We start from the raw sequence: 135,847 nt of genomic DNA on the forward strand, positions 1-135,847 counted from the left end.
TAGCCATGTAAAAAGACTTGATGAGGACCTGAACTATTTTGCTGAAGATCTAAAGCAAGGTAGATAACTTCTCTATTATCTTCTATCATGCCTTGTATAATTTTGTAATAGCTCATTAAAAAAAAAACCAACTTAAATAACAGTGCATTCAAAGAAAAAGAGAGACTCATTGACTGGTGGGTGGGGAGGTAACCCTCAACCCAGAGGGAGGTATTCTCCAAATCTCAAACCCAAGTCTTAAAGACTAAATTTTCAGTCAATTATCAAAAGCGTCCTTTCACAAGGCTGTAACATGGCTCTTAATACAAGAAAGAGTTAGTTATGATTACATCATCATAAATAACTAACTAATTCCTAAGCACATGTATATGAATTTGTCACATGCTAAAATAATCTCAAGCTAAGCAAATACAACATTTATCCCACTTCTTAATCAATTAAAGCACGTGTTTAAGTAACTTCTAAATCAATTGTACATACTTCAAATAATTGAGCACATGTTCTAAAAGATAGCTTTGCTTGGAGGTAGGACTTGTCCACATGACTTACCCTTGTGGAATGGCCTTGTATCAGCCACCTCATCAAGGCATACTTGGCCACATTGTCAAGCTTTTTTAAAATGAAAATTATTGCTTAAAATACTTGGCCACCTCATCAAGGCATTAGGACTCCCCCTTTGAAAGAAACATGTCCTCACGTTTAGCATTCAACTCATGAATAGGGTTCACATGATCCTCCATGACCATAGCTCTATTCTTCATCAATGATCAATCTTTCTAATCTTGACCGTGTGTTTAGGACTCGCTTTCTGCTTCTTGGGCAATGGCATCAGTAGAGAGTCTTGGTTATCATTTTTGTCAAGGTCCTTCCATTCTCAAAGTCTCCGCCACCTTTCCTTCCAAAACGTTTTACAATTTTGGGCTCCCATCATTCTTCGACATCCCATCGAACGAGAGCTTGGTTTACCACAATTATAGGACTTTGCGCACCCTTCTTGAGCTGTCTCTCACAGAACCCATACGGCTGGCTTTAGGTTTGGTTGGTGGAGGCACAAGAACCTTGTCATTGCTTACCCTCACTCCATCAAGATTGCCTCCTTGTCCATGCTTGTTGAAGAACCACCTTTGGAGTCACTATGGCATTGCTGTATGGGCTTTGAGAGACTTGGATTTTTTGGTCTTTCCACCTTGTGTTCACACCTTTTGTTATGATCTTAGTATCCCACATGGATCAAGTGTAAGCTTAATTATGTGTTTATAAACTCTTGGGCGCCCTCCCTTGCAAACCGGTTTTCAAAGGTGAGTTCTACCTATGAGTTGTTAAGGACCTGTTTGGATTAAGGGGGAAGTAGAGGGGAATAGAGTTGAGTTGATTGGAAATTAGTATTTGGTATCATAGCCAACCACCACATCAAGTAATCGGACGTAGCCCAATGAGTATGGAATCAAATGAGTTGCGTCTTTGCGGTTGAATCCCAAAGGGGGCGACTTAGAGGCTAGATTAAATTAACTAATAGGTGAGTGGAGCCACCAAAAAGAGAAAGGGCTACCATCGGGTCAGTGTCGATAGAGTGAGCTGTTGTAGACGTCGGTTGTAGAGCGTGGTAGTATGCTATGATCCTAGTGTCCCACATGGATTAAGTGTAAGCATAACCATGTTTTTATAAGCTCTTGGGCACCTTTCCATGCAAGCCAGTTTCCAAGGGTGAGTTCTACCCATGGGTTCTTTAACACCTTTCGATAGGAGATCCAAAGGGAGTCTTAAAACAGTGAGAGCATTAATGGGTTCATTGCTTTTTGCACAATGATAATCCAAGTGTTGCTCTACACTTTTTGCCAAGCATTGCACCAGCTTTCTCTAGGTAGCAACTTGCCTTCTCAATTGCATAACCTCATTTTTTTTGAAGCCAAGATTGATGAGCATCTTCTGGTTCCATGCAAGGAGAGAATTTTTGCGTATTGGAATTGGCTTCATTCCTTTTCCCTTATTCCAACAAGCCATTGCTTGAATCACATCAACAAGTATTCAAGTTCTTTGAGAATCCACTCATTGATTGGCAGGTGGGGAGGAAATCTTCAACCCCAAGGGAGGTATTTTTCAACCTCAAATCCAAGTCACAAAGAGTAAAGTCTGATTCAATGAACATGGCCAGTTAATCAACGAAGAAATAGTTATGATGACATCATCATAACTAAGTAATTCCTTAGCATATGTTAAAATAATCACAACCTAAGCTAATACAACATTTATCCCACATGTCTAAATGAATTAAGCATATCACTAACTTCCAAATCAATTAAGCACATGCCTAAAATAATTGAGCACATGTTCTAAAAGATAGCCTTGCTTGGAAGCATGACTTGTTCACATGGCTTCTATCTTATGTTTGTTTTATTTTCCTTTTTCCATTTTTTTTCAGAGGGAAAAATAGGCCCAGATGAACCAGCAATTCTTCCCCCATTACCTATAGTCCCTAAAAGTGATAAGCGGAAGCCTTTCTATGGAACACCTCAACCAAAGAGGCTGGATTACAGGGATAGGGAATGGGATCGGGAGCGTGATAGGGATTTTGAGCTTATGCCTCCTCCAGGAAGCCATAAAAAGGAATTTGCTGCCCCCATGGATGTTGAGCAACCTATTGATCCCAATGAACCCACCTACTGCGTCTGTCATCAGGTCCTGACTTCTCGTTTTTAATTTTCAAATTGAAAGTTTTTAGCATATTGTTTCAGTAAATTTTATTTTGGATGAACATATTTTATATTTTTCAGTTATGCTTCAACTGCTTTAACTCATTTGCTAAAGTGCAATAATTTTTTTGATTTTGTAGGTGTCATTTGGAGATATGATTGCCTGTGACAATGAAAACGTGAGTGTTGTTTTCTCTGCATTATTTATATTTCTCTCTGATTATCTAGTTAATAATATTTTCTTATGACTGGTAACCAGAGCCAATAAAAAGCCTCAGTAGTAGCTTTCTTGAAAACTTTGCCAAATATGCCTGTGGATTCACTTGGTAATTGGATCTAGTTCTTATGGGATATCCTACAAAATATGCTATAATTACATGTTTTAAAAACTGGACAACATTTGATTAGAACATCGGGTTAACTACTACAAAACCATTTTCCTCTTTAGATTTATCTTGTAATATTATTATTAGCACCAATATGATATGAAAGAAAATTGGAATATCTGAACGTGAACACCAACACCTTGTGGTTTTTTTTCTCTGCGCAAGGTACTTTCTGGAACTTTTTACATATCCATATAAACAAATTATTGCAAGTAACCATCAGTTTTATGTATTTTAAATTTCCTCTCTTGAAAGTATGAACACATATTTCTATCATGAGATCATAAATGAGTTGGGATGGTTTCATTAGATTCTTTTGTAATGATATATCAAGCAGACTTAACAGTTGTAATTTCTGTATCACTTAATTGTTGTTTCTAGATTCCTGTATGGATTAGCTAACCTATTATAAAATGACAGTGCCAAGGAGGTGAGTGGTTCCATTACTCATGCGTTGGGCTGACACCGGAGACAAGGTTCAAAGGAAAGTGGTATTGTCCAACCTGCAGAATGTTACCACAATGTCAATGAAATTGCACAATTGGAGCTGCTTGATGTAATTAAGTATTGTTATTTCATTATCACTTTCAGAGGAAAGAAGTGGGTAAAAGTTTGGTGACTGGTATGTGATTAATTGGTTTTGTTACTTAAAAGAGTTGTGCTCTACAAAATTCCCACAAAATTTCGTTCCATCCCCCACTCCCCCACTACTGAAAAATTATCTTATAAGATGGTCTCGTTAGTCCTCTCTCTCAGAATGTATGGGTTCCACGTGCTGTGAGAGAGTGGTCCCATGAGATACCCTCTCCTTCCCACCTTGCAAGAAGAAAAATGAAAATCAATAGACAAGTGATGAAGTCCTCATAAATCTGAATGCTGGGGTCTAGAACTGTAACTCAAAAGTCGATTGATTTTTGTGGTAAATTTGACTACTTTGAGGGAACTTGGAAAGAAGGGTGGGGGGTGGATGAAAAATAAAACCCTCAACTAGCCTCAATCATTTGGTGTTGTGTTTGTTGCCCTCCATGTGAACGCAAAATAGGAATGTAAATTACAATGGCACGAATTGCTCACTAATAATATGTCACGTCTTACAAGTATGACCTCTGGGATCTGAGAGCCTACGGACAAAGTAGTGAAAATAACAGGTTACGTTTAGTACATTGAATGGAGATTACGACATGAATTATGATCTTTATTACTAAGAATAAAATATGTTGTAATGTAATAATTAAACCTATTCATAAGTTTGGTTATGAGTTATAACATTAAAATAAAAACTTGAGATTTATTTTAGAAAATATTTTACTCATTCAATTATATCTCCTTAAAATTTGTTACTTTTTAAATTTAAGAGAGATATATGTTATTTTTTATGATTTTTTATTTTTTATAATTGTTAGATGTATATGGAAAGTTTGTTTATTTGGAAATATATTAAGTTTTGAAATTATTGTATTTACTAAGGAATAGCTAATACAATCCCTTTAAAGAGGAATAGTTATTCCTCATTTTGAAGAATAGCTATTCATAAGGAAGGACTACTCCTTGTAATAAAAATATAACCAAACTAAAGAATAGCTAAACTATAGGAATAACTATTACATTATAGTGCAGTCTACCAAACATGTTTTAGGTATTTTACTATTTTCGTAGCATGTAGGAAACTAAATATGATTTTTTTTTTTTTTTTTTTTTTTTTTTTTTTGCTAATAAGGAAACTAAATATGACAGTTGTACTAAGATAGGGTATGTTAATAGGTAATTATATTAAGAGGAAAGAATGAAATTATATCATATCATATATTATTGATTAAAAAAAAATCATATATTATATAATAAAAATGAACTACAATAGGCTTACTAACCCAAAAAAAATAACAAAGTATATAAAGTAAATAGAATTGGTGTAATTAAAATTGCCATGAGTTATGAAGTTCAATTGACACCTTTAATTGTTTCTAATGGAGATTTTCATAGTTCAAATCTTTCTATCTGTAAAAAAAAATGCAACTACAACTAAAAAACTTGGTGTATGAGATTTTCTTTGATATATATATATATTTACTTCGACTTTCAAGTTTACATGTAAAAACTAATTAGACACTTCAATTCAATCACAACCTGAAAAGAGCTTGATTGTCAAATCAAATTGAATATAAGGAATAATTAAATAGCTTTGCTTGGTGTTATTGTTGGATCAATAATAATGATTGGTGTTAACTTTTTACAAGTGACTTGAATAATATAAGTAATAATTAAATAGCTTTGCTTGGTGTTTTCGATTGACATTTTTTTTTTTTTTTTATACTATCAAATATAGGAAAACATAGAAAAATATCTTCATAGTAGTTTTTTTTTTTTTTTCAAAACATACAAAATTACAGTTTCTAAAATGCATTATATTATTTTTTCAATTAAATTTAAACACATAACTACATTGAATTTAATTTTTTTGAGTTTCATTGGCCAATTGAACTAGGTGTTAAATTTAATTGGAAAACCTAATGTATTGTATCAAAATTGTCCATTTTTCAAAATAAGTTATTATCACCAAGAGTTGTGTAACTCGTATCATATTTTTATTCTCATTTGTTCAAAATAAAAAAACTAGAATTTGAATTTTTCCTCCCTGTTATATAATTTTAAATAATATAATACAAAATTATATAAATCTATTAATTAAATTACATTTTACTTTCTAATTTTTTCTCAAAAAAATAAATACATTTTAATTTTTCTTTATATGGTAATGGTCTAATCTTATGTAGTCAACATGGAAAGATTGAAAGGTGGTCTAATAAAAATGAGAATTCGTTTACAGAGGCTTCCCTGGATGTCTAGAAAGAAGAGTAGAACTAGAACCCTTAATTTATAGGGCCAAGGCCCAACGAGAAGGGGAATTGATGGTCAATTTGCTCTTTGACTTTTTGAGTTTTGAGTTTCATTCATAATCGTTCAAATTGTGTCCGTCAAATTTGCGGAGAATTTAAAAACTAAGAGCGGGAAACGAAATTTTTAGCGCGAGACATTACGAGATAAATTTGTAGCCAAATGACCCAACTACCCTCAACCGTCCTTTAACGTCAAGGCCCGAGATGAGATAAATGTTCTCTTTTATTGTTTCCTCGTTTTATTGGTCCACGATTTTTTTTTTTTTTTTTGAATTACTATTAAGAATGGTACCAAATTAGCAATAGTAAACAGCCCAATTTACCTTTGTATATTCGTTTTTAAATAATAATGACAACTCAATTAATAAAGTCTCTAATAGTTGTATAAAAGATTTAGGTTCAATCTTGTAAAGTTGTAATTTAGAACTATATTTTATGTTGGCTTTATTCCATGACAAAAAGTGTTGTAATTACATAAATTTGTTTCTTTGTATTTTTGTGGGATTTATTTGTAATGGGTTTAGTATTGAGTGGTAGAGATTTGATCAAGACAGCTAAATGTCACATGAGGAGCACATGCCAAAAGTTGAAGAGTCATGTTAAGCTGTCGATTTCACAAGTGTCTCGCAAATAAGATTATTTTTTTATAGTTAATTAATATTGGACTCGACTCTTAGTAGTTAATATTTTGTATTCGTTAATTCACTTAGCATAAAGATTTGAATAATTAAGTGAACACATGACACAAAATTAACCCACAATTAAAATATAATTTGGAATTTAATTGAATTTTTTTCTCACGTTTTAATATACTAGTGTATAACTCGTGCATATATAATTAAAAACAATCACAATTACACACACACACACACATATATATATGAGTTCAAATTATACTTAATGTAAGAGTTATATTTTTTTTAAAGTCATAGATATATACATGAGTTTTACTCTTTTGTATATATTATATATACACATGAGTTTACTCTTTCTTCTTCTTCTTCTTTTTATTGGGTTTTTGATAGTTTATTTATATTAAATTATTCATCTTTTGCACAATATAAACTCACCTAGAACAAAAAAATTTAAAAGAAATTGATAAGACACGTGACATAAGATTAGACAACAATTAGAATCTAATTTTGAATTTAATTGGATTATCTCTCAGCTTAAAATTGAGAAAAAATCCAATTAAATTTTACAATTGGAGTCTACTTTTGAGCCATTTATTTCATCTTTTTTTTTTCCTTATGCCAAGTTGAGTTATTTAGTGCGAAAGACAAGGAGATGAACCATCAAAAACCCAATCATTCATGTAATTAGCATGTAACTCTGTGCATATGCACAGATACATTTAAAACCAATCACAATTCCATATATATATATATATATATATATAAATTTGGAATCTAATTGGATCTAAACTCTTCAGCTTTTGTGCCCAATAATTCACTTGCCATAAAAATTAAAAAATTAGATGGGACACATGGCACAAAATTAAACTTCATTTAAAATTCAATTTAGAATCTAATTGAATTTAGACTCTTTAATTTTTGCACCTAATAATTCACTTGACACAAAAATTAAAAAATTAAATGAGACACATGGCGCAAAATTAGACATGATTTCGAATCTAATTAGATCTAAACTCTTCGTTTTTTGCATCCAATAATTCACTTGCCACAAAAATTAAAAAATTAGATGGGACATATGGCACAAAATTGAACTTCAATTAAAATTTAATTTAGAATCTAATTGAATTTAGACTCTTTGATTTTTGTACCTAATAATTCATTTGACACATAAATTTAAAATTAGATAAGACACATGGTACAAAATTAGACTTCAATTTAGAATTTAATTGTATTTTCTATCAACTTCACCTATTATTATTATTATTATTATTATTATTATTATTATTATTATTATTATACTTTTATACCATTCTTTAAGTTCCCATAAGTACTCCAACCATCTGTATAAATGCAGCTACCCCAAAACCTATTAAAATCCTTAGTTTTTTTATCTATTTAAATCCAAAAGTCAATTTTGGAGTTTGGATTACTCCAACTTGACGCCATGCAAGGAAATATTGCTTTAAAACATTCAAAGAACCATAATAAGCAAGTTTGATCTTTTTATCATCTAAATAAGTAAATATTATGTTTTGGGAACTTTTTCAATGGCATAGATTTGTCTTTCTCAGGACAAACATAATATTAATAATTTTTTTATCACATTAGTTTCTTTGATTAACTTACAATTATTTTATTTACAATTTTGCAGTTTTCTCCTCATTTAGATATTTTCTATTTTGCATGTACTAGTGGATGCAATACAATTGTTAGTTTGCCTGTTTGTAAGTATCCAAAGGTTTGCTTCAAAATTCATCTGTTTTTTTTTTTTTAAAGAAAATTTACTTATCATGTTTCCAAAATTCATGTTATCTTCCTATTGGTAGGTGGAGCCCAATGCTCCAAAATTATATTTGGAGTCAAATCCTTTTCATTGTATTTTGGATGGGGTTATCCTGAGAACTTCAAAATTTTACATAGATATTGATGTATTAGCAGTTTAATAGGGTTTGTCCTGTTTTGAATGAGAGTGAGTGCAAATAATTTCAGGTTGAGCACTCATAATTATTGTCTTTTGGAATCCTATGTGCAAGGACAGATCTATTTCTTGATCAAGAGGAAACAAGGGGCCCCCACTTTTTAAAAAAATAATCGTATATATATATATATATATTTGAAAGTAATATGCATTAAAAAAAAATTATAATCCCCCCAAATTGAAAACTAATCATTCCAAATTGAAAGCTAACTCAATGAATCTAAAATATATAACAGTTGTTTGATCTATATGTTTTTTGTATTAAAACTTTATTTTTGGGTTCAATAAATGAAAACTAACCCTTTCAAATTGAAAATTGACTTAGAGAATCTAAAAAATAAAATGGAACCTATATATGTTTAATATTACAGTTCACCTAATTGATATTTGAGACTTAAAGTTAAAAATTTGGGAATTTAAACTTTTTTTGTCTATTTGGTTTTTTTAAGGCAAAAATGCAAAACTAATCCTCTAACTTTTAGCGTTTTTCATTTCAGTCTTCTAACTTTCAATTTTGTCATTTAAGTCATCTAACTTTCATTTTTTGTCAATGCAGGATTCCGTTGGAACTTAGTTAGGGGCTGCCGTTAAACTCACTGAAACGATGCCTTTTTACTTTTTTTTTTTTAATTTTGGAATTAAAAGAAAAAAAAGAAAAATCTATAAAAAAAAAAATATATAAAAAAACATTTAACGCCGCAGACTCCATCAACACCCCACGACCCTCCAACCTCTCCAACACCAAAATCTTCTCTGTCAACACCTTCGGTGGTAGCAGCAGCGGCTACCGCTCCAGCACCTGCCCTCAATAATGCATGTCAGGCTATGCCTCTTCCAACGCTTATTTCATCCAGCCCACACCTCCCCAATCAAACTTCAACAACAATGAGTTGGATCAACTAGAGATGATGAATGCCAACAATACCAACAACACCAACACACCTGATTCGGTCTAGTCAAGATTGCCAGTTGGGAGGTTTTTTCGCCACCCATCTCCGGTTTTCTCTGGTGTTAAAATGCTTTGGGACTCATCACCATCATCGGTGAAGTTCAGTAATACTCATGAAGAAAAAGAAGAACAACAAAGACAAACACGATTCAGTCGGCATCGGTTTTCATTGATTGATTTGATTTAAGATAGCCGAGTGCGTGGGTTTTGATTTCAGGTAAAGGGAACGATGACGTCGTCGTTTCCCTTTATTTTTTTCTTTTCTTTTTTTTATATCAGTTTTTTTTTTTTTTTTATAAATTCCTTTAAATTCTGATTTTTTTTTTTTTTTAAGAAGGGGTCAAAACGATATCGTTTTGGCTCAATTAACGGTAGGACATAACTGAAATCTAACGGAGTACCAAATTAACAACAAATGAAAGTTAGAAGACTGAAATGACAAAACTGAAAGTTAGAGGACTGAAATGAAAAAAAATTGAAAGTTAGAAGGTCAGTTTTGCATTTTTGCCTTTTTTTTTATATATATATTGGACATACAAAGATCTCAATATGTGTGTGTGTGTGTGTGTGTGTGTATTTCAATATTTGTGGTTGATATTTTTTTTTTTTTGAGAAACAAAAAGTGTGATTAATAGTTGATAGTTGATACAATTTCCTTTGTAGAATCGTTTTATTGCAATAATGAAAAAAATATTCCAATCATAAATAATGTCAAGAGTAAAAACTAGGTTTTGTAGCAAAAAAAAAAAAAGATTTTATAATGGATTTTTTTTATGTTGTTCATTAAAAGGAAAATTATTGCAATATTTAGTACAAAATCAATTATTAGATTGAAAGACTATTGAGTTATATTTTGATAGATCACAAATAATTGAGTATAAATGTAAAAAAGATATATGTGGGGAGTAAAAGGACCCAAGTGGGCATATGGGCCTTTGGACTGTAGCATGGAGGGCCGACCTGCTCCAGAATTAAACTCTACGAATTGGCCCATACGTCGAGGATCAGAGGATACAGCCGAGGGTGAGCTTTTCCTCAGACAGGTCCAAGAGAACTCAAAGCTTCATTATGAAGGTCAAGGCACAACTCTGGAAAGACTAATGGTTAAAGGGGGAAACCCTGAATCTTCAAGGTACACCGGTGTTAGAAAAATACCAAAAGAAAAGGCTGCCACCACCACATTAAAGACTCTGCACCTACCTCCCTGGCCGCATTAATGGAGAAGTGACCCGTGAACAGTAGAACTGAAACTTCTAGTCACTATTCAAAGGTACTAAGAAAAAGAAATATCTAGGGGGAAGGGGGTTAGAGCAACACGTGGATAGAGTATCAGAAAAAGAAGTATTTAAAGGGGATGAACGCCAGAGAAAAAGGGGGGATTGGTAACTAAGAAAGAAATTAAGAATTGTAATCTTTAAGGAAGAAAGAGAAATAGTAAAGAAATAGTCCTTGGCTCAAGTCCGAGGAGACCCATTTGCAATTATCATTCATTATTTACAAGTGTTTGCTTATAAAAGCCCGTTATCAAGTTCTCAGTACCTTTAATCTAGATTTCGAACCCACACTCTACAAATTTCATTGTTTAAGGCTCATTGGGCCTGAGCCCATAACCTTCTTTGGGTCCAGGTGCAATTGTGCACTTACAATATATATTTTTTTTCTTTTCTTTTATTTATAATTTGTTAATATTAAATAAATGCTAGTTTTATTTTTCACATATTAAATTATATTTTTAATTTTTGAACGTGCTTCCCTCCCTCTCCCTAAAGAAACAATCCTAGTTTCGTCGTCTATGTGTGTGCTCCAACATGTTATTTGTGAATTAATGTTCCTAAAAAAAACATTTAAGGAATCCAACACATCAACAAGAGATGTCAAGCACTAATTAAGGGAATCTTAATATAAAAAAATTAAATGATTAATGCATTGATAAGGAAATATTTTATTTTAAGAAAAAGTATGTAAATATTTTTAAATAAAACTCATTATGAAAAGCCAACTAAGTAAATTGAGTCAACTATGGAAAGTAAATTGCATACAGTTAAAATATGGCGAGGTCAATCAATTAATTAAATCAAATCAAATATAATATAATAAAGGATGGAAAGCTACCCCATCAAAGCAAATAGAATTATAGAATCCCTTTAATGATGACATAACAAAACTCACAATATTTTCAAACTAATATGACATCTCACATATGGGCCATTAAAAAATTAAATTGTAGACTGAGGTGGCCCACGTGTGAGGCAGTAGACTAATTTGAAAATGTTGTGAAACTTTGTTGTTCGCATAGCTTTATTGAAGCAAATAATAGCAAACATAGAAATAATCAAGTAATCTTAATTAACCTAATCCTACATATTCATGAGTCAAATAAAATCACAATTCATACAAGAATCATCAAATTTAGCAAACTTGTTCTTTCATTAAAATAAAATTTGGCTCAATTTTTTTATGGACAAACAAGGGTATTCAAACCTCTTCGAATATCTGACTATTCTCTCAGGTGTATGCAATCTTTCCATCCCACACACAGAGGTTATTATAGGGAGAAATCCCTTGGAGGTGGCTCCAAAATGTTTCGCACCCAAGACCTCGTGGATATTATGAGGCCTTGAGAACCACTAAACAAACACCTTGGGCTAAATTTGGCTCATTTTGAGATTGGAATGCATATGTAAGTTGTTATTATACATTTGCATGTTTGGGCATGTATATATATCAATTTCCAGAATTTATTTCCCAAATTCTCTTTATTTGACTCAATACCAAATCATTTATTTGATATTTCATAGATAAATGTGTGGGAGTTACAAACCTGGAAAAGTTTTTTCTTTTCTTTCCTTTTCTTTTAGTGATTTGAGATTTAAAACCTCATACCACTAGCTTTAGGGTAACAAATCTCAAGGTGGGGGATTCAAAGGAGAATGCAGACCCCCCCCCCCCCCTTGTTAAGGGAGTTACACAAATGGAGTTATCACTTAATTAATTACAAAGAAAATTAAGAAGACCTCAAGATGAACATCTTTTTTATTGATAAAAAGAATGCACAGTACTTGCATAATTACAAGACTTTGATTCTAAGTACAATATATGAAAAGAAATATTACAAGACTTACTATCCTAGTTACAATCTAATGAAAATAAATAGATAATTACTTGTTACAACCTAAGGCAAGTAAATAGAAAGTTTCAAAGTAAAAAACCTAATTAGCATTCCATAGACTAAGCTCAAGGCTAAATTACCAACTGGAAAGGTGTTAGACACCCACCTCACCCAACCTAAATTTGTCTCCAAGGATATACCAGCCAACATAAAAAAATCCATTATTCCAATGCAAAAAAAAAAAAAACACACACACACACACAAACAACATTTTATACTAGTATGTAGGTAACGTAGTTACTCCAACCTAAAACAGGCATATATCACTCTTATGAATCTAAATTTATGTTCATTTGAAGCCATGGAAGTCTACTTTTCAATGAGACAACACTCACTAAACTATTAATCAAAATTCAAAAGATACGAGGAAATGAAAAATCAAATGTCATTTTCCAATAAAATCTTTTGAATATTTTGAAACACTTTTGAAGTTATAATTACTTCTAAACAACCAAAAATGCCACAATTGCTAGTGGGAGACATTTTTGAAACTCATCATTGGGGTAGTTAATCTAAGTCATTAGTTGATATAAAATGACATGTCTACATCCTAACTCCAACATTTCTACATACTAAACATTCACCATGGTCATCACATTATCATGGTCTAATTCCTAATCATGCAAAGCATACAATAAAAAAATTATGCATATTACCTACTAGCAAGATAGGTTAATAACCATGAGGGAGGGTACTTAACTTGCTTGAAGGGTTCTTGAACTTTAAATTTTGTTTCTGTTCTTTAGAGATATTGGAATGGAAGTATGGATTCATTATATCAAGACCCTAATCAAACATAAACTCAAAGATTATTAAATAACTCTAAAGAACAAAGCTAAAAATGGCTAGTTTTGGATTGAGAAAAATGGTTTACGGTTTTTTTTGTCACGAAGTGTGTATGCATGTACCAACCATGCACACACACCAAAAAATTGGGTACACAAGCTCTCATCATATGCACACATGATCTTTGTAGATACATCATTTATAATCTCTGGAATCCTAATTATTTAGAGTGTACAAGTAAATTATCATTTCAAAAAGGGTTGTTTAGTTATGGGGATTGAGGACCTAGGTTGTAGGTTAGTATAAAATGAGGTGTCTATACTATTATTAGATATTTTTAGTAAACTGTGCTGATCATATGAGGTTGAAGTTTGTGCTTAGCCTGTCGTATTTGGGTGTGTGTGGTTATTTCACTCGTCTGTGGTGGCAGCATGGTTGTACAATGGGGGGTTTGGATCGAATAGCTTGGTATTTGTTTGGTTGAGGCTTTTGTGTGGTTATGAATTTATGGTGGTTGGGGTTTTGGTTGAAGTCAAGAAGTAATGATTGAAGCTTCTTTTGATTGTGGTTGGGCTATGGTGGCATTTGAAGAGAAAGAGGAGAAAATTTTAAATGGTTTTTTAATATCTAAAGGATTTTTTTAATACTTGCAGTTTCATGTGCATTGTAGGTCAGGTGATATATTATCTCCACTCAACGAACCAATGTAATGGTAACAAAGGGTTAATTTGAGCATTTTCCATAGCTCAAGGGATTTTAATTTCAAATTAGAAGCATAAGGGTTAGTTTAATTTTGATTCAAAGTCCAAGATTTATTTATTTATTTGCTTTTTTCCTTCAAAAATGTGAATATTAACAAATTTCAATATATCACAACAAGAAAATTTATGCTAATTGCTAAGTGCATCAACAAATTACCTTCTAACATTATTTTTCTTATTTAAAAACGTCACTAAAGCGTTTGCCCTTTGCCCTCCTGCTTTTCAGCAGCGTTTTAGGAACATCGCTAAATGTATTTTTCCAACATAAAATCCGAAAATGTCATTATTTAGTAGCGTTTTTGATAACGTCACTAAAGGTTTTTGAGTGCCGTTAAAGAGTAATATATGGCAATGTTTTTAAAAACATAGCAATAGACCTATTGTGATGGTGATATAGCGACGTTTTTTACTGTTGCTATAAAAAAAACATCGTGATAGACCATTTGTGCCTACATCGAATTTTTTGGTTTTTTGCGACGTTTTAAAAATGCTGCCTAAACCCAGCTTTTTTTGTAGTGATTCTATCTAATGATATCTTTACAAGGTCTTTCAAGACAATTTTTTTAAAGAATGAATATTAATAATATTAAACTTAGGTGCAAACATTTAAGATGTATCTTATTATTATCATATGCTCTCATGTGTTTGTAGGAGTTACTATTAAGATTTATCTTAACCTATAAAAAAGATTAAAGATTTAAGGGCGTATTGTGCCTTCAGAAAACATTTTATTAGATACAAACCCATGTCTTGTACACATGTTGCCAAGTATTTCATAATTTGATCGTGAAGATAATCAAATTACAAATGCATAATCTTTAATAAAGATTATCAAACCAACAATATGATGCAATAATCTATTTTTTTTTTTTTTATTCTCCCTTGTAACTAGATCAGTACATGAATAGATTAAGTCAAATAAAAAATTAGAGCATCAACATTGGATGTTCTAAAAAAAATGCTACTTTAACACACCAATAAATTATTTTATCTATTTTAGCATAATATTTGAAAATACACCCTACATTTATCTTCCATTTTTCCACACAACACATTAAAATAATACTTATAACACATTATAATAATATTATCTCAATACAAAACTCAACCCAAAACAAAGAAGAAATTATTTTTAAAAAAAGAAAAAGAAAGAGCCATTAAGAGGAGAGAGAAGGGGAAGAGAAATTATATATATATATATATATATATATATATATATATATATATAAAAGAATAACACGAGCTAGCAAAGTGCATTGTAACTCCATGCCAATTTTTTTTTTTAGTTTAGCACATCCAAAAGAGCATGCTTTTTGGTATGCTAAAATGCTAAATTTTAGTAACAAGCATCCTGAGAGCACTAGCATCAGTTGTGACATTCTAAATGTCATTTTAACACACCAAAACTTACTTTATCTATTTCACCACACCATTTTACAATACATCTTGCATTAGATATTCTATTTTAACATTACAACACATTAAAATAATATAAACATCTAATAAAAAATTATTTGATTTCTCCAAACCCAAAACTTCTTTCCCCATTCTCTATTCTGAAGTCTAAACCAAAAACTCATTCACCACCATCACAACAGTAAACACACCACCACAGATCATCCCAAAAAAAAAACCATAACCACAAAAGAAAAAAAAACACACACACACACACAACAGCCGAAAAAATCATTCCCACAAAAGTCCTCCGGCCAAAAAATCATCACCATAAAAAACAAAACCACAACAATCCAAAAATTCATCACCACAACATCTCTCTGTCTCTCAAAAAGTCCTCCATTTCCAAACTATGTAAACCCATTTCAGCATAGAAATTTCTTCTTTTGGGCAATATTAGCGGTGTTGGACAAGAGGTGGCTAGACAAGATGGCCTCTACCCAATGTCATCAGCTAGGCAAGAGGAGTCTAGGCAATATCGGCGGCGGCTAGAGAGTTAGTGGCGGCGTCTGAGAGTAAGAAGGATGTCACAAGCTAACCCATCTATTGGAACTTAGGCTAACCCACCAAATCCCACCTATCGCTGATCCATTCATTGGAACCCATAGCAAAACCCACCCATCAAATCACAAAAAAAAAAAAAAAAAAAAAAAAAAAAAAAAAAAAAAAACCCACCACAAGAGAGAGATCAGCAGCACAATGAGGTGTCAGTTTGGTGAGGCTGAAAGAGAGAGGAAAAGTAGTGAAACTTCACTAAGCATTGGAGCAGCCAACCAAGAATGTTAAGATTGGGTCAAATACAACTTGATCTAATGAAGTTTCCCAAGTACCGGCCAAGAACCAGCCTATTTTGTCAAAGGGTAAAACCTTGGTGATTGAAGAGACAGAAGATTAAGACTTTCTGGTTTGAGAGTTAGAAGATCAAAACTTGCTAGTAGAAGCGTTCAAAGATCCAGATTTGCAAGTTGAAGACTTAGAAGATCATGACGCGGGGCAGTCTATTTTTGATAATTACATTGAAAAACAAATTGGTGAAGAAGGGAAAGAAATTAGTGATGGCATGAAATATGTGGATGAACCTGTTTATGATTAGTCTATGGGAGAAGAAGATGTGATTGTTGAGGAAGAAAAGGATTTATCATAAGGAACAAAGGCCTTGCAAGTTCCAAAGCAAGAAATGGAGAAAGACAAACAACATAAAGGTAAAATTTTTCCAATTAATTTCTACATTGAAGGAAGAATTTGTGACTTGTTGATTGAGAAAGGTAGTTATGAGAAGTTGAACAAGCAAGAATTGAAGCATCAACATAAACTGTCTTGCTTACATAAATGAGATGAAATTAGAGTTTCAAGAGGTTGTTATTCCATTCTTTATGATGAAGTAGACATAAAATCATGTAACTATAGGCAAGCCATTTTGAGAGGAAGGTGCAGCACACATGGTTTGCACAAGATAGTGCTTCACTACTCATTGCGATCAAAGAAGGGGAAAGCAAGTCCCACACCAATAGCCAAGATTAAGAAGACTTTAAAATTGGAGGGTCAACCAAACTTGAGGACAAGTTTGCTTTCAAGAAAGGGAGTCCTCCTAATGGAAATGCATCTACATTGGAGTTTCAGTTGTGTGGGACTTCACTGTGCAGAGGCAACAACATTTGGTGTGCTACCAACAACAACAAACTCATTATACAAGGGATTGCATCATCCTAGAAGGCTAGAAATTCATACAAATTTTGTGGCAACTAAGAGCACTTGAGGTCAAGTGCTTCTTAAGAGGAAGAATCCTAATGCATGGCAATTTCAAGTAGCTATATCCTAGCCCTCTTATAACTAATTAGTTAGTTAGTTAGATGATTTCTTAAGTATTAGCTAATAGGATTTAGACACTTGTCAATCATTTAGAGGTTGCCAATGCCAAACATCTAGTATAAGTAGTAGAATATAAGTTCTTTGTAAATCAGGTTTTGGTAATTGAATAAATTGTTAGCCTTTGTGTGCTATTTGGAACTGTGTGTTCTTGCAGAGGTACTTATCCACCTTCTAAGCAACTCAGTCTTTCATTGTTTCTAAACTATACACAAATAGCCCATCACACTCCTTACATCAAAGTGAGAGAAGAAAAAAGGGAAGAGATCGTTTTTTGAGAAGGAGAGAGGAAGATATTTGACAAAGGGATGAGAGAGGAGAGAGAAAAGGGAATAAAAAAATTACAATTCTTGTCCGTACGCTTCCAAATTTGAGATTGTACTATACATCTATGCAAAATATTTTGGCATATAGAACATCTCATGTTAGATGTTTTTTAGTTTTTGGCATTTGGCACATTTGATGCTAGTGCTCTAAAAAGAAGCAAACCAAGCAAAATGATACAATAATAATTGGACTTGAGAAAAGCCAAAACCACCTCCCTTCAAAAACAAAAAAAACAAACAAACAAAAAGCGTGTTTCATATTGTGCTCCATATTTCGTGCTATTAAAATCAGTAACTTTTTTTTAATTACAAATTTCAAGTTATTGAACTTTGTTATAAACACCAAAAAGTGACAATTGAGTTACATGACTCTCTACAATTATATTATTGATTTAATTGGTAATGATTACCGCACAACTGCTATTGCACACTACGCATATTGCCACATTATTTGAAATAGTGTTTTAGTTAAAGGGTCATGCTAACATGTGTTCTTAGGGTAATAGTTAATAATTCATTTTAAAAAAAAATTAACACAATTTTTATGGGATATAGAAAAAACTGTCAAAACATTAATTGTTTTTTTTTCTTTTTTCATAAAAAAATTTCTTTAAATAAATCCTTAGGGCATTCGTTAGCATTTCTCTTAGTTAAAATTGTGTTTCACCATTTTACAATTTTAATTGAAATCTTCATGATTTCAAAGAACATATGTGTTGAGTGTGCAATAATGAATGTGTAACAAAATTTTCTCTAATAATTATATGACTTGTTTTAATAATTTAATGAGTGAGATTTGCTTACTTTAATGGATTGGATAGATTCCTTATTTCCTTACATGCAGAGATATATATAAAGATGGAAATTAATCGAATAATTGCTATACGATTATTATGGAATTAATTGAATTGTAATCCAAATAGGAACAAGAACAACTCCCCGTCTTTCTGCAAAAATTGAGATATTAATATTATTGGTAATGGTATTGGTATAGGTAGGTAAGAAGTAAAAAAAGAAGAGAAAATTTCGTGTCTCAAAAAAAAAAAAAAAAAAGAAAGTAAACGTGAACGAGGGTATTATCGTCCAACAAAATAGTTCATGAGAAAGGAGGGATAGCGGTGGGAATTGTAAGAAAGATTTTGAAATTGGAGGGTATTTACGAACTACAAAAACATTTACATTACATTTTGAATACAATCTCTACTGTCTGTCTCTGTGTCTGTGTCTACTCTTTAAAAAAAGGAAACCTAAATAAGACAGCCCAAAACAGAGAGCACTGTATCACAAATCCCACAAATACAATTCACCAAACCAAATTGGTTGGTTTTTGATTCATAAAAGTAAAACCATTTCTTCTCATTCTGTTTCTACATATAATCAAGAAGATAAAGATGAACGACAAGAAAGATCCTTATAGGTACTCTCTTTTATTCTTCTTAGTCTCTTACTACTACATTTTTTTGTGCTCTTTCTGATTCATAAATGTCATGCTATTCCAAATAGAATTGTGATTTGTGAGATACCCATTTGCTATTTTGACTTCTTACTTCTTCTGCTTTAGTTGATTTATGTTTCTTGTTTGGAAAAGAGGAAAATTTTGAATTACTGCATTTTTAGTGATAGAGAATATGCCCTTTTCGTTTTCTGCATTTTTCTTTTTAATAATTTGTGGATTTGGATACGCATAATTGTAGTTTCATAATAGTAACTTTTTGTTTTTTTATGGTTTCAAGATCTGTTTCTGAGGTACTCAATTGCTCTTTTCTTTCTTTTCTCAGAGAATTATATGGATAAAAAAGTTATAGAATCCCTACTCAAAATATAGTGAGCCCAAATCTTATAGAAACCATTCAAAGATTTCATCTTTCAGACATTTTCACAACTTTCTTGAATTTCTTTTTAGGTCTACAATGGGTAGGAATCTTAGCCCAAAACTACAGCGTGAGTTGGAAAATCTTCAAAAAGATGCTGATAGTCGTAAATCAGCAATGAAGGCACTGAAGTGTTATGTGAAAGACCTGGATTCCAAGTCAATTCCACTTTTTCTTGCACAAGTTTCCGAGACTAAGGGCACTGGTTCTTTGTCTGGGGAGTGTACAATTTCACTCTATGAAGTTCTTGCTCGCGTTCATGGTGTCAAAATTGTTCCTTTGATAGACAGCATCATGACATGCATAATCTCGACCTTGGCTTCGAGTGCAGGGTCTTTTCCTCTTCAACAGGCTTGTTCAAAGGTGGTTCCCGCAATTGCGCGATATGGGATTGACCCAACTACCCCAGAAGACAAAAAGAGGCATATAATTCATTCTCTTTGTAAGCCTCTTTCGGATTCTCTACTGGGTTCTCAAGAGTGCCTCACTTCTGGGGCTGCACTTTGCTTAAAGGCTCTTGTGGACTCGGATAATTGGAGGTTTGCTTCAGATGAGATGGTTAATAAGGTGTGTCAAAATGTTGCTGCTGCTTTGGAAGAGAAGTCTACTCAGTCCAATTCTCATATGGGTTTGGTGATGGCTTTAGCAAAGCGTAATGGTTTAATTGTTGAAGCATATGCAAGATTGTTAATACGGTCTGGATTGCAGATATTGAATTCTGGGGTTTCAGAGGGAAATTCTCAGAAACGGTTGTTGGCCATTCAAATGGTGAATTTCTTGATGAAGAATTTGGATTCCAGGAGCATATTCTCTGAGCTTGAGTTGATAATTGAGGAGATGGAGAATTGCAAGGATGATAAGATGGCTTATGTTAGAGGTGCTGCTTATGAAGCTTTGCAAACTGCAAGGAAAATAACTCCCACAAAAGGGTCAAATCTTGAGAGTACTCCTGGCTCAATCACTGGGTCAAATTTTAGTAGGAGAGAGCATAGTAGGAGAAATTTATGGAATGCTGGTGATAGATCTCCATCACCGTCGCCTGAATCACAGACTATTGATTCCTTTCTTGGATATGAGTCATGGGTTGAGTCGCCCATTTCAATGAGGCAGGTTTCTCAAAATTCAGATTATGATCGTAGGAGTGTGAACCGGAAGCTTTGGAGCTATGAGAATGGAGGGGTTGATGTGTCTCTCAAGGATGGTTTGTTTTCAGAGGTTCAGGGAAGTTTCATGTCTAATACACACTCTGGGAATGATGAATATGATTGTAATCAAGGAGATTACACAGAGGAATTTGCAGGGTTCTGCAACCGAAATCCTAGAAATGGAATGTCGAGAAGCGCTACAACTAGTCCCCTGGTATGTTGCTCATGCATATTATCATGTTTTATTGTTTGATTTTGTTTCAATTTTGAATAAGAAATTGTAGTTTACGGTTTATTTGGCAAAGTGAAATTGAAGTTATAGGAGCTGTCATGCTTGGTTTTTTAAGAATAATTCAAAAGTTAAACTGAAAGAAGTGATGGGAGAAAGGAGATAAATAGTTTCTTGCCAAATTTTAAATAATAACTCACAAATTGTGGTGACTAAGACATAGTATGGATGGAAAACTTTTCACATTTCTGGTTCTATCATGTGCAACTTATTCAAGACATCCTATCTGCTTTCCTAAGGAGAAGAATGAAAGAAAAAAAATTAACTACACCACAAATTATTTTTATTTTGAAACTTTGTTTTTTATACGAACTTGAGTTCCAACTGATCGAGCCTGCCAATGTTTGTAAATTTTTGTGATTCTGTCCTCTATTCTGCTCCTAGTTGTAACTCTCATTTCACCAAAGCTGTGATTCTAGTATTTTAATTCTATTTTCTGTGTAGTACTGATATTGACGAGTAGTAGCCACTTCCTCTTTTTTTGTCCTTCAGAGGTCACGCACTCAGATTAATGTTGACAACATCAGGATCTGTAAGACTCCAAGGAAGCTCATTTGCTCTCTCCAGGATCCAAATAATGGGAACTCAGACTTTTCTGAGAAAAAAGCCAGAAGGTTCAAAAGTCTATCCTCAAACAACATTGAGTGGACCCCAACAAGCAAATATGACCAGAATGGTTTTTCGCATGTTGTGAACTATAATGACAAAGAAAATAGAGGTTTATATGCCACTGGTGAGCAGTTCCAAGGCAGCCGTGAATCAGTTTCATCAACTGATGATGTTCTTACTGATACTGATTTGCAAGCGTCCCATGAGGCGGTTCCTGACTTTAAAACTGGAACTCACAAGTTTGGCATTCGGAAAGCTCGTCAAAAGACTGCTATGAAATTCATTTGTGGCCTCTTTTTTGTTTTACTTGCAGTATTTACTACACTACTTTGGAACAAGGATCAGGATGAAGGCTACTATCTTGTACCAACTTAATGTGCTCATAATGATGTATATTGTTGATTTGATAATGTAGTAAATCAGGGTTATGACTAATGGTGAAAATCTTTCTCAAAATTGGGTTTTCACTGGAGGGTTTCTATGCAAAATCTGTAACAGTATTAAGACTCATCCCAATCTTCGTATTGGATGTTCAATGTGCTTTATAGAAGTAAGAGTTTTGAGTTCTTGAGAAAGATTGTTTGTTCCTTTGCTTGATTGCTTTAACTTTTGCTTTAACATCTTTTAAAATGTTTGGTGGAATTTAATTGCTTGCCTGATATGTTTGCTGCAATCTAATCAGTAAGTTCTTGTGATCAAAACTAATATTGATTTGTCTAGTGTTTTTTCAGAACGTGTTCTCTGCCAAAAAGGGCATTTGAAATTATTTATAAAGAAAGTAGAAGACAACTAAACCATTCTTTTGCTTGGTTGATGGCTACCAGAATCTTTTTATTTCCACTCCCAAATAGTAACCTACAAAATATTTGTAATTTTCTTTTTCAAGATCTTGCATTTTTTTTCCAGTCAACCAAATAGTACGCACAATTTGAGCATCTTACATCAAATTGATTTGCAGCGACTTACATTTTTGTACAAAAAAGGCCCAAGTCTTGTACAGATGCACTCTTGATATTGCCTACAAATAAGATAAAAGCAATGGCATGCTTTTATATAATTAGAGATTTGGGTTATGTAAATGCTGCAGACCTCTCCATTCTTCTTCAGGACCTAGGATGATAGGTTTGAGCAAGGCTGACTGGCCAACACATACATAAGAATATGTGCTGTAGTATTCATGTCTTGAGCCAGGACTGAACATGTATAGTTCATCAAATCCTTCCCTCCCTACTCCCACTGAGTTTCTATTACCCTGTTCCATAATAGAGATCAGACCATCAGAAAGGAAACAAAAGAAAATGGTCAATATCTTTAGGATTGAATCCTCTCATGAGTTCAGGTAAGTGGCACTTGAGAAGCATTTTTATTTATGTTTGATTAATGTACTTAATTTTACAAAATGGATAAATGGAGCCTTATTTTAATTCAGTCCCATTAATTAGTAAATACATAACACAAACGGGTAGTACATATGCTTTAAAAATAATGGACACAAAAAATCACCTAGTTGGGTAACTAAATGTGGAAAAACAATGCTGGCGTTAGGGTTCTCAGGATGACTTGAATTTAGGCCTGTGGCATGAGTACATAGTTCACCAACTATGTACTTATCAATAGTGTACAAAATGTAAATCATGTGCAAGCACAGAGCAGGGAAATTGAGATACTCCTAATAAGATTTGTTAGCATTTGATCCCCCTTCTTGAAAAGACTTGGTTACAGAAACATATCTCTCCAGAGAACAAAGTTGTGAGACTTGGTTCTAGAGGTGTAAGACACATGAATTGCTCTGTTAAATACAATTGTTCGCAGTGTAAGTACCATTTTTGCAGCAAATTAAATGGAGATAATTTGGTTATTAGAAGAAAATTACCCTGTCAATTATTGTGAAATACCGAGGCGCACTGGTGTATATCCGACTCATTTGTTCTTTTAAATGCTTGTAGTTGTCATCTTCTTCACCCTCCATTTCTTCTTCACTTTCTCTTGGGCTGCTTTCTGCATCATCAGCTGTGTTTTGATTTCTTGCTCCCCAAACAGACGAAAGGCCTTTCAGTGTCATTTGACCCAAAATTTGGCCCAAGCCAAATTCTTTTTTCTGGCCGAAATCCGGAGGAACTAAAGCAAAGTTTGTTAATAATGGTGACCTGTTGAAGAAGTCCGATCCTTCTAATCCGAGTGCATACGTTGCATCTGGCGTGCTCACTACCAAATGGCTTACAATGGACCCCGTCAGTTGGAGCAATGAAGAAGATTTGGAATTTGAGACTACAAGCTCTGAGCTTAACATATCTTTTTTGAGAGTCACAATGTATTTTACTTCAATATTTTTCTCCGAGTCCCTATCTATCAGTTCTACCTGCATTTTACAAGTTCATACTTCATACGTTTCACCAAGTACTTAATAAGTTATATCTACAAGACTAAATCATGAACCAAACAAAGATATACATAATGACAATTTGACCATCTATAACTATTAACTAATCCTAAAAAATCTGAAATACATTGTTGATCTTTGAAGTTTTAATCCATGAACGATTTTAGTCTCTCATGTTTTAAGTGGTTGCTTTTAGTCCTTAATTTGATGACATGGCCAAATTAAAAACTGACATGTCATTATTCCATTAGACTAACATGCCTTTATCTTGATTATAAAATAGTTTCAAAATAGGTCGATATAAAGTTTGGTTTCCTAGAGTTCAACGTTTAGTGTTTGATTACAAGAAAGTTTCATAGCCTAAAAAATTATACACGGACCTGAATGGATTCTTGAGCATCGCCTCTTATACTACGAAGAGCCCAATTACATGGAGACCAAGAAACTTCGCCATCACCATCACTGGAACAATTTAAGGCTAAAGACACCCCTCCTTGAATGACAGCACCACCATTCTCATCCTCAGAGACTGATGTGTGCAGCAACTCCACCTTGCCACCATGCCACATGGGAGCTTTGTATGATGAAATTAAGCCACTTGGTAGCATCAAGTTGACTGTGCTTCCGTTTTCGAGTCCCATCTTGGCAACACAGCTATCACCAATACCTTCAAAGGTGACACCATGTCCACTGAATTCTTCCTCCAAGTAGTCCACATTGATGGGTTGGTATGGGATTGAAGCCACTGATGGTAGTGGGAATTCTCTACTGCTATTGCAGTACTGACTAAAATTGCATGGAAGATAAGTGTGGGAAGAAAACAAATGTTTAGAAGGAGGTTTAGTGGATATGGGAATGAAATAATTGGGAGAGAATAGTGAAAGTGAATTGCAAGCCATGCTCATGCTTCTTTTCAACTTCAAGTCTTTTCCTTGACAGTCTTATTAGGCGTTTCCATTGTTGATAATGTATAGCATTTTCTTCTTTAGATATTATGGACGGAATGTATCAAAAAAAGATATTATAGAGAGAAAGAAAGTGGGGTCGACTTATCCCTATTGGCTTGAGTTTAAGAACAATGCCTTAAGTTTGCAAATGGATAACGGGACAAATGTTATTGGTTACGTTTATTTTATTTTATTTTTTTTCGCTTTTTTCCCCTCCTTTTTAGTTTTTAGTCAAATGCTAGAATAACCACTTAATTCCACATATCTTACTTAAAAAAGAGATTTTATAGATATTACAAAATTTACTGCATAGTTTTTATTATAATAATAATAATAAAATTAATAATTCAACATCAATTTTTTTTTTTTTTTGTTGAAGTGGTATTAATCACATTCATTATCACACCAATTTGTAATTTTTTTTTTGTAATAAAATTTGTAAAAACTCCGTTGCTTCATTTTTTATTTTTTATTTTTTTATAATCAAAAGATCCAGTATTTTCCTATTTATAACTAGACTCATAACACACACTTTGCGCATACAATAATTTTCTTATTTATTTATTTATTTATTTGGTTTAGTGTTATAAACTCATAATGTTTAAAAGTGATATATAAATAACTCTTTGTTTTTTAAAGAAAGAGATAAGGTAACGTGGAATAATTTTTAAAAATGAAATAAAGATAGTGTCCTAAGTTTTAGGTTGAATAGAGAAAATAAAGGAAAAAACCTAAAACTTAAGAAAAATAAATTACTCTTTTAACCGTCTGTATTTTTTAATTTATTTAACTAAATGGTAGAGGTATTTTAAAGAGTTTAAGAATTTGTATGAGGATATCTTAGTACATAAAAAGTTGAAAACCAAACCAAAAATCCTGTTATTAATAATATAGATAGATAATAGATAGGAACCGCAAAGTTCTACTCCAACAACTTTACCACCTTTTTTTTTTTTTTTTTCTTTTTTTGAGAATAACTTTACCACCTTTTAATCACAGTCAACAGCACATTCTAATATAACCTTCATCTAGACACAACCAAGGGCACATAACACCAAGCCTATATATAACCTGGTATCAAAACCACTTTTTTTGTGACCTTCACTAAATTTCAAGCAACCTACCGTCAACCATCACCCAGCCTAGCCGTTGACCACACCCAAGCACTATTGTCCAGTCACTTATGGCCCTTGTTTTTCTCCGAACATGGCATTTCTCACTCCAGTGTAGAATTCCGATTTTTGGGTCCATTTTCCTATTTGAGGCTCCCAAGTTACATAATTTGACCATCACTCGTTCTTTTTGGGTGCAGTTTAGAGTGTAAGCATCCTCTCTAGCCATGGTGTTCACCCTTTGGTCATTGGTGCAACCATTCTTAGGCCTTTGTAGCCATTTTTCGGCATTCAGTGATCGTCATTCTTTGCACATTCTACCTCTAATTCGGGCACCCATGGTCATCTTTAATGCATCTTACGAGTTTACATTCCAAAGTCCAACCTCAATGCATCATCAGGCTTCTACCTTAAATTTGAGGGAGAATGTTAGTGTATCATGGATATCACAATTTAGTACATGTTGATAGCATTGATTAGAATCAAGGAACATTAATCCTTGACTTTAGTCCAATCAAGAGATTCTCCTAAGTCAATTTATATGGTAAAGACGTAGTTGCAAAGGGAATTATGTTGTAGATGTAAGTCATCAAGCCCAACCTCTCTCTCTCTCTCTCTCTCTCTCTCTCTCTCTTCATTTTATTTTAGGGAAAGTTACATTTTACTACCCTAAACTATATCGCATTTTACACTTTGCACCCTAAACTTTTCAAATGCATGTTTTGTACCCTACACTATGACTTTTGTTACACTTTGCACCCCGACATTAAGTTTTCCATTAACTTGGATAAAAAAATATGACATCACATGAAAAACAAATTGTCTATCTTCTCAATCCTTTAAAAACAAAGAAGACATTACATTTTACCATCTTAAACTATATTCTCTAGTCTCGATTACACTTTGCACCCTGAACTTTAAATTTTCATCTAAGTTAATAGCAAACTTGATGTCAGGATGCAAAGTGTAACAAGGCTCAAAATTTAGGATGCAAAATATGCATTTAAAAAGTTTAGGGTGCAAAGTTTAATATAGGGTATAGTTTAGGGTGGTAAAGTGTAAATTCCTCTTTATTTAACAAATAATATAACAACATTTTGAACAAGGATGGTTTTCATCATTCAAATCCTTTAAGTATCCTTAGCTGGGGGTGGCATAAAATTTAGGCATGGAATGGTAGGACGGGGTTCGAGCTAGCCTTCGGGTATCGAAGGGAAAAAAAATCTAGTGGGGTTAGGGTGGAAAGGGACAAATTGAAGAGACAATGTTGAATCTCAGCAGATCATAGCAACAAGCCCACGCTGCCATTTATAATACATCCTTTTACGTATTTAAATAGTCTATAAAGGATTCTAGTTGCCATTCTCTGTGAACCGTACTTAAAATGGCTTCACTAATGTGTGCTCTAAGAGTCGGAAGGCCTGTACTATCTGTTGAAAATCAAGCAATAGGCAATCGTGATAAAGCTTGTATATTGGCTAATTTAGCAAATGAGCCAAGGCCAAGCCTAACTTTAAGCTCGACTATTAAACATGATGATCTCAAACGTAATGATGTTCTCATGAAAAATCTTGTCAGTATGAGGCTCGATTTAAGTATAATATTATATATAGACTTGATATATAGAATTATATAAGTTTGTAGATAAGTTCATAATTTATCAAATTATTATTTATAATTTATTGATAATATAAATAGTCTATTTTGTAGTAAAAATTATTTAAGTTTTTAACAATACAAAGTTTGTGAATCTATTTTTTCATAAGTTCATAAACAAAAATCATTCTATCTAATTATCTAAGTAGCCAATGAACAAGCTTGAGCTTATTTAATAAGAAAATGAACCAAACTTCAATATATAATCTAATTTGGTAATGAGTTTGAATTTGACTCATGTTCAAAATAAAATCAAATGAACAACCCTAAACTTTTAATACTCACCTCATTTGCAGCCTTAGGCCCTTAGGCATATACATCACTTCTAGCAGAATTCTGACTTAGAAACGTTTTGTCGTAATCCTGTGCATGTTAGATTCATGACACTAATTTTTCAATTAAGGAAGATGATGGGAATTAACAGTTAATGAGGTATAGATTGAATTACTATTTAGAAACTACAGGCTAAACCAACCGATAACTCATAAGTTCCCCTCACTTATTTCTACCTTTAAAATGAAGATTATGAAGTTAACCAATAAGAAGTAGTGGACTATAGTAATCTTGTTCTTTGATTTTTTTGGGTAAGTTGAATTTGAATATAAAAGTATCTGCTGAAAGACAAGCTCAACTTCTTTAAGCCTATGTAAGACTTGTAAGTTGTAATTTACATATAAAACATTATATGAAGTAAATTTACGGCCTAAGTTTTATGTCTCCTCCACTCTTAATCTGTAATGTATATGACAGTTTCACAGAAGTAATTATCCAAATTTACCCCAAACCACCACCCCCACCTTAAAATTAAAATTTTTTTTTTTTTTTTTTTAAATTGAGGAAGAAGAAGAAAGGAGAAAGAAATTTTCTAGATTAAACAACCAATATATGCCAGAAGATAAGGAAATGGCATCCAAAAGGCATTAAAGACCCTTTTAGCTAGTATTTACAAGCACATACCAGTAACTTAGTTGGTCACTGATACCACAAACAAGACAACTTTCAATTACAAATGAATAATTTGAAAAGGATAACTATTCAAAAAAAATTTGAGACGTTATTATAAATTATCATGCTCAATAACCTGTGCCCCCCTCCAATCTTCACCAGGTTTCACAATGACAGGCTCCAGCATAGAAGCAAGGCCAGTGCAGATAAAGTAGTATTTCCCATACTTCTCTGACAAGGAACCTGGGCTGGATAAATAAATGTCTTCAAAACCCATCCGTACCACCCTGAAGACAAGCTCACGTCCCTAGTGTGCAAGAATCAAGTTGAAAAAAAAATTGAGTATATCATGAATAGGTTCATATCTACTGAAAACACCCATTGAGTTTCATATCATGTACTTTTCGTCGACAAAAGTGTAAAAATTGTAGAACCATAGTTGATTGACAGTGTAACCAAAAATAAACTTATGCATGAAATAAAAGAGAATTTTTTTCGAGGTTAAGATTTTATTTTCTGTATCTAATAGTATACATAATGCCATATGATGCGGTATTGGATACATATTTAGATATGTAATTTAATCTGAACCATGAAATGAATCTATTTCAAATGAAGATGATCATATTTTCTGTTTTTTTGTTCAAGGCAGTTGATCATAGACTATAAGTAAATTTCCTCAAATTTGAAAACTTCCATTTGCACGAAATTTTTTATAAGCCCAAACTGTGAATTGTCCAAGGCATTGGATAATTCGGAAAATCATATACCACATCTTGGATTAGAAGTGGAAACATCATGGTTACCTGATCAATTATTTCAAATTTGGAAGGTAGGGTGTTATAAAATCCCTTCAATCTCTCTTCTGGAGGGACAGTATAAATTCGGCTGAGCTTGTTATTCAAAGTGGTGAAGGGCACATCTTGTAGTGTCCACGAGTCACGTTTATCTTCAGGCTCAGAACCAAAAGAGAACCATCCGGGAGACTCAGTTTTCATTGCTTCAGCTGGTGATAGAATTTCAAAGGGGGAAGAGAGAGGAGGGTGTGAGCAGTAAGAACTGCACTGAAGACCTTGTATGGCTGTCCCACTTCGTTTTTTAGATATAAAATGGCTCAGTATAGCATTGTTTAAAGTCACTGCCTTGCGGCCATTGTTCTTTATTATAACAGCTGTTGCCATGCTTAGTGGATAGAGTGACACAACATAGGTAATATCAAGTGTTCCACTAGTACAGCTCAATTCAACCTGCAGTGCAAGTGGGAACATTTTCACATCAAAATTTTTTAGTCTCAGGATAATATTCAAAAATTCACATTTATATATTTTAAAGCGTAGGATCATATATGAGCTTTAAATCATGTTTGAGAAACCACATAAGTGAATTCCCAAGCCTCTGGAGAAATCATAATTAAGAAGTTTGTCAATCAGTCCCCAAAACAGAAACATGGATGTTAATGAGGAGATGATATCCAAATAACCAATTGGATAATTTTTTAATCAATAATAATATTGGTATTTATGAATCTTCATCACATAATTACAAATTCATCTGACACAAAATTCAGGGAAGAGAAAAAGAGTGTCAAGGAAGTGACTTTAAAGATTGTGATGAAGCATTTGTTATCCCAATATATCTGCCTTCTTTCAAACTACTTCTTAACTAATGCTTCACAACCCCCCATTTTCCTTCACTTCTGTCCCCTCCATATTCTAGAGTTCTTTGTTGTTTCCATCATTTTATTTTGCATAACTGAAACTAAATGGAAATGCTTAATTGAAAGGCACTTCAAAGTTGAAATATGTTGTTGTTCACCATAGTGGCACTTGAATAAAGATTAATGGAGAAAATAATACCTGAAGAGCATCAATGGCATCGTAATCAACATCTCTTACAGACCATTTAGAAGTACTGGTGAGAAGAGATGACCCTTTAGAACCAGGTTCGGAAAACTCATTGATGACCAAGCCTATCCCACCCTTGGATTTGCTAGAATCTGCTCCAACAGCTGGAATTGTATAAAGAACCTCCGTGAAACCATCATCCTTCCACTGGACTTTTGGCTTGTATGAAGTGACATGGGCATCGGGTATTCGAAGCTTTACAGAGCTGCCATTTCTCACTGTCAGCTCTGCCATTGGAACATTGTCAGACTCCAAGAACTTGATCCCTTTCCTGCCAAATTTTGCATCAAGAGTCTCTGTGGAAATGGTAGTTGCAGGAGATGAGGTAGAAGCCTTTATTATGTTTGGTTTTGGGAGAGAGAAGGATAGAAGAGAAGCCATGAGAGAGAAAAAAAAAAAAAAAGAACCTGTTTTTAACTACTTCCACACACACCAGTGACTAGTCTGCTAGGCTCATCCTAAACACTACTAACCGTTTTGTCTGGTTTTGTGTTTTTTGGCTTTTATACTATGCACTTTTCTCCTGCACCCAGAATGTCTCACCAAGTAAAAATCTCTACCAAAGCTCATTTTCTAATGTGATCATAAAGATATTTTGTTTGAGTCATCAGAGTTTTCCACAGTTAAATGCACACTACAGTACAGTTACTCTTATCTCTAGACCACATTAGTGCCACACAAAAAAAAATGGAAAGGTATTGGGCCAGATCAATGTCACATATCTGCCAAACCCCATTATCCTCATTATCTTTTTATACTTTTGAGTGATTTTTGTGACACTGCTTTACAAATGGAGTTATTTAATTTGTATTTATAAAACCACAAAGAGTTATAGAATGTATATAAAATTTCTCCTTTGACGAAAATAATGAAACGTCTTCAAAACTTTAATTATTAAATTGATACATTTAATAATATATAGATCAAATTAAATTCGGGCATATAGTTTGTGAATTAAAATAGTGCTTTTGTCATCCCATATTGTTGTTTATGTTTAAAAAAATTAAAATTTTAAGGGAACATCATTTTAATGCATTGTCATTCAAATAAAAAGATATAAATTTTCAAACCTAACCTCATTAATTTAAAATCCAATAAAAAAGATGTACTCCGTAATACTTTTGAATAAAATAAAACGGAAAATTAGGAAATTTATCAATCTATTCTATTAATATATATATATATATATATATATATATATATATATATATATATATATATCTATATGTTTTTTTTTTTACAATAGAAAATTATTAGTAACATTTATTGTTACTAGGCTCCTATTAAAGAGAAATTATTATTTACAATAGGAAGACTGCTGATGTGGTCCTTCCTAACCATGAAATGATATTATCTATACAAATGTATATGTGAGCTTCCTAATCAACATAAGGAATAAAAATTAAAAATTACCAAATGATGTCACATTTTGTATATGTAGGGTCAATGGGCCTAGGAATATGTGTTGGGTTGGCCCAAGAATGTTCGTTGGGCTATAAGCCCAATTTGAGGATACTAAATGGTCCGAGGATGTGGGAATATCAACCCACGAGGCAATATTAATAGGTAAAGAGGAGGTATCTGATTAAGTTTATTCAAGAAGGTGATCCGAGAAAGAGTATGTCCTACAAAGCCGAGGTAAGAGAAGGGATGTCTAACGTCCAAAGGCAATGCTCTAGAAGATCCTATAGGTAAAGGTAGACATGGTAGATGTACAAGATAAGAAGAAGGGCTATGAAATATCTAAGATAAAACTATTACCACCGCATCGAATGCTCTGCAACTACTTCTTTGACTGCATTAATGGGGAAGTGATGCTTGAGTATCAGGGTTTAGCCTTATAGCTGCCTCAAAAGACTTCAGGGATAGGGGATGGGACAAGTATCTAAATCAGGAATTTGATCTATACGTGGAGGATGGGGAGAAGAATATGGATGATATAAAAAGCAAAGGAAGACGTTCAGGAGGGTGGATCGGAGAAAAAAGAGTGAAAACACTGTACACATCAGCATCCATAATTGTAATCTATCTTTGAAAGAAGGAAAGATAATACAAATCATCATCGGCTAGTGTCCGAAGATAATTTCTATTACATAAACAGTCCATTATGCATGATGATGCAATCTAGCCAACCATTTTTGTTATTCAACATCACTAGAATCTAGATTTCAAGCCCACTTTCTACAAATTTCATTGTATTGGGCTTTTTGGGCCTATCCCATTCTTACTTGGGGTCGGGTGCAAATTGTGACATTACAACATATATAACAGCATTTTATTGGTTGAGAGCTCAAGAAAGACCACATCAACAGTCCTCCTAGTGGACCTTATTAAGGACATATTTTATGTAGTTGGCTAATCTTTTGACAAAATGCACTTTACTTGTATTTAGGTAGATCTAGAATGTGTTTAATACTTCAAAGAACACGTTGTTCAAGTCTAGTATTAACGCCATGAAGATTGGACCAAGAAACAAATGAAGCAAAGGTGCTTACTAAAGCTGGACAGATAGCTAGACACCTGCTCGACACCTGCTCGACAGGTAGCTATCTATCGAGGTTTAATGAGGCTCGACACCTGCTATTTATCGAGGTCTCTATCGAGGTTACGGAAATCAGAATTTTTAAATCTGATTTTTGGGCCAGGCTTTTGTATTTGTGTAGGGTTTCTTTTCTCACAACCCTAGACATATATAAGGCTTATTTTAGAGGCCGTCACATAAGAGAATACAAAGAGAACATATGCAAAAGGTGACCGAAGCCTTATTCTCTCTAAAAGAAGCTACTGCGTCTTTGCACTTTAGGGTTTTATAACCAAGTACTTCTTGATCTTCATTGTTGATGAAGTGAAGAACTTTGCAGCCAACATTCTTCTTTCTCAAGTTGGTGAGTGAGTCACGTATTGGGATTCGTGCAAAGGAGTGAGTCACGTACTGGGATCCGCCCATCAAAGGGTGGCGTTCATATATTGAAGAGTTCAGAGGTTCTGAAGCGGTAGAAGGTTTCTGCTGTGAGTTCATCTACGGGGATTGTAGAGTCTGGGGACAAAGGTTTTGTACTAGATCTGAAACTTCTCTTTACTATAGTGAATTGCTTTTCGGGAAGGTTTCCCTCCAGGTTTTTTACTGTGAAATTGGTTGGTTTCATTGGTTTTCCTGGATCATCATATCTTGTCTTATTTATTTTTCCGCTGCACTTAGTTTTGACATGATATTGATGTTTGTTTGTTTTAACAAGTTTTATGCATAATAAATCTAATTAACAACTTGGGTTTAAAACTTGTTAATTCTATCAACCGGGATCTGAATTTCCCAACAGACCTAATAATTTCTTTTTGTTAAGCTACATTAGCAGCCACATCATCCACTTATTTTTTACCTCTTATTTTCTTTTTCTAAACCGTTATTCTCCCTATTCTAAAAATAAATAAATAAAACTCTTCTTCTCCCTAATAGTCCACATTTACAATTACATTTCCTTCAACTTTTCCCCTTCATCTTTACCTTTTTATCTCCCAACTATTCTCTACTTTACTATTACACTTCCTTCATCATTTTCTCTTTCTTATATTTTGACTTTTCTTTTCGCCATTTTATTTTGTATAAATTCGATATCATTTCTCTCATTCAATCCATATTTCCACAAAAAACCATGAGTACTCTCTCTCTCTCTCTCTTGTGGATTTTTGTTTTTTCTTATAATTCTGATTTTGGTTGATGGTTTTTTTTAATATGTGTTTTGGTATAATTTTTTTTTTTTTTAATTTCTCATTACAAAGTCTTCTCTCTCCCTTTTATAACTTTCGTTGAATTTTGATTTAGGTTAATATGTAGTTTTTTTGGAAATAGGAATTTGAGTTTATGTTCATTCCTTACAAGTTTAGTCATATATTAAATATAACACACTATAATAGAAGTTAGAAAAATATAGTTCACCTTAAAAAAAATATTAATCAAACATACAAAATATAATAGTATGGTATATTTGTACTTCGTAGAGATAAAAAGATTTTAAAAAAATACTTATAGAATTTTTCTTAAAATAAATAATACTTGAAATAATTGTTACTTTTTATATATTACACCCCTATTACATAATATTTATATATTCTCACGCATCGCATGGGTCTGCAACTAGTATATATATAATATCTTCTTTTTTTGAGATAGAAATTCTACTCTAATTTAATCTAAGTCTTTATGTATGTGAAATTCCCACATAGAGACTTGAATCAAGACTCTTACCCCACATCACCCACCCTACAAGAAGAGGGAGAGTTTGTCTGGTGGCCTCTAAGTTCAAGAAGAGAGTTCATCGTTGCCTCCTTAGAGTTCAGGACTTACCACTTATATATGTGGAAAAAAATTGGCAGCAAACACTAAGAGAGGTGGAAGCAAGAGGTGTGGTTTGGGAAGAAGTATACTTTGTTACAGGTATATGTTTCCTCCCCTTGAGTTCCACATGAATTTTTTCTTCCACATCAAATTACCACCATTTGCAACTTGAGTCTTAGAGTCTCAAGATGTTAATTTGCTAAATAGTTTTGCAAACTTGACAATTAAATAAAATGTTCCAAAAATAACACTAAAAATCAACAAAAAAAAATCATGCTCATAGAGGATAAAGATTTTTATTAATTTATGGATTTCATGGATCTTTTATTGTTTGGAACCATGCACTAAAAATTATTAAAAATCCATAAAATTTGGGAAAAATACAAATTGTGTTTTTAATGCTTATATACACAAAGAAGGCATAATTATGATATTTCCAAATTTTTTATGATAAATTTAATTTTCTATGCATTGTATGATTCACAAACAAGAATAATCAGAACCATGGTCTCATTGGAAAATCCTTCATATTCTGGTTATCAAAATAATGAAAACTTTGTAGAAGAATTTCAGTGGCTTAAATGTAGTAGTGGAGAGTCATAGCCTCAGCCCTTCGCTATATATCCTAGTTTTTCTTTTCTTTTCTTTTCTTTTCTTTTGCTACTTTAATTTGAATTGGAAAAATAGATTAAACCCATTAAAGGAAAACTTCCAAGCCCACCATAAGAAAGGCTCCCCAAAACCACACACTATGCCACTTCTTTCTCCTTGCCCCCTTGGTAATTCATAGTATCATTATCACATATACAAATGGTTAATCTATAATTCTAGAAAGTATGGTCCTACTACACTAAGCTCATCTGAGAGGAAGAAAATGAATGAAAATGATAATTTTAAAATATTCATTCTCTTTCCTTATTTGGGAGTTTTAATTGAGAGAATTGAATGGAATTGAAATAAATATAATAAAGGAATGGCAATGAATGAAAAATAAAATAATGGAATAGAACTAAGTACACTTGTCTAGATGTTTTTAAAATAAAGGAATGGAAATGAATGAAATGTAAGTAACATTGTCTAGGAGTAACATAGAAGGAAAAAAATTGAAGCATTTTATGACAATATTTCTATTAGACCCCTAATTCATTAAATCTAATTTTATTCCCTCCAATTCCTCCCAATTTTAAAATGAATGTAAATTTAAGATTTTAAGAGAATAAAAAGCATAAGTGTTCCTTCCTACCTATTCTATTCTCTCCCATTTAAATTCTCAAATAAGGAAATGAACTTTTCATTCATTCCATTAAAATTCTCAAACAATGAAAAGAAAGAATATTATAAAATTAGTTGTTTCATTTCTTTCTATTCCATTTCATTCCCTTATCCCAAAAGAGGGTTAAATGAAAGGAAAATGAATAGGTATGAAAAGACACGTAAGTTTTGTTTGTTTTGACAATAATGTTTTCTAGAAAATGAGTCATTTTTCAAAAAGTATTTTCTATAAATCTATCTCATTTTCCTATATTTGATAACAACCTAAAATGAGTTTTTAAAAAAATAATCAATCTCCTAATTTCTCTTATTTAGTTTATTGTGAGATAGAATTGTTTTCTAAAAAAATTAGTAAAAAACAATATCTAAAAATAAACCTTAATTTTTCCAGTTGACCAAAAATAATTTTCCTTTGACTCATTTTTACGAAATACTGAAAAATTGCATAAGATTTTCCATCAAAACAAACAAAATATTATTCCTCTCTAATTCCTCAAGACCTCAATTTTCATTCTTTCTAAAATTATAAGAAATTGAAGAGAATAAAATTGATTTAATGAATCATTTACTAAAACTCCCAAAATTCTCATATACATTTAGTTATTTTATTTAAAATAACAATCCAATAGTATTATTATCATAAAATAATTCAATTTATTTTTTTCGATGTCAAACACTTCTAAACAAGGTTGCTTACCTCATATTCTTTTATTTTAAAATATCCAAACAAAATTACTTAATTTCATTCAATTTCTTTCTTTTACATTCCTTTCCCTTAAATACATTTTATTCAACTTCATTCCTTTATAAACTCCCAAAAAAGCAGATAACCGCGTAACCCATCTCCATAAACAAGTTCCATCTTAAAATCATAACTACTTGCTCTGCCACCAGCACAATTACCCCATTACTCCCAACCCAAAGCCAAAAAGGGAACATTACAAACTAAACTTGTGCTACTCAGCTCTTTTGCGGTAAGGCCAACATAGAACTTTTCCATATGGAGTGATGAAATTCATTTATAGTTTTAACTAAATGGTGAACAAGCACAATCACGTTTTGATTTGAAAGCTACAGGCCCAATACATGAATTTGTAAAACCACCGTACCTCCCAACCATAGCACAATATACAAAGTAAAAATAGGATACACTTTTCCTACAATAAACAAAATTTTCTTACAAACGAAGTTTTTGGCATCTGAGAGAAAACAACAGATGCCTAACGAAGTCCAAAAACCTGGTTACGAGAACTAACTAAAAGCATGACCAAAATATCAACAGACATTTCAACTAGTCCTCATCCATCCCTGGCCCTGCAGGCTGATCTCTCTTTGGACCACCTGCTGGTTTTGCCATTATAATCTGTGACATAAAAAGGGATGGTATAATTAATAAAACTCATGTGAAAAGAAAAATTACCAAAGTAACTGAGATTCAGTTTCATATATGTTATAATTAATCAGGTGATCTAAAACCTATTGTATCAACAATATAAGCAGGCAAAAAGTGTACTCTTCTAATTAGAAGTTTCATATATGTGCACTCTTCTAATTAGCCCAGTTATTTTATGCCAAATTCCATGCTTGCTAATAAGTTTACATAGGTATTTTTCTGTGGGGTGGTGCACAGGACAACGTGAAATACCACATGGTGGTTTGTTCCCAAATTCAATATTGAGGTTTGGGTATTAGGAAGCTTGGTACTTTAAACCCAGCTCTCTTGGGAAAATGGCTTTTGCATTATGCTATATGAAGGGATCTTTTGAAGAGGATTGTGGGAGCAAAATATTGAGAGATGGAGTCGCTGGTGTTATGCCGAGGTTAGGGATGCTCATGGAGTGAGTCTGGAAGCACATTAAGAGTGGTCAGAGATCTCTCAAAGCATATGAAATTTTTTATTCCAGATGGGAGACTATTTTGTTTTGGCATAAAATTATGAAAAAGGCATTTAAGCTATACGAGAAAATAAAAAAGGCATTATGGTTTATAAACTTTGGAGAGTTTTTACAGTCACAGAAATCCAAACCAAGTGATATTTGACAGTTCAAGCAAAAAACTTATTTCCTTGATAAATAGAAAAAAGATTTGCCTAATATACTAGTTAATTACCTGGTCCACCCGCAGTACAGTGCAAGCAGCATCTGCAGCATATTTGAGAGCAAAGAACCTGTACAAAAGCCAATAAATAAATAAAAAGATGCAACTATGCTTGTAAATACACAATGAATGCCTGTAAAAAAAGAAACACAATGATTCCAACTTTAAATCATCGCAAAACAACGTTACACCAATTTCTTAAGGTTCCATATTTTGGAGGGGAAATTTTATAAGACTACATGGTTATCTTAGAAAATTAAAGTCTTTACTAATAACTGTAATATGACAGTAATCATGCCCAAGTCCATTCTCCAATTATGAGTTCAATTTCCATATCTTCTTATAATTTTGATTATGTAGAAGTACTCAGCCTCAAGAATCCGAAGTTCCAAACTGTTACCTAAAAAAAAATTTATAAAAAAGAGTAGGATTTTTATAAAAAGAAACTACTGAAATGCACCCACAGAAGCTCTTCTTGCGTGAGGATGACAATATGACATGTAACATCAAGTTGAGAAGAATCTTACAATTTTTTTTTTTTTAATAGAAAAAATAATTTTATTAATAAGAGACTACTTCATGAGCAAAGGACATGAAGAAGCCAGAAGAATCTTATATGGTTCCAAAGGTCAAGTGCTCAGGAGTCTACAATAGAACAATTTTCAATTTGGCCTTGCTTAGTAGTCTACAGTTAAACAGCTTTAAATTTGGTCATTTATATCATGCGTAGAGGTTAGTTTTAAAATAACACGTGATTTTTTGCAACTCCGACAAACTAAGGGTATTTTGATGATTGAGCCAAGCCTACAACTTTCTCTGAGTTTCTTAAGTGTCTTGGAAAAAATTTATGTCCAAGTTATTTTTTTAATGTGTTTTGTCAGCTGTTTAGTTTACAAGTCAATTCAAGAGTTATACTGCTAGAACTCATTTAAAAATAAAAAATAAAAAATAAAATAAAAAATAAAAAAAGAAAAAGAAAAAAGAGGAAGTTATAATGCTGGTAGGACAAGGAAAACTCTCCTCTCTTTCCCTCTCTCACACAAACACACCATCAGGCATCAGAAGTCAGAACTACAATAACCAACACAAGTTTTTGACAAAAGCATGATTGGTGACAAGACAATGAGACCAGCTTACTTAGTGATGTAAAGGTCCCAGACACACAAGGTTGAGACATCCTTGCAAACACCTTCCTCCAAGTCAATACCCACTTTGCTATTACCAGATGCATGTTCAGCATATAGAGAAGATATGATCTCCATTGCATTAAGCCCAGCATTCTCAGCCAGCGTTTTAGGAACCATCTCAAAACTTTCAGCAAATTTTGCTATTGCATACTGATCCAATCTGCAGATTCAATACAAGGTCTAATCTTTAGTAGTTTTTCCAGTCATGCCTCACTGACTAAATCAGTGAAAAAACAAATACAAAAACAAAAGGTCAATTGCTTCTAGTTAGAATAAGCCCCAATTTTGGTTTGAGGAATGACATTAGAGCACGCATAAAAGCCATTTGTTCCATCTCAATGTAGAAAAATTTGTAGGGCCATGAGGGAGAATTCAGAACATTACACTACCTTATTCCAACCTTTATCCAACTCTAGCAAATGATAGAAGAAAGAAATTTTATAAAAGAATAGTAACACTGACATCACAATACATGGTACCCATATAAGACACAAATGACATGGGCATTTGTATGGTACATAATTTCATTTTCACCAGTTCTTTTTTCCTCATTTTTCCCAAAATCATTCATGTCAGTGCAGTTACATATTTTGAAACTAGTCAGTAAAGAGACATTTGTAAATTACCCCGTTTCTTTGTATGAGAATTCCTTCACTCTTTTAGCTAACTCAATCTCAGTAGCAGCAGCTCCAGGTACGATACGGCTGTCCCGGCACATAGCCTAACAAAAAAGAATTAAGAAAGCACTAATATGAAAAATGACACAAACACCTAACACACAAGTTTCTTCAGAACTACAATTTAACCATAATCATAAAGGCAAATCATTACCAGCCCATTAGAAAGTACAGATTTTGAGTATTCTATATAAATTACCTTGTAGGTGTTGACTCCATCATCAACTGCTCTTTCAAGGTCATCTAGTATACTGTCAGTACTTCCTCGTAAAACCACAGTGGAAACAGAGTTCCCACCTTCTTCATTCATGACAATAATGACCTAAATATATTTATTTGGAAAGGATGAAAACATCATGCAAACAGCAGAGGGAAGAAAACGAGAAAAAAAAATTCCTGAAACTAACACTATACTGAAGCAACATGTTAAACATACCCTAACACCACCAACTTCCTCAACTGAAATAGAATCAACATATCCCAAATCATCTGGGTTAGGCTGGCTAAGCTTCAGCTGATGCAAGAACACAGAAAACATTAGAGGCCAATTTGAAAAAGTGCCAATAAATTATCGAGTACTAGGCACAGCTACCATTGCAACAGCACCAGTTGTTCGGCAAAATCGACGCAACTCAAATTTTGAAGAGATCTTCAGAACCATGAGCCTGCACTCAAGAACTATTAAATTAGAAACACTATTATAACTCTTCAAAAATCTATAGAATAAAATATTAAAACTTAACATAAATGGGCAGACTATCAACATTCATCAGGTCTAAAAATTGTACAATATTAACATGCATGCATACTTGCATTACAACAACAGAACAAATAACTGAAAATTAGGAGAAAATAAAAACTTGACATACTTATAACGCTCACAGAAGTGTAATGCCATCTCTCCCACCGCTGCTCCACTGACAATTACTTTGGCACCTGAATCTGCAACTGATTTGATAAGCTCCTCAATCTTTGCTTCTTCAGTTTTTGAATAGTTTTCTAGCTACAAGATGCCAAGAAACAGAAAAAGGTTGCCAGTCAAGTTATGTAACAACTGATTAAAGAAAGGAAGATAATTGTGAAAAAATTCCAGTGTGCTAGATGGCATTAGATTCAATGCTTGCTAAGACAAAAAAGATAACTGAAAACAATTACAAAAATGTGAACCAAAAGAAAATTATTGAAATTAGATAGAAAAGCATACCAATCATTTACTACTAATTATGATTAAACCCTAGTGGTAAATGATTGGTATGATTTTCTACCAATCATTTACCACAAGGGTGATTATTGAAATGAAATCTTTATTGGGCAAAAGTGACCTAATATTTTATAGTTCTGATCATGGTTTTTTTTACCATGCGATAACGTGCCTCCAGAAACTCAATTTTCACTTCAAATCATGGTAGTCAGAGGCAAGCCAGGTGCTTGCTTTTATGCCCAGGCGAGGCAAGGCTCTCAGCTTTAGAGCCTAGGCAAGCACCTTAAACCATGAAAAAAATGCGCTAAGGCAAGAACCTCAGTAAATTTAATTTTTACATTTTTTATAGAATTTTTTTGTTAAACCTATTGTTAAATTAATTATTTATAGAAGGTTTTGTAGAACCTATTGTTAGATTATTAACTTAAAAAAGTTTGTTGTAGTCCTATTTTTAGGCCAATTAATTTACAAAAGCTTGTTCTAAATTTTTATTTTTATTTTTGGATAAGTAAAAAGCTTGTTCTAAATTTTATTGTTAAATTAATTTATAAAAGCTTGTTGTGAAATCTATTGTTGGAACAATTAATGATGCCTAAAGCACTAAACCGTGTAAAGCTTATTTTGAAATTACCTAATTGACCTAATTTCAACATGCAACACATAAAAAAAACACTTGATATAATATTTCAAAACATGATATACATATCATTTAAGTTATCTATGTATAATAACTATATTTAATTATTTGGTGCCTTGCTTTAATCAGGCTAGTGCCTTTTTGTCGCCTCACGCATCTGCGTTACAAGGCCTTAGCACCTTAAGGCTGCCTTTCACCTTTGACTACCTAGCTTCAAATCAGGCTAGAATTAAAAAGTCAAGACTTACAATATCAGGGATCAAAGTATGAGCTCTTGCCCACTTGTCTAGAAATTCTAAACAACAGTGCAGCAGCTTAGTCTCTCACAATTTTGGATTTAAGCTCATTGAAATTACTCGAAAAATAATAATAACAAAAACCACCATAAGTCACATGAGAGATACTTGTAATTTACGCAATAAGCTACATGACAGAAACCGACATATAAATTATAATACTACATTTATCAAAACCAACAAAATTTTTTTTTTTTTTTTTCATAAGCAATGAGGCTTCTATAAAAATTCTAGAAAGTCTTAATAACAGAGTTTCAACCAGATTAGTTTTTTTTTTTAATAGCAACTTTTAGCATACATTTGGCATTGGCTTATTTAACTTTTTACTGATTACTTTTTGCTGGAAGTAGGCTAAAGTATACTTGTATTTTGAAAATGTAAGGTTTTAAAAAGCTATACACAAGCCATAAAGGCTAAAAACTAAACGAAAAGGCTGGATACAAATGGACAATTAATAATAGAGTTTAATTAAGAAAAAATTAGCTTAATAATTTTAATTAACAAATTAAGAAAAGCAAGAAAGAAAAACTATTGTAAGCCATGTAATGATATTAAAAGGATGTGTAGCAATTTACCCAAAGTTAAATGAAGGAAACACATGAAAACCGATTCTGTAGTATTCTAAATGTGATCTAAGACACATGTCATTAACACACAAGTAAAACGTCTTTTTAAATGTCTTTTGACCAAAATAAAAGTTGGATACTACGACATATAACAAGCAAAACAGAGACATTTTAACATGTTACAAGGGGGGAAAAATAAAAAGACGTTTTAATTAATGCTATGACAGATGGCAAATCCTCAAGCGTTACTGGCCCAAGGAGTTAGTTTTTGACCTATTAATAAATTATAACAATTCCAAAAATGAATTTGATTTACCATAAATTAGCAATCAAGATAAGAACTTCTAAAAAAAAAAATTCCAAGCTTGCATCCAGCTCCTCCCCAAACTCCATTGTTGCTTCCCTTTGCCCACTGTCATATTTTTTAATTATTTATGTTTTATTTTTTAAATATAAGTGACAGAAGACTTGATCCTTTATCGATTAGCTTGATATTGCCAGTTCATACTTATTTCACTTCAAATCAGGCTAGAATTAAACTTCAAGACTTACATATTATCAAGGATCAAAGTCTAAGCTATTGCCCACTTGCCTAGAAATTCTAAACAATGGTGCACTAGCTTTGTCTCTCTCAATTTTGGATTCAAGATCACTAAAATTACTCAAAATATAATAATAACAAAAAAACACCATAAGTCGCATGAAGAAAGATGCATGTAATTTCTGCAATAAGCTATATGACAGAAGACAACATATAATACTAAATTTATCAACAAAAAAAATTATTATTATTGATAAGTAATGGAACTTCAATACACATTCTTGAAAGTCTTAAAAACAGAGTTTAAACTAGATTAGTTTTTAAAAATTGCAACTTTCTATAGTCGAGTTTAATCAAGAACAAATTATCTTAATAACTTCAATTAAATTAATTTTAAAAAAAGCATGAAAGAGAAATCATTGGATAATACAACATATGAATGGAAAAATGAAGACCTTTTGATATTTTATAAGGGGGAAAAAAGAAAAAGAAGACTTGAGGGCATGATGACAGCATTTTTGAAACCAACAATACAGGGTGAAAATTGGCCATCACAAGGTGAGGGCAAAGTAAAACAAGCTGACTTTGTGAAATGACTAAGATGTCCAAAGTCCAAACCTAGAAGGTTAGAAGCTGAGACTAATGACATTCCCAAAAGTGCAAAAGTAGACCAATCATATACCCAAGATTCTCACATTCCAATGGGATATCAGGTGATGATGATCCTCACTACATGGGCTACCCAAAGAAAAATAAAAAAACCAGGTTCACTATTTCAATGATCTAGAGGCGATAACTATATTGGCTTTCTCCCATGTGGCTACATACATCAAAATAAATCATTAGTAATTTTTCTTGTTCTTTTTTAATTGAGATATGGACAAGGTATGGGAATTCTTTGGCAATTTAAAAGGAGGCAGGGCAGGGATGATGCCTTTACCTAAACTAGTCTTGTTAATGAAACATAACACTCAAAAAAATTTGCAATGTATTTGCAAGTAACAAATATAAAACAGGCATGTATATTTATATATTAAGCTTCTAAAAACATTCTTTGACCATGGAAAATTGAAACAACCACAGAAAGAGATACAAAGAAGAAATCACTTTGGATGGACAGAAAAATTTAGAGTAGATAACAAATCAATTACAAGATAATATTTTTGTCTATTGCCTAAAAAAAATGAAAAAAGAATGGCCACTCAAAAAATTATAAACAATAGCACCATGTATTATAGAAAGATGACAAATAGAACAGCAACTAAAAGAGGTGTTTCTTGTCAAGATGTACCTGCTCGGCAGAATGAATTAAGACAGTTCCTTTTGTTTCAGTTGCAGAAGAATCAACACCACCAGCAAACACAGCAACCTAAAGGAAAATCATTCAAAATAAGCTACAATTTCAACACCATTAATTAAAGGACTTCCCAAATTTGATGAATGCCAGTGAAAATGATCAATACTTGCAAAAGAAAGAACAATAGTATAGACTCAGCAAAGGTAGCACATCTCTTTTTTGATACTATCAGAAGAAAATAAGCTACAAGTCAATCTTAAAAATAAACATTTGTAAAGAACTGAAAAATGGTACTGCCAACTTACTGGAATAGTTTACTAATTTGCTTTAGCCTATAAAAATAACAAAACCATATATACAGACACCAAGACATTCAATAGCCATTCCTGATGAGAGATATACTTTTAACATGTGTCAGAGCATATCAGTATTAACCTTTGCCTTCTCGATATGCTTTATACTCCCCACAGCATCACTTTTCAAAACCATGCCCCGAACTACTGTAGAATTATGCAGACCTCCTCCCAAGAGCTTAGCAACACGGACGTTATCCACATTAAAGTTTGCTGGGTTCTTCGGGCACACTTGGATGCAAGCCTATTAAATGAAAAAGACACAATCAGAACTTTATGCTAATAGGAATTGGGCCAAAATACTATGTTGGTCCCAAAACTATAGGTTATTTTAGTAGGTGATCATTTTTAGTGCCTAAAAAACCCAAAGTATAATTAAACTTTAAGGACCAACAGTGTATTTTTAAGCCTAGGAATTATCAATAACAAACAATAGTGGGCAAGATATAATTACATCAGCAACAAGGGAGCACAAGGTATCTTCTTGACCAAACTGCTTGCTAGCAACGGCGGCTCTAATGCGAGAAAGAACTTGGTCCTTATTACGTACATCCATAGTCTCAGAACCATTCTCAACCAGCTCTTCCAAGGTTTCAACCGTCATATTGATGGCTTTAGTGTACCCACTGATGATCTCACTTGGGTGCAGGCCCATCCTTATAAGTTCCTCTGCATTTTGAAGGAGCTCCCCAGCAAAAGAAATTGTCAAATTAGCACCATCCCCAATTTCTTCTTGTTGGGCCTTGCCGGCCAAAACAAGAATCTTAGCAGCAGGATGCTGAACCTCAAGTTCATTCACAATAGTGGCGGCATCGTTGGTCACAAACAGCTTGTCTAAATGATTGATAACCATCTTGTTCATACCTAAACACAAGATAAATTAAGAACAAACTTCTTATAAATGCTCTATATTCAGTAACAAATAAAGACAGACAGAACTTAAATGCTAGGTTTTGCACTAACATATCCATTCCCAAAAAAAATCAAATAAATAATAAATTTGAGTTATTCAAATCACTGTGGCAGCATCATTGGTCACAAATAGGTTGTCTAAATGATTGATAACATTTGTGTCCATTCCTAAATACAAGATAAACTAAACTAAAACTACTTCGAAATGTTCTATAATTAGCAAGAAAAAAAAAATCCCAAAAATCAAATTAAATAATAAATTTGAGTTCTTCGAACCACAGAGACATTTACTAGGTTGTCTAAATGAGTCGATAACATTTGTGTCCATACCTAAATACAAGAAAAATGTAGGGAGAGAGAGAGAGAGAGAGATACCATTGGGACCTAAAGAGGTCCTAGTGATATTAGAGAGTTCCTTGCAGGCCTCGATGTTCTTGAGAACGGCTTCGTCGAGACCAGAAAGATGTTTGTGGCCATCTTTCAGCATTGATTGTATTCCATGTGACTGCATTTGTAACCCCATTCTCACTTCTCAGATCGATCGCCTTCTTCTTCCTTAAACCCTAACCCTACTATGGAGACTGCTCTGAGAAACACACACACAAAAGAAATATATATGTGCTTTTTTGAATTAAGCCCACCAGTGGAATCAGAAGTGAAAACCGGAATGCCCTAGAAGGCCTAGAATCCGAATCTGGATCCGGATCCGGTTCAAGTTTAGGTCCAAGATTCATTTGAAAAAAAAACAAAACAAAAAACCAAAGGCGTATGGGGTGTTTGGTACATATTTTCAATCAACAATTTTAAGTTTTTAATCAATATTATACGTATTTTTACACACTTTTTTATCCACACGTATTTCTAAAAAAACTTTTTAAATTTGAAAACTGTTGTTTAAACAAGTACGAAACAGACCCTAGAATGTGATTTTTTTTTTTTTCCTTTTGATAAGAATAATGTGGTTTTTTCTTTCCTGTTTTTTTCCCTAAATATCTCTCAAGTTTATATACTAAACGCGTGTTATTGGTCCCTATGTCACTAAAGTTTCAAAAAATGAATATTAATGATGTCTTCATTAATTTGCATTAGTTTTGTGCTTATGTGTTTAACGAAATAATAACATTATATTTTTTAAATGATGCGATAAATTTTTGTTGTTAAAAAATTACCTATCTCCATAAAAAGAAATCTTTTTTATTCATCTGGGTTCAAATCATACTAAGTCCACTAGAGATCAACAAAGAGAACAAATACAAATGGAAAGGAATTGATAAATTACACTTAACTTTATTTTATGAAGGTGTTTGTTTATCTATCTCTTGACTCGAAATGGGACCAAGTTTGATTTGGAAATGGATCTTAGAGTATCTAGGGTTAGGTTGATCTTCCCAAAGAACACACATTGGAAATCATGTTTCCCACCCTTTGATGAGAAGGTTTGATTAGAAGGTTTGGCACATCAATGTCATCTTTGTTTCCCACCCTTTCCTACCAGGATTGGAAATCATGTATTTTACATATCTAATCACATATCCTTATTTCTCATTTTATCCAATCCTTACATTATGTCTCTCGCTTGTCCCTGCGAAATAATTGGACGATAGTATAGATTGAAGTGTAATATAATAGGGGTGTTTATTTCTTTGTGTTCATATACTCGCTATGGTATATTTACGCTAACATCTAATTGAATAAAGGTTTATTAGGGCCAATTTTGCAAGCATCCGAAATACAATGGGATCTTCAGCCAGAAAATAAAAGAAAAGAAGAAAGGAAATTGTACCTCTCACTAGTTTGGAAACAATACATGTAGTGTAATAAACAGGAATGTAAATGAACAGAGCCTTGTTGAGTATTGATGTTCAAACTTGGCTTCAACTTGAACCAAGCATACAAGTGGAGGTGTGTAGCCAACTCATTGATCCACTAAAACCGACCTGATTCAACCCAACCCATTGAGTTGGGTCGGCTTTTAGGAGTTGGTGGTTTGGGATTAATTGTCAAAAAAAAAAAATTGTACAATGGGTCAAGCTAGGTGTAGGTTGCAGATTCACAAATCCACCTAACTCGACTCGGCCCATTTATATTTAATATATATTTTAAAAATATATTATATAATTTCATTATTTACTCTTTTGTTTATGAATTGAGTTAGGATAGAACTATGTAATATCCTACCACCTATAAAATAATAAAACCAATTTATGTTGATTTTGTTTCCCAACTAAGTTGAGATAGAACTGTTTTATATCTTACATTTTTACTAACTAAATGTGTTGTTATTTGGTTTGATAATTTGTGTATGGTAGTGCTATTACTTAGAATTTTTATACGGCAAGGGGAGTAAATAAAATTATTTGGTTTGATTGTTTGTATTGGTTCAAACTTTAAAGGCTTAAGCACTAATAAAATACCTTGTATTTAAATTTGCTCTTTTTTTGTGCTGGTGCTATTCTAATACTCAAATAAATAAATAAATGTCCAACCCAACATTGTGGGTCAGATTGAGCCAGCCCAACTCATACACAAATCTCAGCAGCTGAAGCTCACGTGAGCTGACCAGCCAAAATTTAGCACAACTTAACAGCTAGAGCCCATTGCCATCCAGTTCCAACTTATCCAATCAGATCAGAAAAGGACACGTATCCATCAGGGGTTGAACCCTTCCTTCACAAGCTGAAATTCTATCATTTCTCATGTGACATAAAGCTGAAAGTAACGTGACAGAAAGTTGGGAAGCTTCAGCTAGCTATCCCTTCTTTCTTCTCCAACCCATTTGGTAAAGAATCAAGAGCAGCCATGATCAGGCCATTAAGCTCCTGAAACAACTTGAAATCAGTTCATTTTCATACTAAAAATGTGTATTCTCTAGTTCATGGACCAAGCACATAAACCCAAAATAGGAAAACTTAGGGAAATGTGGTTTGGAGAGCACCAAGGGGATCCCAGTAAAGTTCCCAGCAAGTGCTCCAAGATTGACACCTGGCTTGGGGTGATTCAATCTGCCTTAGGGAGCTCTGATTCTAGCAACAGCATAACCAAGATCATTAGCCTATTACATGCTTTAATCCCATCAGCTAAGGCCAAATCAGCATTTAATGATAGGTTAGAATCCCAGCTATTACTACCCAAAACAGCAAGAACCTTCTAAAAGTTGACATTACCACTCTTAGCTAAAATTCTAGGAACGATTCTTTACGGATTTTCTGAAAAGTGAGGAAGATTTAGCAAAGATTATTTGCTAATTATCCCCTAAAACCCAACTATAAATGGAATTATCCATTAATGCTTCACCAACAGACTAAGAAATACACTTATAGAGAAGAACTCTTCCTTAACTTCTCTGTTTAGACTTCTCTAAACTCTAGCATAGTTCTGAGTCACTAAGCTCTCAACTTCAAGTACAGAAACTGAGTTCTCTAGCTCCGAGCTCAAAAACACCTCTCACATCTTTACTTATAAGCTTTACCCGTCCCCAGCAGAAGGTCCTAGCAGCTTCACTAAACACTATCTCATACTACTCATACTACCTAAAATATCTCTTATTACCCACTACCTATACTACATCCACGAGCATGCCTTGGCACCATAATGATCTTCCTGCCCTAGCTGGAATCTCTCTCTCCCTTCATCTCACACTAAGTTTCCTCATTATTTGCTATAATGGAGCCCATGATATTTACTTATTCATTTACTATTGAAGGTTATGATGTAACTGTTATTATAGAGTTTTTCCCTCATATTATTATATTAGAAGACTCTTCTCCAGAGCTAACGGATGATGAGTTTGAAAATGTGGATACTTTCCTTAGCCTATGAAATATCTAACAGCTAGAAGTTTATTTTGTTTCGTCTTACTTTATTGCTGAGACATTTTACCGCTGGGTTACTTTTCTGCAGAAACATTTTACTGCTGGGCTATTTTCTGCAAAAACATTTTACTATTGGGTCATTTCCTGCAATATGCTTTCTAATCACGCTGATGTGTCAACTGTAAGGATTGTTTATGGGTCATTCTTGTCAGTCTCAATCTAGGCCCAAAGCATAAAATACAGTGAATTCTTTGGATCTTCACTGATAACCTTTGGGTTGTGCATCGAGCCCATCGTTGAGTTTCGGTTTAGGCCCCCAACCTAACATAAATATTATTTGTTGGAAGAAAAACTTTTTCGCCCTCGACACTCGCTCAACCTATTGAGTTGAAACTACTAAGATTTTCAATTAAACGATAGATCTAGAGATTGGTAGGTTGACAACGGATTGGGATTTTTCCCAATCGTCCTTTGGCATTAGCAGGTTAGTTAAAAATATTGGTCTTCACCTACCTAATCCAACTTGTGCACACCCCTACTACAAATTATGTTTTAGCTTGAGCTTGTCAGATAGTCCAAAACCTTGAGCTCGACTTGGTTTGCCTTGATTCATCAGTCAACTCGAGCTCAATAATCTGTTTGTTTTGGCGATAATGTTTTCTTGAAAATGAGTCTTTTTCCAAGAAGTATTTTCTATAAAACTATCTAATTTTCCTATGTTTTGTAGCAACTTTAAATGAGTTGAAAAATTATCTCCTCACTTCATTTATTTAGTTTGCTATGAAATAGAGTTATTTTCCAAATAAAATTAGTGAAAAACAATCTCTAAAAATAAGTCATACGTTTTTAGTTAACCAAATATAGTTTTTATTTGACTTATTTTTTCTAATACTATCAAATACTAAAAAATACAAAAAAAGCATCTTTACACAATGTTTTCCATTAACACAAACAAAGCACAAGCTCAAACTCAAGTTTAGTATTTAACTTTTGAGCTTGAGAATTATCAAACTCATTTGATTTAGAAATGTGGTCCTAACTCTCAATTAATTAAAAGCTTAATAAGATATTAGTTTATTTTTCAAGCCTATATCAATCTTATTACCAAGCTCATAAACCAGCGTAAACTCAGTTTTATTTTATTTTATTTTATTGAGCCCTATAATTCACAAGTCTATTTATGAACAAACCTTTTTTGCTTGGACTTTGTTCGTTCATTGAACAAGCCTAAAATTAAGGTTCATGTCTAGCTTGTTTATAAACAAACACGCATAAACAAACTTTTTATCAAGTCAAGTATGAGCTATTTATAGATAACGTGGTTCATTTACAGTCCTATAACTGGTTGGGGGGTTTTGATGACTTTTTGACCTAACTTGATCATAATAATAAACGGCTTGAGGAATTTTTTTTTTAGTTGGAAATGGGGGGTTGAGGTGGTATAGGGTTCACATTTTTAAATTGGCCATGGGAATGTTTCAGTTTTTACATCAACTCAAACTCAATAAAATTATTAAAATATTTATACCTTTTAATTTTTGTTGCACAAAAAGGTAAAGTATCTATTAACAATATAGCATGCCTCTTTTTTTTTCTTTTTTTTTTTCTCTCTTCAAACGTTATTTAATTTTGTATAAAAAATGATTAATAATGCATAAAATTGATTAATTAGTATTTTAGATGTTCAATTTTTGGTTAAGTTGACTTTTTTTTTTTTTTTTTACTTTGAGAAAACGGTAAGTGTGATTAAGTCAACTTGATTTGATCCATTTGTTTAAATTCATGATAAGAAAATTTGGTTTTTTAAATGTAAATGGGACGTGTTTTTATAAAATTCCTAAAATTTGATAAGGTTATAGCTAGTGGATTTTTTTATTTTTTTTTTTGGAGAATTAATGGGCTTGATTAAAAAAAACTGTTTCATTCTAAATATGATCCGTTTTCATTTTGAAATAAAATTTTTTTTTTGTATATTTATAGGGGTCAAACACAATTTTTATTGTAAGTTTTGGTTACAACTAGTTTTATAGCTAAACTTCATATTTAAATAAAAATTCCTTACTATGTATAGTAAATTATGGCTCCCCTTGTTACATAATATTATCAACATTGACCCAAAAATCAACTTTATCCTAAGAGGAAAAAGAAACCATAAATTAATTATACGATTGGATGAGCAATTTTATTTTAAAAGAAATGTACAAATAGATCAGAAACTTGACTCAACTAAACAGGACAACAACAACACCACAACAAATTTCAAATCACACATAGAATCATGCTCTATTATCTTCCAATTTAAAGAAGAAGAGGAAAAGTGTCTCTCACTTTCTTTAAGTTGATATTTTGTTCTGATTCATCCCTTCCAACCCAATTAAAAAGAAACACATTCTACCACCAATAGATTATTTATGAAAGCTCATTCTCAAGCAACATGTTCAAAAGTATTCCATATGCACTCCTATCGCATCTAAATAGACACCACTTCTTCCATGGAAACCAACAACCTTTCCTGCAGCAACACTTGATGTGAAAGCATGACCAATCTCATCACCATAGGGCCCATATCTGCCATTGTTTGTGTAGAATGTAATGGACCGCAAGGCTTCGAAGTTATCAGTCCCTTTTACAGGTCCACAAAATCCCACAACGCCAACCAAGAATTCCGTTGATATATCAAACTTTATCTGCCAAATCAAAATACAGATTTTGGGTGAAATAAACCTTTGGTCCCTACGATGTAGTAGTATATGTTTAATTTTGGTTTTTGAAATTTTAAAGAAGGTAATAATTTGATCTCTCCATCTAAGCTAACCATATAATTATTAAGGGACTGCTCAAACCCATCTCATATTTTTAAGAAATCAAAAAGAGTTAACCCATGGATGAACTCTGGAAGGCCAAGATTATTCCAATTATAAAACTGGAAAAAAAATATAATTTAGCTTTACTTTATTTTTATCAAGAAGAAAGAAGAAACACTTTTTGTAAAAATAAAAATTTTGTAAGCTTGTAAAGTTTGTTGTATGTTCTACACCTCAACTGACAAATCAAAGTAACATGAAATTTGTTTATCAAAATAGTAACATGGAATATAACATCTTTGTATAAAAGTTTTACATAATTATAACTGCAATTTTTTATGAATTAAATAATAATAAAGAAATTCTTAGTTACATTGTATTAGCAATGGAAGATTATATTGTAGACTAAATAAATGTATACAATATAGTATACATTTGATTAGTCTATAATAATATAATGTAAAATTTACATTTATAGTACACACATATAGTTGATAGTATAATGTAAATCAATAAATACCCTTATAATAATAATAATAAGGCTAATGCAAATTGTACCTTTGAAGTTTCGCTTAAATTCATTTTAGTCATTTAAGTTTCAAAATTATTCAATTTAGGCATTCTATCCAATTTTTTTAATAACCATTAAAAAAAGTATTTTTCACATGAAAAAATTTTATAAAATTAATAAAAAAATTTATAGATTTTTTTATGTAAGATTTTTTTAAAAAATTTCATTAGTTAATTATATACTTAACCGCAATTATTTTAATGAAATTAGACAAAATGCTTGAATTAAATAAACTTGAAAGTTAAAGAAATTGAACAAAAGTAAAGTTAGAGAATTGAAATAAATTTTAGTAAAATTTAGAATGTACAATTTGCATATTAGCCTAATAATAAATAATAATTAATCTCTATATACCGTATTAATTTTATCACCACCTGCACCACCATGCTTGTGTGACCAAACAAGCTTCCCATCTCTGCTTTCATACAACACACGTATGGCATAAATCACTGAATCCCCAACATGCAACTGCAATTCCCGGATTCCAGAAAAAACTCCATCATCCCATTCCTTCCCACCATGCCCACCCCACGGCCCAGGTCCTCGAGGTACAACCGCTTTCATCTTATTCTCCAACTATATATTATATAAATTAAACAATTTGGTCATCATCAATATATAACATCGTTTAGCCCTACCTAGCTTCAATAATAAAACAACAACTTTAATTGGGAAACCAAACCTCTTGCTGCATTGTTTTTACGTAGACACCAATGGCATCAACATAATGACCTGCACGACCATGGAATCCAACAATTACGCCACCCTCCATAGGTAAGGAGAATGGTGTACCTTTCTCAGATCCATAGGGTCCATACTCGGTCTTATTTGTATAAAAACGTAGGGAATGGATTACAGTATGGTTCGAGTAAACCGCAACTGTACCACTAATGGATGTCAAGTACTCTCTAGGCCAGTCGAGCAATATCTACACATATAAATTATGCAGTTAAGTAAAAAATCAGCTTCCAAAAAATGCATGATTGTAACTGAGTTAATTTTATGAGGGCAGTAGCAATATGTACCTTGTCATTTCGATGGCCGCCATTACCACCAATCTTATTAGAATTCTGGAGTACACCATCTTGATCACCACATTTCAATGAAATTGAATCGATGGCACCTCCATGAAAAATTACTATCTCAGTGATCCCACCCTTATCGGCCTTGAAGCTCCATTGGTTTCCACCTTTACCTCCCCACGGTCCAACCTTCAAGCATTCCTCCATGTTGCAACCTGCAAAAGCTGCAACACATATACATGTATGTATATACCAACAATGACAACTGTTTTGAATTTTTTTTATTATTAAAATAAAGAGATGAACACAAAGAGATGAGTACTGAATCGACAACCTGTATTCTTTTTCGTTGCGTTACTACAAAGAATGACATCTCTTTTGGCTTTTATAAAAGAAAAGAGATGCAATAGGAGTTCTGTATTCTTTTTCATTGCCTTACAGGTTACCACAACGAATGGCATCTCCTTTTATAACTAAAGAGAGATGCATACTTACAAATTTCTACTCCCAAAGGACCATAAGATACGCGTCTTTGTAATTATTTATGAACTCTATCGACACTAATTTTAGTTTGTTCAAGTTTCAAGCTAGTTTTTCTCAACAAAAAAAAAAAAAGCTAGTTTTATTTGAGCTGGCCTTTTTCTTTTCTTTTTTTCTTTGGGTTTTAACTTTTAATATGCACAACGTTTTTTTATCGAAAAATTGAATAATGGAGTTCTCACTTATTTTATTAAAGGATCATTAAGAAAACCAAGGTAATAAATATGCTTCTTCATTGATATTAAATTGAAATATATCATTGGATTAAAAATAAATAAATTATAGGTTAAGATGCAAAGCTCACCCTCTAAGTTTCACATTTTGTCATTATAGTTTTCTAAGTATGACTTTCGTCATTTCAATTTTCTAAGTTTCAATTATACTCAATTCAATCATTTGTTTACTATCCATTAAATTGCACCATTAACTTACACAAAACAACTTTGTTTTATAGTAAAAGACACCATTAAGGTTCAATCCTCGCTTACACTAAAAAATCGATTGTGCTTTGATGATAAATAACGCTCATCGTGAGCAAACGTCATAGGTTGAAACTCTTTAAAATATATATATATTTTTTAATTTCTGAATTTGATAAAAAATAAAACATTAATTTAAAAATAAAACACAAACTAAACCCAAGTGGCTGCAACTCTATCCTAAACAGAGTTCTCTGTCGTAACTGGTTTGTTCCTCATTCCATCCATCATCACCTTTGCTTAAAAGTTTGCTAGTAGCTGGGTTTGTGATTGGTTTGTTTGTAAAAACAAGATGTTGGGTATGATCAGCACCAATCTGGTGCGGTAGTTTAGTCTAATGTTAGGATGATGCAATGCAGCACTGTTTTCATGCTGAGTTGGGAGTTTATGTTAGGGTAGATGCCCTTGTTACAGCGCTGATCTGCTCTCTTCAATTGCATTGTTGTTTTACGAATTCAGCCACCTGGTAGACTCAGAGCTCAAGAAGAGAGTTCATCCTTGCCTCCTTAGAGCTTAGGATTTACCAAATATGTATGTGTCAAAAAATTGGCAGCAAACACTAGGAAAGGTGAAAGCAAGAGGTGTGGCGTGGAGTTGAGTTTGACATCCCAAGCTCATTGCAGTTTGAAGCAATGGGGTTGAACCTGAATTACAGACATGCCCAATTAACAAAAACAACACTTTTTCACAAATTTTTCACTGTGATTTTCAAAACAGTGTTATCTAATGCACATTTTAAAATCACTATTTTTAAAAATGCACTTTTTTTCTTCTTCTTCTTTTTTCACCCTTTCAAATAGTTAACACAGACAGACACCATACCAGTCCTAAAAAAATAAAAGCCCACAGAATCACTTTTCCTTACTATCTAGCTGCTTAAAAGTATTAACATAGACAGGTAACCAAGAACAACTAAAGATCATAAATCAGAGTAAGAATAATTAAGTTTACTAAAGCTGTTTGATAACATCACACCTCATTTTCCCCCATACCACAATTCCTTAATATATTATTCCAATATTCAAATCATTATTATTCAAGACGCTAGTTCCTAGCTAATATGTGAAGGCCCAAGAAATAGGGGAATTTTGCCTGGAAATCTTAAAACTGTACCTTGTCCTTGCCTTAACACATATGATCCAAGTTTACATGGTAGAAAAGAAAATTCCAGCCATTAGATACAAAATCAACCTCAGAGAGAATAAAAGCTTTCTCCCATTAGAGTAGGATTTATAACTGGTTATTATCATGGTATTACTACCCTATTCTGGATTGGGTACTTCCCTCAGAACTTTTGCAGCATCCTCTGGGAATACAGGATTTATATAACAGCCAGTTGCCATCTCAAATCCCGCTACAATAGTTAATTGAGGAATTATCTGTAAAAACCAATGAATGTAAGGTAACTGTGGATCGGTAACTCGAAGTGGTGAAGTGTGAATCATAAAATTGAATGGTGGATTGTTCAATTGCGATGCCATCTTCCTAAGCATGAGTTTCAATAAACCACCAAGGTCAACTGCCTGCAGAAGTGCACATCAAACAGGGTAAAGTGTCAAGATCATCACAAAGAAGCTACATATCTATGGCAGGGTATAAATGAGAACAAAACTGCTCCAGCTAATAGATATGTAGCCCTTACTTTCACTATCAGATATCTTGAAGGAAACATCTACTTGGAAGCCAAATTACTAGGTTCCTAGTATGGCTGCTTTTGATTTATGACTTACCCCTGGCCCCCAAACCTTATATGAGTTCTTTTCATAACAATTCCTTGCGATGTTCTTGTAGGTTTCAAACTTCTAGTTTGCTTAATTGGTAAAATCTCTTGTTATTGAATAAGGAAACTAGGTTCAAATCTTGCCTACATAAAAAAGAGTGTCTAGGACTAATGATAATAAACAATCATTATGAAGTATACACCATAGGTTTCAAATCCTATCATATTTATCAAAAAAGGTTTATTGCAATACTCTTCAACTACTAACTGTTCAACATGTTCCGCCGCAATAACAATATCAACATTATGGACATCCCCTACCATACTTCTTAACAATTTTAGGGTGGTGTAACAGAATTGTCTAGAAACCAAGCAAAAGAAGGCACTTGGTTTTAATAAAGGGAAAAGTTAACACATGCTCTACATTGGTTTAGGAACTATTTTTAGAAACTTTTTATAGAAAAATAAAAAAGTAACTAATGTTGTTGACAGTTTTTTTATATTTCCCATAAAAGTTGTATTAAAACTTTCTTAAAATGATCCATTAACAAATGCCTAAAGAGCATTCGTTAACCGGACCCGTTAATAATAAACAATAGAATTATTTGGTATTAAATTTTTTAGTAACTAACTCTCTCTCTCATTTTCTCAAAAACTCTCTCTCTCTCTCTCTCTCTCTCTCTCCAAACAAAATAAAACTTGACCATCACGGTGCTTGTAGTGGATAGTGAGCACTCAACACTGCTCTAAACAACGTTTTATTCAACTAAAATTTCTTCACTTGTATAGACAAATTCACACAACCAAACTGAAGTTTATCTAGACCCATAATAACAGAAACCATGGAACAAGTAGTGCTAATTACCTTGGCTTCATCTAGTTGATGAAAATGAGAAGAGTGATCCCGAGGAATAATCCATATCTCAAAAGGAAATGTAGCAGCAAAAGGAACAACGGATATAAAATGGGTGGATTCATCAATCAACAGCTCCTTCACTTGTATCTCACAAACACTACATTTCCCCGTCTCGTTAAAAAACTGCTTCATACTATCAACTCGGGCAGAGACATTGGGAGGAACAACTGGAAGTCCTATTATTTGACTGTGAGAGTGGCTCAGAGACGCCCCAGCTGAAGCACCATGGTTTTTAAACACCTTCAATTCAATTCAATTCAATAAATAAAACGTACTGTGTATTTTAGATTGATTAAGTTACATCAAAATCGAATAACAATTAATCTAGTTTGCACCAATTTCAACAAAAAGTGGTGGGTCCATATAATTCGATAAAAACATAAATGTCGCACAAGATAAAAATATAAACATAGAAAAGAGGGGAAAACCTGGACATAGTGGATGGAGGAATGGGCTGCTAGCTGGAGGATGCGGTTTTTATAGGCGAGAAGAACCTGAGAGATTTCTTGAGACGACAAATCCGAGAGTTGAAGCGAGTGGAACGGAGTTTCAATTACCACATCGTGAAACCCGAACCCTCCCAAAACCTCAACGCCATTCAAATTTGGATTAGGGGCAACAGCGGAGGGGTCATTGAGAGTGCGGTCTAGAGCAGGGTAGAGATTCTGGATGACTCGGATCTTCCAGTCCGGGTCGGAGCTGGTGGGGACCCGGAAGATCTCGGGAGCACAGAGGTGCTCGTGGCCGAGGCAGAAGGGGCAGCCATCTTGGATTTGGTCCGCGGTGGTGGCACTGGTGGTGCTTGCGGGGGATTTGGATTTGAAATCGGAGGGTCTCTTAGCTCTGGCTGGTGAGAATACCACCCACCGGTTCGTCACCCAGTCTTTTCTCAGTTCGGGGCTCCGACCCTGTTTCTGTCCCGAAGCCATGCCTTTTTAACGTTTTGTTTGTTTCTCGTGTTGCTCACTCTGTTTGCCGTCGGTGACTATGCTTATCAACTGCGCTCGCTAAGAATATTATCAAAGCATTAGGAATATTAACAAAGCTTGTTCCCACTTGTTAATTATTATGGGCTCTTTTCGTATATAGCTTATTTCGGTTAGGTCGGCAGGGGGCGGGTTTGTGCCCAATCTGGAAGACTGGAACCGATCTGACCACTTCGGGCGAGTTGTGTAAACACCACATTTTGTACCAGTCAATAAATTTGGGCTCTCGGCTTCAATGATGAGCTTGACATATGTCAACTAAGGATAATTAAAGAATTTATAATATTTTAGAAGTAATCATAGCTCAAAAGTGCTCAAATCGTTTTGAAATCGATATTAAAAAAAGACATTTGTTCACTTTTTTTATTATAACTTTTGATTCACAAAGAATTTTTGAGTGAGATTTGTTTCATTAGAAAGTAGACATCATGAGTTTCAATTTAAACACGATTTTTTCCTAATTTGGATTTTTATTGAGTAAGTTATGACCATTTGAAGTTTGGTCAACTGAGCAATCCGATTTTCTGGGTTTTAAAACTTCATTTTAAGGGGCCCAAAATATTCATGCTTTGATGCGAGCCAGCCCATAGACCTCGAGAATGTCCAAAAACAATTAAAAAGTTTGAAAACCCTAATTTTAACTTATAAATACTCACCTTATACCCCCAATCAAATCCCTAACTAAAGAGAGTAATTTTTTTCCCCATCTTCTCTAAAACCTTTTTTTTTTTTTTCTCTCTTTTCAAAACTAGAGGACAGCCCCTCAGCACATTTTTTAATCATAATAAAAGCTCTTTTTAGTTGATTCTAAGTCATAAAATTTGTTTTCAAAAATTGTTTTCTAAGAACCTTTTCAAAACATTTTGTTCTTGAGTTGTGATTACTAACAAATATTGTGTTTTTTTTATTATCTTTATCTTCTCCATCTCATTAAATAACATCAAATCTGCGATTATAAAGTAAGATGAGTCTCTTTTCCATGATTTTCTACCTTGCTTAATGTGACTCACATGATTTTCTTGATATAGTTTCTCTATTTGTTATATTTGATGCGTTTGATTTTTAATTATGTTTGATATGTTCTAATATGATTTTAGGTTGTTTATAATCTATTCTTGTTGTCCTTGGTGTGTTATTTTGGTTTCATGTAAAGTATAACACATTTGATTATTTTATGTAGTTTGGTTTAATTTTTTGTTTTGTTTCATGTTTATTTGTTTATGTTAATGCTTTGTGTTTTTGTTTTATGTTAGTTTAGTTTTTGTTTGATCTTACATATTATATATTTGTTTGATTAAATCTCTAAAAATGTAAATTTTCGAATTTGTGTTAAAGGATGCGTGCGCATCATTGAGTATGCATGCACGTGTTTCAACCATGCATACACATAGTTGAGTATGTGCACGCACCTCGAATCCATATTAGAGTAAAATCTTGATTTTATTTGTTTTAATCATTTTTCACATAATCTTTGATTCTATTTGACTCTGTTTTAGGTTAATTATTTAGGTTTAATTATTTTCCATGTTTGTTTTAGTATTTTTGCCATGTTTAGTCAAATTGATATTAATTATTTCCTTGTTTATTTTATTTAATTGTCAACCTGCCATGTATAATTTATTTTGTTTGATTGTGTTTTATTTATTTCCTTTTATGTGGTGTTCTATTTTTAACATGTTGTGTGTGCTATTTTTATTTAAAGTGCATGATGTATGTTTAGGATAAAGATTAGGGCTCTCTTAATAAACTCATTAATTAAATATGGCATAGCAACACATAATAGAGGCCAGCCCACAAGTCGGGCGGTCTTAGGTGCCTAACACTTTCCCAAGCTGTACCCAAACTCCAGACCCATTAGGGCTGTCCCCGGGTCGGGTTTGTGCCCAACTTGGAACCGACCCGACGAAATCGGGTTTTGGAAAAACTCACCTGCGGATGACCGCCGGAGTAAATGAGTCAGGCGGATCATACTTCAACGGGTAGCGAACAGGTCGGTTGGCGTCAAAGATCTAAGAAAACGGTGAGAAAACGCCAAGGAAACTGTGAGAAAAGGTGAGAAAAACCCAAATTCGAAGAAAATCTCATCGGAATCTATGAGATTTCGCCAGATCCGACGATAATCTCACCGGATTCGATGAGATTTTGCTAGATCCAGTCAAAATCTCGTCGGATCTATGTGAAATAGCACCTAAATCGGGGTTTTTTTGCCGAGATTTAGGTATTTTATTGTCGAAATCTGGGATTTTATCGCTGAAATCTGGAATTTTCTTGTCGGGATTTGGGTTTCTCGCTGGAATCTAGGTTTTTCGTTGGTCGGTTCGGGTTTTTTGGGTTTTTGGGGGAGAGAAATCGAAACCAACTTGCCGAAGTCGGTTTTTGGAGGAGAAAATCCGCCGCCAACCGCCAGAGTAGTTCGGGTCGGTTGGTTTCGGATCGGTTCCAAACAGGTCTCCAGGTGGGTCGGGTCACTGGATATGTTTGGACAACCTAAGACCCATTATTTGGTACGTGGATTCATGTGTGTAAGTGATTGGCCCAAAGGGCCCAATATGGCCAAAATATGGTTGGATTTGGCGAGAAGCTCAACAAATCTGACAACAAATTACCAACCGCTTGTACTGGCAAAAAACAATGAAATTCCGATATATAGATCAGTTAAGTCAGTTGGAATATAGTTTAGTTTTTGTTTGATCCTACATATTATATATTTGTTTGATTAAATCTCTAAAAATGTAAATTTTCGAATTTGTGTTAAAGGATGCGTGCGCATCATTGAGTATGCATGCGCGTGTTTCAACCATGCATACGCCTAGTTGAGTATGCGCACGTGCCTCGAATCCATATTAGAGTAAAATCTTTTTATTTGTTTTAATCATTTTTCACATAATCTTTGATTCTATTTGACTCTGTTTTAGGTTAACTATTTAGGTTTAATTATTTTCCATGTTTGTTTTAGGATTTTTGCCATGTTTAGTCAAATTGATATTATTTCCTTGTGTATTTTATTTAATTGTCAACTTGCCATGTATAATTTATTTTGTTTGATTGTGTTTTATTTATTTCTTTTTATATTGTGATATGTTTTTAACATGTTGTATGTGTTATTTTTATTTAAAGTGCATGATGTATATTTAGGTTAAGGATTAGGGCTCTCTTAATAAACTCATTAATTAAATATGGTGTAGCAACACATAATAGAGGCCTGCCCACAAGTCTGGCGGCCTTAGGTGTCTAACACCTTCCCAAATTGTACCCAAACTCCGGACCCATTAGGGCTGTCCACGGGTCGGTCTGGGTCGGGTTTGTGCCCAACCCGGAATCGGGTTTTGGAAAAACTCACCCGCCATTGACTGCAGGAGTAAACGGGTTGGGCGGATCATACTTCAAAGAGAGGCGGACGGGTTGGTCGGCGTTAAGGATCTGAGAAAACGGCAAGAAAACGCCAAGGAAACTACGAGAAAATGTGAGAAAAACCTAGATCCGGCGAAAATCTCATTAGAATCTATGAGATTTCGCCAGATCTGATAGTAGTCTCACCAGATTCTACGAGATTTTGCTAGATCCAGTCAAAATCTCGTCGGATTTACGTGAAATAGCGCCTGAATCGGGGTTATTCGCCGAGATCTAGGTTTTTTATTGCTGGAATCTGGGTTTTTTGTCGGATTATGGGTTTTTCGCCGATTGGTTTGGGTTTTCGGGGAGAGAAACTGAAACCGACCCGTCAGAGTCTGCCGTTGAACTTGATGATGCTGTACAGTTTGACAACAGAAGCGAAGTCACCTTTGGCGACAGCGTCATGGATTACAAAAATGCTATCCCTGGACTTAAACCTAATTGTTTTCTTGCCTAAGCAAAGAGTTCTTTGTGCATTCTAATCCGGTCTGGTTTAAACAACAACGACAAAATCCAGTTTCATTAATCTAAGCAAAGCCACTTGCTTAGCCATTGAGATAGAAAAGCAACAGTAAAGGTCTCTCTTTTGTTGCTGTTTTACCTTCATTTGGGTAGGGCGATTTTAGATCCAGAATTAGACCTATCTGGTTTCCAAGCAAAGCCTCTTGGATTATGGGTTTATCGCTGGAATCTCTTCAACATTTTCTTTATGTTTCAAAATGATTCCCAACCTTTCAAATATATTAGTTCAGTTTTAATACTTTTAAGTTTGTGTCAAAAACATTCCTACCACTAATTGTTGGATGGAAAAGGTTAACATGACAAACTGAAGAAGATTCACTCAAGCGAGATAAATTTATAAGGGCCTATTTATTTTCAGAAAGTGGTATATATTCCTACCATTTCTTTTATTCTATATTCAAATCTTGAATTTGAATATTAAAAAAAACATTAATTTTTTAGAATTGGTAGTGTTTGGTTATTGTTTTCTATTTAAGAAAGAAAAATGTAACTTTTCTCACTCACACACATCACATCACTCAAAAAAAGTAACATTTTTTTTCACAATATTTACGAATATGCCATTGTATTCATATTCATAGAAAATGAAAACACTGAAAAGTTGTATTCATTTTCTGTATTCAAATCTTTTTTTTTTTTTTTGAAAACTGAAAATGAATATTGAGTACAAAAACACAACCAAACCAATTTTTTTGTGGGTCTCACAAAAAACTAATTTTTTTATAATAAAAACGCCAATTTTTCTCTTAAGCAAACAGGCCTAACCCTTTCTTTTTCTTCTTTTGGAAAATGTTAACGGATGCCCTTAGAGCGATGGTTAACAATCCATTTTAAGAAATTTTTATGAAAAAAGAAAAATAAATCATTTAATGTTTTGACAACTTTTTCTATTTACCATCAAATAGTTAGTGTCAAAACTTTCATAAAATGAATTATTAATGATTGCCTTAAGGAAGGAGCTTCACACACACATACACTTAGATTAGGCTAGAGTAGAATTCTATCTTGTATAAAAAAAATGATTGCCCTAAGGACATTCATTAATATAACCCTTCTACTTTTTTCATTTATTTGAGAAGAGATTGTTTAACAACATCCCATAAATTTTAAAGAAAATGCTAACAGATGCCCTTAGGGCATTGGTTAACAATCTATTTAAAAAAAGTTTTATGGGAAAAGAAATTTTTTTTTTTAATGTTTTGACAGGTTTTTTTTTTTTTTTTTTAATTTTCATTTTCCATTAAAGTAATGTCAAAATTTTTCTAAAATAAATTGTTAATCATTATTCTAAGGGCAATCATTAGCATGACCCAAATTTTAATAGCAATAGAGTACAGTATAATGGTTGCGTTGGGGATTTGAGCCTTGAGAGGCATATGACTACAGCTCTGTTTGGATTGCGCGTTCCACATTCACGTCTGCGTCTGCGTCTGCGTCTGCCTTCTTCTTTTTTCTTGAACAGTGTAAGTAGGAAAAGCTACATGAACAGTGCAAGTAGGCAAAGCTACAGTGTTAAAAGAGTGAACGGTGTTGCATAAATTATTTTTTTATTATTTTCAGTTTTTAATTTTTAGTTTTGAGCAAAATAAATGGTATCCAAACGCATACTATGAATCAAAGAAGGTAGTAAAACTTGCGTTAATGAAGTTTCTTAAGTGTGTCGTTGAATTCCCATTTCTAGTATGATTGTGTCTCTTTAACTTTTCCAAGTAATTGTTTCTTTTATATTTTTCATACGTTGTAAAAATCTCTTGCGTTGATTTTTTTTTATCTTCAAACAAACATAATGAAAGCAAACAAAGTTTTTGAAGAGACAAACTCTTCCCTCCTTTATAGGGGTGGCAAAATTGAACACGACTCGCGAACCCGACACGACATGACAGGAAATTAGCAGGTTATGGGTTGAGACTTAATGGGTTCGTGTCATATTTGGATTAACACGACGAACCCGTTTGATAAACGGGTTGGTTAGGGTTCAACCTATGGAACCCATATGACCCGTTTAATTAAATAAAATTTTACTAATATACCATTCAAACTATATGTATATAAACTTATAAGTTGTTGTAGTTTATTTTCTTTGACGAATTATGATTGATTATTTATGATATTGAGATATGCTTTAGTTTTAGATGATTATTTGTGATATAATTACTAATTAGTTTTGAATTTTATATTTAAAATATTTATTTGCTTGTTTTTCCATAAATGTTTTTCTTCATTTTGATAAAATCAGATAAATAGGTCGACACGATTGGCCCGTTTAATAAATGGGTCGTGTTAGGGTTGAGGAATCTTGACCCGTTTAATAAACATGTCGGGTTAGTGTTGACCCATATAGTCGGATACGTATGAGTTGACACGACACGAACTCGACACGCGAACACGAATTGCCACCCCTACTCCTTTGCTACCATCAAAACCTTTAAGAAATACTAATAAATATATCTCGCTCATATGAACATCCTTTTATTTTTCTACGTCACCCTTTTCCTTCTAACAATTAGCGAAAATGAGAAATTTTAACACAAAGTATAAGGACTAAATTGAAACATTTGAAAGGTCAATAGGCTAATTTTAACACAAAATATGAGGTTTGCTTAATATATATATATATTAATAGTCAAAACTTAGATAAAATACAATTATATTTTAATTGGATTCTTCATTTTGTGCTAGTTCTATTTAATTTTTAATTTTGTGTCAAGTGAATTATTGAGTGTAAAAATCAAATAGTCCAAATCCAATTAGATTCTAAATTAGATTTCAGTTAGAGTCCAATTTTTCGCCACGTGTTCATCTAAAATTTTAATTTTGGTGGTAAGTGAATTATTGAGTGCATAAATCGAAGAGTCTAAAACCAATTAAATACTAAATCATATATATTGTGGGGGAGATGAACTTGATTCAAGGCCAAAACCCAAATGCTCAGAGGATCATACTTGAGGAAATGGGCCAAGCCCATTTCAATGAGTAATAACAGGAAACCTCTCAAGACTATTCCCGTGGACAACTGAATATACCGGCCAGCCCTAAAACGTTTCTTTGAGCTCATAAGTATGGGTGAGCCCTCGGCAAACGAAAGAAATACCACGAGAGATTGACCCCATTCATTCTATTCTTGGCCAAGATGGTGCTTTTACCAATACCACCTCGGGAAACCTCTTGAAAGGATAAAGATCGCAAAAGTCGTCACCTTTGCATTAATGAGAGGTTCTCTACCTAACCCCTTCCACATTAAATACATATAGGACAACCTGAATAGTACAAACATACTCCAAAAGTCATGTTTCAAGATAAGAATGGTGGGGAAACCAATAAAAGAAAGGGAAATATCTCAAAAAGATCCGGTTAGGGGCAGGCCAGCTGGAGGGATAAGGGAAGGGAAAATGCCTATAAAAGGGGAGGATATGGCAACAAAGTGGGGGTCGAAAAAAGATCAAGAGAAAACCTAGAGAAGAGAGAGAAAAAGTAAGAAATGAGATATTGATTTTTCTTTATAAATCCTAGCATCATGAGAAAAGAGTGGGACTATTTGGCTTGTAATATTAATGTAACCTTGCTTCCATAAATCAATTGTTTGAGCTCCCCATTGTGGAGTATCCACCTTGTTTTATCAAAAAATAAATTGTGCTAGTCGGTCACCCAGGAATTAATTTGTCTTTAAGTTACAGTGTTTCTTTTTGAGTGTTTCTGCCCCTCCCCCCCCCAAAACACACACACATATAATGAGAAATTATTAATTGATTTAGGAATGTATAATTTTAAAAAGGTGAAAGCTAATTTTATGTATAATTTAAATTTTATAATTATGATATAATTTTATGCACAAGCTACACACTAGTTTATAATGAGAACTACAAATTTTATGGACTCGTACAGGAGTTCAATTTTTATAAATAGTAGTTTCCTTTAACCACTAGACAACTAAAAACACTTTTGAAAGTTGAAGCGAGAAAGATGACTCACAGAAGGAATTATAAAAAAAGTCATAATTATTATAATGATACTTTTTCTTGTTGTTACTTGTAACGCAAACTGGTATCTCTTCATCTCCCTCACCATTACCAAATAGTATTTTTTTTTTTTTTGTGAAGTGAAGTATGGTGTTAAATTCTTGTTCCAATAAAAATTCAACCTTATCAAATTGTATATTTGTTTCAATCTTTGTAGGATAGGATGCAATTCACCATCAAATGATTGTACTAAAGACTATCAATTTCAAGTTTGGTATAATAAATTTCTACCAATGTTTCCCTTTGTGTCCCATCTAAATGACTTTTAATTTTTTCTTCATAAAGGTTAATGGAGTTTAAGTTGTCTGGGCAATTTATTTGTATTAAATTTAAGAAATAATCTTTGAGCTGTATAATTTTTTAGACAATTTTTATACAAACTTTGCTATAACATATGAATCTCGTTAATGTATTAATTTTCTTATAACAGATTTATACAATGTGAAGAGCTACATGAATTTTTGTTATGAGAGATGCTCGAATAAGTCTTACATGTTGCTTCAAATATTTCTTCCACCATGTGGCTGCTATGTTTAAAATGCATACTACTGATAAAAGAATAAAATATAATATCGTTGTATTCAAATGATATCTCAAATCCATTATTTTATTGGACAATATCTTAAATTTTTATTCAAATGATATTTTATTTGAGAGTGTCTTAGATTCTACCTAGTGAAGGATAATGGTTTATCTCATTAATGCAATATATATATATATATATATATATATATATATATTTATTTATTTATTTAAGATGGTGGAAGCATTGCACTTAATTTTATAAAGCTGCTGTTGCGTCAACTTATCAGCCACAAGGCCCATATCATCATCATTTTTTCTATAAATTTATCTTTATTTTATTTAAACAATATTAAATATAAAGAAATATGAGAATATCAACTTTACAAATCCAGTAATTTAATTTAAAAAACTATCCATAATATTGTTAGATGCTACTTCAAACATTTCTTTTATCATGTAATTGTTATGTTTAAAATACATACTACTAATGAAATAATAAAATATATATCGTTGTATTCAATTGATATTTCAAATCCATTATATCATTTTATAGGAGAATATCTTACACTCTACCTAGTGAAGGACAGAAGGAGAATTGTTTATCTCATTAATGTAATATATATAATTACACTATATATAATCATGGAAGTATTGCATTTGATTTTTACAAAGCTCCTGTTACATCATCTTATTTGTCACATTAACATCCTTTTTTCTATTAGTTACTCTTTTTATTTTATTTAAACAATATTAAATATAAAGAAATATGAGAATATCAACTTTACAAATCCAACATAAGCAACTTCACCAATCAATTCATATGGTTTTACTTAACCATTCAACTTCACTTTCCCAACTCTAATTTAATTTGAAGCAAGTAGAAAATCATATCAAGCATGAACAAACAACTAAATTTGCATCATCTTAGCTAATACTTGATTAGACAACATTACAATTACAAATGAAGCAACTTACAAAAGTTTTCTACAAGGCCTAAGAAGTACTTGGTCTCTCAAGAACGACTTAATTTCCTAAGAATCCAAGTATATATGATCTCATAGGTGCTTTGGTGTGTTCTTAGTTGTGCGTATGTATTTTTCTTATAGAATAAGCCTCTATTTAGGCGTAAGGCCTTGATAGTTATGTCCAATTCATTATTCCATGTGTCCCTTCCTAGTTAATCTTCCTTGCCAAATGTCTTGCTACTAAAAGGGTTTGGTAACCTCTCATAACTGCTTCTAGGCAATTGTCACCTTGCTCTTTGTGGCTACTTGGTATGTGTTTTTGTTTTTATTATTTTTCGTAACTTCTTGAGGTAATATATGCTAGTTCCTCGAGATAATTGCATACTATCTTATAAATTTATTTATATGTATACATGTACATAAAATAGTTTGATCTAATTGTTAATAATATCTGCTAAGATTCTGTTTAGTTAAACATCATTATAATTTTATATAAAAAAAGAGAGATAATTTCATGTTAGGTTTGCATAACTCTTCATTCCATTTTTCATATATACTTAAGATAATATTGGTTGATTGTATTATATATGATCAATATTTTAAATAGAAATTCATTGAACTTTAAATTTAAGAAATACAAACGCTATAGATATGTATGACAGAAAAGTTTATATATGATTAAACATTTAAAGCTTTAATTGTGATACTTCATATGGGGTGGATTAGATTGAATTATATGAGTGGATTATATTGGATTATATAAGTTTGTTGTGCTAAGTTTGATATCAAGTGCATTCTCAAAAAAAAAAAGAAAAAAAGTCAAGTGTTTATTAGATTAATCTGAGTTATATAAACGATTACGAAGTACCCTAATTATTACTTGATCAGTCATTTTAAGTGTAACGTAGATTTAGCTTACACTTATTTTGAGTCTTAACAATTCTCCTCATTTTTCATAAAATTGAGAATATTTTGAATGATTGATAATAAAAATAATTTACAACAATACTAGGTGGTAGAAAAGATCCAAAAAAGAAAAAATAAATATTAACATTTTTTAAGTATATGAGTATACAACAAAAGTTGATTCATTTTGTATAACACGTCCATAGAATTCTGATTATTGTTTGAAATATCATCTATACCAAATGATTATCAGATTATGGATAACTTTTGTATGACTTTGATCAAAACTTATTTTTAAAAGTCTTTTTTTTTCCCTACAGCAAGTTGAGGAAGGGAAATTTGAACTCTTATTTTTCTAGTAGCAAGACATTATCACTAAAACACAAAATTCTTGACATACAAAAAGATTAAAAAGTGCAAAAAAAAATTAAGTCTTTTGAAGTTAAATAATAAATTTGATGTGAGTTCCAGTTAATTCAATTGGTAAAATATTTGATAGTTGTATAAGAGATTTGAGATTCAATCTCCACCTACACAAAAAATCAATTAATGTTTTGATCTAATGATAAAGAGCTATCATCAAGAGTGGACATCTTAGGCTGAAACTTTCTAAAAAAAAAAATTTAAGCTTGAAGTTTGAACCTTGCTTATGCAAATCACTAATTGATATATTTGATTGATAATTAATAACAATCATCATGAAGCGAAAATCATAAACTAAAATGCTATTGTATTTATAAAAAAGAAATTGAATAATTCACTTTGATAGTTTTTTTTTTTGTAGATCTGTAAAAAAAGAGAGTATATATATATATATATTTTTTTTTTTTAGAGAAAGAGTTTTAACATTTGACGTCCGTTACTAATGATAGCTTTTTATTATCAGACGAAGACACCAATCAGCTTTTTAGTATAAGTGGAGATTGAATTCCAGATCTCTTATTCAAGCATCAGAGATTTACCAATTAAGTTAACTGATACCCACAATCTATAAAATATAAGATGATATAGCTGTGTTTGGGTTTAGTACGTTTCTTTGTTTAACGTTTTATCCTTTTTCACGTCATTGTTGAAAAGGAAAATTGGACATTTTTTTTTGACGAAATTAAATAAAAAAGGAAAATTGGACATATCTTGCTGCCGATGAACGTGCAATATCCAATCATCCTTACCTATGGTTTGACTAAAAAATTGGTGTTAACTTTTTTGTCCACACCAAGCTTTTTTTTTTTTTTTTTTTTTTTTTTCATATCATCCTAAGTCCAAGAAAATCATAGTAAAAACAAATATATCTAGCAAGTATAAGTCAAGTTAAAAAAGAAGAAAAGAAAAAAGAAGCTGCAATGCTATTTATTTTTTTATTATGAAGAAAGGCACCAAGACTACGTACCGTTGACTATCCTTGACTTATATTATAGAAAAAAAACCAAAAGGGTGGGCCAAATCTAATAAAAAGAAGTTGGCCAAAATGGAAAAAAAAAAGTTTTTTTTTACCATGAATACAAATGTTGCAAATTTGAGTAGGTGAAAAATATATGGCAAAGACAAATACACCAAAATTTCTATAGTAGTTGAGAAAAACAAAGAAAGAAGAAAGAAAGAGAAATAGAGATATCCTCTGGTTATTACAAGGCCACATTTGCAATTACATGCCTCATGTTTTCCGCATAATATAATATAAAATAAATATATAAATACATATAATAGTATAAGAGAGAAGAGATAAAATAGAGGGAGAGAGATAGATAGAAAAAAGACACGCACAGGTACAACAACAACGCAACACAAAGAAGACTAGCACCACCAATACCCACACCACCATTGCCCCATAATCACAAACAAACAATAATAAATATAAATATAAATATAAATACCTATATATATGTATTTTTTTTTTTCTCTCACAAACAATAACACATTATCACTCTCTCTTTCTTTCTTTCATTCTTTCTCACATAAAAATCCTCCACCTAATAATATCCATATTTTCTCGCTTCTCATAAGAACATGTTTGTGTGCTTTTCACTGAGGCAGAGGCAGAGGCAGCAGCAGCAGCAGAAGACGAAGATGAAGATCCGAACGCGATCGATCGCTTTTTTTTGAATCGTTTCGCTTCCGATCCTTCTGCTTTTCCTTTTTTCCGGAGAGAGATCGATCTGTGAGTGCTTTTTTTTTTTTTTTTTTTTTGAGCTTTGATATTATATGATAGTGATCGGTTTGAAATTGTTTTCAAAATGTTTAATTTTTCGTTGAGATCAATGATCGGTTTGAAGATTTTAAGCCTGCGCACTGTAATTCATGTCACTGATCAAAATTTATTTGTTTATTTTTGTTGTGGTTGAATTTGGTTTAATAAGCTAATGTGTACGTCAATTTTTGTATATATTTGTTTATATATGCATTTAAGTGCATTGGCTTTGTTATTGAGGGAAACAAATTAAAATTTTGGGGGTGAATATTTGTTTTACCAAAAATAGTATCTTTCTTTATTATCTTTTGCTTTTTCAGTACGCAACTTTTCTTTCTGTTAATCTCTGATCGTCTTCATGACACAGCAACTGAGACAACTCTTTTTTCCTACTTTTTTTTTTCTTCCTCTTTTAGTAGTTTTTTTTTTTAAATATAAAAAAAATCTATGTATTCACTGTAATTGCTGTAGTAGAAAAACTATTACATCATTATGGGAAAAAAATTGATGTAATGTGATTTTCCTGCAAAGGTTATGTTAAAGTTTCAAGATTTAAAATTATTAAACTTCATAACCAAAAAATAAAAATAAAAATAAAAATTGTGTCTATGATTGTTTATATGGAAAAGGGTGTATTAAAAGATGTTTTGTTGTTGTTTAAACAGCTTTCCTTGTATACATTCTTTTTATTTTGGTAGTATAAGGTGATCTTTTTGGCTGCAGAAGATCTAAGTAAGGGGATTTTGCCATTTAGGTGAACTGAGTGGAATGTGATTTGCATGGGGTGAGGATGCCGGAGTTGAGAAGCGGAGCCCGAAGATCAAAACGAGTTGATGATCTTTACCCTACCCCACAGCCGATCGATCAAGGAGATAATTGGTTACTGCCTGCTCAAAACAGGACAAGGAGGAGAGCTGCTGGAAGAGGAAGAGGTGGTGGTAATGCCGCTTTAGCAAAAGGGCCTTCACCGGCTGTACCAACTAGGCCAACTGCAGCAGCTAGAGGCCGAGGCATTAGGTTGATAGATTTAGACCCAGAACCCTGTGAGGTTCTTCCTGAAGCTGTTGCTCTTGGGGCTGCAGAACCCCTTTATAATCAAGTTGAGGTAGTGGCAGATATAGATATTGGAATGGAGGGTGGAAGTGCTGACAAAGTAATGGGGGTTGAGGAAGAAGCAAGCACAACTCCTGTACCTGAGAGGGTATGTCCGGTTTACTTGGTTTAATCAATATCTTTTGAAGTGTCTTGAACATAGCAGTAATTTTGTTTTCTATTATGACTTCTTTATTTCTGGTTATACTCTCTTTAGATGACTATTACTGTCTGATAATGCTTGTGTCTCTCTATCATTACTCCACTCATCATACTGACATAGAATGGGCTATTTAAAATTAATGAGATGGTGTTGATGTTTTGTTTTTAAAACTAAACTGACAATTGTTGTGCCATGTCACTCTGTGGATAATTCAGTTAGCTTAGATATCAATACCCTTGTTAAGAGAGTTTCCAATCAATGTATTTCTCATTGTCTAGTTGTTCATTCAAAGGTGTCTCACTGTTAAGATGGCGGTTCTGTTGGGTGCAGGTGAAAGTAGGTAATTCTCCTGTATATAAGATAGAAAGGAAGCTGGGTAAGGGTGGTTTTGGCCAGGTCTATGTTGGCAGAAGGGTAAGTGGTGGCACTGATGCTGACTTGACTGAGGTATGACTTGAGACTTCAATCTCATTTTTATTTAGAGTAATTATGGTCACACTCTCCTTATTACACACTCACTGTACATACTCTGCCACATTTACTGAAATAGTGTTTTTAAAACAAGATTTCACAGTTTTGACTGAAATCATGTCTTAAAAATACGATTTCAACAGGCAGTCTGTATGGAGTGTGCAATAGGGAGCGTAATAAGATTTTATGTTTTAATTGTATAATTTTAACAAGTGAATCACATGAGATGTGATGGCTTAAAGGTACTTTTCACAGGTCGCATTGAAGTTTGAGCACCGAAATAGTAAAGGCTGCAATTATGGCCCACCTTATGAGTGGCAAGTGTATAAGTAAGTTGTGTGTCTTTATCATTTGGATATGCTTATCAAGGCTATATTTGTTAAGCTTTAAATCTTTTGAATTAATTATCTGATTCTTGTCTATTTTCTTTGGGATATTAAAAGTACTCTAAATGGATGTTATGGAATTCCTTGGGTTCATTACAAGGGTCGCCAAGGAGATTTTTATATTCTGGTGAGATTTGATCTGGAGCTCCTTATCATCAGGAATTCTGAACTTGTTGTATCTGATGGATATTAATAAATTTCAGGTCATGGACATACTTGGGCCTAGTCTCTGGGATGTTTGGAATTCTTTTGGTCAATCGTAAGATATAAACTCTCTCTCTAACCTACCAATGAACACGTGTTTGCTTGGATGTCTTATTTAGCTTCCAAATAAATAAACTGGATAATAATAAGTGGAACTAAACAAGAATATATTTTGTTTATTCTATATATATATATAGTTAACTTTTACAAAAATTTTACTTTTTATTTGTTACTATCTGCAACAGGATGTCACCAAATATGGCTGCCTGCATTGCAGTGGAGGCTATATCAATTCTTGAGAAGCTTCACTTGAAGGGGTAAGTCCTGTTGAAAATTCTCATGCTTTCACTTTTTCTTATGTTCTCCATATTTTCCCCTGTATCTGTCAAAGTCACAACTAATTTGCAATTATAATGATTTGCCCTGTCCTTGAACTAGGTTTGTGCATGGAGATGTGAAGCCAGAGAACTTTTTACTTGGTCAACCTGGAACACCTGATGAGAAGAAACTATATCTTATAGATCTTGGTTTGGGTATGTTGTCCTTGTTTGATGTCTTTCATCCCTCCTATTGTGTGTTTACCCCAAATGTCTACCTTGGGTGAATTCCATGATTTTTAGGTTTTGTGAAGGGGAAGAAAAAAGAAAAGAAAGTGAGGAAAATTCATCAACATTCTCCTTGTGCCTCCACCCCCCCCCCCCCCCCCAAACCCAAAAAAAAAGTCTCCAGGAGGAGGAAAGGAAAAAAATATGGTCAGTGCAGAAGAAAGGAAACAAGTAATGATTTTATATATATTTTTAGTATGATTAAAAGAAAAGAAGGAAGGGGGAAAGAAAAGAAAATGGGTTTACTCTTCTGGGTTTGGGTTGAAAAAGGAAAGTTAGGCATAAATAGTAATTTGACAGTTTTATACCCAATAACAATATTATGACATTTGGTAGCATTTACGGAGGGTAACAATGTAAATTAACCTAGTAAGTTTGTTTCTCTTCTCTTCATTTCTGTCCAAATTTGGTGGAATTCAAAAGGTGAAAAAATTGTGGGTCCTAGGGAAATGTTACCTCCATGAATTTCCTTTCTTTCCTTCAACCAAACAATATTTACTTTCCTTTCCTCCCATTGTTTTCCGTTCTCTCCATTTTCCTCTCAGCCAAACATAACGTGATAGAAAGTTAGGTAAGAAAGGAAATCATTAAAAGTTCGTTTTATTCTCTTTATTTTCTCTGTAGTTTCTTGTAATTACTAAAAAAGGAAAAGTAATTTCCATTCTTTTCCTCTCTTCATTTTACCTTCTCTAATGGAGTATTCATTTCTGGGGCCATTAACATGCTTCTGTTTCAGCATCCAGATGGAAAGATGCATCGTCAGGTCAGCACGTTGAATATGATCAGAGGCCTGACATATTCAGGTTTGTAGGTTTCATAATATTTACTCAGATGTGCTCAACATTATATATTGAATGCATGCCTCTTTTGGTAGGGGAACAATAAGGTATGCAAGTGTACATGCACATTTAGGTCGGACAGGAAGTCGAAGGGATGATCTCGAATCATTAGCTTACACGTTGATATTTCTCATTAGAGGAAGGTTACCTTGGCAGGGATATCAGGTAAATTTGGTGGTGTTGCTTGGACAAGTTCATCTTGAGGACTTGCTTAATCTGATATCCTTTTTACCCCTTTCTTTTGTTTGTTTTGAAATTTACAGGGGGATAACAAGAGTTTTCTTGTTTGTAAGAAAAAGATGTCTACTTCTCCAGAACTGATGTGCTGCTTTTGTCCACCCCCTTTCAAGCAGTTCCTTGAAGCTGTCACGAATATGAAATTTGACGAGGAGCCAAATTATTCCAAGCTGATATCTTTTTTTGAGAGCCTGATTGAGCCATGCACGCCGTTAAGACCAATTAGAATTGATGGAGCTCTTAAGGTTATTGCCATCCTTACAGCTCACACACACACACACACACACACACACACACACACATGCGCACATAAATTCATACATAATAATGTTAGATTGCACATTTTGTTTCTTACCTATTTCCTAATGTCTTTTATATATATAGGTTGGGCAAAAGCGGGCTCGATTGCTTATAAATTTGGAAGAAGATGAGCAACCAAAGAAGAAAGTAAGATTAGGTAGTCCTGCTACCCAGTGGATTTCGGTGTATAATGCACGTCGTCCCATGAAGCAAAGGTAAATTTTACATGCCGTTATCCTTATCCCTTTTCTGTTTTTGATTAGTCAATTGTGTTTTTCTTTTCTGTAATTGAATGTTTCTGTTTTCTAAACTTTGTGTTAAAGTTCTGGACTGAAATTCCTGCATTGTGGTAATATATGTTATTACTTTGTTATTTTAATTACCTCTTTGTCCTTCCACTTTCCATTATATTTCATTATTGTTGTACTTTTTTCTGTCAATTTTCTTTTCAAGTTGGAACTTTCCCAAATTTTACTTCATTTAATGCACCTAATTAATAGACTGTTGTGTAATACCTGTATAAGCTCTTGTTTCTGGTGTTTGTTGCTTGCAATTTGAAGATAAAGGGTTTTGATACTCCATGACATGTAATGGCAAAAAGTTCTAGAACAATTATATGATGTCAAACCATCTGAATTTGTTCTCAGTAATGGTGGACATTTTTTTGCAATAGAGAGGGGTAAAGCAACTCATCTTATTTAATATATTAAAGCTGAATCTTGAGAAATTTCAACTCTAGAAACCCTAGCATTGTCAAAATTATGCCATTTGGTTGTGTTTAGCCTTAGACTTCCGCCATGTCTTTTTTCCTTTAAATATGTATGTATGTATATATATATATAGGGTAAATTCCATTTACATACTTAAGGTTCGAGCTAATGCCAACCAAGTCCAAGACTTTTCAAAACTAACCAATTTGGTTCTTAAAGCCAGTTTAGTCCTTAAATAGTTAAGAAAACATAACTAACTATTTAGGGACTAAGTTGGCTTTAGGGACCAAATTGGCTAGTTTTGAAAAGTCTTGGACCTGGTTGGCATTAGCCAAAATCTCAAGGTATGTTAGTGGAATTTACCTATATTTTTATTACAGAAAAACTCAATTAATATTATAATTAAATGCATTAAAAATTGTTTTTATTAACTTCTCGTTATATATCTCATTAAACTTATATCTCCTCATTATCAATGATTCCGCATGGTTCTTTCAATGATCGTTTTGATCATTATTAGATATAATAGTCAAAGCTTAAAATAAGTTCAATCCTGAGCCTAGAGTAGCATAATATTATGCCAAGTGGCTAAGTCAACATTGCACAAATGTTTTGTCTTTAAAGCCCTCATGTTGTCCCACATACAAATTAATGCTTAACACTAAATATTCTATTCAATGTAAATTAATATTGAATAGTTTTGCTTAGGAGAATTCTTTAACTGGTTGTTGGATGATTGAGTTGTAATACTATGCTTATTATGCCCTCTAATAACTATTTCTTACTTTCTGGGTGTACCTTACATATGATATATCTTACAAGACTTCATAGGTTGTGCCTTTTGAATTAATATTTAGACCTACTAACTTTAAACAGCTAAGAATGTCTACAAACAGTTATGCCATCATTAAATACTGATCAATGCATCCCATCCCCATGCAAGTTCCTAATGTTTGAAGTAAGCAATTTTGTTTATATACTAATTTGCAAAAAAGAAAAAGAAAAAAGAGTTTGAAAAGTGCTGTAAGGCTCTGGATAGCAAAGAAAACAAAAAAAGGGCACCTCCTATCTTGCAGGAGGTTTTACACAAGCTTTCTTACAATCTTATATTTAAAAGGAAAAGCAAAAATCACAAGTAACTTAACCAAGATTTGTACATTACTATATTTACACATTAGAGGTAATGAATTAATTTCTGTATTCATAATATGACCATGCGATCTTTTTAACTCACAATCCAAACCTATACACTTAATCAAGTAGTTATAAGTCCTAAAACTAATATATATATAGTTAGAAAAAAGGTTAAATGATTAAATTCACCCTCTACTAAAAGCCTAAGCTTTTGGGACAAGTGGTAGTTTTTCATGGTAATAAACTAGGTGATTCTATGTTTGAATCTTGTTTTTGCTGTACCTTCCATTTAAAAAGTTAAATTTTCGTATGTTGGAATAATGGTTAAATGATTAAGGTGACGTTTGGATTGGGCTGAAACGCAGTGTGTCTGCGTTTCAGCCCTTCTTTTTTTTTTTTTCCTGGACGCGCACCTGCCACTGTTCATTTCAATGAACAGTGATTTTAGGCCAATGAACAGTAATTTTAGGCATGAATTGTATTTGTCACACATTAAAAAATAATTTTGCTACAGTATTTTTCAGTTTTCAGTTTTCAGCTGTATTCAAACGGACCCTAAATTCACCCTCTAATAACATCTAAAGCTTTTGGGAAAATTGATACTTTGTCATGTATATACTGGGAAGCACAGGTGCGGCGTTTGGGCCGCCGCACCCGCATCCGATGCGGGGACGCGCAGGCGACGCTGCTACCTGCGCGTTTGTGCCGCGTCGAGCATTAAAAAAATAATTTTTTCGGCGCGATTCGCGCCGGTACGGCGCAGATTCGGGCCGACGCGCGCAAAATCGGGCTGATTCGGCTCGAATCGGTACGTATCGGGCGCAAACCGATACCGGCCGAAATCTGCCGAAATCGGTAGATACCGGCCAAAATCGGCAGATACCGGCCGAAATTCAAAAAAAAAAAAGTATTGCTCTTCAGCTAGGCTCTCTCCCATTCTCTGTATTCTAGTTATTATTTACTATTGCTCTTAAATTTGGTATATATTTATATAATGTGAAAAAAGTATGTTTAGCAATATATTAAAAATAAAAATAAAAATATTTTTAATAATTTTTTAATCGTCGCATCCGCTCCCGCACCCGAATCCCAAAACGTACCTGTGCTTCATAGTGTATATAAAAACAAGGACAACAATGTAAAAATTCTAAATTCTAAATATTAGTGAAAAAAATTACAAATCATACACGCTCATGGTGCAGGTTTCTCTTGGTAGTGATAATGATTATAGAGAATATTAGTAGTTCTCTTGCCTTTTGCGCAGGAGTTACTTTTCATAACTAAAGATTTTTTATGAAAGATTGTTGGTTATCTAGTTATTCAACTTTTAAGCAAATTATGTGTTGTTTCTCGTTTTCCCTTGCATTTGTTTGCTGTCAAATATGTTTGTACATGCATACATGTAGTAGATCCATACAATCTGATATGTGCATTGAAACATGCTTGTTTAGGCAAGAGCAATTTTGTCTTGGAAAATGGTGAACTTTGTATATGTGAATGCCTGTTGGGGTTTGAATGCATTAGCTGGTTCAGTGATTCTTTTGCATGACATTAAATAAAAAATTATCTTCAATTGCAGATATCATTACAATGTAGCAGATACAAGGTTGCGTCAGCATGTAGACAAGGGAAATGAAGATGGACTATATATCAGCTGTGTGGCCTCAGCAACAAATCTCTGGGCCCTAATAATGGATGCTGGAACAGGTTTCTCTTCCCAGGTTTATGAACTGTCAGCAGTCTTCCTGCATAAGGTTGTTATTTTAAAAGCATTGATCTATCATCTTTTCTGAGTACTTCTACAATAATAGATTTATGGATCTTCTTTATTATTTTGTTTGGATTCTCATCAGGACTGGATTATGGAACAATGGGAAAAGAATTTCTATATCAGTTCAATCGCTGGTGCAGCTAATGGGAGTTCCTTGGTTGTTATGTCCAAAGGTTAGTAACCATCTACGCTGTTATAGACCTGTATATTATTTGTTTGTATGGAACTATGGGTATAGTTGAATTTAAAGATTGTGTGCGCTCCTGTGCTCGCAGTCTTCCTCCTTAATTTCCATTTATTTTCTGTCAATTATTGTCTATGTGTGCGTTTGGATATCGTTTATTTTACTAAAAAATGAAAATAATAAAAATAAAAAATAAAAAAGTTACTGTTCATGCACGGATTACTGTTCATTTGCCACTTGCACTGTTCATGTCCCATGAACAGTGCAAGAGGCGCTGGTCCTTACTCATCTGACGCAAACGCAAACCAAACGGACACTATGCCAGTTTTATGCTATTAATTTTTTTAGCTGTCAACCTGAACGGTATCACTAGTTAATGGTGTAATCACCGTCTTTGTTGCATATGGCCGAGCCATATCAAGTGGTTTCTTTTGTGTGTGTGTGCGTGACGCACATGCATGCTCTTCCTCAATTTTCATTTCTTAGCAATGTCAGTTTTATGCTACTTATTGACTTATCAATAGTCAGTGGAGCAATTACAGTCTTTGTTTGACATGCCCAAGGTGGAACAGGTGGTTTCTCGTTTATTTTCTTCAGTTTCATGTCTTGTCTTGTTTGGTGTATCTTTAAGCATTATTCTCATTTTATTACGCTTATTTTATCTTGTTTCATGATAGCCTCAAATGTTACACCTTTAGGCGTGCTTAGTCTTATCATCCTATAGAATGTCACCTTGTCTAAATTCATGTTTTGATGGGTGTATGTTAGACACACAGCACCCAAAAAGATTCTTCAGTCATTTCATGCAAATTTTATGTCAGCAAATATTTAATTTATACTTCTTTGCAGAAATTTTGACTTGGTGCTTGTGCTAGGGTTTTTGCTATCGATTAGCTTGCAATATAAATTCTGCAAGTCTTGCTTCTCAGCTTGTTTTGGTGCTTATGATTAATCTGAGGCATGGCCCTTTGTGGTTTCACAGAATTTGTAACCTGCTATTCTCTCTCTTCTGATTCAGAATCTTGGTGTAACATGTATCCCCGTCTGGTCGCATCATATATCCTCTTAAGGAGAAGTTTGGCGTCAAAGCCCAATTTTGATTCGGTTTGACCTCAACTATTCCCCAAGCCTGCCGATTAGTTAAACATAGACATACTTTAGTTAATGGTTGTATAGTAGAGATACCAAGTTTGTTTCCACCAAGCCATTGTTTGTAGGAGTCAAGTCTGCTACAGCTCTAATTTATATAATCAGCTCCATATATTTGTTTATTAATTCCAACAAGAAATATTGAAATTATCTATTACTTCCAGGGCTTGAATCTCAAGCATTTTTTGATTGCCAATTTCCATCCCATGTTTCCACCTAAAAGACTGCACTACAACACTTCATTTCTTAACTTTGTTGTCACTGAAATTGATGCAGCAACTTGATATTGTGAATTAGTTTTTATGATGAGTACTGTATAACAAACTTCTAAATATCTATTATGATGTTTGTTTATGCTTCTAGAAGATGTTAATTTGGATGCAAGGCATGCTGGGTCCTGTCAGTTGCCCAACCCAAAGTTGATCATGGAAACTCATTTCTTGTTTGCAGTGTTATTCTTTTCCTTAAATGACTGATTAAGTAGACATACCTTTCGTTATCTCATGGGTTTTCTATATTTTGCAGGAACTCCTTACACTCAGCAATCTTACAAAGTGAGCGAATCTTTTCCTTTCAAGTGGATAAATAAGAAGTGGAAAGAAGGTTTCCATGTCACATCCATGACAACCGCTGGCAATCGCTGGGGTGTTGTAATGTCCAGGAATGCAGGATATTCTGATCAGGTATGACTAAGTTATTATCAATTGAAGTTTTAAATTTTGATCTGGTGACCATTTAGAGCTTTCCATATTATATCTTATGATTCTAAAAGTCCGCAAAACTTGTTATTTTAAACAAGGCCCCTAAAACTTATTTAGGCTCACAAATTCAAAATAAAAACAAAATCTAAAGGAACCTCAGCTCTTTTTCCTCACTTTTACTTCATTTAAAAAAAAAAAAAAAAAAAATCTTGGTTCTCTCCCTTGTCTCCCTTCGCCCTCTCTCTAATATAGTGACCCAATTTTTTTCCCTCTTTCTATCTGATCATAAAATCTTCTCTCCAACTGATTGTTTTCTTTTAATTTCTTTTTCACTATTTTCCTTATCTTATTTTCTCTCTACTAAAATATCCTTTTCTTATCTCTTCCACTCTTTTTTATTTTATTTTTACCAGTCTATCCTCTTCCTTATTTCCATTCTTTTATCACTATGCAATGCTCTCTCTCTCTCTCTCTCTCTCTCTCTCCTCTGTTAGCAGCCTCCCCATGGATGGGTTTGTGTGCGCAATGGCATCACATCCCAGTGTCCATCCTACTTCACCTTCCAATCATATCTTCCTCACAATTCTGCGGTGTCCAGTGGCTAATGGACTCCCAGCCTCCCTCATCTCTGATGCCAAAATCTCCAACAAAATGGGAAGCTGAAATTTCAAAAAAAGAAAAAGAAAAAAGAAGGTTTTATTAAAATAAAAACTGGTCTGAACTACACAAACTGGCCAGTATTGTTGGGTACTGAGTGGGATTTGAACAGTTGAACTGATATGAAACAAAGGGGTTTCCTGTACTGGTTTCGGTATCGCTATGTTAAATACTGTGTCAACTGGAATGATATGGAATTTGAAATTTTGCTGTCAATTCAAATTAATATTACCCCGTATGTCTTTTCAAGCCTTGATGATAGTATGAACACCAAGCTTTTATGTTTCTTTTGAACATAGCTGATCCTTCTCTTCCCCCTGTCTATTGATTTATTGGTGCAAGGTTGTGGAGCTTGATTTTTTGTATCCAAGTGAAGGAATTCATCGGCGATGGGAAAGCGGTTACAGGATAACATCAATGGCTGCCACTGCTGATCAAGCTGCTTTTATACTAAGCATACCAAAACGTAAAACGATGGATGAAACTCAAGAAACTCTGCGTACCTCTGCCTTCCCAAGCACCCATGTAAAGGTAGGTGCAAGCCCTTATTGTCCCCACATAAAAGTAGTTCGATGGGTTGGGTGCTTGAGCATGCTCCCTTGTCAAGGGAGGTTTGTGTGCTTTAATTAGACTCCAACATGATTGTTGCTTGTTCATTTAATGACTGCTTGTTAAAACTGATGGTTTAGATGATTGGCTCAGCAGTCTCTGCAATATTGAGTAGCTTCCATGTGGTAGCTTCTGCTTAAGGGAAAAGGAAAATGGAAATTAAAAAATAAAAACGGAAATAGAAACAAACAAGGGTGCTTCCATGCCTAAGATATTTCATAAATGAGTAATTGATTTAATGTGGTTCTATTGTATATTCTCTCATATTTTTCTGCTTTATTTATCTGTTTGTTTTTCTCCTGTTGTGCAATAATGAATGCTCACTTATATATATCCTTTTTGCAGGAGAAATGGTCCAAAAATCTGTACATCGCTTCAATATGTTATGGAAGGACGGTGTGTTAGGTTGTGGAGGTGTATAATTGGTGTCACCCCAAAGAAGGATTTTGAAGGCTGAGAGGGTTTATGCAGGCTTGATATGGGAATGGGCGGGTTAGATTTCTCATACGGGTTAAAGAAAATCGAGGCTCCTTACATAAAATCTTCTTCATAGATGAATGTAAAAATGAAAGGAAAAAGAAAATAGAATTGAGAGTTGGAAAGCAACGTACCCTTAACCAATCTGGTCTACTGGGGTAACAACGGTTTGTCAAAAACATATATATGGCAATTGCTGCCAAAGTTGTGTTTCATAACGGCCAATGTGCTTTTAAATTATTTTAAAATGGGAAACAAATCCCATACAATGCCTTTACGTCACTGCATTTTCTTATTGAGAGAGAGATCAACCAATATTATTAAGGTGTTGGTAAATCAGCCACAACAACATTATTTATGTTTGGAGGAACATATTCCATTTAAACTGAAAAAAAAATGGCTCTCTTAATGAAGGCATGAGCAATAACATTACCATGCCTAATAGTATTAGAGAAGTAAAAACTCTAGAAAGAGCTAGAAAAAGACTGTGTCCTGAATTAAATGACCAACAAAAAGAGAGAATGTAACCGTTTCGCAAAGAGTTTATAATATATCTCAGGAACAAATCGAATTGCTCTTCTAGTTGAAAAGTTTGGGTGCGGTTTAAAGTTTGGCTGCCCTTGTGTCTATCAAGTAGCAAAAAAAAAACAGGAAAGTTTAGAAATCCCACATATTGACATATAGGCACACGTAAAATTAATGTGATTTTTATTCTTCTTCTGGGTAAGTGTATAAGAAAAAAAAAAAAGTAGAAACAATAGCGCATGATATAGACCGAAAATACAAACAAAGAAGCCAATAAAAATCCAATCCAATTGAAACCAAGGCATCTATTGAGAAAGCACCCTACTGTCCAAAGATAGCCTGAGGAATGCGCTAGGAACATAGTTGAGTCATCTTCAGCCCGCTTCTCATAGTCTGTTCTTGATTCCGAGGAAATTGACTATAGTGTGCTCAATTTGTGTCTATAACATATGCTAATTTCATTCAGCACAAATTTTAACCTGCCAGGACTTCTTTTCGGAGTCTTAGATATTTGGGAGAACTCTTGACTTTGTCTTTTTAATTGGTTAGGAATTGGTTGACATGCATGCACAGGATTAACCTAACCTTATAGAATAATAAGCAATTTGTAATTATTAAAACTAATTAATTATTCTCACAAAACAATAATTAATCTTGATAATTAAAGAGCCTAATTTCTTTTGAGGTCACCTAAATTATGGCTTCAATTGGGTTGAGTTGAGCCAAGTAGTGAATGACCAAACACGACTTAACAATAAAGAATAAAAGGTTCAAGTTTTAACTCAAGTTAAGCCTGCAAACATTGCTCGAACTCAAACTTGTCACTTGAGCTCTATTGGGCTCTTCTTGATTTATTTGCACAATTGAGTCCAAACTTAAAATTAAACCCAACAGAAGCCTTTTAGGTTGACCTTAAACACATGCTTAGTATCAAGCTAAAATTTGAGCCCTGTTTTAAACTCTTGAGACGAGGTGGGAAACGAGCAACATAAATCATAGTACATCGAAAGCAAACAAAGCCTCAATACAATTTAAAAAGGAACATCCACTTTTACACAGTCTAGCAACAAAACCAAAACAACTATAGCACAAATATATTAAATTACATCAATGAGACACCCACTTATTACACATGGCTCTATTAACATCAATTTTGGGAAGCCAATCAAGATTATTATTATTATAGGGCAGCACTTTCTACCGTTAGAGAGCCATGTCAAAACCCATAATACAATACACAAAAAAAGAAAAAAAAAAAAACACATACACACACAAAAACAGAGAGAGAGAGAGAGATTTGCCTTCACAGGTGAAATCACTAAAAGTGAGTTAAACAGGTTGACATGAAGTTGATTAATTTCTTATTTGACCTATTTTAACACAAACCTATTTACATTAATCACTAAGGATTGTTACATACACATCATTAAAATAATATAAACTACACAATCAAATCATATAAAAAAATTGTTTCTCTCTCTTCCTCTTTGTCTCTCTCTCTAGTAAACCTACGCATCCCATCCTCCACTAAAACTCAGCCACAAACACCAATTATTCACAACAGCCACCACCAGCACAACAATCAAAACCAAGTAACCAATCACTACAAGTACAACAACCAAAACCAACCATCACCACCATAGTCAATACCCATCCCAAAATTGAACCCCATAGCAACCAAAAAAAAAAAAAAAAACCTCAACCACAGCAGCCACCACCCCTACAACACACCACCACCACTTGGAATTCATCACCACCACCATTAAGGCCTCGTTTGGGAGGAGGGAATGGAAAAGAATAATTTTAGAATATTTTTTCCTTCCCTTGTTTGAGAGTTTTAATGGAGGGAGTGGAAAACCCATTCCCTTATTTTGGAGTTTAAGTGAGAGGGAATGGAATGGGTAGGAGGAAACACTCATTCTTCTCTATTCCCTTAAAACCTCAAATTTTCATTCCCCTCAAAATTGGGAGGAATGGGAGAGAATGAAATTAGATTTAATGATCTTTTTACTAAAACTCCCAAAATACCCCTATATATTCAACCCTTTATTTTAAAATAGGGGTCTAATAGTAATATTGTCATAAAATGATTCTATTCCATTCCCTCCATGTTGCTCCCAAACAAGATTACTTACATTCCATTCATTTCCACATTTTTATTTTAAAACATCCAATCAAGGTTACTTAATTCCATTCCATTATTTTCCATTCCTTTCTCTTACTTAAATTCATTCCATTTCATTCCCTTATGATCATTCCATTCCATTCCATTCCCTTATGAACTCCCAAACAGAGCCTAAAAACCACCAAAATCACAGAGAGGGAGAGAGACGAGACATAGAGACTCTACCAAATCCACAGCCGTTTCCAAACCCACCACCCATAGGCGTTTCACAACCCACAACAACCACCAAACAATCCACCACCGAAACCCACCATCACCGAGACCTACCATCACCAAGACCTAATGCTGAACCACCACCAAAACCCAGCCATTGATTCAACTCTACCACTGAAACCCAACCCAGCAACCATTGAATCGCCACCCCTGAAATCCAGCCACCATTGAAACCCACCATCACTGAGACCCACCACCAAAACTCACCCATTGATTCAACTCCACCACCGAAACCAACCCAACAACCACTGAATCTTCCACCCCAGAAACCCAACCACCACCGATTTGATCCAGCCAAAATGTGTGAGACAAGAAAAGATAGATTAGGGAGAAACAAAGAGAATAAAGAGAAGATGGAGAAATGGAGAAGAGAGAAATAAAGAGAGCAGAGGGAGAGACGGAGAAGAGTGAAATAGAGAGAAGACAAAGAAGAGGGAGAGTCAGATGAGAGAGAGAAGTGGGAGAGTTATATCATGTGATCAGTGAGGTTGCATATACGCAACCTTAGAGAATTAGCAACGGGGTGTAAATATCGCTGGTTGTTATTTTACAACTCATGACACTTAAAACCCACTCCATCCGAGTTTGTAAATTTAAAAAAATTTGCAACCTATGAATAGTAAGGTTGCATATATGTAACTTATTACTGTTCATAGGTTGTAAAAAAAATATTTTTTTAATCTTGTGGTTGTGTGTGAAGAGAAAAAGAGAGTGAGAGGAAAAATAGAGAGAATAGTACATTTAATTATTTTATTAGGTAGTTTATATTATTTTATTGGGTTGTATGTAAAAATAAAAACTAGGATATATAGTAAGTTGTAAAATGAATTGGTAAAATAGATAAAATAGTATTTGAGAATGTAAAATAAGTTAGGTTTTTTTTTTTTTTGCATTCCCAGATGCTAATGCTATTATAACAAGGATGGAATTTTGGGTTTACAAACCCTGATAGAGCATGGTTTTAAGGGTTAAGTAGGTGGTTTTAAGGGTTAAGTAGGTAAAATAGTGACGGGGATGCTGGTGCTCTAACTCATAAAAAATTGTGTTGTATTTACGGACCGTTTCAAATAGGAGTAATTGTTAGTGATGGGCTTCATTTACACTATAGTCCATACAACATATTTTTAGAAGAAATATGTGAGATCACTGCGCACACTTGGTGCAGTAGTTACTTCGCAAGTATAAGGGCTTGTGGGGGTGCAATAGTCACTTCACAAGTATAAGTACTTGTAGGGTGTGGAGAGCAGGGGTTGGGGTTAAAGTCTCTAGGAGGAAGCTTCACACACACACACACACATATATATATTTAGGCTCACACATATATACACTTAGATTTGACTAGAGTATAAATTCTACCACCGTGCACCTTTGGTGCAGTGGTCACTCCACAAGTATAAATGCTTGTAAGGTGTGGGGGGTAAGGGTCGGGGTTCAAGTTTCTAGGAGAGAGCTATACACACACATACACTTAGATTAAGCTAGATTAGAAATTTTATCTTTGTAAAAAAAAAAAAAAAAAAAAAAGAAGAAGAAGAAGAAGAAGAAATTAGAAATATGTGAGGGGATGGGGGTAGTTGAGTCATTTCAAATATAGTAACAGTTAGGCATAGATTTAAAACCCTAAACCCTTCTCTCCCATGACTCCATAAGACCCCATTCTGCGAGACTGCGCCTCTCTCTCTCTCTCTCTCTCTCTCTATCGTATATAACTCAGGAGCTACACTCACTACTCATTCTCTCTGCTTAATCACTGAACCATGAGACCACCGAGAGGCGGAGGCCGTGGACGCGGTGGCAGTGGTTTTAGAGGTGGCCGAGACGGAGGTCGCGGCGGCGGTTTTAGAGGTGGCCGTTTTGGTGGTCGTGGTGGAGGCGGTGGCTTCCGTGACGAGGGCCCACCTTCCGAAGTCGTAGGTCTGTTTGGTTTCATGGTTACGGTTTGTGTTTTGTTGAAATAATGAAGCTTTAGGAGTAAATAACGTAATGGGTTTTTGGTGTGTGTGTGTGTGTGTGTGCAGAGGTTTCGTCATTCGTTCATGCATGTGAGGGTGATGCAGTGACAAAGCTCACAAATGAGAAGATACCCTTTTTCAATGCTCCAATATATCTGCACAACAAGACCCAGATTGGCAAAGTTGATGAAATCTTTGGCCCCATCAATGAATCTGTCAGTTCTGTTCTTCTTCTCTTAATTTGGGGAAGTGGCTTTTTTTTGTGTGTTTGTTTTTGACATGTGGTATGGTTTTGACAGTTATTTTCAATTAAGATGATGGAAGGCATTGTGGCAACTTCATATGCTGCCGGGGATAAATTCTACATTGACCCTGCTAAGCTTTTGCCTCTTTCAAGATTTCTCACACAGCCTAAGTATGTTCTTATACTTGCCCACTCTCTTTTATGAAAATTGCATATATTGGTTGTCTGAGACTGACAGCGGATGACTATGGTGTTTTTCATAGCTTGGATTTGTTGGTTTTAAAAAAAAAAAAACTTTTTGTGTAAGAAATGTACTACTTTTTTCTTAGAGATATGAATTAAGTCTTACATAAGAATGTCCACAGGCCTATTGTCCAATTCAGAATATCATTGATAGTTTATGTGTGTGTACTGAAGAAACTTAGTATATGATCCCACTAGAATTGCAAAAATGAAAGATTGACCTCACATTAAAAAGTATAAAACACTCAAAGTGAGCGTTTTTTTGTTTTATGTTTTTTAAAATCTTGTTTTTTTAGGGGGTGGGAGTTGGGTGGCCATGAAGGCTTTGCAATTTGAAACCAGGATTTGTACTGAGCATATGTGAAAAAGGGATAAGTCTATTTTGATTTTTTACATATGGCACCTTAGAAGGAAGATGCTAGGGCCTGGGCTTTAATGTAAACTTTTAGGAAGACACTAGTCAATGTTCAGAGGGTTATGTCTGGTCAGTTGATTTGATGAAATATTAGATTTTTCCATTAAAACAAAACTAGCCTAAGTGCTACAGTTTCATTAAATGAGTACATACATACATACATACATACATATATATATATATATATAGTATCATTTTATATACTTGAGTTTCAAGCAATAGATACGCCTCTGGAGTTGCTCTTTTAAAAGCTTGGCTGCTACTTCTTGTTTTGCCAGTGATGGTGGTTTGTTTGGCATGTAAATGCTTACACAATCAGCTTGGTGACAGTTTTACTTATTGTTATATCTTGGGATTTGCCTGCAAAGGGACTCATTCTTGCATCTAATTTTGAAAGATTAAATAAGTGATAGGATTTTTCTGGTTATTATGTATGCTTTATAGAATTGTTTGTTCCATGACACCTTCATGACATCCTACTATCCGTACCATGGGCTTCACACCTTCATACCATTTACCTTCATAACATCCTACTTCATTTTCCATGAAAGTTATTGATGGTAAGTAACATGTCATTAAGAGGAACTTCCATTGATTTTAAAATAATATTGGGCTTGGAAGATTAGGCTGGAGAATGAAGTCATGGGTTCAACGTGTAACTTACCAATAAACAAACAACATTTGGCTTAGAAGTTGGGATAGACATGATTGACAATATTACATCACTTCTCAGATAGTTAACCTACAGCTTCTCGTGATTTTAGCATGTATTAATGACATTATTTTATCCTCCACCTCAACCTCAATGTTCTCTCTCTCCTCCATTTAGCTTAGCATAGCAAACGAGGGTTTAGTGTTAAATGCTTTATTATCCTATTTTTTAACCTTTGAAATATCCATTAATTGTAGCAATACTCTTTACACTAAACATATTAGGGAAGAAAAAATATACAGATCTTTGCTGGGCCACTGGGGTGTTGATAATGCTTAGTGTGTATTTCAATTGTTGTCTGATGTGTCACTAGTGTTGTAACTGTACCTTTGTCCAATTGGGGATATGTGCATGGCACAGGCGTTTTGTATGCTTTTGCTGGTTAGGATACACTATAGCACAGTTATTAATTCTTGAGTTGCTGCAACAAGTGCTTGTATTCAGTCCTGCAACTTGATTCTTAATATTATCTTTATTAAGATGTCAATTGATTATCACATCATATATGAATTGCTCACCAGTTTGAATGCCTCCCCAACTACTGGATGAATGGGGAGTTATATTAAATCGCTTGAATGTACGCTCATGCTTTTGAACACAATTGGTGATATCTGTTTTGAATTGCATGGTTCACGTGAATTCTTGTTAATTTTGTGCATGTTGTTGAGATCTGACAATAGTGGCTTGATATTTTAGGGGACAGGCACAAGCTGGCGGTAGAGGTGGTCGTGGAGGCAGAGGTGGTGGTAGAGGAGGTGGTGGTCGTGGAGGAGGAGGTTTCCGTGGAAGGGGCGCTCCAAGGGGTGGCAGAGGCCCTCCTAGAGGTGGTAGCCGTGGTGGTGGCTTCAGGGGCAGAGGAAGATTTTAGAACATCAATGTGTAATATTGTTAGTGCTCTTCTCGTCTGCGTTGTCATTTTAAGAAGCACTGGGCAAAAAAGAATCAAAATTTGAAATGCTGATTTTAGCTATGGCTTTTGGATGTTATTGGAATATTTGTAGCCCTTTTTCTAATTGCAATTGGTACCTAGAAGCAATTTAGTTCATGAATATTATAATTGTGATTTAGTCAATGTTCCTTAGATTTGATTAGTGGTCCCGCATGCATTTGTTGCAATCCATTATTATTCAAATTATCTTCATTGTGTGGCATAAGATTAAACTCTTCTATATCCGTGCTCCTTGGTAATTATAATATGCATTCATTTAGTGATGAACCACCCTTTTTTATTTTTGGAGAGAAACCTATGTTTGTTTTGAGTGCGTCTTAATAGGACTTAATGGTTTTCTTTGGACTCTCTCTCTACCACTGCTTTTTTGGAGAGAAGCTGTTTAGAATTATTGGGAATAGCCATTAGAAAAACTAGTATTATGGTTGCGCAATGCACGACTTAATATAAAATATTTTGATAATATAATTAAATTTAATAAAAAATAAAATGAAAAATGAATTAATTTAAAATTTAGGATTAAAAAATAAATTGTACTTGTACACATAAAAGAAATTTAATTTTTATTTCTTATTTTGATATTTAAATCATTTGTTTTAGTGTTGATTTTATTCAAATAGTTATAAGTTATATCAACCCTAAACCAGCATATGTAACATTCTAAATTAATAATAAAAAAAAATATAATACTCTAACTTAATGTAACATTCTAACTTTCTAATAAATAAATACAATACTCTAATTTAATGTAACATTATAACTTTAAGAACACATTATTTTTTTATCCTAAAAAAAACACAAATATTAATATTACACATAAAAAAAATAATGTATTCAATAATTGAAATGGTTGAAAACAAAATTAAGCCAAAACCTCAATTCATTACTGAAAAAATATCCAAAATTTTGAGATTAAAAAAAAAAGGAAATTAAGTAAAGATAGACTTTCATAGAAATTTGGACGGATGGATTTTCTTGTATCCAATTTCATGTTTGACAGCAAATTTTGCTTTTAATTAAAGAATATAGATTACATGGAACAAAGCACCAAACAAAAGTCATAACAAATTAAATCCATTATAAAATATTGATGTCAGCAACAAATAATCATGTAATAAGAAATTGAAAAAATACAAATATATTGCTTGCTATATTGACTTCTAAAAAAATACTAAAATGTGTGATCAAACATAGAATTTCTGTCTATCTATAAAACTTGTTGATAAAAATCATATTATATATAATAAAAAGGCAACAAATACACAAAATCTATTTAATTTGATGACAGAAAAAAAATTACCTAATAAAATGAAAATAAAATCTAAAAAATGGCTCACACCTTTCCCTGAAGTAAGTGGTATATCTGATGATCGTAATACCCGGTCACGTCTTGCAATAATAAAAATAAACAAACCAAAAATAAGTGGTGATTTAAGGATTGACAATTTTTACATGGACTTCTAAATGGTCTCTGGTGGTTTCATGACGGCTTGCATTGCAGACTCTGACAGGCTCTGTGACGGTCCCCAATGCAGGCTCTGTAACAGTCTGTGACGGCCTCCATTGCAGGCTCTGTGCCGGACTCCATTGCTGCCAGTAGAGATGGGTTGTGCTTGAATCACTTGTGAAGTTGGTCCTCCCAACTCCATGGCTTCTTCACCCGCCTTCTTCATTTAATGTACCGCAAAGTCAGAAAAATCAAAGGAAGAATATAGCAAATAATTGTAAAGTAGGTAGTAGAAATAATGAAACACCAAAAAACTCTGTGTATATATAGTGAGAATTTTAGGTTGTGAAGAAGATAATATGAACAAAAATAAGTAGTTTAGGTGAAACTCAAATACTTTTTTTATTTTTTTATTTTTAACTTTATTATTAGGAAAAAGATGACATAAGATGCAAATTTATCCCCCAAGAAAAAAAAAAAAAAACATAGGGAAAAAAAAATGCATTGAATCAAAATACTCGTATAATACCTGCATTGAACAGCCACATTTCAATGTGAAGTGTGTTTGGTGAAAATGTGACATAGTGTTTAAGGAAAGAAGAAAAATGGATACTCCAACAGGGAACTGTTTGGGCTTCGCAGAGTTCCATGTAAACACAATCTTAGATTCATGGTGGAACTGTTGCAATCAAATCAAGCGTGTGGTTCCCAACTTTTAAAGGATTGTATAATGAATTAAGAAGAAAGAAATAGAATCAAAAGAAAGAAATGGAATAAGAAGGAAGAGAAATTAAGATTGATAACAAGTCCTATTTAGAAGCATTAGACAACGTAATAGCAAATTCCATATATAGATTCAAAATTATCTTTAATCATTTGTTTGTCTTTCGTCTTTCCTGCACATTACTCAACAATTCAGAAGTTTAAATTTTGAATAACAGTTTATTTCAATGCTTTGATTATATTTCGCATCCTACAGAATTTTTTACATCTTGTAACCCTTGTGATTTCAGATACAATTGAATGAAGGAAAATTTCAATAGAGGAGAGTTGAGATGTCACTATTATAAAATGGAAATAATATTTGTTATTTGTCAATCGTCATATCCTTCACTAAAGTCCCATATTCACCAAGATGCTTCTATCTAACCAGGCAACATATTATAACAATTAAGAAGTAGACGTAGTATTGGTCAGTTTTGAACACATATTTCTTTCAATTTTTCTCCATTTTCTATTGATGTCAGTTTCTTTTACTCTGGATTTTCATTGTTGAGTGAAGGCTTGGTTATTGGCAGCTTGTGGGAGGTTTGATATTGTGGGTCTTCAAAGATATAAGTTCAGTAGCTTTCATCAGTCTTAGAGGAAGATGATAATATGATATACATAAAATTTTTTTTTAAAAAAAATTCACCATGATAATATGATATATGAGTATTTTCCAAAATTCACCATCTTCTCTATTTTAAAGAAAGAAAGAAAAAAAAAAACAAATTCACTTGGTGATTGAAATTACTGCTGAGTGTTGACTTTTCTCCAAAAAAAAAAAAAAAAATTATAAGGAGTAGTCTTCAATTTGGGAAGTTTTTAATGAAGTCGGTAAAACAAACTATATCAAGTAGCTTAATCAATTAAAAATTAAAACCGTCTATTTTTTATGATAGCATTAACTGAATAGTAGCTTCAATTTGTGTTTTTTTAGGTTTAGAGATAGGTATGGAATGCTATAAATAAGAGATAATTAATGAGATCTTAATTAGAATATTAGCATTAATAAGTGTCTTTTTTGACCGTTATAACTCCTAATTACTAATAAGCATGAGTCTCAAAAAACTTTGTGATAGAACTTTATCATACGTACAAAATAAGCATAGATTTTTTTTTATCTTTATTTAAAAAAAAAAAAAGGATATTGCTATTATATTCAACCCTATAAGAATTTAAGCACAGATTAAATTTTCATTATTTTTGACAATTTTTCTTTGATTCCTTTATAATTTATATATTGTATTGATTTAAATGAATTTTTTCTCAAGCTTTCAGAGGATGGACTTTAGATAAGATGTTCAACTTTTATACGCCAAGCATTGATTGTAAGTCTTGTACATGGAACAAATTGAGATAAGAAATTAAGAAATTCCAAGGTCATTAAAATGGAATAGGTCCCTTACTGACCTAACCAATTGGAATATGATGAAATTTCTTCCCATCCACACTAAACGTTGTGTACACTTCAAATTTTTTCTGCATCTCATAATGATACGTTGTGGAATGGTGTCATCCAAGTCTAACATGATTGAGAGTTGTAGTTGAGACTATGGCCTAGAAGCTTTACTATTCAATACTTTGCGAGAAAAATTAAACACTCATTTGATGTAACAGGAGACTATGAAATTTGACATTGTATATACTGGGGTTTGTTCTTGATGTTGTGTAATTGTTGTAGGTATTAAAAACTCTAGTTTAATTAGTTGGCAAGTCATGTTCTTTAAGTGTGAAAAGTCTACAATGGAAAAATTTTATGTTCCTACAATAAATCTTTTGGAGAGAAAATTGTTAGCCCCCATCTCATTGGGACCCCCTATTATACAAAGGAAAAAAGGTCTAATATTCCTGAGTATAACTTAGTTACATGGAATTTTTGTGTAATTGGGCCTAGATTTCTTTTAAAAAATTTAATTATAATTTAAACTCTAATTTGGTGATTTTTATATGATTTTTGTGGTTTGATTTTGATTTAACTTCTCATGAGTGCTAAATGCTGAGGTAAAAAAAACTTAATAAAAGTGGTAAAAAAAATGCTAAATGCAAAATTAGAGTACCACTTGCCAATACTTCATACACTTCCTTATAAAGTTTCTACTTTTATATATATATATATATATATATATATATATATATATATATATATATATAGATTGATTAATTGATATTGACTATAAGTCATTGTGCCTGGTATTGCCTCCAATTTAGGATTTATTGCTTTAAAACGAGAGAGTTGCTGAAAGTGTTCAACAAGAGTTTTACTCTGACAAGTCTGTCAGCCTAAGCTGACATTAAAATGAAGAACGAAAAACTTATACAACTAGTAAAAAAACAAAAAACTCTGAACTCTGTAATGTTATTGAATGCATGTAAACAACAGAGCCCTTTGTAAAATCACACGCTCAAGAGGAATACCGAAAGGCTCTCAACAAGAATATGGTTGAGAATCATTGGAGCCTTTATTTGAAAGTAAACCAATTAACTCAGGCTTCCCAACCCCTAAGAACAGTAGCCCTTGCAACCCGATTAACTCCAAGGGTAAAGGCTCCCATTCGTAGATCACAATTGTGGGTCTTGCACATCTCCTTCACATCTCTGAAACCTCTTGTCATGTAAGTTTTCAGCTCATTGTTCACTTTCTCCTCGTCCCACATGAATCCTTGGATGTTCTGCAATTAATAAATCCACCCAATAAATATAACTACATTAACCAACCCAACATCTTTGTCAATGGCAGATTTATGTTTGACTAAAATAAAGGAGAAAAATGTGTTTTTGTTAATTCATGGTTGTAGAGTAAGCTCCACAAATTACTGCATCTGTATGCTCCTTTCTTTAAGAATGAACATGCAAATAATGAAAAAAAATTCTGTAAACTAAATAATAGCAGGTGACAACCTGTAAGGAAACTGCCCAGGACTAATAAAGTGTAAAACAGGAAAATAAAAGTACTACCTGAACCCACTCAAAGTAACTAACAGTAACACCTCCTGAGTTTGCATATATGTCTGGAAGGATAACAACGCCTTTCTTTGACAATATCTGCAAGGTATTGCTATGAATTACAAGGTTTTCCTTTTCATTGTTGTTCTTGTAGTTTTAAATTTCATAAACTGCACTGACCTCATCAGCCTCTGGGTCAGTTGGATGGTTAGCTGCTTCAATAATGAATTTGGCTTTAATTTCATTTGCATTGTCCCTTCAATCATTTACCAAAGTTTAGGCAATGATCATCATTAATATCCAACCAAAAAAGCTAATAGTAATTATGAAAGGCAAAGTAATGAGTGAAGGTTGAACTTTCTGCATCCTGGATGAAAAGTCATTAAGCCGAGTGGAAATGGAAATTATAAGGATGCTGAAAATTTTGGGTAGGTATATGTTGAGGGAAATCTTTTTCTCTTCTCCAATTTAAACAATGTTACACTTTAGTTCAAAATCAATTAGAAACAAGATCTTCTGTGAAACATAGATATGGGTAGGAAAATAACCTGTTGATAACACCTCCAAGAGCAGCTGGAATGAGAATGTCACAGTCTTCAATCAATATTGTATTCGGATCAATTGGATCAGCACCCTTGAAACCTTTGACTCCTCGGTTTTCTTTGGCATGGTTGAGTAGGCTTGGGATATCAAGTCCTTTGCTGTTCTTTATGGCTCCAGTGATGTCACTTACAGCAACAATCTTCCCACCATTCTCACTGATCAGTTGGGCAGCCCAAGATCCCACATTTCCAAAACCCTAAGAGGAAATATATGATGATGGCTTAGATGATAACAAACAATTGTGAAAGAATTGATAAATTTTTTTGTCACATCAAGCTTCCCTCCCTTTACCATATGCCCCACCTTCCGTGGTTTATTTTATTTATGATACATTCTCTTGTAATATGAACAACCTAGATGGTACTTGGTATTTATTTTTATCTTTTATTCTTAAGCTATACACACGACCTCGCCTTCCACCTAGAACTTGCAGGAAGGAGGAGGTGCTAGTTGAGTTAGAGCTCATTTGCAGCACTTTGTTAGTTATTACTTATTACTATAAAAAGTTTTTACAACTTGATTATTGTTGTTGTTGTGAACCTTGTTCATGAATTACGACAATGCACAACAAAAGTTCAATTTTATATGTGAGCATCACTCCACAGCATAAATGATAAAGGATAGTAGTATGGTATGGAAGCTACACCTGTATGACAAACCGTTGTCCAGAGATGCTCTTCCCATGCTCATTGAGAAGTGCCTCTGTTGCAAAGAGCACCCCTCGTCCAGTAGCTGCATCTCTGCCTAGAGATCCACCAAGGTCCTAATTTAGACCAAAAGGGTAATAAAAAGAAAAGGCCTTAGGACATTTAAATCATGTACTGAACCTAAAGTCTATAGAAACAGAATAAATCACAGTGATTTCACATAATTATCCTTGCACTTGGGAGCTATTATGGTACATAAAATTATTTTTGCAGTGCATGTGTTATATAAAACCTTAGAAGGTAATATTTAAGAATGGATTGAAAAAACATAACCAGAAAAACTCCAAAATCTCCCCTTGAACAGAAGAAACTTGTTTTCATGTCATCAGGCAAGTTAGGAGTCTATAAGAATATAGCCACAATTGGATGCAGAGTTGGATTTCTCTGTCTCTCTCTGTCTCTCTCTCTCTATATATATATGTATATATACTTACAATAGGTTTTCCTGTCACTACTGCTGGTGAGTAGCCATGAAATTTTGAGTACTCATCTAGTATCCATGCCATAGTCTGTTTAACCCCAAAGCAGGTGGAAGTGCCAAAATCAGTCAAAATTCATTACAATGTCAAGCCTAACGCACAATTATTCCACTTGTTAAAAATAAAAAGAACGGATTTAATGAATTTTTGCATGACCTGTGGACCTGTTCCCATATCAGGTGCTGGAACATCCGTGTGAATTCCAATCAGATCATGTATCTTTTGGGTGAAAACTCTAGTAAGTCTTTCTAGCTCAGAGTTGCTTAATTCCCCTGGATCACATCCTATTCCCCCTTTTGCCCCGCCATATGGGATGTTAGCTACTGCTGTCTTCCAAGTCATCAATTGTGCTAAAGCATTTACTTCATCAGGGTCAACCTGTATCATCCATAGAATTATTCAAATTGAAATCCAAAATAGGAAAATAAGTAGCAAGAAGTATCTCAACTCCCGGTCAGAAGTGGACTGAAATTTGAACAATTGATTTTAAGTCCTCTGTGGATTTTTTTTTGACATTTCTACTTAATGCTGCACATTGGAGAAACTTAAAATGAGGAAAAGAAAGGAGAAGTTGTTGTCACCTTATTGAATATATATATTTTGACTCCTTAATTACTAATCATGATAAGAATACATAAAAACTGTTTTTTGTTTAATCAAAATAATGACATTCCTATGAAAAGAAACTCCTTACAACTCTAGTTTCAAAAGATTTTAAACATCAGAATGTAAATAACCTCTGGGTGGTATCTGATGCCTCCCTTCATGGGGCCTCTAGCATTATCATGCTGAACCCTGAACCCAACAAAAGATGCCAAAGTGCCATCGTCTTTGGGTATGGTACACTCAACCTGCAATTTTTGCTCAAAAGCAGTGAAAGAATCAGAGTCAAACAAACTAAATTAAATGTTATACATGCGGGAAAACTGAGCAAGTGATTAACATTTAATCTAATCAAATCAGCTACATGGTCATCCAAACATGACAAGAGGATATAATAAACTCCCACCAGTCAAAGAAGAATCTAAAATAAATGATTTATCGAATTAAGAACACTTTCCTGCTTGATTAGTGTAGCAGTACTTAAAGATAAGAACAGTATGTATGCGGACTTGATTAGTTTATATTATGATTGTATGGTCTATTCGTTGGCTTCCTGAACAGAGAAACTATAATTAAATAAAAAGGTTATAAAGTCTTGGAAATTTAAGCATTTAATACCTCCTAGCTTCTAAAATCAGCATGAAGGATGCAGCTGAAATAACTAACTGAACGTTTCAAAATCATATCCCCACTTGACATATGTACTTAATTGAGAAAAAAAAAAAAAAAAAAAACAAAAAGTTTGAATTCTAAGTGAAAGAAAAGAAGTGAATACTGGAGTTGATCTTGACATCTAATTAAGAAAAGATATTATGTGGTTGAATGAGCAAACCATCTGGGTTGTTGACACTAAAATCACACTATAAGTGAGAATGAAAATTTTCTTGAATACTCTTGATCCTTTTCGTATGTTTTCTAACGACATAGCAACTACATTTTGAAAAATATGTAACATCAGAGGAAAACTGTATTGGGAGAAGATATAGAGAGATTCAATCACCTTGATTTCTCTAAAAGGAATTAGTAAGCTTTTTTCAAGCTTGGAGTCCAAACCCAAAAGCCGAGCTGCCAGCTTAAAGTTTCTGTTGGTTGCAACTAATGCATTCATGGTTGTCTGAAAACTCTGTAGAGCCAAACACAGAAGTCAGGTCTCTGTCTTGTAAATGCAAATAAGGAAGATAGATTAATTTTGAATTACATTTTGCTCTAGAACAAGAGATATTTATATATCAGTTACTCCATGTCAATATAAGACAATAATTAATAATATCTTAATAGATGTATGTAGGAAAGATAAGATCAAGAGCTTGCTCACTTAAAAATTATCATTAATGTGGAACATACACATGCTGCAGAATAAATTAAGAGAAACAAGGAAAACATAATTCTCTAAGGAAATGTATGAAACATGTGCTGTGGCCTCCTACTAGTCAACATTGGCAATTGTTTGCATTTACAAGACTACTGTTTGACGAAGATATTTGTTTGTTTGTATGTTTGTTTTTTTCTTGGTTTGTTTGAAGTTCACTTTTTATTTCTCTGAACAGATACCAAAGACATTTTATCAAAGTATCCTACAATCCTGGTGGAAAAGAAGCAAGCAAAAAAGCCTCAAATGTCTTGTCATCCAAAATTGATATATTTGTAGAACTATTGTAACCATATATTTAATCTAAAAGTAATATTTCAGGTTCTGTATATTTCCTTAAGGACAATCATATAGATTGTGACAGACGATTCCAATCAATTATCTACTACACGAATTACATTTTAATAACCGTTAGAAAATTAAACAGATGTGTAATGTCAAAAGGAAGATCTAAGAAGACACTGCTTGAAGAGGACTAGGAAATTGACCATAGGATTTCACATTGATCAATTTGTTCCCTGCAGGCAAGTACCACATGCAATGGTTCTAGAATCTTAACAATATTAAATGCATGTAGCAGATAATATGAAAATATAGTATATATTTTAATCAATCTAACCCAATGTTAGTGATTAAGTTTATGAAGTTATGCGAAAGATTACAAAGCAGAAAAATTACTTGTATTATTCAAAACATTTGTGCTAAATAAAAAACGTTTTGCTGACTCGATTTCTATCTTGCAAATGGATATATACATTTGTGGCACAAGGGAAACGTGAGTATTTCGATTTTAAAGTCTTGATCTCAAGGAATGTGATCCTACTTCCAGGTCAGGTATGAGTAATATGCATGTAATTGCAGTGTTTTTTCTAGATATCCAACTAGTGGCGTAATATAATTTTATATACTGGAAACCTGATCTGTACCTTTTTTTTTTTCCCCTCTCTTTCTTCCTTTTTTGCTATCTACAAGTGATTGGAAGGACATAAAATGAACTTTTCTGATTCCAGTCTTTAAATTAATATGTTAAGGATCTACAGCTAATCCCAAAAATCTTGATCTCAAAACTTTGTTGTTGTTATATACTTGACTATCATAGGTTATAAAAATAAAGGGACATCCAAACTTAAGCTATTACAATGGAATCGAAGAAAAAAAAAACATAATAAAGAAAATAAGGATGACGAAAGATTAAGTAGTCATTTATACCAATAATTTTTTAAATCATGAGTTGGTAATTGGCTTTTTGCAAAAGGATCAGTCCCACTTAAAAATATATAAATATTTATTATTTAGCATAATTAAATTAAAAGGTATACTTTACCTAGGAAAGGAGGTGGTATGTATGAAACGTATATGTAAAGTACAGGCTAGGATATGCAAATTTAAAAATTAAACAGAATAAAGAAGGGGAAAAGGGAATGTATTAAGAAGATTTTACAATTAGTAGGCATGCAATAAAATACTAGCAATTAAATTATAATAATTAAAAAAAAAAAAAAAAAAAAAACAAGAGAAGAAGAAGTAATCTTTCGTAAAACAAATTGGGGGAATACGTAATGAATTAACTAGAACTAAAATTCTAATAGATTATTTAGTAAAAGACTATCTAGAACTGGAATTCCTAGATTAACCAAGCAAAACCTTTGAACCACGTTAGTTTTGGGCTTCGACTCTTATAAGAGTGGCTTGGATTTCAAGGTTATTATGGGCCGAGATATCAGGGAAGTTTACTCCAAGCCTAAATTCTCCGGACTTGGGTCAATTAGTGTTCACTAAGTGCTCAAGTTGGCCCAGCCCAGCTCCCTTTTTTTCACTCTATTTTTTTTTAATCTCTAAAAAATGTATTGCGCTTGAAGTGATTTTAACCTTTCTTTGATATTTATACCCTCCTTTCATTTGAGCATGAAAGAAAAGAAAACTATATCTATACCCTTAAGCTTTAGGCATTTGAGTTACAATCTTTTTCTGATAAAAAAAAGAGCAAAAAAGGGAAGTTCAACATACATTTGAAATATTTATAGATAATGCTAGTCTGACCCAAATCCTAACTAAATATCATGTAGTATTCGTGAGCAGTAATTCTAATTTTTCTTGCTTTAAAAAAGAATTTAGAGGTGGAACTTGTCTACTAGAAATGTCAGAGTGCAACAGAGAAAATGGGGGGGGGGGGGGGGGGGGGGGGGGGGCGGGCCACAATGTTGTTGCTAATTTCAAACCCAAAAGCTTGAATCCAAAAAAACTAAATTATTACATGTTCCTTAGATGTAAAGTCAAGGATCGATGAAACAAAAGTGTCCCCGAAAGGTCACAAACCTTTGGGACTCTGGCCCTTGGTAATTGAGAAGGGCCAAGCACAAGTCGCCCCGCAAAGGTCACCAAAGGGCGCCACTCTGGAAAAGCTTCAAAAAGTGTTTATGAAGCTCAAAGACATGAAAATTTTAAATAAAAATGGACCTATATGCATTAACAAAAACAAACACAAAGAGACAACATGATCACCAAGACTCGATTGTAAAAAAAACATATATAGAATAAGACATGAGAGAGGATTGTTACAAAAGTTTCGTACCTAGATAGAACTTCAATATAAATTTGGCAGCAACTGATGAATGTGATGGTGGGCTTGAAGCAAGCAAGCAACAAGATACAAGTTAATATAGCACCGAATCTAGGAATCTATATATATAAAAGTAGAGAAGTAGGCGAGGAATCAGAATCGAATTCCTGAGGAATCCAAGAGAGCTCCAAAACCCTGTTAAATATAAATCCAGAATCTTGCAGACATTATAAAGAGCAACAGTGGATGATGGAATACCTCAACGTCACACTCCAACATGTCGTGTGTCTCGAAAGAATATGATACCCTTTACCACACAGCATCAAACTCATCTTCCATTAATTAGCATAGTCACTTGTCACATTTTTTGGTGCATGGTAAGGGCCGCTTGATAATGTTGTTCTAATAACGTTATTTAAGTGTTGTAAAAATATGTGTAGGTGAAAAAATGTGTTGCATTGTTTAAATAACGAAAATTGCTGTTCAAATAATGTTACCAAACAGGCCTAAGTGTCTTTTACCAAAAACAATAACTTGTTGGTTTGAATTAAGAAATCAGCATCTTCAAAATAAATTAGGAATAAGATTGATTGCTATAACATCTCTCACACCCCATAAAAAAAGTGAGACTTCTGTGTATTTATTGATACGACTTGTCGCACACTTGCATACTCTCAATCGGTCAAGGGAGTAAAATGAGAGAATAATCAAACGTGGAAATGCGAACCAGAAACCACTAGCAACACAAATGGGTAGACAACTACGTGCAATCCAACGCGATTCCCATAAAAAAACTATAACATCATTTGGAAAAGATGATGAAAGGCCAATGTGTTAATTATTATAAGTCTTTGCCATTAAATCTTATCTTAGTCGTTGCTTTGATTCTCAAAAATAAAAGAAGTCATTGCTTTCAAATTTGAATCTTATTACCACCGTATACCCTTGGTGCGATGGTCACTCCACAAGTATAAGTGTTTGTGGGGTGTGGGAGTAAGGGCCGGGGTTCAAGTCTCCAAGAGGGAGTTTCACACATATATATACATAGATTAGGCTAAAGTAGAATTCTATCTTGTATTAAAAAAAAAAAAATTGAATCTCATTAACTACCGCACACCTTTGGTGCAGTGGTCACTTAGATTAAGTTAGAGTAAAAATTCTATATTGTATCAAAAAATTTGAATCTCATTATTAATATTATGGTGGGTATTTCATATTTGTAGGGCTTCAATTTGAATGCCTACTTGCGTGTTTCTGCCTGCTCACCCCATATCCAAGTATGTTTGTTGGAACAAAAGAGAGATATGTTTCATTTATAACAAAATTTAGGTAGTACCAAGTACAATTATGAGGTGTTGTATAAGTTTCACAATCAAATTTAAAGGGATGACAATCAATATTTTCTGATGTTTTAGACGAAAAAATTTAGAGTTTAAATTTCGATACTTATAAAAAAAATAAAAAAATAAAACTTTTTTCTTTATTTGTGATTAGTTTATAAATTGTGTCATAAAATTGTAATATCATTATATACCATAGATAGTATTTTTTTTTTAACAGACCAATTTTATTGGAGAAATTAAATGTACAGCACCTAAAAATCTTATAAATCTAGTTTTGTCCTTAAGTTATCATTGGGTTATTCTTTCTCAAAAAAAAAAAGAAAAAAAAAAGAAGAAGTTATCATTGGGTTATTCGTATCTTTGCTTTTTTTGCTTTTTCTAAGGTTTTGTCAGCCAAAAAGATTACACTAATGGGATGAAAGCTCAACTTCAAGCAACTTTTTAAAAATGAGATCGTAGTCTCCTTTGCTGACCTGACCACAATTATTGAACAATTTCTGGCTGAAATCGTGTAAGCATTTGCCTTTACTCACAGGTAGGCGATGTGCTTATCCTAATGGTCACACTTATTATAAGTTATAACAACCGGTGGATGTCATCCAGCGTGTGTATTATTAATTATTTTATAATACTAATATATATTATATTGTTTAAAAAATTAATTTTGATTATGTATTTATATGTCACTAAAATAATGAAATAAATTGTAATACATACATATATATATATATATATATATATATATATATATATATATATATATATATATATATATATATATATATATCAAGTGTACATGTATATTTAGTTATTACATTTGACGTTTTCAATATAAGAATTCTTATGATTTTTTTTCTTTTTTTAAGAGTTTTTTTATTTTATTTAAATTTTCTTAAGAAAACGTATGAACTTTTGAAGGTTGAACATCTAAGATTTAAGGTTTATAATTTTTAATTTGCAAAACTAAATATACATGTCAAGAGATTAAAAATATAATAACAATTGAATAGAGAAATATAAAATTATATTATTTAATATCTTAAGTTTAATTTTATATACATGTGTCAATCACTTACAAAGATTAAACATTTTCCAAATATATAAATAAACACAAATAACACATACAAAAACTCAATATATTCCCTAAACATAACTTTTAGAAACCCCAAATGTCGCTGAAGCACGGTATCAAGTTTTGACAGCGTTATTGAGAGGTTTAGATCATATGTACCTAAAACTAAAGCTAATTTCATACTCTTCTTGATGACACTGATTTTCTCTCTCTCTCTCTCCCTTTTTCTTTTGGCCCTTCAATATTTGGTGAAATTGGAATATATAAAATAACATGCATTATAACATGAAAAACTAATGAAATTAAAAACTAAATGAAATACTACTTTTATAGATATATATATATATATATATATATATATATATATATATATATATATATATATATATATGGGGGGGGGGGATAGAACGAGGACCCAAAGCAGTTAATGAAATGGGCAAGGGCAATTCCGAGGAGGTGAACTTCGTGAAGTGTCTTTAGAAAGAGCTTACATAACTTATAAAGAGGTTGAACTATTACAATTGATAAGAGCATCAAGGACTCCTACCTAACCTTGAAGGGACAAGAATCAAGGGTGAAGGGAGCATAGCGCAATCCAAGGGTGGAAAAGAACAACTTGGCATTGAACAAGAGAGGGAAGAAGAAGGAAGGACAAAGCAGTCATCCCTTTCGTATTAAATGTACTGCAACCATTTAGCTGGCTGCTTTAATGGAGAAATGACCATTAATAGTGTCCACACATCTTATACCTTGGTGTAAAGCCTACTAGTAAGGCATTTATGAGACAAGTATCAAGGAAGTGTGATCAGAACTCTCCAAATGGAAAGCCCAGATGTATTGTGGCTAACTATATAAAGAAAAGAAACACCTGGATCTTGGAGGGGGAAAAAAAAGAAAAAGAGAGAATACAATTGTAACAACATCCTCGAACCGAACCAAACCTGAGGATAGACACTTAGCTATTTCAAGGCTCTTACCTATTCAATATATTCGTATTATCCCATAATCTAGTCTGATTTCCATTAATTATCATAAAATGGGTACTTAGAGGATGATCTTTCATCCCACCTCTAAAAATTCATTGTGTGAGTAAAAGTAATACGATAATGACCATAGTTACGCTTTTTGCTCACTACAATATATATATGTATGTATGTATGTATGTATATGTATGTATGTATGTATGTATATTTTGAATATCTTTATTTTACACAATACTAGATAGTAGATTTTTTTTTTTACAAAATATAAAACAATCCATCGACCCGACCCGACCCGACCCAACCCAACCCAACCCAACCCATGTGGACTAATACTAGATAGTAGATAGTAATGTTTATGGATGTCACTAGAGGAAAGATTGAAGGCCTTTCTATTAAAGGGCTTTTTTCTTCTTCTTCTTTTTTTACCATCACACATGTGATTTACTTCATACTAATTATGTCAAACTTATATCAACGCTCCAATCCCATACTCTGTTTAGAAACAAAGTAAATCTCAACATTTACCTTACTTCTTTCTCAAAAAAAAAAAAAAAAAACATTTACCTTGAAGAAAATGAAAGATTGAAAAGAAAATGACAATTCTCTTTTGAGAATACTAAATATTTTTAACACACACATGGGAAGAGGGGAGAAAGTCTTAAATAAATTTACAGTGGTGTATATCCAAAAATGCCTAAAATGACAGTTCTCATTAAATCGAAAATAATATGAACTTTTTAAAAAACTTATTAGATCAGAAAATAATGCAAGGCCAAAGAATCACGTTTCAAATTAAACATGTGAACATATATAATATATTGATCTGGGAAAGGAAAACAAATGGATAGACTACTAATAATAATATCAAAATGGCATGGGATAGGATTTAACAAATGAAGCATCCATTAAAGTAAAAGCTAGAATATTCGCAGAGTTAGAGCTTGCATTGCATGCCTACCTATTCTATAATCTTCTTTTCTAAATAGTAAATACAGCTCCACCGGTCACAAATATTATTCGAATCTATGCAGCAAAGTACGTAGAAAAAGGAGCTTACCTTAAAATATAAAAAGAAAGAAAAGAGGCATTGAGAAGGGAAGCACGTACTAATAATTAGGCAGCCTTTGGTAAAGGTTACTGGTTTTGGATTTTAAATTATGGCATAGAGAAATTTGGCCAACGAATTTTGGTGGAATGTATATTATTTTAAGAAAAATGCTAGGACTATAACTTTTATCACAATTTGCTCACGTGGCAAGTCGTGAGCGGTAGAGTTATGGATCCAACACTTCTACTCCAACCCTCAACTTGCCACGTGAGCAAGTTGTGGCAAGAACTATGACAAAAGTTGTGGTCCTAACATTACTCTTATTTTAAAATTCTTATACAATACTTAGATAGAAAGAAAAAGAAGGGAAGAGAAAGATGAGGAGGGAAATGCTTGTATTTAGGGGTGTTCATAAATCCAATCAGGTCAAGTTAGATGATTTTTTGTGGTTGAGAAATCCCTAACTCATCACATACAAACAAACTATCTCAACCTAGTCCACATGGGCTGGGTTGGGCCGCTGGATTATTTTATATTTTCTAAAAAATTGGAATTTTATCAATTATTTAAACACTTTTTTTTTCAATAAACTATTACAATTCACACAATTATAGTCTAAAATTTTAAATCTATCAAAACTAGTTCTCAAAATACCAAAATAAATCAAATTAAAATTTTGAAATAAGAGTAATAAACTAAATTTATATGATGGCCGGGTTGGGTTAGATGAGATGAAAAAAAGTATCAAACCGAACCTAACCCAGCCAAAGGGTCAAAATAAAATTCCAATCTAATCCTCAACTCACAAAAAACAAACTTAAAGGATTGGGTTGGGTAGGGTGGGGACAGTTTTGTTCTGTTGATGGGTTGAATCAATGCAACCCCTAATCATATTTCCTTCACATTTCCTTGGTTTGGTGCACATGAGATAAAAGAGATTGGGTTGATGTGGAAGGATGCATATCTGTGGGGCACACATTTTTGTTTTCAATCCCAATTGGGCTAATTAACAAAGGGGGAAGGGAGAGAGACTTTGTGGTGATTTTAACCTTTATATTGTAAAATCAATATAATTTACCCTTAATATATTATCACAAGTAACAAAAGTATTTAATTTTTCCAATTATATAGGAAAATTATTTGATATTTTTGAAGCACAATGATGCGATGCTACATTTTCTCACATTTACAGTGGATTCTATCATAAATTTAATTAGTGAGATCTACCATAAATATAATAGAAGAGAACACTACATCACCGTGCTCTGAAAATACTCAATAACTACTTTTAAAAGTACAAAGATAAAAACATATAGGTATAACTTTTTCAATTCTTTTTGAAAAACAAACAAGGAAAGGAAATAGTTTTTCTTTATGTTTTTTATTTTTATTTTTTTTGCTATTTTACTTTCCCATTTTTCCTCTAGGAATATCTAGACATGGTGTTAGTATAAAGTAACTATTCTGGTGAAATTGTATTTAGTTATGATAGTAAGGGCATATTTGGTAGATTGTAATAAACACTGTAATGTAATTTTTTTTTATAGGCTATAATATAATAGTTATTTTTATAGTTTAGCTATTTTGTAATTTGGTTTTGTTTTTAATATAGGTAATGTGGGGACACAATTTTCAGACCAAGTCCAAAATGTAAGGGATTTTGGCCCAGTGAACCCAGTACAATAAATTTGTAGAGAGTGGGTCAAAGAGCTAGGTTTTAGTGCTTCGATAACAGTTAATATGGTTTTGAATGATGAGCCAACAAGAATTGAACCCGGTTTGGCGAGAAAGTTGGTTCTCGGTACAGTCCGAGGAGCTCTGTTCTAGCATATATTGGATGACTATGGTTACAGGAGTTGTTGAAATTGCTATAGTGCTTTCTCTTTTCCTTTTTTTTTTTTTTTCCCATTCTCTGAGATCTCTACCCTTATTTACATTACATCTCTCCCTTCATCCTTACCCTACACGTGGACCACATGTGGACAGTTGATGGTTGTCCCATCAGCCCCCTCTAAAAGTCTTCTGGGGTGACTGTAAGGCTGCCATAATACTGTTCAGAGGTTACTTCCTCATTAATGCGGTGGTAGCAGTTTTCCCTTAGATATTTTTGAGTCCTTATCCCTCTTGTATGTTCATAATGCTCATTGCTATCATTAGAACTTCCTGGAAGGTCATCCTTGATCATTAGGATCTATACCAGATTTACGTTTGGCTTTATCCGAGGAGATAGTACTCCTCGGACTCGGACCACCCATGCTTCTCGGCCAAACCCACATGCTCTCGGCCAAATTCCAAAATTCATGATCCCACAGGTAATAATCATTCATTATGATTAGGTATTCTCTAAATTGAGGAATAATTATTCATTTCTAAAAAGATTTTGATAACTATTCCTAGGTAAGTGTAATAATTTTTTAAAATTAATATATTTCCAAATATAAAAAATTTTCATATGCATATAACAACTATAAAAATAAAAAAATTATAAAAAAAACCTCTCTCTCGAAATTTAAAAAATATTATTTTTTCAGAATATAATTGTATGAGTAAAATATTTCCTAAATATAGATATTCAGTTTTATTTTATTCAAATATTATAACTTATAACTAAACTTATGAATAAGTTTAGTTAATCCATTATAAAACCTTTTATTCCCAATAATAAGGATTAACATTCTTGTCGCAATCTTCATTTAGTGTACCAAACATGTCTTAATAAATACATTTTTTACCACAAAATAATACTCCTTCCGACCCAATGCAATCTCCATTTAATATCAAATGTGTCTTAATAAATACATATTTTTACCATTCTTGCCCTAATCTCCATTTAGGGTTGTCATACTTCATATTTATATGTTTCTCTTAAAATAAATATATAACTTTACATGCATATAGCCTTCTTCCAAATATATGTCTAATGTAATTACTATATCTATTTAAATACAATTACATAAATACAATGAAAATGGATATATATATATATTGTGGGGGGTAAAAAGATCCTGATGGGAACATGGGCCTTTTGGGCCGTGTTAAGGAGGGCCGACCTGACCCTGGGTTTAGAAGTTGTTAATACTATGGATCAGCCCATGCGCCGAGGATCCGAGGACCCAGCCGAGGGTGAACTTACCCTCGGATGAGCACCAAAGAACTCGGGATTTCATAGTAAAGGTTAGGGGATGGCACAGTTAAGGCCAATGGTTAAAGGGGGAAACCCTAGAATGCCCCAGAAGCACCGGTGTTGAAGAAATGTCAAAGATAAAGGCTGCTACCTCCACATTAAAGACCCTGCACCTACCACCCTGGCCGCATTAATGGGGAGGTGACACTTGAACAGTGGAAGGGAAACTTCTAGTTACTGTTCAAAGGCACTAAGAAAAGAAATATCTAGGCTAAGGGAGGAGTTGGGGCAACACGTGTATAAAGTATTAAAAAGAAGAGTATTTAAGAGAGGACTTAGAACAGACAAGAGGGGGGGACTTTCTGTAACCTAAAAAAGAAAAAAGACAAAGAGAGAGATAATATAAGAACAGCTCTCGGCTTACGTCCGAGGAGGCCCAATTACAATATTCCTTGTTGTTTTAAATTACTTGCAATCTTTAGTTTGTCATTTAATCCTCACCAACTTCTAACCTGGGTTTCACGCCCACACTTTACAAATTATTATTGTTTAAGGCTCATTGGGCCTGAGCCCATAACTGTTCTTGGGTCCAGGTGCAATTGTGCACTTACATATATATATAGGGGTAAATTGGCTTTTGCCCTTATTTTTTAAAGTATCTAACACAATGTCCCTGTTTTGAAACTATTAAGCACCGTGTTCCTATTTTGAAACTCAATTGTTAGAAAATTGAGTTTCCCATAGAAATTGATTTTATGATTATCAAGTTCTAGGTAAGTTTTTGCAATGCTGGAGGAGCACCCGTGGCTTTCTCCAATTTAAAAAATCCAGCTGGAACTTGATTTTACTAAAATCAAGTTCCAGGGAAAAACTTACCTAAAACTCGATAATCATAAAATCGAGTTACATTCAAATTCAATTTTTAGAAAATCAAGTTTCAAAACATGGAGAATTTGCTGGATATTTTTTAAAAAATAAGGGCAAAAGCCCATTTTCCCATATATATGTATATATGAAACTCATTTGTAAGGCTCAATGACAACATAAAGATTTCCAAAGATAATAACTTTGAAAGTGTTGCACCCATACCCATGGTAATTTAAACATAATCATCTTCATCTTCTTACTCATTTCCTCCAACTCCTAAAAAATTAATCTCATTAATTTCTGTCACAACCAACATTGTTGATTTCCCACTGAGCCACAACCAATATCGTCGGTTTCGCTGTGACCAATGATAATATCGTTGTGCTTCCTCGTAAAATGTGTATCTAGCTCCCATTGATGGCAAGAATGAAAATTAGAAGGGTAAAATACAAATCAACATTTCTGATAATTGAGCTAATGCTAGTTAGGTCCAAGACACTTCAAAATTGACCAACTTGGTTTCTAATCACAGTAACAAATTAGTTAATTTTGAAAAATCTTGAACCTAGCTAGCATTAGCCCAAACCTCAAAGGTATTAAGTGTATTTTATCAAAATTAAAAGCTAGAATATAATTTCATTCCACCTTAAAAAGAAGGGAAAAAAAAGGAAATCACAAAATCCAATACAAAGTAGAATTAACAAACAAGACAAGAAAAAAAAAAGCAAAAAAAAAAAAGAAAGAAGAAGAATTATTATTCTCAAAAATCTGCAAAATACATTTTAAGTAGAGATACCAAAGGTAGTCTTTATTCACTATACTTGAATATAGGGACGGATCCATGATTTTGAGTTAGTGGGGACTGGAGTTTAGGTATTTACGAACTATCAACAAAGACATTTCAACAGAATAAGCATCAACAAAGACAAATAAGCATTTTTTCGTAATACATTACAATTCAATCACCTATGAACAAACACGGATCCAGGATTTCAAATAAGCATCTATTTAGTATTAATAAATTATACTACCGTACACCCTTAGTGTGGTGGTCACTCCACAAGTATAAATTCTTGTGGGGTGTGGGAGGTAAGAGTCGGGGTTCAAGTATTCAGGAGGGAGCTTCACACACATATACACTTAGATTAGGCTAGAGTAGAAATTCTATCTTATATAAAAAAAAAGAAAAGAAAAGTATTAATAAATTATCAATAAAGATAAATACACAAAATCATTGTTTTGTAATATATTACGATCCAATTGTCTATTAACAAAAACAAAGACACAAAACACTATTCTTTTTTACTACATTGAAACATTTTCATCATCTTATGCAAAAAATTTATGTCTATTTTAGCATAATAACCTAATTTTTTAATTTTATGTACTCACTTTTCAAAATATCTCACACCAAATTATTTATTTTACACTACATTTCATCAAAATATTATTTCCTTATCAATTTTGTTTTTCATTTGCATAGCTATAGTAATTGTGTAGATTTGTCCAATCAACCCTAAAATACACCCACATCAGTCTACATATTATTGTATAAAAATTCATTTATGTTATAGTAATTATATTAATTTGCAAAAATGCATAGATTGATGTGGGTGTATTTTGGGGCTTATTGAACAAATTTGAGGCCTTGTGGGTGTATTTTGGGGCTTATTGAACAAATTTGAGGCCTTATGCTATTTTACAACTAATGCAAATGCTATTAGAATGAAATTAATGTAAAATTGTAGGGGAGGGGCTCAAAATTTTTGAAAGAGGGGGGCCCATATATAAAATTGTAAAAAATACCTATACATACATACATACATACATACATACATATATATATATTATTTCTTTTTAAGACTAGGGGGGCCTGGTCCCCACCTAGTTCCATCCCTACTTGAATCTGTTTTGGATTTTAATTGAAAATTTGTGGTAAACTACAAGTATAATATGATTTATATTGTCAGATTGAGTTGGTAATTAAATTTATAAAGAGATTTTAAAGGTAAGAAATGACCAAAAAATTCACAATAAAAGTGTTGTTATTTTATAAATAATTATTTGGGTAAAATATAGTCAATGCCCTTAAAGTTTGGACTAATACCAACCAGTTTCAAGATTTTTCAAAACCAACCAGGTTTAAAACTTTTCAAGACTAACCAATTCAGTCCCTAAACTTAACTTGGTCCTTAAACCGTTACTCATTTTTCTTCTCTTTCTCATAGTGATTAGGGACCAAGTTAGTCAGTTTTGAAAAGTCTTGAATCCAACTGACATTAACCCAGACTTCAGAGGTATTAACTATATTTTACCCTAATTATTTTTATACTTGAATCCAAATACAAATAAGAGAAAATACTCTTCTCTCTCCCTTTTCACCCTTCTCATGCTCATTCTTCCTAAAATCATTCTTACCAAACATAGTTCTTAAAATTTAAGGCTATAAGTCATAGAAATTAAAAATTATTGTTATTATTGACTTTTATATCACGGGAGTCAATTTCGTATTGTTTCAAGATTTATATATATATATATATATAAACTAATTTAAAATTCACATTTTATAAGCCCAAACATTAGACTAAGTTAAATAAACCAATATATTAGCTTAAATAACATGTTTTATAATTATTTTTATTTTACAAACCAAAACACTCAAAAATCTTTGATAATTTTATTTTGTACATTTTAGAAGAATGTCGATATTGATTTAATAGTTGGTACGAGATAGAGATATATATATCGCTACTAGGAGTACCCATTGACTTGGTCGTACCTCCACTTATCAAAAAAAAAAAAAGACTTGGTCGTACCTCCCTCTATGTCGTCACAAACCCACTACCAAACTTGAGGAGCTTGGATATAAGCCCCACCTCCGATATCCTATATCCAAATGTTTTGCCTTGTAGTGGTTATTACCTTTACACTCAAATCTTCACCATGCTTTTGTTGTGGGGGCAAGAAGAAGTGGTATACAACATGACGGCATAGTCATGAGTCATGACCCATGACAAATAACAGTCACATTCATATGCTTGTTGGATCACAGTTAATGTTTAAATAAGGGACTCTGATTATTTTCATTTTCACACACAAAGGTACAACGGACTTGGGAGTATTGATCATTAACTGGGGTCCATATTGTGACTTCACTACCAAATATTTTGAATAAGTGCTAATTATTTAGCATGACTCATGAGGAACATGCTGGAATCTCTCACCTCCACCGAAACTAGCAACAATTGTTGAATCTCAGGAATTCGATCTTAATTCTATAATCAATCATACAACAGATACCCTATAGTGGTCATTGAAATAATATTTCCTAAAATATTTGAGACTGGGTGCTTTTTCTTGGGAAGAAAGGTGGTGATGAAGCCAATGGGAATTGTGGCTCAAAAAGTTTGGATTCCACTACATCCTTGTCACTTCAAAGGTGCTTAAGAGGTACAAGAAAAGCAAGATAAAAAGAAACCCATATGTGTCTCCATTGATAGCATTAATACCTACCCAAAAAATTTCACAATATTTTGTGCAATAATTTTTTGTGCAATAATTTGATTGAAAATGTTAACATGTATAGTATTGTGGGCTTTAGGCCTAACTAGATTACTTGTATAACACGCATTCTTGTACTACACTCTTACTTGTATTGCACTCATATTTACTTGTACTGCACTCATATGCCTCCTATATAAAGGCACTCATGTATATTCTTTCAGTGAGAAATACAATACAATTATTCAGTATTTCTAATATAAATTTTTTTACTAGTTTTCATTTGAACTCATTACTAATATTATTTTTTTACCTACCACTAAATTTATCACATAAGCAGATATGAAAAAATTGATCCTTTTTTTTTTTTTTGTCTATAGACTTTCTCTTTCATCAATATCACCCCCAATTCATATAGAGAAGCTTCTTGCTTGCAACATGCTGTGTACATTGTTGCTCACTTTATGTACAGCTTAAAAGTTTCCTTTGGTTTGATACCTATGTACTGATTTTTTAGAAAATTGTTGCACCGTATGTCATGCAATGAAGGGGTGATTGTACTGAATTGAAGCGAATATTATGTATCAGAATGGTGGAAGAACATTAATATTCATAAGGCATAAATTTAAAACAAGGTGCATAGAAGCTAGGTCTAATTAGCATGGCAGAAAAAGCTAGGCACAAGACTTTTTACAAATCTGGCAATCCTAATTTTTAATTTTTTGGGAACAGACCTCTTGGAGTCTCAATTTGGACTCTTTTTTTTTTTTTTCTTTGTTTTTTGCACTAATTATTTGCCTTATCTCCGAATAAGTGAGTATATGTAATCCATAGCCCCTACAAAAAATACGCCAAGAAATATAAAAGAAATTGATAGATATTTTACACTTTTTAGTTCTTATTATTTGGAGTCAGAACTCAGAACTTGGCCACTTAAACAAGTTGCTCGAATAAAGTGACTTGAAGTTATCCAAAAAAATATTGTCTCTTTTTCTTTTCATTTTTTCACTTGCTTCTCCTTTTTAGGATTAATAAATAATTTGTTTCGATTTCTTTTTCTCTTTTTTTTTTTCCTTTCACAATAACTAATATTAATATCCAAATAGAATAATATATTGGACGGACAACTTTTTTTTTTTTTTTTTTTTTTTGAGAATCTTGGATGGACAACTTTAAAACTTCACAAGGAGAAATTTAATACCAATAGCATTTAATAATATAAATAATGTGAATATCAAATAATATAAATAATGTGGGGCCAAAGTGTAGTGAGAAACTTTAGTAATGTAACGGCACTATAGAGTAAAGAGAATCGTTGATGGAATTCCATCTCAGAAATCAGAATCTACAACACCTACTCCATTACGGGCATAGGATATATTCCCTTATATTTGGAGAAGCACTTCGAATTTATTTTATCAAAGAAGCACTTGCAACCTTTTTGTCTTCTGGCTAAAGTCTAAACTCTAAACTACACCGGAAATTAAACCACGATTTCATCTTTTCTTTTAACTCTTTTCTTTTTAGAGGGTATGGTATTGTTACTGGTAATACCGTAATAGGATTGCACTTTTACTTACACATGGTAGTAATTTGTCAAATCTATTACTAACACGTATCATATTATACTGTAACTTTAGGAGAAAATTAAATAAAATAATGTTTACGTCAAGTTTATATAGTAAATTCCATCACGTTAAATGTTTTACTTTTTTCTTTTTTGGGGGTCAAATGATAACAAGATCGCCCTCAATAAATTTATCACATTTGTTACTCATATCATATTGAACATTAACTTAATGTTAGGTATCGTAGACGTAGTCCTAAAAAACATAGATATCATAGAAGGCCGATGTGTGAATTCTTGTATGTAGCCCTTTCTGTCCTTTTGGGTATCAACCCGCTGTCAAGAATTCGACTAGTTCAAAGCCCAAGTGAGTTTCAAATTCATTGTGCACTGTGATAAGCCCAAAGGATGAAACTCTAGGCCTTGTAATAATGGGGCCCAGCGCATTCAAAAAAGGCCATCTGACTCTGCCTTCTAGTTCTAGAATCTTAAGTCAAACAATCTTTGCCAACCATGAATAAAGTCAACAATCATCCTGGCAAATGCAAGAGGTATGATCCACATCCTTTTATTCATTTATTTTTTCTAATTCTAGAAACACTAGAATATATCTACTAGTTGAGTTATAATGTTCTTGACAAATCTATAAGAAATTAACCACAACACAGTCCATGAACAAAATTTTCACATTTAACAAATTTATATTTTAAAAAAATCAGAAATATTTCTCAACTTAATAGTGAGATTTTAATTTTTTTTTTTTCAATGAAAATTCTAATGTTGTTAAAAAGACTATAAAATGAGAACCCATATATCTCTATATTATAATCACAAAAGACTCCAATGGACATTTGGAGTCTACAAAATTTATAACATATTTTTTGAGAATCATAATAATTTTAACATTAAGTTAATTGTGATAGGTTAAACAAATGTTGATGACGTTGATTTTTTTTTCACTTCAAGTTTGGAGTGGAGTATCATTTCTCCAAGTGTAATTACAAAAAAAAAAAAAAAACTACTTTTGCTAAAACCTAAAAAATTTAGGCCAAACATTAATCATAGAAACTTAACTTTTCCAACGTCACTCCTCGCCGGTGGATTGGGTTTGTGCCCAACCTCCAACCAACCCAATTAGAGCGGGTGGGGAGTTTCTAGACCTCTAGCCAACTCGTAAAGGTGTCGGGTTTTTGTCGGGTGGTGGTCAGTTTCAGGTGAAGCCAAAAGCCGGCAAGATCTCATCAGATCCTCTGCCAAATCTAGTTGGTTGGTTGCTGAATCCATCAAATTAAGCTGAAATTGTAGTCGAAAAGCTTGAGAAATCATCAAAAATTAGGGTGTACACGATTCAGTGCGGTCGGTTTTAGAGAGTTTTTTTGTACCACACCTATAAGGTGCGATTTCACCCTATGCTTAACCGCACCTCACTTTTGAAAGGTAAAAACCGGTCTACACAGGGTGCGGTTAAATCTTAGCAGCTTGGTGCGGTTCGTTCAATTATATGGGTTGGGCTTTTAAAAATTATTAATCTAAGTTTTGTGCTTTTAAGCCTGTAAAAAGTAGCAATTTGAGCCCATTTTGACTGAGCCTTTCTTTATCAAGTTTCAAAAACAATAAGACTAAAAATCTCAACCTGTCACAAGACTCACAACATTCTAAATCAAATACACAATTATAAAGTATCAAGTCTCAACCATAATATGAATTAAATCTCAACCTGTCAAATTAGACATGTGTTTATTAAACACATCAAGACATATTAATAAATCTAAACTTGTCACGAAATTCCAAATTAAACACACAACTATAAAATATCAAGTCTCAACCATAACAAGAGAATTCTGACATGGCAGCAACATTAACATTAATATTTTTGGCATAATTATAACATCAAATATAGCAATAGTATAGCCACAGGGAGGGGTAGTAGTGCAGCACTACAAAGTAGTCAAGTAGTGCTTGAGAAGCACTATACAAATATACAAAATGGATGTAGGACCAGAATATACAGTTGGTACACTACACAACTACATATTTTTCACAAAAAATGGAGTTAGTTTAGTCTACTAAAACTGATAGTTTAATAATTTCCAAGTGTGTTTAGTGCTAACACTGTTCATTTAGTAAACAAAAATAAAGGAGAGAGCTGCAACAGAAGCATCAAGCCAGCGACCGCCAACTAGCAGTAGCCCAAGCACCCAAATACTCCTAATTTGGTCCTCTCCATGATTAAGTCAGCAAAATATCCACACCCAAAAAATTTCTGCAATCAACTAGCCAACAACTCCAACTCCAACTCCAAGTCCTCATATACAAAAAACTACACCCCTACAATGGCAATCCCCAAAAAATAATGATAAGTAGAAAGTAGATAGCAATACATTACAATTAACACCATTACAAATAACAGCCAACAAACATAAGCAAATTACATAAAATTCAAGTCACCTTTGGTAGCTAAGTCCAAAAAACAGCCCTGCCTTCCAAATCAATCTAGAATAGAATCTGTACCTATAGTGAGTTTTGGTGCAAGCTCTAAAAGGAAAAAAAAAATTGTATATAAATAATAACTCACAAATAGATAAATAAAAGATAAAATACAAGAGAATTTATAAATAACAAAAGCAGAAAAAAATAGAAAATAACATAAACACATTAACCAATTCAAGTTCATAGTTTTCCACTTCATCCATTGCCTCTTGTAGGTTAACTAGTTCAATTGAATCCTTGGACCTCAACCAATTTTGTGTACAAATCAAAGCTTCAAAAATATTAGGAGACAATGAGCTAAAGAAAGGATCCAAAACACAACCTCCTATGCTAAATGCAGATTCTAATGCAACAATTGAGATGGAAATTGTCAAAACATCACGGGAAACTTGAAAAATGATCCTATATCTTGAAGAATTCACCCTCCACCAATCAAGAATATCAAAGTCTTCTGTTTCCAGATCTACACTAGCTTCTAACAATTATCTATCCAATTCAGATTTGCATTCTACATTATCCTCATCTGCTAAGTGTTATTTGTATATATTATTATACCTCTTCATCCTCTCTTCTGCACTACCAAAGCCACTTAGCATGGAGGAAATGACAGCAACATTGCTACCACCATATTCACTAGTCTCACTAGCACTAGCACCACATGGGATCCCCATTGCTCCATTATAGTGCTTGTACAACCTATTCAAAGCATTCCTAACTCTCAATCCTAACTCATCAACCTTCTCCTTGTAATATCATTGCTTAAACCAAAATTTTACATATTTCAATTTATATCTAGGATCAACCATAACAGCTACAAACAATATCAAATTTATCCTATCAACACTTCCCCAATACTTATCATTAATTTCATTCTTTGTGCCATACCCTTTAACAAAGGACCACCCCTACCATTACACAGTTGATTTAATTAATCTTGAAGACTAACAAGCTCATGGAAATACACATTATTAGTCACAAACAAAGAATCAGAAAATCTTAAAGTTGACTCATAGAACATACCAAGAAATTTTGTAAAAAGTCTTACATTTCCCCAATCTAAAAACTGAGGGGGACCACTAGATGGATCCTCAAAATAACGAAGGAAATTTCCATCATCATCCTCCATCCTTTCAAATGAAGCCATAAACTTTTGTGCACTTTCTAACCTTAAGGAAATTGAATTCCACCTAGTAAACACATCAAGGCACAACAAACTTTTACTTTGAATTTTTTCTTTTTCAACACATTCCTAAAACTTCTCAAATCTACTAAGAGAGGATTTCACATACCACACTACATTATGAACCTTAGAAATTGACTCATTAAGGTCCTTTAGCCCATCTTGCACAATTAAATTCAAAATATGGGAACAACAACGCATATAAAGGAACTCACAACGCAAGAGGCTGCCCACCCTATCCTTTGTTTTCCTCCTAAGATAGTCTCTGACCACATCATTTGAGATTGCATTATCAACAATAATTGTAAAAATATAATCTATCCCCCATTGAAGCAAATAAGACTCAACCACCCTACCAATTGCCTCACCCTTATGATCGGGTACTAGGCAGAAATTCAAAAAAAAATTTATGATAAACTCAATCAACATCAATATAATGTGCAGTCAAACAAAGGTAATTAAGGTTTTGGATTGAAATCCAAGTATAAGTTGTCAAACACACTCTTTGATTAGCCATTAAAACCTTTCTCAAACTCTCCTTCTACCTAATGTAAAGTCTAAGACAATCTCTTGCAGTAGTAGCACAAAAGAGAACTTCAAACCTAGGCTCTACCTCTTCCATAAAATCAATGAATCCGCCATGCTCAACAAACCTAAAGGGTAGTTCATCAACAATTATCATCCTAACCAAGGCCATCCTTAGTCTGTTCACACTAAACTTCCTCAACACCAGCTCATTACCACCCTCTCCCTTTCCTTTTCTTTTTACTTTGGTAACTCAAAGTGGTTTGACCTTTATCATGCTTATAGGGGTACTTCTTACAACCAGATTTTATATAGGACCACATGGCAGAGGTCCCATTTCTTTTTGGGTAACAATTATAACTCCTTTGACAATAGTTGCACTGTGACTTCGGGGTAAAGGGGGTCACAACCTTTATTTTAGAGAAATGATCTCATATCTTAGAAGACTCTTTACCACCATTAATAGTAACTTGTTGAGTTTCTGTTTGTGTTTGACGGAGTGCAGCACGTGATGGTAAAATGGGAGATTGTGTATTTGGTTGATTAGCCTTAGTACATGGACTAGGAATAGGCTCCGTAGAGGGAGTAGAAGAAGAAGAAGCACGAGTAGCCATGATCTAATTACATCAATATAAATAACAATCACATATACATAGTAATTAAGGAATCGACAACAAATAAATTAAGCAAACAACCTTTAACTTAAACATGCAGTCATACACTATTTTCAATAAAATATTAACAAAAACTATACAAGCAACTTTCTCAATGCTAAAATCACAACAACAAGATAATCAACTATAATCACAACATATTAGTATGATACAATAAACTAAAATCACAACAGTATAATCAATCAATAGGATGATCAACAAATAAATTTACAATCTTTGAACCCTAGAAAAAAAAAAATCAAACAGCAAACAACATGAGTGAACCTAAAAAAGATCTATACATGCATATATATATATATATATATATATATAATAAACTAAAATCACAATAGTATGATCAATCAATAGGATGATCAAAAAATAAATTTACAATCTTTGAACCCTAAAAACAAAACCAAACAGCAAACAACATGAGTGAACCTTAAAAAAAAAACACTAAAACTAAAAGCAAAATCAAACACAAACTTGAAAGTTTGACACAACATGGTGAATTGAAAACAAAATAAAAAAAATAACCCTTAAAACAAAATCAAACAAAAAAGAAAAAAAAATCAAACATTAGTGAACTCAAAACAAATATAAATAGTATGAGAAATACCCAGGAACTATTTAAACCTTTGAGATTTATATCTTTACTAGACTAAAGCTGAATCTCTTAAATTATCCCTGAAATTACAAGAAAATAACCCAAAAAAAATTTAGAATCAACAAGAAACATTCAATGACCACAAAATAAAACCAAAACAAAATAGGGGTTAGGGTTACCAAAGACAGAACTACATAGTGGTAGAGCCATGGTGGAGAACGGAGATGAGAAGGAGATCGACTGACTTAGGTATTAGGAATTTCGTGAGACCTTGAGAGGAAAGTATTTCTTTGTGAGATAGTGAGACTGAGAATCAAAGATGAGTCTTGAGAGTGAGAGTGAGAGCTTGTATTCTTAAATAGTGGAAGGTTAGATGGGAGCCTAAGATTGAGAATTTGAGAGGGAAAACTACTATTTGTTCAGCGGGGTTAGGGTATGGAAAAAAAATTATGTGGCTGAGAGCAAAAGAGAAGAGAAAAATGGTTGGTGGGAGCTTGAGAATCTGAGATTGAGAGGGAAACACTACTGATTATTTGGCAGGATTAGGGTTTGGAAGAAACATTATGTGGCTGAGAGCAAAAAAGAAGAGAAAAATAATTAAGTGGGAGCCTAAGATTTTGAGATTGAGAGGGAAACATTAATCTTTGTTCGGCGGTATTAGGGTTTGGAAGAAAAATGAAGGTGGTTGATGAGTGACTGAGTTCTGAGTCTAAGAGGTGAGAGTAGAACTCTAAAGAGGAGAAATGAAAGTACCTGAGTAGGAGACAACTCAAGAGTCTCAAACAAGACAAGAGTCACAAAACGTGTGTGCTTGAGATCAAAAGAGAAAAAAAAAAATCTTACACAGTTACTCCAACAGTGACAATGCAGCATCATTTTTTTATTTTTTAAATATTTTTTTTGACATAGTGACTCAAACACCCATACGATATCTTTCTTTTTTTTTTTTGTTGTAAATTTTTGATTTACAACTATATTTTATGTTGCTTTATTCCATAAAAAAGTGTTGTAATTGCATAAATTTGTTTCCTTGTATTTTTGTGGGATTTTATTGTATTAGGTTTAGTATTAAGTTGGTGAAGACTCAAGCTTGATTGAAGATCAGTACATTTCGCGACTAGCTCTCGAGAAGTTTGTGAGAAGGGTTCCCATGAAAAGGGCATGTGAGAAGCACATGACTGGAAGCTAAATAGTCGTGTAAGGCTGTCAATTTCGCGAGTGTCTCGCGGGTAAGACCTTCTGGCGAGATACCCGCGAAACTCTCTGTCTAGTGGATTTTTAAGTATGACTTTCTTACCCTTCACCCATACTATATATACCCTCATTACCCGCAAAAGTACAAGAGGCCATTCAAAGAGAAAAACCCTAGATAATTTTTCTACGACACACACACCCATCTTTTAGAGAGAGAGAGCTACCCATCCTTAGTGAGAAATCATTGTAGCCTCTTTTCTTTCCCTCTCCTATTGTCATACCTTGAGAGGAGATTTGTACTCAAATACAACCCACACCTTTTCAGAGTGTAGAGAGTGTTTTGGAGCTTGGAAAGCTTTGGGGATTTGCCAAAAGAAGCCGGTGAGGCTTGATGGATGAAATTGGGCATATTGTGGGATCCGGAAAGCTAGACAAGACACAGTTCCAAGAAACCTTGTTGGAGTAATTAAGCGTGCGTGTGGATTGAGTGTTTTGCCCAATCTACGCGGATTGTGTTTTTAAGTGGGTCTCGGTGGTATTGTTCTCGTACCACTAAACTCATTTTTTTACAGATTTCTAGGTAAATTTGGATCACACAGCACTATTCACACATTTAAAAATTATTTTGCTACAGTGTTTTCTGAAATAAGTTTTCAGTTTTTAGTTTTTAGTAAATAAGCGGTATCCAAACACACCCTAAGTCAACTAAGCTACATCGATTATGGTGATAAGTACTATAAGGACCTAAGCACATACAACAGATTGGTCCTTAATTAGACTCTAATCGGGCCCAACTAAAGGTATGAGTGATTTGTATAAGCCCATCCGAGCCAAGAAAGAAAAACTGAAAATTGTAAATACGAAGAAAGATCTTGGAAGCAGACGAGTTGAAGAAGTCACAAAACTCACAGGCAAAGTTAAATATGCCCAACTAAGGAGGTCAATAGTATTTGACTTGATAAGTCTCAAAGGAAACTTCCTAGTGAAGACACTTCCACCTCTGCATTAAATGTTTTGTTCAAACTAGTTATGCTACATTAATGACTGAATGACACCTAAACAATGCCTGCACAGCCTGTTACCTACTCAATATTGACAAATTAATTTCGTTCCGGTTGGAATGGCTGTTGGAGTACGTGGTCTGCACACTAATCTCTCGGTCCCTTCTTCGCTTAAGATTGAGGAAATGATCTTGACGTTGGGAACCAACAAACTCTTCTCAATCAAACCCCGAACCTACCATGGTTGAACATTGGTCTCACTAAAGCTCCAACGCCCTACAAATGGCGCCAATTGTAGGGTAGGTCTTGGATCCTAAGCCCAAAAAGCAACAAGCTTAGGGCCCAGAGAGCCCAACACAATGAATTTGTAGAGAGTGGTCTTATAGGCCGAACTTCAATGGAAGGACCAATGTGCACAGTGGATTAAGGATAGTAGGAAAGTACAGAAAACTAAGCTGTATGCGAAGAAAATCACTCTTCGGCAAAGTCCGAGGAGATTAGTTCTTGAATATATTTCTTCAGACTTGGTTACAATTTCTGTTCTAGGTTTCTACAGTGTCCTCTTCTACAATTTTTTAGATTCCCTTATTCTGGTGGGTTTCTTATGTTATATAGCCTCTTTTTGTTGATCTCGACTCTCCATTTGTTGATCACGCAAGCCACCACCCTAGTGCTTGTCCCATTAGACATATCCCCAAATCTTCTGTGAGTTGTGGCAACCAAGACGACATTGTTCAAGGGTCTTCTCCACATAAATGGGGCCAGATGGTTTGGTGGGGTGCAATTAATGTGGTGGTCGCTTCCATCCCTTCAGACACGACATGTTTAACCCCCTCTCTGAAGTCCTTCCCCTACATTGTGGCCTTCTCTAATGATGTGTTAGTGATGTGGCCATGGCTCGCCTCCCTGGCCTCATTGTCCGAGGGGATGGTCTCCTTGGAATTACACTGGACTCTTCGGCTGTGGGTATGACCTGTGACATTGCTATCTTATTAAATTGCTATACTCGACAATATCCCCTCAAAGCTTTAGTTTTTTTCCTCTTGTTTGAGGAGGAAAATGGGGTTTTGACCTTAAGTAATTGCTTCCACATGCTTCTTTGAATTTCCCACGTGTAAGTGTTAATTCGCATGCCTTGTAACAGCTCTTGGCGCTTCAAAGTCGACAACGTCTCATTTAATGCTCCAGGCAGCGTCTTGTCTCCCACGTCTTATGATGAGATGGAGATCCTACGGTTGAGATTTCTCCACGAAATTTGGGGCGGGGTAACTCTCGCCCAACTCTACCTCCTATATAAGGTGCCTGGGGGATTCATTTCTCCCACTTTCCAAATCTTCGAACTTCCAAGACTCTCCAAATCTTCATACTTTCAAGAAGCTCCTAAAGTGACCTTTGCCCTTATTTTCGTAAGTTCCCTTATTTTTAGGTTTCTCTTCTCCTTGGCCAGTCTCTTCGACCCTTTGTTTTTTGTTTCTTTCCTTACAAAAATTTCCTTCTCTTCTCCTTAATCTGTTTAGATAGGTAGGTTTGCTTATTTAGTAGATACCCCCACAGGTGTGGAGGGATTTAGGGCCCTGTAGCATATTCCCCAAGGTGTCTCCCCATGATAGTGCCCTCAGGGTGGTTGGCACGACCTCAGAAGGGAGGGAGAGGTCGTGATTCCAATGATCGCATTCATAGAGGGGGGAATGAGACTTTCCATGGGTAGGGTAACCAAGGATTACCTGATCGCCCATAGGATCTGCCCTCATCAGTGCGCACCCAACCTGTTTAGGTCTTGGGTAGCGTGGACACTCTTAATGAGCACATGGGGCTAGGTCTCACTTGGCACGATGTGGTTTAGATGTATAAGTGCCATTTGCTTGCAGATGTGGGCTATTACCTTAAGTCTAGATCTTCTGTCTTTAGGCTCGTCTCGTGTTTCCCCAAGTCCAATAAGGGCATAAAGGATGACTTTTTAATCGTCTCAGGTGAATGGCAAGACAGTCTTCACTGCCCAACTCGGGAGGGAGCACCAGGTGAGGTACCATAGGTTTAGGTCCTTTAGCACAGGTATTGGTCTTGTATTTTGCTTCTTCTTGTCTGATGACTCATTTTTCTAACTGCGGTTTTGCTTCTTGGCTCCTCTTTTTTGCAGATAAAAGATACATGGCTCCCAACCTCAATTTTGTCAACGTCCTAGACCTCAACAGAGTCTTGAGATCCGAGGTCTTCATAAGCGACGACAAACAATTAAGAGCTATCCATCTCATTCTTGACTTTAAGCCCCTATTTGAGATGTTCCAAGATGTAGGCAACGCGATTAGGGCAAGTGATCCTCGGCTGGCTTGAATTGACGTCTCAGCGTTCGGATTCTTGGCCCGAGAAGACGTTGTGCAAGTTGAGCTATCCTCCCATCGTTCTCCTCATGAAGCAGCAGCTCTGAGAGAAGAGACAGCTTCCTCGCGCTTGCCACTTTAGACTAAGATAGACCAATTTCAGCTCGAGGAAGGGAAAGAGGAGCAGGGAGAGCTCGTGATCTAAGTCTTGGATTCGAAAGACGAGCTTGACAGATTTTCGGGTGTTCGCACCTCCAACCTTGTCGTTGCGGGCATAGATAATAGTTCAAAGGAAGAAGAAGAGGAAATGTCTCTAAATAGGAAGAGTGGTTTGTGTGAGCTCCTCGTAGACAGGGCCAAGGGGTCAGCGCCCAAGGACGCCTCGGGGTCTCAGCCTCTTCTTACTTTTCCCCCTCCTTCTCGTCCTCCTGCAGTTAACCCTTTTGCTCCTGCCAACCTGAAGAAGAGGAAGAAGGAGAATGAGAAGGGGGAGTTGGTCACTCAAAAGGAAAGGGTTCCACCCAAGTAGCAAAAGACAGCCAAGGGCAAAGGGAGGGCCTTTGTGGTCGAAAGTAAGGAGGATTAGAACGTGGTTAAGGTGCGCCCTCAGAATCCAGTATGGGACCCTCAGCTGGAGCTGGATGGGGTAACCATACCATGGAACTCCACCATCAGGGAGTTCTAGAAATGGCATGCCCACTACCTCGCCGAAGCCCTAGAGCAACCCCTCTTACTGTTGAAGGACATAGCTGCATTGAGGAATGTGAGGCAGCTAGACCTCTTTCTGTCCCTGAAAAAGGATCTCGTCTTGGTAAGTTTCTTGGCATGCCTTACTGACATCATGTTTGGTCACCTTTTTCTTATTTAATAGCGTATTCCTCTGTCATTTTTGTGTAGGCCATTCAAGAGGTATTTATGGCCAAGGAATGGGTGAAAGATGCTCGGAATGAGGCCAGGGTCAAGGCCAACCTCCGTGCTAAGACCAACAAGGCTTTGGACATCGCTGAACAAAAGAACCAGGAGCTCACTGCGAAGCTGATCGCTGAGGAGAGGGGGCGGAAGAACGCTGAGGCCGGCCTGAAGAACGCCCAGGACCAAGGTGAGGAGAAGTGCAAAAAGCTTCATCATACTATGACTCAGTCAAGCAGCAAAGAAGACCCTCCTGCTCCAGCCAAGGCCTAGCGTGGGACCATTTTTCTTCCTTTTTTTTTTTATACTTTTCTTTTGTTGTGGCAGTCTGCCACTATTTATAATGTACCTTTTCTTTTGCTCAATGAAATGACATTAATTTTTACTTTATGAATTTTTGTTTTTCCTGCAATGTTTGTCTTTGATTGGCTGTAGTTATTATTTTGTCCTTTGTTGAAAGGTTAAATTGATGATGCTTCCAAGGGTGAACACCCATACTTTAACAAAAACCAATAATAATGAATTATTGTTAATTCAAATAAATTAAACTCATGTAAATAGTGAGAAAAATAACTATGTGTTGGCACTAAAAACTGCATAATCAATAGGAATGTTTAAGTCCTTGGAGACAAGCAAAACACTTAGTAGAAAAAGGAGATGTTTGAGATCTCTTATTTTAGGAGTACCTTATGAGTATACCTTCAGAGTCTTTTGACCAAAACCCAGGGTGAGTCCTCGTTTTTTCTTGGTGATGCATATGCCGAGGCCCATCCTTGGTAAAATTGTGAAGTGTTACTTTACTCAAGGCACGTGATTCGAGGTCCTGCTTGGTATTCTTATGATCAAAGAAATGTTAATTTACCAAAGGCATGTGGTCCGAGGGGACTGAGCATAATCAATGTTCTGTTTAACGCTTGAACAAATAACCAAGAATATTAATTTACCCAAGGTATGTGGTCCGAGGAGTCAGGCTTGACCAAGGTTCTGTTTATTATTCAAACAAGTAATGGAGAGTATTAATTTACCCAAGGCATGTGGTCCGAGGGACCAGGCATAACTAAGGTTCTATTTAATACTTGAGCAAATAACCAAGAATATTAATTTACCCAAGGTATGTGGTCCGAGGAGCCAGGCATGACCAATGTTTTGTTTAATATTCAAACAAGTAATGGAGAGTATCAATTTACCCAAGGCATGTGATCTGAGGGACCAGACACAATTAAGGTTCTGTTTAACACTTAAGCAAATAACCAAGAATATTAATTTACCCAAAGTATGTAGTCCGAATTGTCAAGCAAGTACTAGAAAGACACATAACTTTAACGGAAACATGGCAGAATTGCCTTCCATTAATAATAATACCTTTGCAGGTTATTTACAATCTAGGGGTGTGATACAACATGTTCGTCCAGATCTTCTAGGAAGTATGCACCTATACCAGCTACCGAGGTGATACGGTATGGCCCTTCTCAATTGGGCCCTAACTTTTCCCACACTAGGTTTTTTGCAGTACTCACAACCTTTCTTAACACCAAGTCCCCATGGGCTAATGGTCTTAACTTCACACTGGAGTCATACCCCTGTTTGAGCTTCTACTGATAGTATGCCAATTGAACCATGACATTTTCTCTCCGTTCTTCAACCAAATCTAGGCTCTTTCCTAGTAGGTTGTCATTACTGTCTGGAGTGAATAAGCTTATCCTCAGTGTTGGGAATCCAACCTCAAGAGGAATCACAGCCTCAGTCTCGTACGTCATTAAGAAGGGTGTTTCCCCGGTGGACCTACGAGGGGTAGTCCGATACATCCAAAGAACATGTGGCAGCTCCTTTACCCATTTACCCTTTGTGTCATCCAACCTCTTCTTGAGTCCATTTACTATGACTTTATTGACAGTCTCGGTCGGTCCATTCCCTTGTGGGTAAGCTAGAGTTGAATACCTATTCTTGATCTTCAATTCAAAACAGTACCTTCTGAAAGTTTTGCTGTCAAAATGAAGTCCATTATCCTACATGAGGGTATGAGGGATCCCAAATCGAGTGAAAATGCTCTTCCACATGAACCTCTTGGCATCCACATCCCTTATATTCGCCAGTGGCTCCGCTTCAACCCATTTGGTGAAGTAGTCAGTGCCGACCAAAAGCCACCTCCTATTCCCTGCTGCTTTAGGAAAGGGCCCTACAATATCTAGACCTCATCGAGCGAAAGGCCAGAGACTAGACAGAGGGTTAAGCACACCCCTTAGCTTATGAATGTGTGGAGCAAATCATTGGCATTAGTCACACTTCTTCACGTACTCTTGTGCTTTCATTTGCATGTTTGGCCACCAATATCCCTGAGTGAGGGCCCTGTGAGACAACGACCTGCCTCCCGTATGGCTCCCATAAATCCCCTCATATAGCTCCTTCAGAAGTGGCTCTACCGCGTCAGGGTGGATGCATAGCAAATATGGTCTAGAGAAAGAGAGTTTGTACAACTTCTGATCCTCAGACAACCAAAAACGAGGAGTGTGCGTGTGGATTGAGTGTACTAGCTCTTAATTACTCTTAATTACTCTTAATTTTTTTTCAAGATTTGATGTACTAGCTCTTGAAACACCGTTTTGACCACCTGAGTAGTGGTAGACCCAGATTGCCTTACAGAATCCCTTCGAGGACTGTTATTGTTGTATTGGTTAGAACCTAAAATCCCTTCTATCCTATGGGACCACCTTAGCTTTCTCTTTACCTTGTTGTTGATCTTCCTTGACCCGCTTGTACTTATCAATACGGTCTATGAGCTGGCACACATTCTTAACAGGTTTCCCAATCAAAGATTTCCTTAAGCCGTGCTCAGCAGGTAGGCCAACCTTGAATGTCCTTATAGCCACGTCATCGAAATTTTCATTTATCTCGTTAAAAATCTCCCAGTATTTGTCGGAATACGTCTTCAGGGTTTCCCCTTCTTGCATATCCATGGACAACAAGGAGTCCAAAGGCTGAAGGACTCTGCTGCAAGTCACAAATCGAGAGCCAAAGGCTCTTGTAAGCTCCTTAAAAAAGTTTATAGAATCTTCCCTCAGACCGCTGAACCATTTCATCGCCACAGGTCCCAAACTAGACGGGAACACTTTGCACATCAAAGTTTCATTCTTCAAGTGAATGGCCATTCTCTAGTTGAAGTGGCTAACATGCTTCACAGGGTCCGTTCTGCCATCAGCCATGGTGAATGTTGGTTGAGTTAACCGCCGAGGAAGCTTTCCTACCTCAATCCTACTAGTGAAGGGCGACTTAGAGATTTGATTCAGAGCCCTGCTCATAGCGTCATTACCCAAGCCTTTGTGAGGCAGACTCTTCCCTCTCTGCCTGTCATGGCGCTCCTCATCACACAAAAAAGATTTGTTGGGAGGACCCTTGATCTAGGCTGGTAGCTATTATCGCAATCATCCCTAGAAGAATGGTCAAAGCTCAAGGGAGTTCCTCTATGTTGCTTGCGGCGTAACCTCCTACGCAAACGGTCTATCTCCAGCTGTAGGCTCCAAATATTTTCCTCGTGAGAGATGTGACTCCCCCCTCGAGATCGGCTCCTGCTGGTGTGCATGGTATACACACTAACCTCTCAGTCCCTTCTTCGCTCAAGATTGAGGAAATGGTCTTGACGTTGGGAACCAACAGACTATTCTCGGTCAGGCCCCAAACCTACCATGGTTGAACGTTGGTCTCACTAAAAAGCTGAAGCTCCCCACAGACAACGCTAATTGTAGGGGAAGGTCTTGGATCCTAAGCCCAAAAAGCAACAGGGTTAGGTCCCAAAATGCCCAACATAATGAATTTGTAGAGAGTGGGCTTATAGGCTGAGTTTCAATGGAAGGACCAACACGTGCAGTTGATTAAGGATAGTAGGAAAGTAAATAAAATTAAGCTGTGTGTGAAGAAAATCACTCTTCGGCAAAGTCTGAGGAGATTAGTTCTTAAATATATTGCTTCGGACTTGGTTACAATTTTTGTTCTAGGTTGCTACAGTGTCTTCTTCCACAATTTTTTAGATCCCTTGTTCTGGTGGGTTTCTTACGTTATATAGCCTCTTTCCGTTGATCTTGACCCTTCATTTGTTGATCACGCAAGCCGCCACCCTAATGCCTGTCCCATCAAACATTTCCCCAAATCTTCTATGAGTTGTGGCAACTAAGACGACACTGTTCAAGGGTCTTCTCCACATAAATGAGGTCAGAGGATTTGGTGGGATGCAATTAATGTGGTGGTAGCTTCCATCCCTTCAGACACGATAGGCTTAACTTCTTTCTGAAGTCCTTCCCTTACAGTGTGGCCTCCTCTGATGATGTGTTAGAGACGTGGCCATGGCTCACCTCCCTGGCCTCACTGTCCGAGGGGATGGTCTCCTCGGAATGGCACTAGGCTCCTCGGTCGTGGGTATGACACGTGACATTGCTATCTTATTAAATTGTTGTACCCCACAATAACATACATACACACATACATACATACATACATACATACATACATACATACATACATATATATAATAACAATAACCTCGAAACGTATCGAAACAGCACATTGATATAGACTGGTATCAAAATATTTTGTTCCAATGAAGAAACCAAAACGGGGTCCGAAACGGCATTTAGAACATTGCTTAACATAACCTCAAAAGGAGGGGATAAGGGCAATGGGACAAGTATCCAAGAGAAGAATCACTTGCCATTGAAGTGAAGGGCCAGGATTGAAACAATAGGATTGTAAGAAGGGAAAATCCCTAATGTAAAGGGATTAGATCCTGAAAAAAAGAGAGAAAAAAATAGAGAAGAGAATATAGTGAATATAAGATTGTATCATATTACATGTAAAGGCTCCTTGACAGTTTTGAGGAAGAAGAAATAAACCAAAACTTATCTTATTATCCGTTTTTATTCCATATAATGTTTGTTATCCATCTTTCATGAGAAATTATTTTTTCAAGTTCAACTGTTGGTTTAAAAACTCATTTAAATAAATTAATTATTATGGACTTCGGTCTAGCCCAACAATCTACTCGGGCTTTTCGGATTTTGGGCCATACAAGTACCATGTAACACCTATCAACAAAAAAGTGGATAAAAATTGTATCTTAAAAGGGCTATCATATGGTCACACAGATATAATAAAATAAAAAATCAAACATCTGCCACTCATATAGTGCATAGAAAAACATATACCCCCACAAGTAGGTTAATAAAACCCTTTAAAAACATTGTCTCCTATAAAAGTAAAAGCTTTTATAAAAGTAATTTCAAAATATTTTTTAAGCTATCTGTAAGTGCACAATTGCACCTGGTCCCAAGAACAGTTATGGGCTCAGGCCCAATGAGCCTTAAACAATATGAAGTTGTAGAGTGTGGGCTTGAAACCCAGGTTAGAAGTGTGTGGGGATTAAATGACAAACTAAAGATTGCAAGTACTTGGAAACAACAAGGAATATTGTAAATCAGCTTCCTCGGATGTAAGCCGAGAGTTGTTCTTATATTATATCTTTCTCTTTGTTTCTTTTTCCTTTCAGGTTACAAAAAGTCCGTCCTCCCTTTTATGTTCTAGGTTGCCCCTTAAATACTCCTCTCTTTGATACTTTGTACACGTGTTGTCCCATCTCCCCCTTAACCTAGATATTTCTTTTCTCAGTGCCTTTGAATAGTAACCAGAAGTTTCCCTTCCACTGTTCAGGTGTCACTTCCCCATTAATGCGGCCAGGGTAGTAGGTGCAGGGTCTTTAATGCGGATGTGGCAGCCTTTATCCTTGACATTTCTCCAACACCGATGCTTCTGGGGCATTCTAGGGTTCACCCCTTTTAACCATTGGCCTTAACCGTGTCATCCCCTAATCTTTACTATGAAATCCCGAGTTCTTCGGTGTCCATCCGAGGGTAAGTTCACCCTCGGCTGGATCCTCGGACCCTCGGCGTATGGGCCGACCCATAGTACTAACAAATTATAAACCCAGGAGCAGGTCGGCCTTCTTTAACACGGCCCAAAAGGCCCACATTCCCATCAGGATCTTTTTACCCCCCACACTATCTATATAATTAGTTTATGAAATTTAATATTAAAATTTTAAAGTAAAAGTAAATCATGTCGAAACCATATGACATTAATACATATTTTAAGAGAAAAATGTCCAAAATCCAAAAGTTATTGTACAATCATCTACTCCAAATGTTAAAACTTTAGATTATGAATCAATTAGAAAGATTGAAAGATTTGAAAGTAATAAGGAAATAAATTTACTTCCTTATAACATTATCCTACTTGAGATCACATATTTCTAGTTGTTAAGACTGCCAAACAAAACTTTAAAACAATATGAAAATTTAATTTTTGAGTGATTATTTAAAAGCATTCACGCCAAATCACACAAAATGGCATAAGGGCCAAATTTTGCTCGACCAAATCCAAAATTCTCTTACATCAACTCATGCATTCATTGTGCAAAATGCATTTTTACTACAATACTTGTGCAAATATACACAAGCACTATTGTTGTGCATTTCAATTTTTTATTCTTTTTTTTTTTTTTACGTTTTCTAAGGATGAAGGAAGAAAATGAATGGTGGTTGTGGTGTGTAAAGAGAGAAAAAAAAAATAAAAATAAATATTTGATATTTTAATGAAATAGAGTTTAAAATAAATAATCTGATATGAGTATTTTGAAAAGTGGTAAAGTAAAATAGAAAAAGTAGGTTCTTAGAGTAAAATAAACATAAAATTTTGCACGAGTTGATGTAAATGCATATAGAAAAAGAGATCATTAAAAAAATTTAGCATAGAATCATAAATGTTTAGTACTATAACATGAAAATGAAGTTTTCAAAGCATAATTTCATCTTTTAAGTAGTGAGCTTAATTTTTTTCTTTTAAATTTTAATTTGACATTAGGATTTAATTGAGTTTTAGATTATTTTGAATAACATTATATGGGAAAATTCTACGAAATTCACTTCTTCTTCTTTTTTTTGTTGGTGTGTGTGGGTATGGTCCTATTAGGCTATTACTAGTAATATGATCATACATTGTAGTAATTATGTCACGTCTATTAGTAATTCACGTCACATTAAACAGTAATTTTGTGAGAAAGTTAAGTAATATAGCATTTACATCAAATCTAATAGTAATAGGTTTCGCCATATTACACAATAACACATGTTTCTTTTATTCTTTTATTTTACTTTATTATTATTTTGGACAAACACTTGCAAAATCACACATGGAAATATAGTTCACATTCATTACCCATATTATATTGAACCCTAACTTATCGTTTGGGAGCGTACTCGTACTCCCAAAAACATTGATAGCACCATAGAATGTGTGAATTTTTGTACATGGTCCCTTCTGTCCTTTTGGGCATCAACCCGTTGTTAAAGAATTCGACTTAAGAGTTAACAGAAGTCACTGACTAGTGACTAGTCCAAAGCCCAAGTGAATTTCAAATTCATTGCGCACTGTGACGAGCCCAAAGGATGAAAATTCTAGGCCTTGTAATAATGGGCCCAACTATTCATAAAAGCCCATATGACTTGGCCTTCTAGCTCTAGAATTTCAGGTCAAACAATCTCAGCCAACTATGAATAAGTCAACAACATCACGGCACGTGCAAAAAGTAGGACCCACAACCAATTGACCACCGCAACGCACATCCATGCACAAATTTTCTAAATTTAACAACAACAAAAAATTATTAAAAAAACTCAGAATTATACTTCTATTTTAAATTAATAGTGAGATTTTAATTATTTTTTCAATTAAAATTATATTGTTGCTAAAAGACTATAACGTGAGAAGTCCATTTATCTCTATTATAAAATGGAGGAAAATGATTCTGAAAATAAAATTAATAATAATTAAATAACGGAGGAATTTGGTAAAATGATCAATTTCTCAATAGCTCTTCCATATTGTTATTCTTTATAACTTGTCCCTATCTCTTTCTCCTCCTCTAGTCTAGATAAACCAAACCAGTGGACTAAATTGTACATTCTCCTCCTCTAGATAAACAAGTAGACTGAATTGTACATTACTTAATGTGCTGCCGTTGTATCAGTACCCTTTTCTTTTTAGGTCAACTCCTCAACAAAAATTAGTACACTATATTCACTCAAATTTAAAATACATAGATACATTTATAGAGGATTAACTTGAAACGAAACTAAAATCTAGATAATTTGTTAAACACCAAATATATACTTTAGCTAATTTCTTAGTATTGACTACTCCTCTCACTTTTTTTGATTTTTATTTTTAAACAAAATCAGTAAGATGATGGATCTCCTCCTTTACTAGAAAAAGTAACATTAAATTATAAAATTATTGCCCGTATATCTTAATTTAAATGTTTGAAAATTTGTTTGTATTTATTTAGATTTTATTAGTTGATTTGATCACAGTGCAATATTTGCCTTTGTTAAGTATTTAATTTTATGATTTGACACTGTTTCTAAAATGTTATGGGTTTGTAATAGTTCCTCCATAAAGTGGATTTTTCCTTTATCGAGAGTAATTAATATTCGTTGAGCATGGAGATAAGTACCAAGTAACAATTAAGTCGATAAAGATGATATCTTAAAAGAGTTACGATACAAATAAGAAAATCATTTGACATTTATCACTCAAATAGTGTATAGACAAATATATGCCTCCATAGGTAAATTAGTAAAACCCTTTTAAAAACCTTCTCTTCTAAAGGTAAAAGCTAGTATAAAGTAATTTTTGAAATTTAATATTCAATTTTCAAGGTATAAGTAAATTATGGCAAAATCATATGACATTAATATATTTTAGAAAAAAGATGTATAAATCAAAAAGTTATTGTACAATCATCTACCTGCAAATGTTAAAATTTTAGTTAAAAAGATTCAAATATTTGAAACTATTTTATTTTTATTATTATTATTATTATTATTATTATTATTATTATTTAAACTTCCTTATAACACTATCTGATTTGAGACTACATTTTTTAGCCGTTAAGATTGTCAAACAAAAGATCATCATAAAAATTGAATTTTTGAGTGATTATCTAACAATGTATAAACCATATAGAAAGAGGGAGAATTAGGAAATTTAGCATAGATTCATAAATGATTTTAGCACTATAACAAAATATAGACTATAATTATTTTAAGTAAAAACTAATTCATAAAAACATTTATATTTGTTTAGAGTAAAAAAGAGAGAGATTATTTTGATATAAATCTTATAGTATATGAAACAATTAACATATGTTTGAATAATGTTGAAACTAACGGAAAAAGTTTAGTTCTGAATCGGTTTGTAATTATCTTTCTCCATCCCACCATCCCACCATGTAGTGATTAAAGACTATTTATTTATAGTTTTAGACATGATTTT

At 33.8% G+C, this 135,847-nt stretch overlaps 11 protein-coding genes across 17 annotated transcripts in view; 4 read left to right on the forward strand and 7 right to left on the reverse strand.

The window, feature by feature from the left end:
- LOC142609383 (PHD finger protein ING2) overlaps positions 1–3,758 on the forward strand; it is a 10,679-nt gene extending 6,921 nt beyond the window's left edge. Inside the window, exons 4-7 of the mRNA XM_075780955.1 lie at positions 1–59; positions 2,420–2,676; positions 2,831–2,869; positions 3,497–3,758. The exon at positions 1–59 is cut by the window's left edge and continues 5 nt beyond it. Coding sequence (XP_075637070.1) covers positions 1–59; positions 2,420–2,676; positions 2,831–2,869; positions 3,497–3,607 — 466 coding nt within the window. The 3' untranslated portion in view covers positions 3,608–3,758. The remainder of the gene's footprint in view (positions 60–2,419; positions 2,677–2,830; positions 2,870–3,496) is intronic.
- A 15,327-nt stretch (positions 3,759–19,085) lies between these two features.
- LOC142609846 (protein SINE1) lies at positions 19,086–22,384 on the forward strand. Its single transcript, XM_075781564.1, has 3 exons — positions 19,086–19,312; positions 19,799–21,125; positions 21,693–22,384. The coding sequence occupies exons 1-3, from the start codon at positions 19,287–19,289 to the stop codon at positions 22,182–22,184; spliced, it is 1,845 nt and encodes a 614-aa protein (XP_075637679.1). The 5' UTR covers positions 19,086–19,286; the 3' UTR covers positions 22,185–22,384.
- A 215-nt stretch (positions 22,385–22,599) lies between these two features.
- On the reverse strand, positions 22,600–25,200 carry LOC142610037 (protein NDH-DEPENDENT CYCLIC ELECTRON FLOW 5). The gene is made up of 3 exons (XM_075781755.1): positions 24,570–25,200; positions 23,683–24,168; positions 22,600–23,061 (listed from the first exon to the last, which is right to left on the reverse strand). Exons 1-3 carry the CDS (start codon positions 25,092–25,094, stop codon positions 22,867–22,869), a joined length of 1,206 nt encoding a protein of 401 aa, XP_075637870.1. The 5' UTR covers positions 25,095–25,200; the 3' UTR covers positions 22,600–22,866.
- Positions 25,201–28,790: 3,590 nt separating this feature from the next.
- LOC142610041 (photosynthetic NDH subunit of subcomplex B 2, chloroplastic) lies at positions 28,791–31,314 on the reverse strand. The gene is made up of 3 exons (XM_075781758.1): positions 30,706–31,314; positions 29,656–30,096; positions 28,791–29,156 (listed from the first exon to the last, which is right to left on the reverse strand). Exons 1-3 carry the CDS (start codon positions 31,132–31,134, stop codon positions 28,962–28,964), a joined length of 1,065 nt encoding a protein of 354 aa, XP_075637873.1. The 5' UTR covers positions 31,135–31,314; the 3' UTR covers positions 28,791–28,961.
- Positions 31,315–37,350: 6,036 nt separating this feature from the next.
- Positions 37,351–46,785, reverse strand: LOC142610844 (T-complex protein 1 subunit theta). The gene is made up of 12 exons (XM_075782796.1): positions 46,498–46,785; positions 45,665–46,074; positions 45,293–45,454; positions 44,852–44,929; positions 41,189–41,322; positions 40,912–40,984; positions 40,756–40,833; positions 40,519–40,641; positions 40,269–40,363; positions 39,593–39,802; positions 38,468–38,525; positions 37,351–37,721 (listed from the first exon to the last, which is right to left on the reverse strand). Exons 1-12 carry the CDS (start codon positions 46,643–46,645, stop codon positions 37,650–37,652), a joined length of 1,641 nt encoding a protein of 546 aa, XP_075638911.1. The 5' UTR covers positions 46,646–46,785; the 3' UTR covers positions 37,351–37,649.
- Positions 46,786–52,090: 5,305 nt separating this feature from the next.
- On the reverse strand, positions 52,091–54,846 carry LOC142610845 (agglutinin-like). The gene is made up of 5 exons (XM_075782797.1): positions 54,666–54,846; positions 54,335–54,555; positions 53,992–54,237; positions 53,664–53,885; positions 52,091–52,621 (listed from the first exon to the last, which is right to left on the reverse strand). Exons 1-5 carry the CDS (start codon positions 54,790–54,792, stop codon positions 52,373–52,375), a joined length of 1,065 nt encoding a protein of 354 aa, XP_075638912.1. The 5' UTR covers positions 54,793–54,846; the 3' UTR covers positions 52,091–52,372.
- A 1,410-nt stretch (positions 54,847–56,256) lies between these two features.
- LOC142611448 (ADP-glucose phosphorylase) lies at positions 56,257–59,147 on the reverse strand. Its single transcript, XM_075783567.1, has 3 exons — positions 58,415–59,147; positions 57,936–58,226; positions 56,257–56,873 (listed from the first exon to the last, which is right to left on the reverse strand). The coding sequence occupies exons 1-3, from the start codon at positions 58,913–58,915 to the stop codon at positions 56,613–56,615; spliced, it is 1,053 nt and encodes a 350-aa protein (XP_075639682.1). The 5' UTR covers positions 58,916–59,147; the 3' UTR covers positions 56,257–56,612.
- A 12,039-nt stretch (positions 59,148–71,186) lies between these two features.
- Positions 71,187–83,458, forward strand: LOC142610149 (casein kinase 1-like protein HD16). 3 transcript variants are annotated; one of them, XM_075781876.1, is made up of 17 exons: positions 71,187–71,457; positions 72,211–72,688; positions 73,073–73,189; positions 73,469–73,542; positions 73,657–73,726; positions 73,803–73,858; positions 74,049–74,120; positions 74,242–74,336; positions 75,145–75,211; positions 75,283–75,412; positions 75,511–75,729; positions 75,869–75,999; positions 79,208–79,382; positions 79,482–79,572; positions 81,258–81,415; positions 82,433–82,621; positions 83,045–83,458. In XM_075781876.1, exons 2-17 carry the CDS (start codon positions 72,278–72,280, stop codon positions 83,102–83,104), a joined length of 2,115 nt encoding a protein of 704 aa, XP_075637991.1. In that variant the 5' UTR covers positions 71,187–71,457; positions 72,211–72,277; the 3' UTR covers positions 83,105–83,458. The 3 variants fall into 3 exon arrangements, with proteins under 3 accessions (XP_075637991.1, XP_075637992.1, XP_075637993.1); XM_075781877.1 differs by having other exon boundaries at positions 71,203–71,457; positions 72,214–72,688; XM_075781878.1 differs by having other exon boundaries at positions 71,243–71,457; positions 72,242–72,688.
- A 4,273-nt stretch (positions 83,459–87,731) lies between these two features.
- Positions 87,732–90,800, forward strand: LOC142610615 (putative H/ACA ribonucleoprotein complex subunit 1-like protein 1). Its single transcript, XM_075782478.1, has 4 exons — positions 87,732–88,013; positions 88,118–88,266; positions 88,351–88,466; positions 90,362–90,800. Exons 1-4 carry the CDS (start codon positions 87,857–87,859, stop codon positions 90,531–90,533), a joined length of 594 nt encoding a protein of 197 aa, XP_075638593.1. The 5' UTR covers positions 87,732–87,856; the 3' UTR covers positions 90,534–90,800.
- Positions 90,801–95,019: 4,219 nt separating this feature from the next.
- On the reverse strand, positions 95,020–102,290 carry LOC142610270 (glutamate dehydrogenase 1). Of its 5 annotated transcripts, none has more exons than XM_075782043.1 (10): positions 102,103–102,290; positions 99,162–99,284; positions 98,296–98,409; positions 97,715–97,936; positions 97,514–97,588; positions 97,019–97,135; positions 96,318–96,568; positions 95,950–96,025; positions 95,782–95,868; positions 95,020–95,495 (listed from the first exon to the last, which is right to left on the reverse strand). In XM_075782043.1, exons 2-10 carry the CDS (start codon positions 99,267–99,269, stop codon positions 95,310–95,312), a joined length of 1,236 nt encoding a protein of 411 aa, XP_075638158.1. In that variant the 5' UTR covers positions 99,270–99,284; positions 102,103–102,290; the 3' UTR covers positions 95,020–95,309. The 5 variants fall into 5 exon arrangements, with proteins under 5 accessions (XP_075638158.1, XP_075638161.1, XP_075638162.1 ...); XM_075782046.1 differs by lacking the exon at positions 102,103–102,290 and adding an exon at positions 101,847–101,918; XM_075782047.1 differs by lacking the exon at positions 102,103–102,290 and adding an exon at positions 100,457–101,096.
- A 14,439-nt stretch (positions 102,291–116,729) lies between these two features.
- Positions 116,730–120,404, reverse strand: LOC142609026 (uncharacterized). Its single transcript, XM_075780671.1, has 6 exons — positions 120,347–120,404; positions 119,375–119,648; positions 119,131–119,272; positions 118,641–118,828; positions 118,256–118,493; positions 116,730–116,888 (listed from the first exon to the last, which is right to left on the reverse strand). Exons 1-6 carry the CDS (start codon positions 120,402–120,404, stop codon positions 116,730–116,732), a joined length of 1,059 nt encoding a protein of 352 aa, XP_075636786.1.
- Between the last annotated feature and the right edge of the window lie 15,443 nt (positions 120,405–135,847).

Source organism: Castanea sativa, chromosome 9 (assembly GCF_040712315.1).
Source record: "Castanea sativa cultivar Marrone di Chiusa Pesio chromosome 9, ASM4071231v1".
NCBI lineage: Eukaryota > Viridiplantae > Streptophyta > Magnoliopsida > Fagales > Fagaceae > Castanea > Castanea sativa.

Coding starts and splice junctions, on each gene's coding strand:
- LOC142609846 (XM_075781564.1), top strand. CDS start 19,287: ATGAACGACAAGAAAGATCCTTATAG. Junction 19,313..19,798: donor GACAAGAAAGATCCTTATAG/GTACTCTCTTTT, acceptor ATTTCTTTTTAG/GTCTACAATGGGTAGGAATC. Junction 21,126..21,692: donor GCGCTACAACTAGTCCCCTG/GTATGTTGCTCA, acceptor TTTGTCCTTCAG/AGGTCACGCACTCAGATTAA.
- LOC142610037 (XM_075781755.1), bottom strand. CDS start 25,094: ATGAGCATGGCTTGCAATTCACTTTCACTATTCTCTCCCAATTATTTC. Junction 24,169..24,569: donor ATGCTCAAGAATCCATTCAG/GTCCGTGTATAA, acceptor TGTAAAATGCAG/GTAGAACTGATAGATAGGGA. Junction 23,062..23,682: donor ATTTCACAATAATTGACAGG/GTAATTTTCTTC, acceptor ATTATGGAACAG/GGTAATAGAAACTCAGTGGG.
- LOC142610041 (XM_075781758.1), bottom strand. CDS start 31,134: ATGGCTTCTCTTCTATCCTTCTCTCTCCCAAAACCAAACATAATAAAG. Junction 30,097..30,705: donor ATGCCATTGATGCTCTTCAG/GTATTATTTTCT, acceptor CTTGCACTGCAG/GTTGAATTGAGCTGTACTAG. Junction 29,157..29,655: donor AATTTGAAATAATTGATCAG/GTAACCATGATG, acceptor CTTGCACACTAG/GGACGTGAGCTTGTCTTCAG.
- LOC142610844 (XM_075782796.1), bottom strand. CDS start 46,645: ATGGGGTTACAAATGCAGTCACATGGAATACAATCAATGCTGAAAGAT. Junction 46,075..46,497: donor GACCTCTTTAGGTCCCAATG/GTATCTCTCTCT, acceptor TCTTGTGTTTAG/GTATGAACAAGATGGTTATC. Junction 45,455..45,664: donor TGTGCTCCCTTGTTGCTGAT/GTAATTATATCT, acceptor TTCATTTAATAG/GCTTGCATCCAAGTGTGCCC.
- LOC142610845 (XM_075782797.1), bottom strand. CDS start 54,792: ATGCCATTCGTTGTGGTAACCTGTAAGGCAATGAAAAAGAATACAGAA. Junction 54,238..54,334: donor GCGGCCATCGAAATGACAAG/GTACATATTGCT, acceptor TTATATGTGTAG/ATATTGCTCGACTGGCCTAG. Junction 53,886..53,991: donor TAAAAACAATGCAGCAAGAG/GTTTGGTTTCCC, acceptor TATAATATATAG/TTGGAGAATAAGATGAAAGC.
- LOC142611448 (XM_075783567.1), bottom strand. CDS start 58,915: ATGGCTTCGGGACAGAAACAGGGTCGGAGCCCCGAACTGAGAAAAGAC. Junction 58,227..58,414: donor CCTCCATCCACTATGTCCAG/GTTTTCCCCTCT, acceptor ATTGAATTGAAG/GTGTTTAAAAACCATGGTGC. Junction 56,874..57,935: donor ATCAACTAGATGAAGCCAAG/GTAATTAGCACT, acceptor GCACTTCTGCAG/GCAGTTGACCTTGGTGGTTT.
- LOC142610149 (XM_075781876.1), top strand. CDS start 72,278: ATGCCGGAGTTGAGAAGCGGAGCCCGAAGATCAAAACGAGTTGATGAT. Junction 72,689..73,072: donor CAACTCCTGTACCTGAGAGG/GTATGTCCGGTT, acceptor TGTTGGGTGCAG/GTGAAAGTAGGTAATTCTCC. Junction 76,000..79,207: donor CGTCGTCCCATGAAGCAAAG/GTAAATTTTACA, acceptor CTTCAATTGCAG/ATATCATTACAATGTAGCAG.
- LOC142610615 (XM_075782478.1), top strand. CDS start 87,857: ATGAGACCACCGAGAGGCGGAGGCCGTGGACGCGGTGGCAGTGGTTTT. Junction 88,014..88,117: donor CCCACCTTCCGAAGTCGTAG/GTCTGTTTGGTT, acceptor GTGTGTGTGCAG/AGGTTTCGTCATTCGTTCAT. Junction 88,267..88,350: donor TTGGCCCCATCAATGAATCT/GTCAGTTCTGTT, acceptor TGGTTTTGACAG/TTATTTTCAATTAAGATGAT.
- LOC142610270 (XM_075782042.1), bottom strand. CDS start 99,544: ATGTTTTCCTTGTTTCTCTTAATTTATTCTGCAGCATGT. Junction 99,285..99,505: donor TAATTTATTCTGCAGCATGT/GTATGTTCCACA, acceptor TTGGCTCTACAG/AGTTTTCAGACAACCATGAA. Junction 97,937..98,295: donor GCATCAGATACCACCCAGAG/GTTATTTACATT, acceptor TGGATGATACAG/GTTGACCCTGATGAAGTAAA.
- LOC142609026 (XM_075780671.1), bottom strand. CDS start 120,404: ATGGCTACTCGTGCTTCTTCTTCTTCTACTCCCTCTACGGAGCCTATT. Junction 119,273..119,374: donor AAGGTTCATAATGTAGTGTG/GTATGTGAAATC, acceptor TGTGTTTACTAG/GTGGAATTCAATTTCCTTAA. Junction 118,829..119,130: donor AGTTTTTAGATTGGGGAAAT/GTAAGACTTTTT, acceptor TGATATTACAAG/GAGAAGGTTGATGAGTTAGG.